Below are 138,357 nucleotides of genomic sequence, written 5' to 3'. Positions count from 1 at the left end.
ATTTTGCTTATAGACATGATTTTGGACTGATGATATGTGCCAGTACCCCTCCCATATCCCAAATTAGTCTACAGTTTTAGGGTTTATGTTATTGGAGTTTTACAACAGTTTGTTCATAAGAGGTCAAAACAAACATAGTGATGTGATAAGTGACATAACCTTCATCAAATGTGCAAGCCAAGTTTGTGGAAAGGGAATGGTTATCACTTCGATACATTTCTACATATAGGGTTTTAATAGGAGAAAATGAAAAGTGTATTTAAAGGAAGAAATTAATTGATTTTTTTTTAATAATTCTTATTATTTTTACATATACATCACTGTGGGACCCCAAACAATGATTTTCAAAAAAACCCCACAAGGGTTTAGGACATTTGAAACTCCTTCAGCTGCAATTTCTGCTCACATTATTACCACCTCTAAACCATAGTCCTATTCTTATCCCTCCCTTTCGTCCATTTCAGAGAAATTCTTATGCAATATAAGAGTGTGGCATGCTGTCAATTTAATCTGGACGGGATGACGTCCATGTCTGTCACAGAGGGAAAGAGACAGAGAGGTGGAGCGAGGCAGAACTACGTAGCTGAACTTTTAATCTTCTTAGTGTCCTCAACTATTTATCTCTCATTCATCTGCCTTCTATCTGTCTGCATCTATCTATTTATTGCATCCATTTAATGTCTGATCCATGTAGTAGTTAATTACCTTTGTGATAGAGGTGACTAAATTTTTACACCTTTCTTGCTGTGAATTTTTCTCCCCTTCCCTGCATCATATACCCTCCATACTCCCTGCACTCTCTGTACCAACCCCTCTTTCCTCCTCCTTTTATGCCCCTTCTCTGTGCACTTCCGTCCCTACCCTCTCCATCCCTCGGCCCCCCTGCAAGGTCGTTCCCAAGGACAGCCTGCTCCCAGCATCCCCTGCGTGATTGGGTGATAGGTATTAAAGGGCCAGTTCCCCCGTCGAGCACATGGCCAGACTCCAGCTCTGCTACGACACTGTCATCCTTCTCATCACTCTTGAGGCTGCTTACTGTACTTGCCACACACACATGCACACAAATACCGGCTCACATGTACATGCAGCAGTGAATCCAAAGACACACTCAGCCAACACACGACGCTGACAAAATATCTGACACACTCACATACGTCTCTTAAATCAGGTCGGGGGCTGCTGCTTGCTGTTCTCTACGTATGACAGGTCACTTATCAGAGTGACAAAAGATGCTTACCTGCAAAATGTGCCAATGCACACAGGCTATGAAAAGTAAAACACTCAACCCATGCTCACAGACAACTAGCATCGTCTGAACCAAGCACACCTTTTCCTTTACGATAAGTGAGTGTGACACACTACAAGCTCAGCAGACCTGAAAAGCACAAAGCAAACAGCTTCAAAGCAGCTCGGGCAGCTAGACTGTCAGCAAAATGGCCACCACCAGTGAGTAAATTTAGCTAAACGTGCTGTCTGGGAGGGAGAGAGGATTTAAAGGAGGTGGATAAAACATGAGAGTATTCTGAAATATTCCTAAAATCTGAGTGCACCATTTAATAGGTTTTACAGTCCATCAGCTCCCATCTTAGGTGAAATGCTCATGTGCTAATCTGCTGGATAATAATAGTACCCAAAAGCCATTTTCCCACATCCTAGTGACCTCATTTACAAAGCAATTTGACATTTGAGCATTAAATATGAATGACTGTACTTTGTTCAAGAATTTCATCTCATGGTGAGCAATATTTGTTGAAGAACAACTTAGCCAAACATAGAAATTTCACTGGAAAAAATACCTCTAACTTGTATACAAATAAATGACTCTTGTAGATGTACTACTGATGATAAATTAAACCTTGAAGTTTGGCCAATTTGGACTGTTTGTTTGAAATTTGTGTTTAATTAATTTTATTTACAGCCAGCATCCAATTAGCTTAGAATAAATAGTGGAAACAGCTAGCTGCGTCCAAAGCAGTTTAAGATTTTTGGCTCCCATTCTCACACACACACACACACACACACACACACACACACACACACACACTCCCTAACCATAGGGAGCAATATGGGCTCAGTGTCTTGCCCAAGTTAAACCCAAACACGTTACATGTCATTTGTTTAATTCATACAGAAACAGAAGTGTAAAAACAATATGTTGTAGTTTTATGAGGAGTTATGCGTCGGGACTATTTCTTGGTTAAACGCAGTAACTTCTAAAAGTCTTGTCATCACAGTGAGACTCCCCTGTAAAATCACAATTTGTTGTTTTTAAGTTTGCACATGTCAATTAGTGAGCTTTAGAGGTGCTGTAGGCAGATTTTGTTACCTTCATATGGAGCCAAGTTAGCGGTTTCATCCTGTTTCCAGTGTTTATGCTAAGCTAAGCTAACTGGTTGCTGGCTGTATCAATCTTCTCATCTCATGGTTATCTTTCACCTGTTAATGGCAGGAGAGCTTACTGTATATCATAATAACTTATGTTAGTGCATATAGTTTGGTGACATCACATGATTTTTGTGGGCCTTTAATTAATTCATCAGAAGATTTTACTGTGAGAATAAGGTGTTGAAAAAGCAGCAAGTGAACAAATATTGAAAGAAAACACACAGTCCATTGGGTGAAACCCTCTGGCAAAGCATTTCATTTCAGCTACTTAGAAAGTAATGAACAACCTACATTTTACTAATAACCTTGAGAATTTACACAAATGCTCATTCCTTGACTGAAATGCCTCAGTGGAAACAGAAGCCTTAGAGTTATTTCTGAAATCCCCTGTGAAAAACTGTCAAAATTAGGCATTCTGGCTGTTGTAAGAATAACCTACGACTTCAAAGAAATCATCTGCTTACAAGGTAGGGATGATTTTAGCATTCATGGAGTCTTAATGGAAGTTTAAGAGCGCTTTAAATGCAAACTGAGAATAAATACCTACTAAAAGGGAGTTACATAAAATGGAAAACAAGTGGATGGATGCTTGCTTTCTAATGGCCTTGCAGGCTGAGAGACTTCATTAGATGCACTTTGGTTTTACTCATAGGTCTTTCAATCATTGCTCTGTGTTTATAAAAAGATGTTACATTGAAACCACTGAGCAGCTGATGATCTTTCAGGGAAAATGCATTAGTAAAGCCACCTGAATGCATTGATGTTTTCAACAATTAAATCCACCCACATCAGGAGATAAGAATGTTTATGAAAGAGCACAGACAGTTCAATGACGGATTTTATAAACAGCAACCTCACATTAGCAGCAATTCTTTGTTTGCTGTCTGCAGAGATGTCTCAAACAGGCATGTCTGGCGTTTTGTACTGTATAGCTAAGATGTGAGTGGAGTAGTAATAAAAACCCTGTAGTGTTAAAGGTAGAGTGGAGCAGGGTTTTGCTGCAGTGCTGGTGGTGCTGAAAGGACAGCTACCAGAGAAAGGAAAGGAGGGGTCAATGGGGACAGAGGAAGGAGGAGAAAATGCTTTGGAACCAGATTTACAGTTTCACAACAGATGGATGGAGAGAGGAGGTGACTGGATATTATTTAAAGTAGTGGAATGTGTGCATTTTGGTTCATTAACCCATGAATTGGTGAATAAGTCTGATATGATCATCTATGTGTGCACAAATTCTGGATGTACAGAGAGTACTCTTTACTTTCTGTGAACCTTTTCAATGTCAATCAGCTCCTCCTGACTTATTTACCCTTCCTGACCCTCTTTTATATGTTTCCTCAATTTTAATCTTCAATTTTTTCTCTCTCTATTTCTCAAATTCAATTTCAAATAGGTTTTTTTTTCATGAAAGACATTTTGACTTGTCACAGCAGGAAAAGCACAGGTGTAATTAATAACAGGATTAATGACACATGTCATTAAGTGTCCCAGGTCTACGGCCCTTGCGTTGTGCATGCTGGCTTGACGTCCTGTCTTACTGGGACACTCAAATGGCATGTAGTCGTCATTAATGATATTAGTACCACCTGTGCTTTTCCTGCTATGACAAGTTAAAATGTCATCTGTGACAAAGGTCCATTCAAATTGACTGTTGCCAGGATGTTAAAATACCAAGGTCATGAGTTCAAATCTCATAAAAGAGTACTCAACCAATTTAGCGTTGCACTTTTATACCATAATCAGACCCGCAATTGACAGTTCCCCCCTTTTTTTTTAAATTATCAATATTGGTGCAGCCGAAATGATAATGTGAGATATTGTGTTTTTATTCCAAGTATTCTTGTTGTGGATTAGGGCCACATGTGAAAAATGTATTTGAGTTCTAAGTTTAAAGTCAGAATTCTGACTTTAATCTGACTGTTTTTTCATGTGGCCCTAACCCTCTTCCGTACTTGTCAAACCTGGTGCCTACATTACCCACAATGCAGCTCAACCACTGCCAGCTCAGTCAGAGATTTGAGTGTGTATGTTATGCCAGTAGTGGCTAATGTAGCTTCGACCTGCTAGCCTCAATCAGTGACAACTTTTTTCCCAAATTTTTTTCACAATTTTCTGCACATATAAATGGATTTTGAGTTCAAACAACTCTACATTCCAATGTATTGACAGATTCCTCTTTTCTCTTCTGTTTTTTTGCATTCCTTATCAATTTTCTGATTACAGACTCTGGCCTATCTCCCTCTCTTGTTTTGTCTGTCTTTCCTCTACCATTCCTTTACAAGTAAACCCTCTTTGACTGTCCTGTGTCACTCTTCCCACACTAAATCCTGGAGGAATTTTCCACCACCCACCTGGCTGTTTCCTCCTTCATCTCATGTCTTACTTATTCCTTGTCCTCTTCATCCCCCTCCCTCCCTTCTCACGCCTCATTTCTGTCACCCTCCTTAACCCCATCTGCCTTTCCATCATCTGTCCCCTGCGATCTCAGCCTTCTCCTCTGTCTGTTCCTGTCTCTTCCTCATTTCCTCCCCTCTTCTCCTCTGTCTCTGGCTCTTTTACTCCCTTCTCCCTGTTCTGGACACTGTGAGTGGAACAGAGATTATGTCAGACATTTATAAAACCGGATTAGCTAGGATCACCTTCACACACACACACATACACATGCACACACCCACACCCACGCACTCACACACACACATGCAGATGACTCCCTACATTCCCATACAAACTCTAATTTTGGCTGGCCAAAAGTACAGTATGTGGTTTGAGCTAGAACCCTTAGTTCCAATTTAGGAAAATGTTAATGCTACAGTATATAATGATATTTTTGTCAACAGTGAGCTTCCAACGTTGTAGCAACAGTTTAGGGAGGGCCCTTTTCTTTTTTAACATGACATAATGAAATGGTCTTCCATGTTTGTTTTTGCTGGCTTGCCCCATTGGGATAAATTGGAAACGCCCAACATTAGTGCCCGACCTCACTAATGCTCTTGTGGCTAGAATACAAAAAAAACATCTGATGGAAAGCCTGTCCGGAGAAGATGAGGCTGTTATAGCAGCATATTAATTTCCATTTTGGAATGAGCTGCTCAACAATCACATGGGTGTAATGTTCAGGTGCCTGAGGATGATTTTACAAATCGAGACGTTGCCTCAAAAAAGAGGATACAATTATTTATTGGGAGTTTAATAATGTGCAGACCTCACTCCTTTGTACCCCTGCAGTGATTTTTTTTTGTCTTGCACCTGAATATTTTGCCCAGATGTGCACACACTTCCCTCTTCTGATGTTATGTTCAGGTGTCCATATACTTTTGGCTATGCAGTATATGTATATATAGACACACTGACACATACTGCAGACACACTCACTCTATCTGAGTCTTGCTCACACATATTTTCCTAAACCCTTCACACATGGTTTATGGTACTAAGACCTCATGACATACAGTATTCATCTGCAGCCTTGAGTCATACAGTCCACTTTAGCATCATACTTTCCAAAATCACTGTCTACACATAGTATCACACATGTTTATGGCTGTCTATCACTCTTGTCCTGTGTGTATGGCTATTCTTCAAGACAAAAAAATTCTGCCTCATGTAGATAAGTATGACACAGCACTGTCTACATGAGCATCCACAAGGCAGATATAGTTAGAATAACAATAAGCAGCTTTCTCTCTGTCTCATCTCTCTCGCCCTCTTCTTCTTTCTTTCTTTCTCCAACCTATTCTTTTCTCCCCGCATCCCCCTCACCCATCCCTCAATTTCTGACTCAGCAGAACAAGTCGGAGACAAGGTCATCTGACTGCTGTTGCTGTGGAGACCGAGAATTGGGGGATTTTTCCCTCCCCCTCCTTTCTTGTACTGCAAGGCGAGGAGGTGTGGGGGGCGGGCTGGAATGGTTGAGCAGGAGGGAGGGAGGGAGGGAGAAACATGAAGGTATGACAGAGGTTAAGAAAGGATACTACTGGCAGCCATTTTGGTTGAAATGAGACTGAAAATAACTTTATTAGAAGCACCACAGTGACAAAGTCACACTCACGGGTAGCACAGTGGGCCTCAGGATCAAATTCTATCTATCCTCACTGTATGCATGTCTCACCACATCTGTGGTGCAGGAATTTTGTTAAGCTAAATGGACATGCATTAAAGAAATGAGTTGACGCTGACAGCAAAACAGTCAGAGACAAACAAAAATGGACAAAATAATAGAAACATTTGACAATACAATGCAATATCTCCAGAATTAAATATACCTTATATAACACCATCCACATTATGAGCTTCACCTTGCTGTTTTTATTCAAAGGCTATTGTATTCTAATATGTTTCTGTTATTTTGCACACTCACTGTATAGCTTAATTACACCATTACCACACAAACTATTCTGGGGTAAAATAAAACATATGGACTATTTTATTCGTAAGAACCCTGCAGTGAAATTGGACATTACAAGATTTCATAACACTGTTGTGCTGCCAAACTGCTTTGAATTTAGGGAGGTGCCATATTTTTCTGGTTTCAGTGCTGCTTTCTCTGCTGTGCGTTGCACCTGGATTATTTTTAAGATAAGGCATTCTTTTTATAAATAACCCCCATGACCAGAAAGACAAGAGTCTGATCCACTGATAAATATATTACATGTTCATATTTATGTTGCTTTTCATATACTAGCAGGGACATTTTTACATAGTGGGTGGTAAAAGGCTACCAACCAACACTAGACTGAAAGTTTCAGCCAGTCATTCATATAAACTGTGTAAAGCTGAAGATTGTTGTGCTTCTAAAGATCGTTGTGTTGTGCGTGAATACAGTGAGAGCCACCAAACCAGAGTTGAATTCCTTGTATGCATAAACATACTTGGCCAGTAAAGTTGATTCTGAAACTGTTCTGTTGAAACCAGACCTGGGTCAAACGGTAATGTAAGTAAGTGTCAACATTTTCTTTAACAGCCTGTGAGCGTTGTATGGGTGGGATCTTGAAACTTTTCCCACCCATCTGGTCGTTCAAGAAGGTTACAAAACATCTAATATGATTCACTCACTGCAAAATTAAATTCTTGTTATTTGTTAGCCAGTCGTCTACATGTATTCCAGATAGCTTTAATAATAAAACCAACTGCACCATAGAAGCATCTTTGAAGACATTTGTAGCTGACTGCCCTCTAACCGTGTGCTAACCCTGTTCTGATGCTCTGTTGTCTTATGGTGCTGTGTGGTCATCGTCTGGGCTCAGAGCAAGGAAGCCAGTGAGGCATGGCAACAATCTGCTCCAGGGACAACAGGCGTGACTCTCAGCTTTCCCTTGCAAATCAGCCATTGCTGTGCATGCATGCAAGCCTGTGGGTATGCAACTCAGTGAATCTGCAAGTGTGCTCTTACTGCTGCATCGTCTCTTCAGTGACAACCATAAAGGAAAAACGTGACTAAAGGCCTGCAACGACTACTCATTGCTGCATATGGGCCTGATTCCTCTTGCTCTCGCATGTCCTCTGTCTGTTCGTCTTTCATGCTCTGTCTCTGACTCTCTTTGGCTCTGTTACATAATAATACACAATCTGTCCATCTAACCGTTTTCTTTCCTGTTCTCATATTTTGCTCTCTCTATCCAAGCTGTCCTTGCCCTTGGCATAGGCTACCTCCCTCTTTGTCTCTTTTCTTGTCATTTCCGCCCATCTCTCTTTCTGCCTGTCCTGTGTTCAAGAATGCAGTTTGATTTGTTAGACAAATTCAGTGTGTGGATACTTGCAGGAACTGTCAAGCCAACATGTCAGGAGTCAAAAAACATTTTTATGACTGTCCTCCTAAAAGTCAAGCAGTGCTGCAGCTGCTTAGACCCTTGAGGTTTTTGAGAATCAAGCCAGGTTTGATGCCTTATTTTACTACAGGTACACCCATATAAGTATTTTACCTTTGCCACTGAGTGCTCTACATCAGCTAAAAATGCTGACTCTGCATTGTCAAAACTGCACACCTGCTGATGCATAGGCAGTCAGGTTGCAGGCTGCTTTCTGCAGCTGGCCATACCCTTAATGTGCAGTGATACATTGATTGACTGAGTTGAAGCAATAGGATCATATGTGATTCTGACTTCACCCTGTTTTTTTTTTTTTCTTTTTATCTGCATTTGCCACTCACACACACACTCTCTCTCACTCACACACCATGACTGTATTGCTGTCTCATCTGTCTGCTGCTCCCAGGCCCCTTTACTGAGGTGACATATGGATGTGCACAACATGCTCATGACAGGACCAACACGACTGATGAGACATCCAAGGGTGCTTATAACATGCAATAATGCACACAAATCCACTATCCTATGTTACATAAATACATTACATGAAGAACAAACACAATCACGACAACTAGAATCTAACCTTGTGCGTCCATTTATACAAAATTTCAGCCTAGAGACTCGCGATGCTGCTGGCTGCAAGCCTCGGAATTCTGCAGTAAAGCGGGAGGGGCAGAATTGGCCTTCTATTGGCCCGCTTAAAGAGTGAGATGAAACCAATTGGTCAGCGATCCCATCGCCGATGAGACGCTCCGAATTATGATTGGCTAATTCGTGAGCGGTGGGCGGGTGTAATCGTCCCCCCCCCCACCTCCCCCCGGTTCATCCATTTGCTTGAGGCGGCGCTTCTTCCACTGGCGGAGTGGTGGGGCTAAAGGAACGGAGTACTGCGGTAGCCGGCAGAGCCGCGGAGGGAGACCAAGTCCTGAAAAGGCAGCAGTGCGGCTCGTTAGTTTCGCCGGTCTTTCACCGCAAGTATCAGAGAGCAAAGGAAGGAAGCGCATCCCTGCGTGATGCTCCGCTTGAGACCGCAACATTTCATTTGAACGGCGTCTCACGGGGAGGAAAGATCGTAGCCTTACCTTTTCAAGGTTTGAGAGACGGTTTATTTAAACCCAAAAAATATCCTATTTTGTCAGACCTATAGATAACCTACATTCCCTGACGTCTTTTTCTTGCTCATTTTTCCATTTAAGCTGCCCCGAAAAAAACTGAGCTTGTCCTCTTTTCATTTTTCAAGGCAAGACATTTTGATATAATTCAACCTGAGGGGCTGACACCTCTCAAGCCGTGCATCACCTGAGAGGAGAAGAGTGACTGCGCCAACATGGGGGTAAGACTGACGATTCCAACTTTTTAACTGCGTTGTAGCCCACCTGAAGTGGCCTGAGAAGCGAGCGGTAGCATCATATCTCACTCTTGACGAGGAAGAGCCTCAAACTGAACCGTGATGTCATTTTTTCCTTTATGGAAATCCCGTATGACTGAGTGACATTGACTCTAATGCGGAACTGTGTTTTACCCTGGTCTCCTAGACTGCGACAAATTGATGTAGCCAGTAGTTCCTGTCTAGTGCAGCTATATAAAGCAGAGGCATTTCACTGCTCACTGTGATTTGACTTTAGCCTGCTTTTTTTTCTCGAATAGAAGATTATTAGCTCATGTCTTCTGATTCACTCAGTCAAATTAAAATAGGACCTGAGCTGAAATATGAACGAAAACTGATGCTAAAGTCTCAAAAGTAGAGTAGATCTGTGTGTTTTAGAGGTTGTCAATGTGTTATATGTATTTTAGGTCTCTGATAGGCCTATCTGGCTATAACCTTGCCAGCCATGGTAGGCCTAATCGGTTTATTCTTACAGAGAGGGACAGAGAGAGAGGAGGGGGGGTGGGGGAGGGGGGGAGGTGCACGTGTTAGAAACATCTATTCACCCATCATCATTATAAAAGACTGAGTTTTGTTAAATTTGGTACCAAAGCGTATAGTTATGCTGCATGTCTTTCTCAATGATGAGTGAACACTGTGTACTGTGACCTCCATCATGCCCTCGATGCCCCCTCCTGTCCTCTCCCGCTTTAAACCCCGCTGGCACTTGTCCTCTCTCCGGTCTGGTACCATACAGGAGACTCAGCATCTGGCGGTGAACCCGCAGAGATGCTGAGCCCCCATTGCGTCTGCATAGTGGACGCTATCAGCGGAGGAGTCTCATCCTCGGCACCCTCGATGACCCATGCGTCATAATGCGGTTACCGGGAATAAGCGCCTCACCAGCTTATTTCCCCTTTAATTTGTGACATAACAGGGACTCGATAATCGCCAGCAGTGAACACATTTACACACACTACAGATTAAAGAAACGATGCGCCCAGTACTCTCATAAGCACGACGATGTGCTCATTAGGTTAAGATTGACTTTAGAGAGCCATCATTTGATGCGCACACCGTTAACTTATACCATTGAAAGCATTAGATCTGTTTCCGGTTATCTTGATAACCTTATTAGCCATGCAAATGAATCAGTGGAATCTGGTGGAGGAAAAAAACAGCGCTGCCGCAAAATGCCAAGGTGCAGATGCGACTGTTGCTGTGAGCTATTGCGCAATGTCTGCTCCATCACCATCCTGCGGAAGGAGTTGTAATTTTTAATCTCTGGCTGCAGTATGTCCGCTGAATTGATGCAGTGGCATGACGCTGCAGACAGAGGTCCATGCGGTGCTGAGAGATATCAGCCGCTGTAGAGGCAAATCAAGCCGATGTCATCGCAGTGACATCAGCCGACCGGGCCCCTGCAGCATCTGACATCTCTCTCTGCCGGGCGAGACGTTCGATATGTAGGGGAAGAGAGCCTCCGGTCGGTGTCGCACAATTCATTTAGATGTGAAAGCAAACCAACCCGGCAGCATTAGTGGGCACTGCGTCAAAAGGGATGGGGAGTGCAAAAAGTGCTTACGCATGTACTGCTGCTGTGTGGAAGTTTGGTTAAGAAGTGTGAGGGAGAGATGCTGAGTGGACGCGGTGTGCCATGTCGGAGGATGCCACAGCTCTTAAGACAATGGCATTATATAAATTAAAAAAAAAAAAAAAAAAAAAAGAATATGAGCGTCCCTGGCGACCCTTGAAGGGTGTTTCCCTGCCTTTTACATGGTGCGCGCCGAGGTGACCCTGAATGGGAAAATGGATGGATAGATGATAGAAGGATGGAGATTTGGAGAGATGGATGGATGGGTGTACCGGCTATCTTTATATCACTTGACGTCGGTCATCTACACTTCTTAATTCTCTCTATTTCTGTCTTTTTTCCGCGAATTTCGCACTGGCGCACTGTGCAATGGCACTGCCAGCTGTCCTTTCCCAAGGCCGCAGGGGGCATCGCTTGCGACGTGCCTTCTGCGTCAAACTGGGGGCGGGGCCTCTGGTGTGGAAATTCCCTGTAAAGAGCTGCCATAGGCTGGCACTAGCAGCCACGCAGAAAGGACTGGGTTAACAGGCAACGGTGATGCTATAGAGCAAAGCCTGGGCATGTGTCAGGAAGACTAGAGAGAGACAGCCGGTACACTTTGTCTAAGGCACAGACACTCTAAATGTGGCAGAGTACAGCTAAAGAAAGGTCTGAGAGGTGTTTTCACACCAACACACACCATCACCTTCTCTTCTTGCTCATTGTTCTGTTCTCTGCATTGATGAGTTATGTGTTGCAGTAGCTGATGCTGATAGCATAGAAGGGAGGAGATGATGAGAAAGGACTGCACACATGGATCGACTGCTGGTTTTCACCTTCAAACACGTGACACAGATGGGGGAGGGTGCCACTGCTGAGAGAGCAAGAGGGACAGAGAGAGAAAGAGGGAGAGAGAGGAAGGGCAGATAAGTAGTGCCTGGTCTGCAGGTGTAGAAAGAGAGAGGGATTTGAAGTGAGGGAGGAGGTGTATGGAGGGGGAGGGCTGCCTGGCTGTATATCCTGTTACAGGATAATGACCTGAGGCTCACATTACCATGGCTCCTGTTTCCTCTTGCTGCGCATTGTAGGATTGGTTAACAGGGGGACAAGACAGAGATGGGATAGGGAGAGGAGGGATGGGGTCGGGATGATCTTCATAGGACATTGATTGAAGGGTGAGTGTGGTAGTTGGAGAGGTTGGAGAGGTGTGGTGTAGGTGGGTTTATGCCACAGGAGAGGTGGCGGATTAAAGAGAGATGAAGGTGCAGTAGTATCACTGAGGCTTTGTCAGAAGGTCATAATGGCTGGTGACGAGGGGTGTGGTTGAGCCGCTTTGAGTGTGCAGTATGGCAGAGGAGAAGCTCCTGTTAGAGTCGAGTCTCCTCTAAGACTTTGATTAGACTAACTAATTACCTCATGTCATGATATAAAGGTTTCTAGAACAGCGTGTTCTTTTATATCGCACTAGTGACGTGTGTACATAAAGAAGAACTTAGAAGGTGTTAGTGGAAGGTGGTTCGGGAGTTCGATGCGTGTGGCCCCTGCAGAGGCCCAGCCCTCAGTTTGGTGCAGAGTGCTGCACATCCCTCCCCACTGCACCTGCTGTCTGATTCTGATAGGCTGCACTGTACCACGACTGATCTGTCCCACACATCACAGGAACCAATAGAAATCAAGTCCAAACAGGATCTGAACCATTGCATGGTCTCTCTGACCACGCAACCACCTGGGATTTTTTGACCCTTTGGCCTGGGGGTCAATAAAGGTCAATTTGATGACCCTTTGAAATGCTCCCCCTTTGTCACCTTCAAGCCTGTCGAGGGTCTCGGATCAATAAATATCCACTGTAATGAGGACAGTGTCCTCAGTGAGAGTGCTGCTGAAGGACAGAGTCCAGATTTCTCTAGTGCCTCAGCAAAAAACCTGCAGTTAGCCTCCACGCTAACAAGACAAAGCTGTAGCAGTGAGCTCACTAGCAGCTTGTGTAATGCTAATAAAATGTAAAGGTCACTGCTGTCTCCTTCATGCATTACTTTAAAACAAGGCTACTGTAGATGCAGTGATTGATATGGCTAAGTTTTTCAGCATTGTTAACGTGTTGATGGTCTCCCATAATGAGAGCAATTCAGAAGGGTTAGGTTGCCTAACTACAATGACATGACTAATTCAGGGTGTTGTCCTGGAGATGTGTGTATGTTTGTGAAGAGTGTGTGACTGTAAATGTGAGTGTGTGCCCCTGTGTGAATAAGCACAAAGTGTAACACTGGGCAGCTACAATGGACAAAGGCTTGTCAAAATCAAAAACAGATCATTTTACAGTATCTTGCAGTATCGCAATTGTATTTTGTTACCATGTAAAGCAGCTTATTCAGTGAAAAAGTTACAACATCCTCCGAGTAGTTTTTTGATTCGCAATAATTATATTCCTGAATAGTGAATGGTGAATTGATTTCCCATTCATTTAGATACATAGATCCTGGTTTGGAATCACAAAATTACACATGTACATGAAAATCTGAAATATTAATGGATATTTGGTTCAGTTGTGCCGGCAGCAGCTGTGTATATGGATGTGCGTGCAGGCACATCTGCACATCTCTGTGTGAGCAGCTGCCTGCTGAGGAGTCCTAAGGTGCCCTCTCTCACACCATGGCGAGATGCCATGTTCGCTACAAGCGACAGCAAACCAAGATTTAGAATACTAATCTAGACAGGCCATATTCACACACACACACACACACCAAGACACACAAACTACAGAATAAAGCTCCCAATGGTGGACAGTACAGTGTTGGAGCTATAGCACATCAGATGTCTGTGTGGGATTAACAGATGAAGATGATGAAAGGGCGGACAGATGGACAGGAGGGGTTACAATTTAAATGGAGATTTTCAGTTTAGATTTTGTTTGGTTGTGTTTATTTTTAGTTACTGGAGAGAGCACAACACAGATGATTTCAGGGCCAGCTCGCTTCAGAGCTAGTCTCTTTGTGTATATGTGGTTTAGAGAAGATTTTCTCTTAGTGCTCTTAGGCGCCTGCAATCATATTATTGTACATTTATCTATTTATGTATACTATTCCATTGGATCAATTTATTAATTGTACTTGTACATGTACATGCAGTCTTTAATTTTAACTTTCCCAAAGTAATAAGAGAACATCTCCAGGGACTGTTGTAGTCACTATCTGTGTCTTCCAGAAAAGTTTCATGCCAGCTTTCTTCTTTACGTCTGATATCTGGATTCTCCTCCTTTTGTTGTCTGTTCACTCTGTTAAACAGAAGGATAAGCAGCCTTCACATCACTCTCAAGGCTGATATAGATAAGTGAAACACATATCTGAACAGTTTCTTTTGCAAAGCATTCAAATCCTAATCAACTGTTTAAAGAATGTGTCCATATAATCATTAAGTCCCTTCACTTAACCAGTACTCTTACAAACCATTCAGCAAGTACTAGGACTAAATGATAAATGTAGATGGTGCATTTATACATTTGATGTGATTGTGAGAGAAAGAGTGAGATAAAGGCAAAGAGAGGGAGAGAGAGAGAGAGAGAGAGAGAGAGAGAGGGAGAAGCACCATGGGCTAATCCAGTGTAGTAATCAGACTAGCTAATCCCAACAGCCATGTCCCTTGGTCCCCAGCCTGAGCCCCCTACTGTGGCCCAGAGCCCTGCCATCCTGCTGCAAGAAACAGCAGATGGTCCAATGACCTTGCAAGGACACACACACACACACACTCATGCATGCATGCACGCAATGACACCTATACACACACCACATACATAGTAGCAGATGGAGAAATACTATAACAAATGCACACATTTTTTAACATCAATTGCTCAAATGTATTTATTAAAATGTGGTGAGTTCATACCTTTTTACACCATTTTACATTAAAAAAATGACTAGTTTTTGTAGTTTTTTTATTTCATAAAGGTGTTTTTTGAGTTATTTTTGACTCTATTTAGTAATTTATAGAGAGAATATAGAACGAAGTTTAGTGGAGATGCTGTTTTAATAAATTGAGCCTCATGGTGCCTTAATAAATAATGGAAAAAAACACATAACACAATGTCTCACAGACAGACATATGGACATTCACGATGAAAACATTCTGCACACACACTCATACAATTAACCAGTTTTGTAAATTCTATAAAATAGTACCCATATGCCCAGATTACAGGTGAGATTAGCATGTTGAGACAATACATGACATGCATTTTATTATGTTAATATTCATTTCAAGTTCCTCCTTAAAATGTGTAGTAGCTGTATATTGTACACTCCTACTCACAGTGAAAAAACATGTAATAAGGCCAAGATGTAAGTCTCATGTGGACAGTGCAGAAGAACTGATGTGACCCTTTAATGTGGCTGCTCTGTAAAAAGAGGAAGTGTAGACTCATGTGTAGCTATGACAAACACTGGTGGTTGAGGAACAGTTAAAGGAAGCACGAAATGTGCTATGACAAATACTCTAGTGGTTTAGGAACAATTGAAGAAAGCACGAAATGTGAAGCACGTTAGTATTTATACCAACTACAACCCACTTCCACATGTGGGTTCCACATGTAGAGGGAAAAAAAGGCCCAACAACAACATTCTTGCTCCCTGCAGCTGTGTATGTACGAATGCATTTCAGTTCGTCTTGTTACCCTATGCGTGCCATTAAAGGGGAAGAAAAAAGAACCACATCCCAGTCTCAGTCAAACCCACCGTCAGTGGGCATGCCCCAACCTGCTGTCTCTGACATGCTTGACATGTCAACTCTCCTCTAAGGTGCCACTCCTAATTTGAACATATTACCCATTGGGCACAGGTTAATATTACAGAGCAGTACCACTTGAGTAATCTCAAAGAGATTGCAACGACTTTTGTAAAAAGTCCAAATTTCCACATAACATGCACAGTGCCCAGAATACACGGCTAACTGCCACTCCACATTCTCGAAAGATTTTGACAAGCCTGTTCCTTGTTAGCACGACAAGCTCTAAATTGTGTCTTATCTTTGGCTTATCATATTATTTCACAGTCACTATGTCTCTCTCTCCCTTATTCACTCTACATCTCTCTCGCTCTCTCTGCCGCAATGCGTGTATACGCTGCTCATACGGACTGTAGCCAACACAATGACTCACCTCTGCTCGCACAGACACACACAGACACAAACACACACTAATTCTTTGAATCGATTGCCTGCCTGTGTTATACAGCAGTGAATACAGTGTCCAGTTACAGATGCATCAATTATTACTTGTCCCAGATCACATCAGGGGATCCTAGGAGTACAAGGCCACTGCTGTGCTTCGTCATCATGCCAATGGCCGTGCCGGTCACCATGGTTACTTGCCCTCCAAACACACTCATTGGAGTTGTTCACATGAGGATAAAATGCTAGGTTTAGTTTGGTTATCCAGAGCAGGCCTGCAGAATATTTTATTATCAAATCAAACACACAACCAGATACCTGCAGCATTGGCTTTATTGAATTATTGATATTTTAAGCACATTTCAATAAGCCAATATGTAACTGGATGTGAGTGATTACACTATGTAATCCATAGAGGAGCATCTGATGTTCCCAGTTCCTGATGATGTCAGAGCCTGTCCATCAGTCTGTCCATCTGTGTGACTGTGGGAGAACAAGCGTCTGTAATTCCAGCCACAAGTCTCTGTTTCCTTCCTCAGAACAGAGGGGGCTCATTACATTACCCAGAGCTGCGTGAGACAGCTGGACACAGGCACACACACCTACACAAACACAGGCAGGCACACTGATGTTTTCGGTATATTAAATGATACTTAGATTGAATATGCAATATATAGATATTATCTCTCTCTGCTGAACAATTAAACAATAAAGATGGAGATAACAGAGACAGATTTATAACATTTATAACAGCTAACTACAATAATAACAGATTTAAAGGCAGACCGACATATAGTTTAAAGGCTGTTTCGTATTTTTGTAAAGAAACAAGAAAGACAAAAAGACAAGTGAGGACACATTTTATAAAGTAGCTGGGTATGCATGGTGGAAGGAAAGGAGAGGCTTGGTAGGCCGTCCCTTCTGTCATTAATGATTGAGTGGTAAGCACTCACACACACACATACACACACAGAAAGCCTAAAGAGGTATGCACTTAATTTACTCAACATAATGTAAACACAGACAAAAGATAAATCAGTAAGCTCTCTTTTTGTTGTGCGTCATGCTGATAACTACTCATTCATTTCTCACACACGCACATACACACATGCACACACACTATAAGGGAGGTTGTGCAATCTATTAGAGTGGGGTCACTGCAGGTCAAACACTGACACATAGCCAGCAGACAAAGAGTGCTGGTCAATATCTAATTAGAGGCATGAGAGAAGGGTGACAACAGCTTCTCTCCCTCTTTCTGTCCCTTTCTCCGCCTGCCTTTCTCACTCTTTATCTGTCCCCGCTTCTCACCTCCCACTGATGTCTCCCTTTCCGTGTGCCCAATCCTGTCTGTCATCCACCCCCTTCACATCCATCTCCCCGTGTCTCTACTTTTCACCACATTTCGCTTTGTTCTGCACTCCTCTCTGCCTCCCTACCAACCATTTCTATTGTCTGAGCATGTGTGTTTGTGTTCATGTGTCTGTGTGTGTTTGTGTGTGTCGATATTCATATTTCCAATTTAAGCGTGCATGTGCTTAGAAAGAGCAGGTGCTCTATTGAGCTGACAATGCTCCCTAAATATGTATTTGCAGCATTCATTCATTGACCATGGAAAAACAAGCCACAATAACAATAAAAACTGACAAATGGATACCAGTCCACCTGCCAATCAGTCATCTTTGAGATTATAGTGACTATTTTATGTCCGATTAGAAGATAAATCTGTAATTTCTTTTCTTTAACACCTCTGATCTCTAAGTAGAGATGTGTAGCCATCATTCATTCACTTAATCTCAAATGACTAATACGTGTAGATAATTAATACATGCATGTGCCCACACACTTTTTCTCAATCACAGACACATATACACACACATACACAGCCAGGGTCTGTCTCAGAGGAGAAGAGCAGCAGTACTTTTCCACTGCATCAGTCTCAGCTCTATGCAACCTCTGTTTCACCAGGCCTGTCTGGTCTTGCTGCAGCAAGAGATTTCCTCACCTGCCCTTTTGTTGCGGAACCATGTGTGTGTGTGTGTGTGTGTGTGTGTGAGAGAGAGTGTGTATGTTTGCATGTATGTGTGTATTTATGGAGTCAGGTCAAACCGTTCCTTCCCATTGACGTGATACTCTCTGCCTGACATGCTCAAACAAATAGTTTTATCGTTTGAATCCTGAAGTGGTCGTTGAACAGCCCGCATTCCTCAATTAAGTGAATGAGAGTTTTCATCCACATGTGGATTCATGAAGACTTTTTTTATGACCACAAACCGGAACAACAGGTTTTTGTGATCATATACAAATTAAATATGTACAGACTTGATTTCACAAGGGTTTCATTCATCAGCAGTACAACTCAAGTGGGAAATGCAGTGGCATGTTGATCTTTGTTAGTCACATTTTACGCTACTGCAGATGTGTGTGTTTTGGTGCGGCTTGGGTGTGAGAGTTTCTCAGTCAACGTGTGTTTAGGATCACAATTCATACTTCCTCACTATAGTGCCTTTGTAAATATATTTGTCTGGATTGGGAAATTGAACTAAGGACCCACTGTTTAAAAGTAAACACACTTATAAGAAATATGTTAAAGGTCAGCAACTGACTGCTTCTATGTAGCTCAGTATCAGCATGATAATATCAGATGCAAACAAGTAGTCAAATGGCAGTTACAGCATCTGCACTACTGAAAATGTCAGTACCTGGTTTTACCATTAGAGGGTGCTGAATCGATTACAGTGAATTTCAGCACACAGTTGTTTTTTTTGGGTTTTTTTTTATTTTCTGAGAAGAAACATGCAGCCAGTACCTCTTATCTAATTTAAGTTAGGTAACCTTTAACCTCATCTTCTAATTTTGTGATACAGAGATCTTAAGAGGAAAATTAAGAGGACTGTAATCATTGATTATCAGTTGACAGGTATATTGAAATTCCTGTTATATCCACAGTAATTATGTGGCTTCCATATCTGCTGGACTCTGCCACAGTTACTCTGGCATGCTTGCAAACCCCTGCTTCAAGTCATCAACGTATATCTGAATACATTGATCGACCACCAAGGGCAGTTTCCTTGATGACTAGGTTGTGTCAATGAAGGGCCAGTCCACCGGGACTCACTCACACCTCCTGGGAGGGATTTTTGCCTCTCCATGTCACCTCTGACCTTTGATGAGGGATTTTTGTATTGATGTGACCCAGCGGTCAGGCTGCTCTCCTCCCGGATAACAGGCTAGAGTTACTGTTATAGACCTAGAAGGACTAGAATGTGCAGTGCTGGAGAAAATCAGGGTTATTAATAGACCACTCATGTCTAGTTTAACAACAAAAGCCAATTTGTGATGGGACAATTATTGTAAGGAGGGTACCTGGAACAGCAGGCACTGCAATAAATCAGGTAGAGGAGGACATTTGGCATGTCTCTGTGTATGTGTGTGTGACTTAATTTTTTTTGATAATCTTGACTTCAAAGCTGATGTGTCCAGTCTAATAAAATAGAACATGCTAGAATCTAAACAGAAAGCCTTTGATGACTCTATAAACTCAGTTTGTCTCCTCTCTCTCTCACCCTTCATGCTGGCAGTTATATAAATGACCAGGAAGTGATTCATAAAAAACCTACAGGTTAAACATCTGTACTTGATTATGTTCTGATGTGTCCATTAGGCTGTTGTTGACATCAGAGCGACAATTATTTGATCAATGGAGATCAAATGAATATGGCAGAGCAGACTGCAGGCACACGCTTTAATGTGTGGTGATAGTGCACTGTCAATGTAGATGTTTTTGCTAGGAAGAAAGAGGAACAGGGTAATGCATTTTCCCTTTGTGTCTGTATTGATTTTTATGATAATAGTGTTTTTGTATTAATGCTTTTCTCAGAATCTAAGAATAATTGACAGGATTTGTTTCTGAGAAATAAAAGCTACCTTTCAAGGCCACTTCACAAGGATACAACAATATTTACTGTATAATAAAAGAGAGAAAAGCCCACTGGCTTTATTTTTGTTGCAGTCTGTAACTTGTATCTACATTAAGAAAGCCAGAGACAGCGACAAAGTATATTTTGTAGTTAACATGATGTACATGTACAAGTCCAGAGAACACAAAGGCGCACAGGCTACTATTTCCTAAATCTAGTCCAAAGGCATGTATAAAACATATGTGTGTGTCTGTAGTATGGGCGGTCAGACAGTTACCGCGTTGCCACCACACAGGACAAAGACGACCGATCCCCCAAGAAGAAGAAGGCGGGAGCCAAGGATATGGATGACCTGAAGAAGGAAGTGCCCATTGTAAGTCAATCTTTCTGTTATTTCTGAATACTTGTGGAACTGAGTGTTGGTATAAATTATGGTCAAGACCAATTCACTTTTGATCCAGTCAGTTAAACACTGATTAATTTGACATTTACAATTCTCTTAGTAATTACAGAATTATTTTTTTCACCATCTGTTTTTTCAACTTTTGAAGAAAATCCTCTTGCAGGATATATTAAATGAAAGTGAAATGACACCAACTCTGTTGGAGAGAAGAGAAATCTTTCTCATACAAGCCAAAAAAAAAAAAAAAAAAAAAATTGTATTTTTGCTGGTAAGAGGGGTGACTTGTTATCAGGAGGTCGTCACTTTGATTCCACATCCCAGCGCAAGAAACAGACATACCTGGCTGCCCTGATACTCTTATCTCTCAGGTGAACTGCATGCATGGAGTAAATATATAATGTTCTAAAAATGCTGCAAAGCTCAAACCTCATATTATCATAATTCTTGTTTTAATCTGGACTACTTTTTACAAATTTTCCTTGCATGCAAAAAATGGCAACTGCTAAACATATTGAACCGTGCAGAGTACTGATTTTCTCTATCTTGTTTGTTTTCAGACGGAACACAAGATGTCCGTAGAGGAAGTATGCAGGAAATTCCAGACTGATATTGTCCAGGTGAGTTGAAAGATATTAATTTCTCTCAGCATGTACGTCTATTGTTTGAGACTGTTCTTACAGACATAAGGGTGTTTCAGTGCAGAGTTGCCTTTCTCTGCTAAATCCACATCACCACTCACTCTCTCTTCCCTCCAGGGATTGACCAATGCCAAGGCAGCAGAGTTTCTGATCAGGGATGGTCCCAATGCTCTCACCCCTCCTCCCACCACCCCAGAGTGGGTCAAGTTCTGTCGTCAGCTGTTTGGTGGATTCTCCATCCTGCTATGGACTGGCGCCATCCTCTGCTTCCTGGCCTACGCCATCCAGGCAGCCACTGAGGATGAACCTGCAGGAGACAATGTGAGCAACACACACATATACAGTCACAAACACTCACACAGACTTTGCACGGACATATTCACACCTGGACCATCTGTACCTCATTAACACATTTGTCACTCTTCTGACTCTGAAGCACAGACATAAATAACACCCCAGCAAAGCGATTTTGCCATCACACATATCCAGTGCCTCCTCATAACCCACCCTCACATAGTTTGACTTTTCTCTCTCTTTCTCTTTCTCTCTCTCCAGTTGTACCTAGGTATTGTGCTCACAGCTGTCGTCATCATTACCGGTTGCTTCTCATACTTCCAAGAGGCCAAGAGTTCCAAAATCATGGAGTCTTTCAAGAACATGGTGCCTCAGGTAATGTATCTTATGTGTAAAGTTTTTTGGAAAAGGACACCAACTGAATGGCCTTGAAAGTTAATATATTTAGGATTTTAACAACAGTTGTCAGACACCAGACATAATAGGTTGTAAATACCCTGTTAATGTGATAGACACTGAGAAGCAGATCACTGCTGCCTCTATTCTTGTAATTGTTCACACTGTGGTGACTTCAATGCTCACCCGAGTGTCAGTTACAGAGCGATGCTTCCTCGCTGCTTTGTCTTGTCAATGACAATTAAATATTTAGATTAGACAAAGACAAGCAAAATACTGCCCTACAAGTTTTGCACTCAGTTTTGGCAATGAATCCATCCTCTCTGCATATTTCACATTATACTGATTATCAAAACATAACTTTTCTTGCAGCCTTTATAGTCTCATTGTATTCATTTATTTAAATGATTGAAAAATACACATATGTGTATACCCACTGCCTATTGCAGTAGCATTTAACATCAAAATGGGATTGTCTGCCACTGCCACAGCTTGTCAGCTGCCAAAATTTTACCTCTTTGCTCACTGCTAGAGGGTAAATACTGAATATTGCAAAAGGAGGTGGCACAGCTGGTGTTTGCCATTCAATCTGCATGTGTGTTTGTATCTGTGTGTTTTGATTTACCGTGCACTGAGGTACAACAAATTCTTTGCTAATGTTATGTTTAGTCAATCATGCTTGCAGGGAGTTCTTTTTATATGAGAGGATGCAGATGTTATTTCCTGCCTCCTGTAACTCCCCACGTTCTGAGAGACAATGTTTCTCTAAATACTTTTCAACATATGAATGCATTTTCTAACTATCCCTGATATGTCCCTGCAGCAAGCTTTGGTGATCCGTGAGGGTGAGAAGGTACAAATCAACGCTGAAGAAGTGGTGGCCGGAGATCTGATTGAAGTGAAGGGTGGAGACAGGATCCCTGCTGACATCCGGGTGGTTTCAGCTCATGGTTGCAAGGTACACACACACACACACACACACACACACACACACACAGAGTCATATTCATGCTTGTTTTTATACACATCTAAATGTTTTGCTTTTCCTTCTTTTCCAATAGGTGGATAACTCCTCCCTAACAGGCGAATCCGAACCTCAGAACAGGTCACCTGACTGTACCCATGACAACCCCTTGGAGACCCGAAATATTGCTTTCTTCTCCACCAACTGTGTGGAAGGTATGGTCACCATGGCAATAATATTACATGCTATTATTAGCTTGTGTGCCTGTGGTTGGATTTAAAGACACAAAAATCTAATAGAGTAATAGAGTGTATACTTAATATATAATGTAATATATATGGGTGATTTTAACTATGTAGTTATAGGTGTAATCACACAGGTAATTATATTATAATATAATAATATTTTACAACATTATATTTCTGTTCTTCTCCCAAACCAGGCACAGCACGTGGCATTGTAATCTGCACCGGAGATCGCACAGTCATGGGTCGCATTGCTACTCTGACCTCTGGCCTGGAGACCGGCAAAACCCCCATTGCTAAAGAGATTGAGCACTTCATCCACATCATCACAGGTGTGGCTGTCTTCCTAGGTGTCACGTTTTTCATCTTGGCCATCATTCTGGGTTACAGCTGGCTGGAGGCTGTCATCTTCCTCATCGGCATCATTGTGGCTAATGTGCCTGAAGGGCTGCTGGCCACAGTCACTGTAAGTACTATTGTTTATGGTCTCACTCTGGTATTTGTTTTAAGTTGTTTTTTCAGGTTACCTGCTTCCAATGTAACTGTACTATAAGATCTGTCACCCTCCTTCACATCTTCTAGTTATATTTGATACATATCATAAAACTTTCTGACTTTTCTCTGTGAGGTTTGCTTGTATGAGTATTCCAAGTCAGATTCAACAAACTCTCTCAACTGCCTGAACTTGTCTTAAATCCCTCGTTTGAGCCTGATGAATGCCACCTGTTCATAAGGAGGTGCGCATTAGTGAGATGTGATCATTAGCATAATCCACGCCCCTAAAATTGCCATATAAGGCTCCATGTTCCACTCAGTTTGTGGGTGAGTTTCATTTACAAAAGGTTCCCAAAGAGTAAAAACACCATACAACTTCAAGCCCTGCTTTCAGAAATCAGAAGACAAACACATTAGGAATGACAGTAGAACATCTGAAACAATTAGAAAATATGAATCAAATAAAGAGGGAATGCTTTGATGTGAAGTTAGATGCTAAAAAACATCTTTCTAAAGCAAAGCGCTCTGTGATGGAAGGCGGTCAAGGAACTGATCTGTATGAGCACTTCTTGCATGAGGCCCAATGAGTCTTAACATAGTTTAACACCTACAGGTGTGTCTGACCCTGACTGCCAAACGTATGGCTAAGAAAAACTGCCTGGTGAAGAACTTGGAGGCTGTGGAAACCCTGGGCTCCACCTCCACCATCTGCTCTGACAAGACAGGAACTCTGACCCAGAACAGGATGACTGTGGCCCACATGTGGTTTGACAACCAGATCCACGAGGCCGACACCACCGAGGATCAGTCTGGTTAGTGAGGAGAGGGTTAAAGGGGTCTGACACCGCTGCTGTCTAAAATATGTGCACACTGTTAAAAAGGGATAAATGATTACTAGAAACACAAATGGTTTGCTGACAAACAGTTATGATAACCAAATACTAATATTTAAGGTTAGTAATGTCCACTCTGTTCTGTTCCTTCTCCAGGTGCCTCATTTGACAAGAGCTCAGTGACATGGCTGTCTCTGGCTCGTATCGCTGCTCTGTGTAACCGCGCTCAGTTCAAAGCAGGACAAGATCCAGTGCCCATCCTTAAGCGTGACGTCGCTGGTGATGCCTCAGAGTCTGCCCTGCTGAAGTGTATCGAGCTGTCCTGTGGCTCAGTCAGGATGATGAGGGAAAAGAACAAGAAGGTGGCTGAGATCCCCTTCAACTCCACCAACAAATACCAGGTAAGTAACCATTGAATATAGTTTACACAAGATGAAACACCAAATACACTAAAATGATGGTATGACACTAACAAACTCTTACTGACCTATTCAAAACATTGTCAAAAATCATATTAAACATTATACAGGGCATAATCTTAACTTTCATTTCTGTTCTCCTCTAGCTCTCGGTGCATGAGACAGAGGACCCCAATGACAACCGTTACCTGCTGGTGATGAAGGGAGCCCCTGAGAGGATCCTCGACCGTTGCTCCACTATCATGCTGCAGGGCAAGGAGCAGCCTATGGATGAGGAGATGAAGGAAGCCTTCCAGAATGCCTACATGGAACTGGGAGGACTGGGAGAGAGAGTTTTGGGTAAGGACAGATAGAACTGGACAGAGGTATAGATGGATGGTGAAGGATATAGAGGGAGAGAGGATGACAGAATGTATATGAGCATTAAAGTTTGAGAGGACAGAATAGGGATTTTATTGACTCACAATGATTATTTACCTTGTTTTGGTCATTTCTGATACCATAACAAATTTCCATTTAACAAAAATTATAACAATACATTAGTTTTACTTTCTGGAAATATAGGGAAAAGGTGAAGTCGGGATAAAATATCTGGGTTGATTCTCAGACATTTTTAGACATCACAAACTAAAATCACACATTTCTTTTCCCTCCAGGTTTCTGCCACTTGATGCTGCCAGAGGACCAGTACCCGAAGGGCTTTGCCTTTGACACTGATGATGTCAACTTCCAGACAGACAACCTTTGCTTCGTTGGCCTCATGTCCATGATTGACCCTCCCCGTGCTGCTGTGCCTGACGCTGTTGGCAAATGCCGATCTGCTGGTATCAAGGTAAGCTTGACGTCTTGTTAGTGTTTGATCATACAGGCTCTAGTCCATAAAGCCTTTGTGATCATATATTAAAAAGCCATCTTTATGCTGTGATAGGTCATCATGGTTACTGGAGATCACCCAATCACAGCCAAGGCCATTGCCAAGGGTGTGGGCATCATCTCCGAGGGCAACGAGACAGTGGAGGACATTGCAGCTCGTCTCAACATTCCCGTCAGCCAGGTCAATCCCAGGTAAGAAATGCACGCAACTACTCACAGATATACAAATACTTCACACAATAATAAACAACCCACATTAACTTTTTAATGTCTCTTCTCAGGGATGCCAAAGCCTGCGTGATCCACGGCACAGACCTAAAGGATCTGTCTCAGGATCAGATGGACGACATCTTGAGGAATCACACAGAAATTGTCTTTGCCAGGACCTCCCCACAGCAGAAGCTGATCATTGTTGAGGGTTGCCAGAGACAGGTTCGAACATTTTTAGATTAAAAAAAAATGTTTTATGGATCTCTAATCCATGAAGTTTTGGCATCATGCTCATTACTCTTTCAGCTCTGCAACATTTACATGCACCAGATCCATTTTTAAATATGCTAATGCACTCAGGGATTAGACTTTAGAGATCATTACACTTTCACAACAGCAGATGGCGCCAGTTATCTGTTGAATGAGGATTTCCTGACTGATACAAACAGGATGTTTCTCTCACTGCAGGATGGTTAGATTGTATTTGAAATACCATAGGCTTTAGTTTAATTTAATTTAGATTAAAATTGCCTGTTCATTTTAAAATTTAAATACATTTTATTGTCATTTAAATGTGAGAGTTGAATTTAAAAAATACAGGAAATATATTAGCCTGTGAATAGCTCATCCAATAGATTATGCTTTGCTAAAACATCATTCATCAGACCAATATGGTATATTCATGACATATTGACTTATTAAACAATCTTGGTGGTGATATAAATGACAGAAAAATGACCAAATCTGAGTAAATTATGGACAAATGAAATTAATAAATATAGCTTTTTCTATGTATTAATGCTATACCAGTCATATAAGCTCCTCATCTCCCTCTTCTCTCCCAGGGTGCCATTGTGGCTGTGACAGGTGATGGTGTGAATGACTCTCCTGCCCTGAAAAAGGCTGACATTGGTGTTGCCATGGGAATCTCTGGCTCCGATGTGTCCAAACAGGCTGCTGACATGATCTTGCTGGATGACAACTTTGCCTCTATTGTCACTGGAGTGGAAGAAGGTGAGAAGAGGCAAAGAACAAAACTGGGAGACAGAGAACATATAAAGAGATAAAGAGTTTGTAATGAGAGAATCTGAAAAGATATGTTGATGGAAAATAAGAATTCAAATAAATCAAGACTGCAGATTAACTAAAGGGAATATTCTGATGCAAAAGCAGCGTTCAGGACAATAAAGCTGAGGTTCTAGATGAGGTGATCCTAATTCTGTGAATTCAGAGGTCCAACTCATAAATGGCCACGCAGACTTAGTGTATTATGTGACCTTTCTGCTTTTCTCCCTTCAGGCCGCTTGATCTTTGATAACCTGAAGAAATCCATTGCCTACACCCTGACCAGCAACATCCCAGAGATCACCCCCTTCCTGCTGTTTATCATCGTCAACATTCCTCTACCACTGGGAACCATCACCATCCTCTGTATTGACTTGGGAACTGACATGGTGAGAGCTGATCGAACAAACGCTGTCTGTTATGACAAATACAGCTTCACGCTCACACACAGGCATCCCTGAATCCTGCTGCTGTTGATATGATGCATCATACAGGATTAGAATGTTAAAAGCTCACATTTCTTCCTCTTCCCTCAGGTTCCAGCTATCTCACTGGCTTATGAAGCAGCTGAGAGCGACATCATGAAGCGTCAGCCCAGGAACCCATTCAGGGACAAGCTGGTGAATGAGAGGCTTATCAGCATTGCCTATGGACAAATTGGTAGGTGAACTGAAGATTGGGATTGCTGATCCAGGCTGTAAACTGCCTTTTATCTGGATTGAAGTTTGATCTTGGTTGCCTCAAAGTATTTTTGTGTTAAAATCAGCTTTATCCCGTTTTATTCTTCACAAACCACAATAGCATCTTTGGACCTGTCTCTGCAATGTTTTGGGGAAATTAGATTTAGTAAGTTAGAAAACTTAAAAATCTGTAACTTAATCTCTCTGTGTGTTTGTTTTTCCTCAGGTATGATCCAGGCTCTGGGAGGCTTCTTCTCCTACTTTGTCATCTTGGCTGAAAATGGTTTCCTGCCCTCTCGACTTGTAGGCATCAGGCTCAATTGGGATGACCGCACAGTCAACGACCTGGAAGACAGCTATGGACAGCAATGGGTAAATGTGTAGTTTGTCTTTGTGTGCAAGGGGACTTGCACAATAGATATTTTTCCAAATTTTGCACAATGTTACTTTATCTCACTCCCTGTCTGTCCTCTCTTGCCCTCAGACATATGAGCAGAGGAAGATTGTGGAGTTCACATGCCACACAGCCTTCTTCGTCAGTATTGTGGTAGTGCAATGGGCTGATGTCATTATCTGCAAGACCAGGCGTAACTCTGTATTCCAGCAGGGCATGAAGTGAGTGCAACAGTTGTTCTGTAATAGTATATGTGTCATATCTTGGAACTAAATGTTTTTTTAGTTTACCTTTTTAATTATCAGGATCATAATATGATCTAAAGTATCCTCTTTAATATTGTGTGTTTCTCAACCCAGGAACAAGATCCTGATCTTTGGCCTGTTCGAAGAGACAGCCCTGGCTGCCTTCTTGTCCTACTGCCCAGGCATGGATGTGGCACTCAGGATGTACCCCCTAAAGTGAGTACCATTACCGCCTGTTTCTTTTCACCTCTCACCTGAATACAAATGTGATCACTCTCGTATTAAGATATGTAGTATTGGAGAACGAAGGTGACCTCGAGACTAAGACGTGTGTATCACATAAACCACAACATCCCTGTTTCAAATCAGGCCCTGGACCTTTGTTGCATGTCATCCCCTTCCCTCTCCCTTCTCTCTCTCTCTCTATATATATATATGTCATGTTATCTCTTTACTTGATTATTTTTAATCTCTCTGTTCCCTTCTCTCATTTTGTCCACAGGCCTTCCTGGTGGTTTTGTGCATTCCCCTATAGTTTTCTCATCTTTGTTTATGATGAAGTTCGAAAACTTCTCCTCCGCCGGAACCCTGGAGGTAAGTGTTATTCTTCTTCTTTTTTTTAATCAAACCTTACCTAATTCAAATTTTATGGAAAATCCCCATAAAGTATGATTTGAATACATTGTTGAATTAACTCTTCTTCTTTGTCTGTCTTTCTTTCATTTGCACTGCAGGTTGGGTGGAAAAGGAGACATATTATTGATCGATGGAGCATCTTTGCTCAAACCCCCTACATCTTCCACTTATTTCTCCCCCCTGTCACTCCATCCCTGGCAAGACATACCTCCAGATGCCCCACCCCCTTAAAGACAAAAACCGCTTTGAAGCAATTTTCATCACAACTGCCCCAAAGATTAAAAACAGCAAAAGCACCTTTACAACTTTCTACATTGACCCACCCCCCCTTCTTCCCATCTCCTATGATACTCTTTGCATGTGTTCTCTCACTGCTGTGTACATAAACCAATATATCTACCAAACGGCAGCTGCATATTGTGTATGTAGATTTGAATGAGCTAAGGATACAAAGGGAGTGTCTATGCTCGGCAAAAAAGGGCCATCCAGCTCCTTCCCACTCCCTGTTCTTCCCCTGCGCCCCCTCTCTCGTCCCTCTCTATACCGTCATTCCTCCCTCTTCTCCCTCCTCGCCAACCCTTTGCTTGTCCTCCAATCACACACAGATACAAAAGATCACACAGAGAGATCCCACCGCCGACACCACTTCGACTGCCACCTGTCGCCTCCGTCTCCTGTCTGTGGAGGACCAGCGGAGTGGTCATCTCCCTGTTGTTCTCACTGCGTCCATTTTCCTTCTTTTCCGTTCTCAGCGGCCACAGTGTTGTTGTTTTTTAATATGTGGGGTAGGGGGGTTTCGATGATTTTACTTGTCTTTTTTATTTCTAAGGTGGGAGGGGGGGTATGTGAGAGCTGCTTTTCCTCATTTAGGCCTAACAAAGCACACCCCATGGCGTCCTGTCCCCCCCTCTTTCCCCCTCTGTCTCTCACACCCCTCCCCTCTCCTCCCTCCTGCCCCGTTTGTCTCCGTTTGTGTGCACTGTGTGAACCATTGTTCTTGTTAATAACTATTACAGTACACCCCCCCTCCCCCAAGTTGGTAAATACAACTCAATCTTTCTGTGTGCTCTAGGAAATCTATATAATTCTATACTGAATTTAAATGAAACAATAAAAAAAATGTTGAAAAACAGCTCAAGAGAGACATTCATGAAGAAGAACATCTACAATATTGGTGAGATAGGAAAAAGTGAGAGATATCTGTCTCTCTTGTTTTTTTTTTGTTTGGTTTCAGTTATTTTTGCTGGTTTTTCAGGAGGCTACTCTAAAAAAAAATGTAAAAGCAGAGCAGGGTTTTAGGTTGTGTTTTTACCAAGAGACATGAGACACCAACCAAGGCTTTCAGGTTCCTGTCACTGTAGGTGTGCTGGTATGATGTGGTGCAGTGTGCTGTGATGTGGTGAGTGGTAATGATGAGTCCGTGTGCCTGGGGTCTATTACTAGATCACGTCCAGGTCTGGCTCAGTCCAGGTCTGGCTTAGTCCAGGTCCTGGTATGGCCTGGTCTGGCCCGGGTCTGTGTGCATGTATGTGTTGGAGACCCGTGAAGGGCCAGCGGTCTCAGGCTGGGTCTAACTCAGATGGCTGCAAGAGTTGAAATTCAAGAAAGAAAAAAAAATACACAACTAGTAGAACATGTGTGTCAAATAAATGAAACCAACACCAATAAAACATCTAGAACATTTAATACAACCTAGCTCTGTCTGTGTGTCTTCCTGTCTCTGTTTTTGACTCTTGGAGTGGAACACTGCTTCTCTCTCATGTAATTCCTTCCTTATCTTGCACACGCTTTGTCTTTTTTTTATCACTGGCTTAAAATATACACCACTCATCAAGGTTGCATATAATGACACAATATAAGGTATCTAATATAACCCCTTACAATAGCCCTGTAACAAATACTGCCTACGTGCAGCTGATAATTTTACATTTTTGTTGAGCCTGCATAAGAGAGTTCTTGATTCAACTCTGCTAAATTTTAATTTGTCATATTGCATTGGGCCACATTATTGTAAAGTGTCCCTCTCATTCCATATATATAGAAGGGAGCTTCCCCAGTATATCAGACTAACTATTATTCCAACATATATAAATTAAACATGAGATAAAACTGTCTTACTTTATTTCATCACATTTATCAAGTAATGCGCAAAGACAAAATACATGTGATGCAAATTTGCTGATATCAGTTTAAGACTTAAGTTGTGCACAGTGCATCAGAAATGAGAAAAATGAAATATGAGGATGGGATGCCACCTAGTGTTGTGAGTTTATACACACTGCAAACTGCGTAATGTTAAACTGCAATAGGAGCAAGAGTTGGCAGCAGCCCAGGGTAATGCACCAAACCACTAAATAAATGTGTCAGCCTTGTCTGACATTAACACAGATGAGCTTCACGACTAGAATCGCCCACAGCAGGAACAATATACTGCTATTTCCTGACTCATTTTTAAAGATTATAAGAAATCAGAAATAGTGCATAAGCAAGGTGTTCAGGAAGGAGTGAAAAATCTTGAAAAAACAAGAGTCACGTTCCTGCAAATAAAGCAAAGCTGTATTTCTTTTGTCTTAAGGGAACAAACTGTAATTGTGCTTCCTCTCTTTGCTACAAGTGTCATCTATTTTCAATGAACCTCTTATTGCTCACCTAGTACACAAATCAAATAAATTATACACAATATACTGCTCTATAAAGTGAGAGATGAGATTGGGTGTTCTGAGAGGTCACTTTGCCACGTCCTGTGAAATTTCAGGACATGCCCCTTCGAGTGAGGACAACAAAAAACTTTCTGGCACTGCTTTACAACTGTCCAATGACAAACGCAGTGTCTCCCGCTCATACATACACACACACACACACACACACACAAAGACACATGCACACCCTCTTTCTGTCACTCTCACTGACAAACACACTCACACTCTCACCCTCTCTCTAATTTCCCCTGTGTCTCTGCAGTGAGCTCACTGCAGTGCGACTCTCCTCTCTCCCCCTTCACCACCCTCCGTATAATAGAATATCGATCGCTCGCCTTTGCCGCAGTGTGTAAGCGAGTGTCTGTGGACGAGTGTGCGTCTGACTGGGGCCCTCCAAGGTCATCGCCATGGCAACCTGAGCATGGGGTCCTCTCGCTGTGCTGTCACAGAGCACAGGTCGCAGGGGTCACATGAAAAGGGGGACAAGAGGGGGACCATAGGGGGACAAGAGGGGGTTGGTGAGCGCTGCAGTGTTTGGCATACTAGAGATAGAGAAGAGGAGCCACAAGGGTTGGAACTGTCCTATTCCACTGTGTATTCAGACTGGACCGGAAAAAATGAGAAAATGTACAGACTAAGCGCTGAGAGCCACTGAGTTCACTGCAACTCCTGCCATGCATGCACAAGCAGAAGTCAACAGCAGTTTTGAACAAACTACTTGAATTAATTAGAGGCAAAAAAACCCCCAAAGAACTGGACATCAAAAGACATGAAAAAAAAACAGAAACAAACCATCTTTACATGAGAGGTTTATTGCACACCCAAAATGTCTTTTAAATACAAAATCGTACATTGAAATGTAAACAAATGAATAACGATTTTCAAAAAAAAAAAGGAATTTACAGAATGACCTTCAGATCTGAATGTTGTGAACAGAGCTGAGAAATATGCATATATAGCATGTAGACAGTCAGCACAAGTACCACATTGTTCCCAATACAAAATACCATCACTACATACTGACCTTTTAAAATGTCTTTTCACCCTTTTCACCATCTATCTATATTAAGTAATCTATCTGAAATAACAAAGTATTTTTTGCATCATCTTCTCATCAACCAGTTGTTATTAAGTAGCCTATCTGAAATAACAAATTAGTTTGTGCATTGCAAAACATTTCATTTTATTTGTGCATGATTATGATAGATATCTTTAAAGCTTTAAATGGCACATTTCCTTTGGAAAATGAATTATTTTTTTAAGCAATTTAGAATTGTGACCATTGCATGTATACATTCCTTTATCTTAACATAAGAAATCAGCATTCCTAATAGACAGTTTAGACCCAGAAGCTATTTCCCAAGATACTGTTCAGCACAGGTGGTCTTTTAAGTTGCGAGATCTGTTGTTATATGAGGGACAATGCAGGGAACAGGAGGCTATTTGACACAGACCAGAGGCATCCAAGGTACAAAATATGTAGAGAAAGGCATATAATATGCATGATTATGTGCTTAAATATGCATTAAGAGAGGAATTTTTAGTATGAATGAGTCCTAAAAAGGCTATACAGTCTGTAACAACACTTATTTCAGAGGCAAGACAAGGTACATTCTTGGTACACTGGCATAAGTTTAAAAGAAGGGAATACATAATGCACATGTAGCTAAGGAACAGATCTAGGAGCAGTTTTTCCCCAACCACACTGAGCTGATTACAGGGTCAAAATAAAGACTGGTGGTCAACCAACTCCTGCTGAGGGTTTAGCCCGCTCTTCACACAGGCTCCATCATGAGCTCGTCTATGTCGGATCCCTCCACCTCGCGGAACGCAGCATGAGAGCCAATCACAAACAGCGTCGCTCCTGAGAGGAGACGTAACAAATGAAAAAGACAAGCATTGTAACGAATATTCCTGCATGCTTTAGAATATTAATGGATGACAAGAACAACTAATACGGTTTGGCTTACCCAGAACCCAAAAGACTGCAGCTCCAGCTCCAGCCAACCAGAACACCGGTAGAGAGACAGCTCCAGCCAGACTCATCTGGTGGGGGACAGTCAGCTCCCTGCCTGGTTAACAAGAAATTTACAGATTTAAAAACCCTAAAATAATGTCACTGATTAGAAATAGGTTTGTGGCATCTTTTGCAGGTTTGGATAAGCTGACTGGTAAAAAATATAAAAATCTCAAAGACATATTTAAACTAATCTCAGACATGCATTTAATTATCTATCTTTATTGAACTAACTGTTTTTCTTTGCTTATCAAAGTCACAGAGAGGTCAAATGCAAACAATTTCTGTTATATTCACATTGTAAAAAAGTAGCAGTTGCTAAGTTGCTAAAAAAACCTACAGATTCTGTTGACATTTCACAAATTAAGCATCTATTTTTCGCAACAAATATTGTTTTAAATATTAAAGTGGTTGATATAACTAAGAATACAGTTCCTGGTGATTTCAAGAATTTACTTTATTTAGCAGGTACACAATTACAGGATCGCGAAACATGCTTGACAGCTTTACTCACCAAGGACAACCAGTTTGGACTCCAGAGATTTGAGGTGGATTATGTAGAAGGCACCAGCAAACACAGCCAAGGCAATCAACAGCATGGGAGAGCTGATACTGAGGAGAAGAAACATCAATAGTCCAATCAATAAGGTGAAATTTATAGAGGTCCTTTTAGATTTAGTTTAGTCTTAGTTTAAAGCATTTAAACCTTTTAAAGTTGTATTTCACAGTGATATTCTGTTCTGTTTCTCTTTTGTGAGAAATGTTGGCCAAAACAGACTTATGAAAACCTTGTAAACAGTTTTCAGACAGTTTTAATGCATATGTGATACAGACTGCATGAGTAAAAACTGGACAGCAGGGAGTGAAAATATTTGCACTGACATAATAAAACAAACAATAAACTCCTTCTTGGCCTTACATGCAGTAGAGGATGAGACCCAGGAAGATGAAGGTATAGTTGCTGTTGTAAATTTCCACATTTTTTACCACCCTCTGACAAAACTCCCCAAAGTTGCGGGGTTTCGAAAACTTGCGTTGGTCCACAAAGCCTGCCCATGGACGAATGGACAATCTGCGCCTGTCAATCCACTCTTTGGCCATACTGGCTGAGAAGCCTTTGGGGAGCCAGAGCCTATGAAATGAGACAAAGATATTAAGAACTGAATACAAAGAAAAGCATTAAGAAATTCATACACCTAGAGACTGGCTGCTTTGTTTACACCTGAGCTGTATCCTGTAAGAACCTGTGAAGGCCCTTATGCATTTGTAGGGAGACGAATTATTTAATATTATTTGTCTGCATTGTAGACCTATATTAAATATACAAGAGAACAAATTTGAGCTACACAGTTGCAATAGTTTGATGATAATATTATCATTACTGTGATGACTTTGGTGCACATCAGACTCACTAAAAATAAGAAGATAAAAGCTCTTACTTTGCCAAGATTCCAGCTCCTCCTGTGCCAGTTGGATGAGCATCCTCAGCACTGAACAGATCCCCGGCCTTGTTGTCCATATCTACAAGGCAGTTCTCCCCCTTTGGAGCTCCAGATGGCATCTGCAGACTGTCAGCTGCAAGGCAATCATGAGTGCACAAACATAAAAATTGATACTATTTTCACTCTCAATACCATTCCAATTTCTAGAAATTAATTTTTTGTCTACAAGGTCAGGCGGGCACGTAGCATATGCTTATACCAGGCAACAAAAAAATAATCAGATAATTGTTGTGCTGACTAGTGCTGGATATCAACAAAGGTTTTTGTTGTTTTTTTCTCAGCAAAATATTGCTTTGTACCAAAACTAAGGTATCATACTGTCACTGGTATCAAATAAATATCAAACAACATCCAGAGCTACTGCTGACAGAATTAGTTGATAGATCAAATCTCTCTCTATCAACTGATAACTCATAATTTCTCATAATTGGGGCAGTGGTGGCCTGAAGGTTAGAGAAGTGAGCTTGTGACCAAAGGTGTTGGACCGGCAGGATAAATCTGGGTGGGAAGTGAAGAAGCAGCGCTTGCCCCCTCCCTCATTACCACCACTGAGGTGCCCTTGAGCAAGAAGGCACTTAAGCCCAACTGCTCCAGTGGAACTGTTCAGTGGCCAGCAGATCAGACTGTGGTTGTACTGGGCAGCTTCCAGGTATGAATATGTAACCTTATGAATGTGATCAGGGCTTTCCTGAAAAAGAGAGCATTGCTCTCAGTTAATTTCCCCTGAATAAATAAAAAAGTTAAAAAAAAAAAAAATACAATTCAGATAAATTATTTATCAATTGAGCCTTTTATTAAGTACAAATACCAAATATTTGCTAACTATGGCTTCACAAAGGTGAAGAGTTACTTACTTTATGAATTCAATACCATTGAAAATTCATGTTGTCCTATAACTAGTAAGCAATATGAAGACATAAGGCTGCTGTAACCTGTGGCTATTTGTTCTTACTTTCACTGTTTTTTTCAAAATTGTATTCGTAAAGTATCAATTATGAACGGTTGTTAGTTTGAGCTGTAATTTAAAGTGTCATGGAAAACAGAGTGCCACAACATTTTTGAAGAAAAGTAAAAATTGTAAGCTATAAGCATCAAAACAATCACGGTTTAGATGCCTTGAGTTCAGTCACAACTTCACATTTCTCAGGCTGAGAGACACACAGCGATAGTTTAGCTGCAGTGTAATTTTCATGAGTGGAAACTGTTAGTCAACAACGGGCTTGGTCACTGCCACATCATTACACACACATCAGCATATGAGCATAAAGTATGAAGTAACACAGATAACGTTACTAGATTTTTTCCCCATATTAGTTATATAAAACATAATGCGAAGCAAAGACAACTTTTGCCGGTTGTTCAAAAAAAAGGTGTTTATAGCTAGCTTCTTTGCTAACGTTCATGTCCACTGTGGTCCAGGCAGATAGATGATTTTTAAAATCGCCACACCGGCGGGTAGATGTTTTCAAACGAACAGAAAAGGAGATCAGACCTGCCTGAACTGTAAAACATGTGATTGTTTAAAAATATATACTCACAGTAGAAGTTCCTCGGGCTGTCTTGGATACACTTTGTTGTGGTTCACGGATATGATGTGGATGGTTATTTCACTTCCTGCTGTCAAGGTGCAGAATACCGCCACCTACTGACGGCGATGGGAACTGCTATTCCTCTTTGTTTATGTGATTTGATTTGGTTGGTAAACTATCATTTAACGTCTTTGAGCTCTGTCTTAAAATAGTTTATAATAAGTAAGCGTTTGTAGAAGTTTCAATGTATTTATAATCACTAATCCCAGACGTTTTGTCTCACTGTATTGCACTTACTTTCAGCTACAGATTGTATGTTTTCAACGTATATACTATATGTGGTTGAAAAATGTATCTTTTAGCTATTCGTGTTTTCCAATAGTGATAAATTATATGTTTGGGGAACAAACTGTACACAGTTCTATTTTTCAACATTACAGCTGGGACAATAGAGTTAAAACAACTGACTTGGGATCGGTCGTATGTTTTAAGTTGCTCAGTCTTTATAGAAAGATGGTGGAGAAAATCTGACCCCAGATCAGTGACAATCAACACAAGACTGACGTCACTGAGCTGGCGGCAGGCTGTGATTGGTCCGTTTCTCTGTGTTATTGTGCTGCTGTCAGTAGTACTGTAGGGCGCTGTGGGAGTTGCCAGATCATCAAACGCTAATCACCAGGAAGGTGAGTTGTGAAGTACAGTATATAGTTAAATATCGCTTGCAAAATGCATTGAACAGTTTTATATCTGTTTATTCTAACATTATCATTGATATCACCCAGGGCCCGTCTTTACCAAGGCCTGTGTGTAGCTAACGTCAGCTATCGACCTTAGATGCTAGCAAATAATATCCGTTAATATCAGTTATCGCAAATGCAAGACAATTCCTGTCCAATACGAAGTGAATATCTTTGTATACGTCACAGAAGACCATATATACCCGTACTTTGTCATTTGAGTTGGGTTATTTAGCGAAACAGCTGTTTGAGTGCGATTTGTCAAAATTCTTGTTTTGTTTTTTTTTTCCTCAGAGAAACGTGACTGGTTACGTAACGTGCCAAGGGGGTAATTTACTCCGCCGGTTGCTGCTTGGCGTGTGAAGAACGACTCGTCCCTTTGGCTCCCGGCTGCTTTTGTACAAATACTTTGAATCGACAACAACATAACACATTCACAGCCGATACTTTGCATTGCAGACAGCGTCGAGCTGATTGCGAAAATAGGTAGGACTGCTGAGCTTGCTGATATGGCCCTTGAAACGTTGTAGACGGGCATATCGCTATAACATAGTTAGCTTGCTGTTGTTTTTTTGCTAACCTAATTGCTAGTTTTGTCTGCCTGTTGTCGAGACATTGTTTTAAAGCTTGTCAAGGAATCTACCAAGGATACGAAGTAGATTTTACTAATATTTTCAGGCTCACCAAATTCATTCAATTCGTAAGAGTAACTTTCAAGTGTAAGAATGCAGGAAATAGGCCCTACTAGGAGAAGCAAGCACAATTTGATTAACTTAGATTGCATTAGAGGTAGGTGGTTAGTTGCCTCATACTAGAGGCATCCTGTCATCTCCTAACTCCACAGCTGCAGAGTTGGAACTCTACATGTCTGTTTAAATGTAAAGTTTGTTATGTTTCTTTTTTTCTTCTGAACAGTGTTGACACAGGTTGGAAGGTGGAGAGGTGCTATAGGCTGACCTGGACCATGGCCATAGTTCATCACCCAGGGTACCCACTCAGGGACTCACTTTACTGGGATGAAACAGAGTGCCTCAACTACTATGGGATGTTGTCTCTCCATGAGGTCTTTGAAATAGTTGGTTCCCAGCTGACAGAGACTGACATTGAGGTACTCTCTTTCCTTCTAAATGAAACTTGCTCCGCACCACATCCACTTGATCCAGCAGGCTGGACAGTTAAACCCTGTGAGGGTGAAGCAGTTGACTCAGGCGTGTCCCCAAGTCCTGAGCTGCTAAAGGTCTGGCGGCGGTTACAGCCCCAGGGCGCCCAGGGCTCCCAGGGCTCCCAACATCCTTTGGAGGCCTCATATAAGCCAAAGAGTGGCCTTGAGCTGTTGCTGGAGCTGGAGAGGCGAGGATACCTCAGTGATGGTAACCTGGAGCCACTACTGGGACTACTGAGAGTCCTCACCCGTCATGACCTGCTGCCTTTAGTGTCCTGCAAGAAAAGGAGAACAGGTGAGGATGAATCATATGGGTGTTGGTTATTAGATTGTGAGACTATGTTGAGTGCTTGGATGTTGCCTCGCTCTATGATGACCACCTAGGATGTGTCACCCATAATTGTATGTCTGTCCTAGCTGTCATAGCCTAATGATGAGTTTTTAATCCATGTTTTTATGCTTTTCAGTATCTCCAGAAAGAATTGGACAGAGGTATGGAATAGAGGACGGAGAATTCGTGTGCGCCTCTGGAATGCGACACAGCTCCAGACAGGCAGAAATGCCTCTTCCATCCTTCACACAGCAATTAAGAACAGGTAAGTGCACTATAGTATAGAATTTGGCCACCAGTGTTTTTGGCAGTCAAGGAAGGGCACTGTCCAGACCCAGTGCTTATCATTTCTTACAGCACGTAACATTGCACCCTCTCTGAAATGGACATTTTACCCCTTCCATCCTTCTGTTGTGGAAGAAACATGCATATACAGTACTGTCCATCTGTAGTGTCAGCTCTACAGTATAGAATTGCATGTAGTTTTGGTGCCTGGTTTCATGGTGAACCTTCCATGAAAATATAGGATGTTTTGATCAGATATGCACAATATGGATGGTTGTACAAAAAAAACAGTAGCATATAGCAAGTTTTGTTAGTTTGTGATGAGATGATCAACAGAAATAGAACGGTGCAACAGCAATCCTACACAAAGAAGTCTTAATTTCATAAAACTAATTCCATGCTTGTTTTGTCAGGTATTTACCCTCCTATGCCTGGGCCAACCCCCGGGAGGAGGAGGAAGAAGAGGGGACATGGCTGGAGCCGCAGACCTAAGAGAACAAGCAGGCAGGTCCAGCCACTGCCACCACCAGTGCCACCACATAAAACATCCTGCGGTAAGTATTGCTCCTGCATTCCTTATCTGTCTCTTTTACATTTTCATCCCTTGCCTTCCTATCTTCATCCCACCATTTTCTCTTATAGATAATTTCCCTTCTTTTTTACTAACTGTATCAGCTCCAATTGTATTCATTTCAACATCTTCTCCAGCATTACCATATTTTCTGTTCTGATTTTGATGTTCTTCTATGCTGAACCCTGGCTTGAGTTAAGGAGTTTGCATACTGAGTCTGAAAATTTTGCGTTTTTATTTAACTTTTAACTGTCATCCCAAAAACAATCATAAGGCACAGAAACCTTGCACATTGAGTCGCACTTTATTTATTTTTTTCAACTCCTTGTGTTACAAAGCTGTGATTCAGTAGTGTTGATTTGCTCTCTTCAATGGAGAAAGGAAAGTGTCAAGAGCAGGAAGAATGTTTGATACATTACTAAAATACTTCAAAAGAACCGGACCAATTACAATATTCCAGTTGATCCTGTACAACAGCTGGTAATACACCAGCCACACGAGCACTACTAGTGCCTGACAGGCATACAATGGAGGGATTTGGGTGCAAAATGTCAGCATATTATCCGCACCAAAAGGCCCTTGAACTGCACAGAATTAAAATGGAAGACACCTTTGTCAGATGTGTTATGGAAAAACTGCTTAATTTTGCCTCTGGGCTCTTAGTGTCACATTTACTGAAATGTTTGCTTAAAATTTGTAAATTACTTAAAATTATTGTAGCACTTTAATTACCAAGGTAATTTGTGATATTACCGGGGTATAAAATCTTTCTTTGCTATATAGGGAACAACAGTGGCACTTAAATGTTGAATACAGTAAGATATTTATTTGAGCACTAACTTGCACCAGACTTACTTGTTAGCAATGCTAGAACTATGTTTTTGTCTGACAGCACAATTTAAACACCTTATACCTTGTCTGTGCAGCAGATGCTGACTTAACATCTTAGACATGAAAAATTCAAGGGCTCTGTCTGATTTACAACTTTAGCAAAGACTGGTTCACAACCATTAATTCAACTGCAGGGCACGGAAATGATCAATGAAATATAAAATTGCTTGCCCTTCCTTTTCAGTTGAATGACATCTTCCTTATTACTCAGCTGTTGCGCGTTTTATTTTCATTCTTACGTTATGAATATGTTTAGACTTACAGTATCTCCTTAACTGTCTTGATTTAACATGCAGTATCTATTTCTCCATTTGGCCCTTCATTGCATTCTTTCCCCTTCATTTCACCTTTTCTCTAACCTGTTTATTACCTGATTATGTTCAGCTGCTGCTGTTGATAAGAACCCATACTGGTAGGTTGTCTCCTGTCCTTTTGTCTATACTGTCTATACAAATTGTCCAATCACCACCTGCTGCAGCCCTTGTTCTGCTTTATTTTCAAGCTAGATACAAAGTTGTCACGAGAGCCAACCATCAAACCCCACATACATCTTCTGAAAAATTTTTTGAGCAGTTGTTCGAAACAACCTATCGCCACTTGAAAGCTGCACTATATGATCCATTATCCATGTCCTGTTTCACAGTGATATTCTTGCCTGCCTTTTAATCAAGACCAATGCTAGTTTCTGTAACCTAAATAAGATTGTGATAACACTAACTTCTGTTGCCCGTTTTTGTGAAGTTTGCTTAGTCATTCATGCAGACCTTTCTAAGCATTTCTTTTAAACGTCCATCATTGCCTGTTGTCAGACATCCTTATTACAACAAAGGCCTGATGACTTTGACTCAACAAAAATCATCTAACAATGAAGACAGCCCTTTTTAGCTATTCAGGATGAGTGATGTGACTGTAAACATGTTGCTGTCTTGACTCCACATTTGATTCCACCAGGTTGACTCAGGATTGTGACTCAGAACGAGTAACCTAAGACACAAAGGATCATGGAGACAGAGGGGGAGACTGAGGAACAAAACAAAAAAGTCTGTCCCTACACTCTGTCCGTACATACTGCAGTGTGTGTGATCGACTCAGTCATGCGCGCGCTCACAAGTCTGGGCCGATGCCTAAGGTAAAAGAGGCTCTCCCCCCTTGTTACAACAGGGGGTGATGCTGCCACTGTGCTCTGTATTCGATGCTTGTGTATCATAATATAGCTGCCCCCTACCCTATCCCCCTTAGGAATCACAATTTGCTCTCAAAATTCGTCCTGTAATGTTCTTTAGTGTTGTGCCCTGTGGATGAAAAAAATATCCTGTTTTTGAGATTCCTTAATTTATCCATTTCTGATGAGGGTTGTTGGTGTCAAGTGTTTCACAGAACTGACAGAGTGCTTTGCAGTAAGCCTCAAATATATTCAAAAAGTGTTCAGCTGGTGTTTAAGGCAAACATGCCTCTAAAAATTCAACGTGAAATTGACCATTCTAATGGGGATATGTTAAGTGAAAGTCTATTTTCAATTCCCTAATATTCCCTGAGGATTTTTATAGAAGCTATTTGTGAGTAACTTCTAGCTAACTTCTCACATTTCACAAATGTGGCCAACTAACTGCTTCTTTGTCTTGGCAGAAATGTTTGTGATTACTTGTGTTTTGCTAGAAATATACAACACAGTACAGGTGTTGTCATTGACATATAATTCTGTTTTTTATGTCGGACTGCTACATAAAGTAATTTTATGGAAGGTCACAAAATTATAAAATGACATTACCTGTATTTTGTTGTATACTATATTGAAACACAAAATAGGGGATTGTGAATGTGTTCATACACAATCTAGAAACTTTACTTGGGGCAATAAAGCCCAGTGTATAACCTGTAAAGACAAAACAGAAATATGTTGGACATGTTTGTGAACATGCCAGTTGTCTCCTCATGTGGGAAACCTCTTGGGGCTATTTTTTTCCTCTCACACCATCTTCATTACAAGTAGTTGTAAACATCTGCCTCGATATTCAAATAACTCAAATCATACTGGTTTAAACTTCACATAAGCCAGCTCTGGAGTCTCAAGTTATAAAAATGCCAATTGGGTATGGGTACCTGTCCTTTTGTAAGGACTGGCCTTGTATTCCATTTCATAGAATTTAAAATGGCTGCCAACAGACAGCTGTTAACACCCGTGTAACCTTTACTCAAGCAGTTCTGAGGAAAATAACCCAACAGTGCTCTGCTGAAGGAAGCTCCTGCTGTATCTTATCTCTGTGCCTCGTGTGAGCCCTGGGTGTGCATTTGTCAAGAGGGAGCAGAGATAGATAGGGCGGTTCAGTCCAATGCTGGCCCCTAGCATTTAATGAGACCTCAAATACCCTTTCTTGTCATGATTCATCTCTCAGATCATTTTCACTGAAGTGTCTCAATTACATTCTGACAATGACAAGTGCTGGTTCAAATGCCCATAAGGTTTTTGTACCTTCAGCTCAGTAGTGGTTTTGTGCTATCTAAATGGGGTGCTTGTGAATGCCCTTACTTGTTAGAATGGACTTTGCTGATTAATGTTATGGTTGAGGCTTAAATAATGGGTTGGTGAAGGCTAGGGTAAGAGATTTGGTCAAGGTAAGAGTAGTCCCAAGCAGCCCACTTAGACTCTACCATGTTATATTATAGAGCTACAGTAAAAGCAGTCCTGAGCTGATTAACTTTTTTAAACCAGCTATTGGCCCGACTCAATCCTCATTACAACTAATAGAAGTGAGTGCTGTGCCATGCCTGCTTGTTGTTTAAAAAAAAAAAAAAAAAAAAAAAACCCAGTCGACAGATATCCAACACACTTGTGCTTGTCTCTTTTTCTCTCTTTCTCTCCTTTCTGTGTTTGCAGTTCTAAACAGACCAACCTGTGTGTCAGGAAAACAGTATCCTTACACACAATGAGAGGGAGAGAACGAACACTAAATGCTCAAACTACGCAAAATGGTACAGAGAGTGATTTTTGTCTAGGGGGAAAAGAGAGAGTTCTGTCTGCCTGTCTCTCAGTACTCCCCTAACTCTCCACTCTCTTGGTCAGTCGTTCAGCAGAAAAACGGATCGATAAAGAGTTGAAGCTCTCCGTGCCAAGTGACTCCTCGTAAATGGGTACTTAAACTTTTTTTTTTTTTTTTTTTTTTTTGGGCGGGTTGAGATGGAGGAAGCCAAACGGGCTTGGTGTTTAAAGTGAGAAAATGAAAGCTGTGCTTCCTAATGTCCTGTCTAAGTGGATGTCTCTGTGTCTGATGAAGCGTGAAGTGCTCTGTAACCCTAACAAAATGACTATCACTGTGTTCCTGTGGTTTTAAATGGCCTTCTCCTCAGTGCCACTATCTCTACTTCCATCCTGCTCAGTATGAAATTGGAAGGCAGAAATGGAGGCCATCTATAAATACAGTAATTGCATGAAGGGCAGGTGTTTATCGTAGCCGCAGCCCTCACACAGTGTAATGATCCAAAAGGTCGAACTGTTAACAGCGCTTAAACTTAATATTTCACTGAGTCCATATTGAATATTGTATAAGATTTTAAAAAGTTGATATAAAGTATTGTGTCCCTTTTAAGATAGATATCCTATTTGACATACTGTGACAATTTTCTTCTCAAAATATTGAAATGCTGTTACTGCTGATTTGTCAAAGTGCTTGCAAGAACCAAATGACTTAAAATGTTTTCAACGCCCCCCACCCTGGACATTTTTATATTTCATTGTTTTGCAACAGTGAACCACAATGGATGAGTTTTTGACACTGATTAACAGATGTCAAAGTGAAAACAATTTTGCACAAATTTGTAGGTCATTGTGCTGAAAAATAAAAAATAAATGTGTCACTGTTCTGATGCAGACTGTAGCTGATTTTTCCTTTAGGATTTCTCTGTATTTTTCAGTATTCAATTTACCCTCCACCTTCACCAGCAGTACATGGCCTGCTGCAGAAAAGCAACCCACAGCATGACACTGCCACCACTACACTTAATTGTAGGGTTAGTGTGTTTCTGGTGGTGAGCAGTGACTGGCTTATGCCAAAAAATAATTTAGTATGATGGACAATTCTTATTTTGGTCTCTTAAGACCTTAGAACCTCCTTCCATTTTGATTCAGAGATTTTTTGTAATTGCCATCTCCAGAGTCAAACCGGTCGGTTAGTCTGTTTGTCCGTCCATCCGTCACTTTGGTCCAGACTGAAATATCAATAACAACTACAACAACTATTAGATGGATTGCTATGAAATTTTGTACAGACAGTAATGGTCGTCAGAGTATACATTGATGAACCCCTGACTTTTCCTATTGAAATTGGAAAAAAAAGAAAAGAAATTTACAAGAGATAGTCGAGGTCCCTAGAGGATAAATTATAATGACTTTGGTGATCCTCTGGCTTTTCCTCTAGTATCTTGAAGATTTAATTTATGGTGTGATATAGCTCCACATCTACTTTTTGATATTTCCTCTAGTGCCACCATGAGGTTGACTTTTTAATTACCATAACTAACTATGAAATTTATTGCTGTGAAATTTGGTACACACATTTGTGGCTCCCAGAGGATAAATTTTAATAGCTTTAGTCTCCTGAGTTTAAATTGAATGCCATCATCTGGTCAAAATTTCATTTCGTACAATACTTTGGTTTATGACCAAATACCTGCAGAACCCATGACATTGCCTTATTTTTTTTCCCACCTGCATTCTGTGAAGACCTGCCCTACTCTGCCTCTGATTGGCTAGTGCTTGTTGCCTTTGTTGGTTAGATTTAGGCTCAGGTATATCAGAGGCAGAGTAGGGGCTGGTCTTCGGAGAATGTGGGTAGGAAAAAAAATTACGCCATGACATCCATCGGTGTCTGCTGCACTTTGTGTTAAATGACCAGTGTGTAAGATTTAGTGACATCTAGTGGAAAAGACTTGGCAGAAATGGAATATGATATTCATAAGTATGTCTTAACTAGTATGTAAGCCCATGAAAATAAGAATCACTATGTTTTCGTTACCTGGAAATGAGCCCTTTATAGCTACATAGGGAGCGGGTCCCTTTCTATGGAGGCCGCCATGATGCACTGCCATATTTCCACAATAGTCCAGAACGGACTGGCTGAACTGGCTCTAGAGAGGGCCTCTCGCATTTTTCATGGCCACTGTAGGTTCTCCTACACACTTGGAAGGGGAGGGTGGGGGGAGGTGTATTCAGTTGGGTGCAATCTGAAACCTCACTGCTAGATGCCACTAAATCTTACACACTAGTCCTTTAAGTGCTAATTAGAAAATGTTTTCATGCTAATGAGCTAAACCAACATGATGAACATGGTAAACTACCTGCTAAACATCAATATGCCAATTTTTATCGTTGTATCATATGTGTGTTACCTCATACCAGCATGTTAGCATGCTGGTATGAGCATTTAGCTAAAGTACAGCCTCACAGAGCTGCTAGCACATCTCCCATTTCAGCCCTGGGACCCTGCAGCTCTTTTAGAGTTAGCAGATTTTTTCATTATTGACAGTACTGCACTTATGGGTATTGTTAATTATTGGAGCTGTTTTTGCACAGTTGTCCTGATCAAACATTTTGCCAATGAGCAATCAGCAACATTTGCAATTGTGTTGATGATGATCTTTTGTCTTTGGAATACAGTTTTTGTCATGACATAGACTTACCGGCTGTTATGTTAGCAGTCAACTGTAAGTCAGTGTTGCAAAACAATAAAACATGAAAAGGTCTAAGGGGGATGAATACTTTGTATAGGTACTTAAAGTCCTCTAAGACAGTCATGATCTGTGGTATGACAAAGTTTTCCTTAACATAATGTATCAAATCTGTATCTGTATGTATTGTCAATGGATTGACCCGGAGAAAGGTTATTGCAATCTAATATCAGTTATTTAAGACATTGTCATGAGATAGGCTTTAATAATTTCACTATCACTATCTAAATGTGTCCTTTATAAAGTCCTGCCAAATGTCAGTGTTTCATACTCTTGTACTATAATGCCTTTTTATGAAGAAAAACAGTCTGCCTTCATTTTTTTCTTGTATGAGCAAACTAGATTAAAGTGGGTTTTCAGTTGAATCTTATTTTCAACCCTGCATATTTTAAACATCTTAAACTTCATTAAATAAGCTTCTCATTTGATCAAATCCTTTGTTTTTGTAGTAATCTAATTACAGCCTTATGAAGCATGAATGCAAAAGCCAGTGTTTGGTTATCGCTCTCCTACAAATGTTAAGAGATGCAAAATCAATGCCTTAATTCAACATTTGCATTTCTAATGTTGGCATTTTCCAAACTTTATCCCTCCTGAGTCTTGCGCCATTCCCCACAGCCCCAAACAAATATGAATGGAGAAAGGGTAAACGTGACTCTTGAGCTGAAACATGTACCATGTATTAGTGGAACGATAGCTACTGTATAGTTAACCAGGCACAAAGCTTGATTAGTATTCAAGTTGAGTCCTTGGTGCTCTCCTGTAATGTTAAAGTCTTTCTGTGCCTTAACTAAGACCCCAGGCATTGTCTCCCCATTAGAGTCATAAGTATGAGCTTCACACACACAACCTTGGCTCTGGGTGATGTGAAGTCATATAATGTGAAAACATGCTTCTACTTCTCCAAAAAAAGCAGTTTTTTATTGTAACATTTAAAAACATTTAAATGTTCTATTGACTGTTTCTTTTGAGTACAGTCTTCGAGATTTTTATTTCCTCAATGTCAGACCTTGTTACTTAATGAGCTTCTTTGAGTGCCTTTTTTAAAAGCACTGTATAAATAAAATGTATTATTATTGTTACTAAATAGTCTTTCTTAAAAAGGAGCAAAGAGGTTTTAGTTGGGGTGGGTTTTGCATACCTAGAGACGCAGTTATGTCTTTCTGCGCAGCTTTGCGATGGAACATTAAGGAGAATGTTTCCAGTGAAATGGATGTAATTGGTAGCAAACACTGTTAACCTCTACTAAAGGGGTTTGAGTTGGAGGGATGGGTTTTTGTTGCAGCAAAAGTCGTCAGCAGCGGGTTTCCACTCCAAGCTCTGGAATAATGACATGGGGGACGATCTCTGCGGTGCTCTTGCTCAGTACAGTATGTATCCTCTGATCTTTCTCACTGTGCTGTTGCATGACCACCAATCCTGTTACTGCGAAACTCCAGGAGCTATCTGTTCTCAGCATTAAACATGTTGATCAGAATGAATCTGGTGTTTTTTAAAAGTGAGGTGGAACACAAAAAAAAAACACTCCACGGCTTGACACTGCTAAGTTGCTTTAATTATTCCCACCGGTAACATGTATTATAGCCATGATGTATACAGACCGTGCCAGGTGTCATAATGAAAATTCTCATGCATCACTTTCTTCTGATTACTTGCAGTCATCAGCTGACATTAATACGTAAAAATTATGGTATTGCTTGTGAAGAAAGGGAATTGCACTATTGGTTTAATTTTAACACATTTGTTTTGATGCTCTAAAATGTCAAATCATTTTCACCAAAACAAATTTTTGATGCCTTATTTAGCACAAAAATGCATACAGTCAGGTTGCTGAAGCGCCAATGCCCTACGTAAAGTTTGCTCTGCCTTGCTGCACCATTGTATTTCTCTTTTGTCAGGCCTCTATCAAAAGAAATATCCAGAGGTATTTCAGTGTACATTTCCAGTCCAGTCAGTGGTCAGCTTATTGGGTCACAATCTCCTATAGGGAACTCTGTTCTCTTGAACCCCCTTTATAATCCATGTTTAATGTGATACATTAATGTAGATGAGCTAAATGAGCTGGGGAGTTTTTAACAATCTTGTCCCCATCTTATCTCTTCCCTTTGTTTTGACTTCATGACCCCTCCCTTTCCGTTGGTTATGTGGGCCACTTTTTCCTGTAACCTTTCCTCCTCTTTCTTCACCCTTTACTACTACTACTTTTTCTCTCTTCTCTCCCCCTTTTCCTTGCTGTATCTTTGCCCTCATTATTCACTTTCTCCCCTTTACTCTCCCTACCATTATTTCACACCTCACTCCCCCTCCCACCACACCCTTGCCCCACTTTCCATCACCACTTCCTCCTCCCTCTTCCATTATCAGATATCCGCCTGCGCGTCCGGGCCGAATACCTGGAGCATGAGTCGGCACTCCGCAACGGTGTCTCCTCGGACAAGCAGCAGCCCCTGGAGCGGCAGTTTGAGTTATTCAGCCAAGCCAACTCACTCCTGCGTGCCAGAGACCTAGGTTCCATCGTTTGCGACATCAAGTTCACAGAGCTGGACAACCTGGAGGCCTTCTGGGGTGACTACCTAAGTGGAGCTCTGCTTGAGGCCCTGAAGGGAGTCTTCATCACTGATTCCCTGAGAATGGCTGCAGGCACAGAGGGCATCCGCCTGCTGATCAGTGTGGATCAGGATGACTACGAGGAGGGCCGAAGGATTCTGAGAGCCAGGAGAATGCTGACATCCAGTAACGGTGGGCACATAGAGACTCACTGAGCTGTATAGGCTGATAAGACTCTTTGGTGTATATTATAATAACTTTGAGGGTTGAAATAATAGGGTATGCCATTGAAAGTTATGGTTACAGGTGACTTTGGAAGCATTTTTAAGGTCTCTTTTTGTAATTGCAATCCATGTAATAACCACTAGATGGCAGTACCTACCATTGGTTGTGTTCATAACAGGCCTTAACATTTTCAAAACTATTCGTTTTTAGTTGAAACGTTCCCATTATTCGTGAATGAAAAATGAATAATAATGAAAAAAATGTGCTTTCCCTTTGGATTCATGCACAGGTGCTACTTTTTAGGACACCAGGATGAAACAGGAAATACCAAGATATTTCTCCTTAGTCTCAGGGGAACAGGACCAAGCAAGCCTGTGACACAAGATCAAGTGATAAGCCCCCTCATAACATCAATCTTAAAATAAATAAGTTTAAGACAGCTGGGCTTCCACAAATGATTCACATGCTCATGGTCAAGGTTTAGATTATACACACACACAAATAGACTTGATGGGCTACAATCATACAAAACTCCTTATCAAGCATTTGATGGCGGCGGCTCTTGAAATTCTCAAATACAAACAGACCATTATACAGAACAAATCATGCTTCGTCGTTAGACAGTGGCTTTGTTCTCATTGAAATGATGTACTTGAAGACTTACGTTATGTAAAGTAGAAAGTAATTAGTTGTAATTAAAAGGACAGCCAAGAAAAGTTTTTCATCGTTTCGTAATTTGGGAGAGAACTGAGCACAGATTGAAAAGTGGGTTGCTCTCAGTGTAGATTGACCTTTGTGTCCAACTTTGGAGAGCCTAGTCCACACACACAACTAGATAACAAACACTCGGATTCTCAGCCCTGTGTACCATGATAACCCAACTTGTGATTGCCATGGTCAGTGGATACGGCAGTTGCCAGTAGATGACAGCAGTGATTAGGGCTAGGCCTCAGCAGACCATGGAAGATTCATCATCACAAGCTTGTCAACAGCAGCCGGGATAATGCAATGGTGGCTCGTGTCCGGGTTTCCAGCAAGGCCCCAGCAAGTGCTTCTCTCAGCAAGTAAAGCACAGGACAGTGCGTCGGTCAATAGAAGTGATGTTGGGGAGATCAAAATCAAAAGTGCACATCCCAGCTCCACTCAGCCCTGCTATGTAGGTCCAGTAGAGTGGCTCACGGACAGCTGTCTACTCACCCTGCTGGAACTAATGCCTGGACTTCACTCATAGAAGACGATCAATAAGGGCCCTCACTCTAAGTCCCTTCATACAGGCACGACTTAAGCAGGCAGACTTGCTACTGTCTGAAGTGAAGGTCTCTGCAGGGCCAGGCAGGGGGAGGGACAATGGACATATTCCATCTTTCCTTTTGTGTGTTTTTGGTAAATGAATTTATTAATGTATGTTTGTATTGTTAATAGATGTTTAAAAAAAAAACTCATTCAGGGGAAATTTTTTGTTAAAGAAATTTTGCTTTTGGTATGACAATTTTTTTGTGGAAATCTTTATATATTAGAAATTATTTCTGGTGAATAATAAAGGTTTGATGACCTAAAGCAGTTTGTGCACATTATTTATTTTCTTTTTTTTTATTTACAGAACAACTGTACGTGAGAATTTCAGAGGCTTGGAAAGGTTAGTCTTTATGTGTCAGTAACTAAAATTGCTACAAATTTTAATTTTTTGCTGCTAATGTGGTGTAAAAGAACATCCTGAAAACATAGAGGTGTTCCTCTTATGCATCACTCAAACTCCCCAAAACGTCCGAGATTCACTCCAGCACCAAAGTTGTCCATATCAAATAACAACATACCCAAACAGCTTAAAACATAAATTAAATGGTATTCATTTTAGGTTTGGAATGTTACAATCTTAAAATTTAAATATGAATAAAAATATAATGTGCAGCACAGTGTGCATGTAAGTGAATTTTCCACCTGTTTTGCTTGTGTACGTTTTGAAAATAATCTTTTTACAAATCTAACCGAAACTTCTTGAATGGATCATCACTTGTCATATTCTGAAATCCGTCTGTCTCCATCTCACATTATGTTATTGGGCTTTTCTCTGTTCCTCCACCCTCCGTACCTGTATTACTGGGAGCGTGCCCTCTCCCCACCCCCAAATGGTCTGAAGAGGTCCATCGAATGCAGGTCACCGTGGATCAAATCCTTAATTATTTCTCCTTGCTCTAAGCTGTCAGCATGATGAAACCCAAGAATGGTGTGTGTCTTGAACATCTTATCAAACCCTCCACCCTTGTGCTATTCTTTCTTCCCAATGTCTTCTGTCACTTCCTTAAAGACCCAATAATTACAGTTGACATAGTGATATGGCACTGCTGGTTTGCAAGTCAAGTAGTGTGATTTATTGTCAGGAATTTTGCCTTTGCTTTTGATGCTTGTCAGTCACAAAAGCTGAACATTTACCCTTATAGTTATTACAAACAACGTCCAAAATATTTTTAATGAAAATCATTCATAAATTCATCAGTTATTTTCTTGCAAGCCAATTTCCTATAGATGGAGCCCAAAATGAATAGTTAACAATCTCACATAAACTGAATATTTACCGAACATTTTAGACATTCTTATTCCTTAAAAAACTGAATGAAATGGCCTAAACTCCACCAGCATTCTGGTCCCCAGAGCTAATACTGGTAGGGACCAAAAAGAAAAGATTATATGTTTAACACCAATACTAAAAACTTGCTTCTCATTGTTTTCATGGCCTTGCTCCAGATTACTTTGACAACATCCGCACAGCGCTCTCGTAGATTTGAGATGCATTACTCTATCAGCTTCTAAAAGGAAATTTAAAACACATCTCCATTTTGTTTTTCTCTATGACATTACAATTCTCATTTATGTAGCTCTGTAGTCCAAAGATAATTGCAAGCTTCTCAGAATCTATCAATTGAGGGAAAAAATAAATAGTGTCAAGTTATATACTTACAAGATCATTTTTACAATGATGATAGTGAGTGGGGTCTTTGACTTATCACTTGGCCTCCTTGGACATAATTAAGTCCTCTGATGTAGACCAGCACAGTCCTCACACACATTAATAAATAATGTAAATGTCGGCTAAAGGCCACTTTGAAGAGCCACCTCATATCATTCACAAATCCAAGCAAACCCCCTCTGCTGACGCTGTGACGAGCAGTCTGTGATTCAGGGGTTAGAGATAAGTGTAATTTACTGATGTTATAAGTACCTTCTGAAAAAAAGCCATTAAGAGATGCTCACAGCATTTTAGATATTGAACACCTTTACCTCAATATGCCATCGGATAAGTAATAATTTACATTTAGCTTATTGACATACAAATGTAAACACCCATAATTTATCTCAATGGACCCATTTATTCAGTCGTTTCCACACACAAACTGCAGCTGATGATGTGCAACAATGCAAATTTAATTGTAATTTTTATTTCAGGCCTTTTCTTGTTCTTGTCTCTTATCACCACCCTTTAATGCGCTGCAGAATGTACAAATTAAGTTTTATTACTGACTTGCCATCATGGAGAACAGTAAGGGTGACCAACCTTCAGGGGAAAACCTGATAGGACCGTTTCTACCCTGTTCAGAGTATGCCTTGTTTGATGGCCTGCTAAACTGCCCTAGGCCTGCCTTGGGGAAACTGAGATTTTTTAAAACCCCATTTTCACCACACCCAGCCTTAAAGCAAGACCATTGATGTGATACCCACAGGGAGACCTAGGCACTCTGTCTGAGAAGTCTGCAAAACTCTAGAGGTCCAAACTCAAAGGATGCTGCCATGTTCCTGTACTCTGAACAATGACTACCTCCTGGATGACCCTGCCACTGTGAGAGATTTGTTTGTCAAGGAAATTGGGGCGCATATCTGGAGCACTCAGGAACATTATGCTCACAAATATCCAAGGACAAAAAAACAGCGAGAGCTCCAGCAACAAGTCTCGCCCCTCTTGAAGACAGGCTGCACTCTCCCAGAGGAATCAGATCTCTGAAGGTCTTGTTCACAGAGGTGTCTCCATCAGGCAACAAAACCTCTCTAACAACTGGATCTGACATTTCTTCCGCAGTCTAACTTCATCATGCTGTAAAACCTATCAAAATTATGCTACTACACCAGTTGGTCTGGCTCTCACTAAACCTCCTCCCTATTTCCAGAAATGCATTTTACAAAATAGATCAAGTGCCTCTTTTCCACAATCTCCCCATCAGTCTCGATGCTCAAAAAGCACCCTCCACCGTCCAGGGCTGCACTGATCAAGGTAGAACAAACCACACCTGAAGGTTTGTTTTGAGTCAAAGGACAGGCTTTGAGTCTCTCAGTCATTGCGGACCTCAGGAGCCAATATCGTCTCCCCGGCCTGAGCTGCTACTGACCCTCAGAGCCCCCACCCAATCACCACCAACACAACCCCCCCCCCCCCCACCACCACCACCACCACCACCACCACCACCTCCTCTGCAGCATCAGCACAGCAGCAGCTTTCAGCCAATAGGCTCCCTTGGTGCTTCGCTGATCTACATCCAGGTCAAGGATTCCACAGACAGGGTCAAAGATCCCGTTGCTATGGTGATGGAGCCTGGGCAGGACAGTGGCAGTCTGCGGTGCTCGAGCTGCACTTATGTGATGCAGCAGTAGGCTTGGGACCAAACAAGAGAAACGACAATGGAGCCAATATTGCATGTACTAAAACTATATTGTTTTTTTTTTTAATGAGTCGATCAGTTTCAACATGTGTTTTCACTTTCCATTATCAGCCGCAGGGAATAACTAGGAGAAAAATATATAAAACCCTTTTTTTTTTTTTTTTTTTACACTGCAGCACACTGTGATCATTTGGTGGGGTGAATGTTCAGTTTATTGCCTAAAACACTTCATAGAGACATCAGAGGTGGTTTTGTGTTCCGTGGTGCAAATTGTATTGGGGTGCAAAAGCTAATGTAATGTTGGGTTGTGTGGCAGAACACTGGTCATCATCCTCCTGTAGACTTTATTCCACTGTCCGCAGGTGTTCTTCGCACCTCCTTGATTGGATGGAGACTCAAGTCATCTCGTTGTATCTCAGGCCTAAATCAGTCTCCTATCGAAACGTGTCATCTAAAGCTGATAGACACTATAGCCTTCTGCTGGCCCACTGGGGCTGCCATTATTATATGTACAGTATAACCTGGGAGCATATGGTACATCCCCCTGATGGAGGAAATTCAACAGCTGTTATTGAGATGAAAAAATTAAATTAGGTGATCTTCACAGAGGTGCACCTCTGCACTGTGTGGTTGCAAAGGTAGGAGCCAATTTTCACACACGATTTTTGAAAGGCAACACACATTTTTCCAAATAAATGAATTAGATGTGGAATTATAAAGGCCTGTTTGTTCAACGTCAATTGTTATTTCTTGGATGGGAATATAAATGTATGCATTTCTTATTCTGTTTTCTGTTTTCTATTGCACTGAATCTAGTGTAACTTGCTTAGTGAAGTTAAGTGAGAAATGCAAAGAAAGTTTATAAAGGAGTCACTGTGTCAGTGAGCGTGTGGTCAGAAGGAGCTGCAGCTTTCTTTTCTCATGCTAAATAGGAAGGACTGTGTGTCCTGTGGCCTGCAGATGGCAGCATCTAGGTGAATCACCAATTTGGGGAGGCCTCATATATTCAAAACAGTGGCGCTCCTGCTGAATAACCACTCCATCCGCTGTGTCACGTCAAGTTTCAGAGCTCGGAGCAAAACCTCCACAGACCACAGACTGCTCTGAAATATAAACTTTAAAAAACTTTATTGTTTGTTTATTCATACTTAATGTGATTATGATTTAAGCCACTCAGCTGCTTGCGCACGCTGGGCCCTGTAAACGTCTAGCACCTGCAAAGTAAATCAGGATCATGAATATCACACTGGCATCTTTAAGAGAAGGTTTGTGCAGCTCATATTTAATCCTCGAAATGCTTTTGACTACTAATTACCTCAGGTCTGTCCTTGCACTCCTGCTAAGCGACCGTCTCGCCTCTCCCCTCGCTCCCTCCTTTCCTCACTCATGCATCTCTCGCGCTTTTTTTTTTTATTCTCCTCAGCAGCAGCACCACAGCCACCGGGTCGCCATGGAAACCGCTGAGAGACACACGGGGGTGAGAGATGGAGAGAGAAAGAGGGACAACGATGGACACGGAGAGAGAGACAGAGAGAGAGGGAGAGAGAGAGAAGGGGGGACATGAAAGGTTAGGGTGTTACCATATGCCCCCTCCCCACCCCTCCTCACCTCTAACCAACCCCCCCACCCCCCCTCCTCAGTTTAATGCTGAGCCCCCCCTCAACACACACACACACACACTGGCCCCCCTTACACGCACCTCTGCCTCCCCCGTACCCTCTCCCCCCATCTTTTTGCTCTCCATCCCTCTCTTGTCCAGACAGGCTGCTCGCATGGCGGGGATGGAGACGTTCACCGATGGAAGCACTGGTAAATTTTCACATCCACAAACAACAACAACAACAAAACAAGATGATTCTAGGGGCGGATGGGGTGGTGGTGGGGGGTAGCAGTGGTGGCTCAGATATGCATCCTGCAGTCTTAACTTCTTTTCCTCCCTGTGTGTCTTTCCACCTTTCCTCTCCTCAGCTGTACTATACACTCCCCTTTTTTCCCCTTTCTCACATCACAATCTTTCAAAAAGGCGAAAGATTGTAGTCCACTCGCAGGGGAGCCCGACTTTCCCCGTGGCAGCGTCCTGGGGAAAGGCAGTGGAGAGAGGAGATAGGGGTAGAGAAATATTGGCCCTAATGATTTTTTTGTGCGGGGCTGGGCTTTTTCTTTTTTATTGATTAGAAAGAAATTAATTCACGGGGGCAACCCTCGTGTTCTGACTCTCTCTCTATCTCTCTCTCACTCTCTCTCTCTCTCGGCCACTCTCTCTCTCTCTCTCTCTACTGTCCTCCCTTGCTCCTTTGCTCCGTGGACGAATAGCATTGTGTCTCCTTGCCTGCTCTGCATGTTGTATTATCGCGGGAATATTTGATTCGGAATATGCTCTTGTGTTATGCATATACGGGAGTCACGCTGCATCTCTGCACCTGTAATGCTTTCTCTCATCATCCTCGAATATCATGCACATTACTTGCCTCATATAAACGACGTGAGTGAATGTCTGGCTGTTGTGATCCTTTTGCTGGATGGAGTGTTTTCATTTTGCGCGTAATGCCGCTCACATTTGAATTCATGCACATCTGGCAGCATGGGGGGTTACACTGGAAGGGAGAAATGGTGTTGAAATAGAGACAGCTATAGCGATTTACAGTATTTAAGGGTGTATTGTTGCGATGCCTCCTCTTCTGTCGCTATCCTCTTTGTTGTTTGATTCGTAATTGTGAGAGGCCACGGACGATTTGAGAGCTCTTTACGCACAGGTGGGCGGGCAGGCCGGTGTCTTAATAGGCAACCTGTGTCTTAATGTGTGCATAATGTAGCCTGTAACATGGTACTTTACGGCCAAATCCACCCCACCCTGTGAGGTTTTTAATCAATGTGGTCGATATTTGCTCGTCGGTATCCCGATGCCCGCAGATAGCACCTCAGCACGGTGAGGGCTGATACGCCGCCGAAGGGAAATCGATGGACAGACTGAGTTAATTATGAGAAAATCAATTAAAAGGAGGGGATCTACGGGCTTTATAAGGCCGAGCAGGGAGCTCGATTCGGCAGAGAGGAGAGGAGGAGAGCAGGGCAGTGGACACCTTCCAGCCAGCTCTGCCCGGCCGCTGCGCTCCCACTGTCCGCTGCCTGCACACTGCCGGATGATCATTTAACAAACTGCTCAGCAGCTACATTCACTAAACCTTGTGGCATCCTAAACATTTGCCACAAAAAAGCCGTTTAAACAGGCTAGATATCAGTCTGATGATTTGATTTGCACACTTTCACTGATACACACACACACACACACCGGTGGGGTATTGGTCCTGAGTTGTCTTTGTCGTGGTTTGGTTCAAATGTGGTATCCAAAATTATTTCTGTCCACAATCTGCTTGACATTTGCTCTCCATTAAAGTGTAACACACTGCAAGGTCATATTTAGGCTCACTCAGTATAGTGCCTTATACCAGCAGGCGCTCACACATCCTTAAAACAAAATGCGTTTGAGGTTTCTTCTGATAACACGATCACAAGGCCCATGATTTCATCTTTGCTTTTAGGAGGTATATTCTAAATCTGAAGAAAAAAAAGAGATTATATGCATGATTGTTTTGCAACACCAACTGAGCTCGTCAAAGTTTGTCTAGAAACAGTAAACGGAGGCTTTCGCGTGTGTGTTTCGCCTCGTGGTTGTATTATCTTGATGAATTCATGAGCGCCCTTATATGAATATGTTTTAGGTAATAAACGCATGAAGCCATAAGTGTCAAAAAGTTGAAAGTCATCATATCTGTTAGTCTGTAGCTTTCAAGCACGTGAAGTGTGAACCACAGCTCACACATGACTTTAAACCCCACGAGACTGTAACACATGTTTGGTCAGCAGACAGTTATCGTTGAGACTTCAGCTACAAAGAAAGAAACGAGACAACTTTTGTTTTAAAATTGATATGTATCGTTCTTGCATTTAGATAAATTATTATTTTCGCCACATTGCATTTATTGCATGAACTAGAAGTTTTATTTAAAGTCAGAACTTGGCTGCATATTCACAGCGGCTCCTCTGACAGACAAAATTAAATTGGCGTCAGTGCCTTAAAGTCACCATCATGTAATAATAATAATAATAATACAATCTAAATACATTTTCATGTGATCAAATATTTTCTTAACGTGGGCACGATGAAAAGATTTGATTGGATTTCAATACAGTGTGACATGCAGCTCGCGCCCTGCAATCATATGAATACATTTGATGATTTGATTTCGAAGACTGGTCAATAATTGAATAATTGATGGTCTGAGTTGTAGCTTTATTCTCCATCTTATAATCATATCATAGCAAAGTGTGTGTGTGTGTGTGTGTGTGTGTGTGTGTGTGTGTGTGTGTGTGTGAATTTTATTGTAAATATCTTTAATCTAATATGTGCATCTGGTTTAAAATATCGTTGAAAATTAGATGAACACACATAAATAAACGCGTATTGAATTTAAACTGCTGTAACTGTGCTGCGACCTTTCAACACTGTTGTTTTGCATATTTAAAGATAAAAAAGAAGAAATTTCCAAATCGCTCCATTATTGGCTGTTTGATAGAAGCATCCACAGCTGGACGCAAGATTATTGATCACATCTAAGATTTTTAACTTTTCATTTAGCTTTTTAAATCGACAGCCTGTGGTAGTAATGTTACATGTTGCTATAGAATATGTAAATACTAATGCATATTTTTGCATAGGCTAAACATTTCAACAACACTTTTCCCGAGTGTGTTTCACCGTTTATTGCTTATTCTGCAGGCTTTTTTAATGCTTAATGCCTATTTACGAATATGCATATTATTTAAATAAGAACCCGTCGACGATCAGTTATTTTTCCAAGTTTGCCATCAGTGTGAAGGTAAACTGAGAGCATAATCCACAGCCTACATTTTAGGATTGTTTAAAATTTCGAGATAAATTTAGAATTTATTGGAAATCATTTGCAAGAAAGTTCAGGAACATTAAAACTCCAATTCCCAAATGTAAACAGCAGGCCCATTTTTCATCTGCTTTGTATTGTGTAACTCGCGTCTGGTACTTCTTTGTACTACAAATTATAAAACTGTTATTTAATGTTTAAAATTTTCGTCTGCATGCAAAATCGGATTTACAGTTTATTTCCTAAAAATACGTTAAAAAATACCCAACGTGCACATTAGACAAATGTTAAGCATGAAACAATCTTTACAATAGCCTAGGCTATTTGAAAAATATTTAAGTGTGTGGAAAACCTTTCATTTTCTTTTTTCCTCGAAGGAAAAAAAATGTGAAAGTTTAATCGCTTATAAATTGATTTGAAGGAGGAGAATTACATCTGTAATGCAGTTTCATGAAGCTTTTACAATAATGAGGTAGTCAAATAAAACACACTGGATATTGATAAGTTATTAATCAAGTGACGACACCTTCACATTTGAGAAAGTCCTACTGCAAGCTGCTATTCCGATGTCTTTATAAAATTGTGTTTTCATAATTCTGAGTGTTTTTTAAAATTAGTGTTTTCCGGGGAAATGATTATTAATATTTTATAGTTAGATTACCTCAAAAGGATTTAGATGAATGTTACAATGAAAGCCCGCAGATGAGCTGGGACTGTGTTTTTTTTTTTTTTTTTTTTTTTTTTACAGAACTGGCACCATGACACTCTGTCCTGCACCTTATCAACTTGAAACAGACCACACAGCCGATACATTCAATTTTATGGTTTATGTTAAAATCTATGCAGCCTGTCCGAAAGCTCACTCCATAAACGGTTTATTGGCTCAGTTTCGGCCGTTATAAAACGAGGTCTGTCCTGTAGTGCTTTGATGTAGGTTTTTCTATACATTTTTGTGACTGGCTACTTCCAGACAGTATCAAGCACTAGAGGCCATCCAAAATTAATCCATTTTCTGCGCACGACTCCCTTCCCAAATGGTGTGGCAGCTCTCCGCGGCCCGGTGCACAATGCGGTAATGACCCGCAGGTCAAAGGTCGCTTGGCCAGTTCCTCAATTAAGGAGGAAAAATTGCAGTTGCACGATACATCTTTTTTGTGACAAGAAAGGGCCAGCAGTGACCGGTATATATACGGAATATATTAATCAGGGATTTGCCTGAATAGGAAACTTTTACCCCAAAATGACAAGCAAAGTGTACTGCACATGGTTTGAATTAATTTCTGAAAGAATTGTGTGTTTACTGAACACCATTTGGAAAAAACGTTAAATTTTATTTTAGATGTCTCATGTTTCTTTATGTTTTAGATTTAGGTTAGTGTGCCTGTCACGGACAAGATTTGTTTTAATTTATTTTAATGGATGTATTTCACATAGAACACATCTCTTAAGACATATTGCTACAGAGAAAACATCAAGGATAAACAAAAAGTCATATATATTGTCACTGTTGTTCCCATTTGAGCTAGTTTGCTGTAGAAGAAGATAAAGAGAAATAGTCAAAAATCCTTCATTTTAGGTGGTGTTGTTTTTTGGTTTTTGTGTACATGTGTGCAGGATATCTTGTCTGTGTGTCCCCTGGAAGAGGTGCTTTTTCCCCCCTACATAGTCATGTATCAGTTGTGGTTATTGAATATAATCAATGGGCAATTCACGATCATCGCTGCATCGATTAGCTGATAAATGGTGGTTGGATTAATCATCCGCAAAGATCCTGTTGTCGATGGCGTTGTCTTTCTTAACCTGACCACACAGCCAGTGCAGCAGCCGCACAGGCCGCGGCTTCACCAGCACAGACAGGACTTCAATAAGTGACAAGAGAGAAGTGATAAATTGATCAAAAATGACCACAATGAAACAGGCCTCTTGTGAGGTCACACATGTCCATTATGTGAGTGTGTCTGCGGGTTTGTGGTTGGAATACATCAAGGGCTCAGGGTTCAAAGTTCAGCTTCATCCCAGACTGATGACCCTGCAGACTAGCTGACCTTAAGGGGGGGGGGTGGTCTAACAGCTGGGGGAGGAGGCTGCGTATACTGGACCGACCAGGGAGAGGAGAGAGGATGGGGAAAGGGGGAAAGATGGAATTAAAGGAAGTGAAATTTAGGACAGAAGGGAGGAAAGTAAGAGCAAAGGGGAATCTAAAAGAGGAAATCGGCAGGGGGAGAGACAGAGGTGTTTACCACAGTGGACCTTGAATATATCCTTGTGGTTTTTGACGATCTATTCCGCTGCGATCTCCCCTGGTTTTGGTGCTTGGCTCTGGTTTGAAGCAGTGAATTAACACCTGACCCCAGCTTCTGACCCTACCCCCTTCATCCAGCTACCCCCTCCAGATTAGCAAATATGTGCTATCTAGCCTGGACACACACTCACACACATATACCTCAACACAGAATCATAATCACACATGTACACACATAGCTACTTAATGTATAGAGAGTAAAAAACGAACAATGCAGCACGTGTAGAATGTACACACAACCTTTGCACATCCCATCGTCTGTCCACCATCTAATTCCCCCGAGTGAAGCCTCAATGTGTCACTGGTTGTCACCGTAACGGTCAGTCTGTAATGACTACCTCCCCCCACACAATGACCAGGGAGGCAGACTCTCCCCCACACACTGACCCTCATCCATTTTACCTGCAGGATGTAGCCCAGCGTTGGCCCCACTGCCACAGCTTTGGACCCAGGACACACTCCCACACCGCCACACACCCTATGACCTAGCTTTTATCCATACGGCTCAACCTGTTTTGGTTTGTCACCCTTAAAATGAAACATACCACAAGTGTGCTTATATGCAGAGTGGTGAGCAGCGGGCCAGTTAAAGAACGAGTTCTCCTTTCAGGTTTGATTTGAAGTGTCAGAGGAGGCCTAGGGTCTGGATAGTATTTCTAATTTTACAAGAGAAACAAATATAACATATTGTGGAAACCCCGGCTGTAAGGGGTGATGGTGGGAGTTTGCCTTTCATAATCATATCATAGGATCTTAAAACAGCAAAAATAAAAATGTACTGGCTATATTTCACTGAAACAAATTCATAAATATTAGGTCATGAAAAAAAGCAGTTCTGTCAAAGCAAAAACATGAATAAGTATCTGAAATTTGGGGCACTGATATATCACTTTACACAAGTCGTGACTAGTTTCAGCATCACAGCAACAACATAAGTTGTTTTTTTTTTAATCTGCCGATGGAAGTGCACCAACACCAATTATTTTATCTACAATTTCATCCTTGCAAATTGGCAGGAAATTTTTATTTTCATTATTTAGTAATATTTGATATTTAAATTTTATATACTGTGTAAAATTTAAAACATAATGACTAATGTCCATCACAAGTTGAGAGACTCTAATGTAATTTACTATTGGTTATTTATTCTGATAATCCTAATTTACTAAAAACAGATTAATTTTTTTGAAGCTGAAACCAGCAAGAGTCATTTTTTAATTGTTAAATTATTTAAATTATTACAGATCTTTTTATTATTATTATTATGTTGAACCAATTTTCTTTTGATCCACCAAGTGTTTCAGCACTATTGTATAGGTGAAGGTTATCAGAGTAAATCAGCAATGGAAAATACATGACCACTCATATACATATTTATCATTTTAGCCCTTTTCCACTAATACTACGAGATTCCAGGTGATTCTCTGAATTGTTGGTCACTAGTGTCAGGCACCTATTCATTTCCTCTGATGCCCAGCAGGAATCAAATTCTAATTCTTGACAGTGTTAGCGGCATGCGTAAGCCCATTGAGCATCACAGGACCACATCCCCTTCCCTCTCATCCCATCTCCCCCAGCCTCCTCCAGACTATTATGCCGGATTGATGGCCGCTCCGGCCGATAGGTGAGGGGGGTCTAGGCTGGGCTGGTCAGCAGAATTTGTAGTGCCCACCCTCCACCTGTGAGTGTCAGCAGAGAGCAGCCGGTGTGTCTGGCTCGATTAGGTTTCCTACCTATCTTCCCACTGTGTCAGACAGAGGAGGAAGGCAGCAGAGAGGGGGAGAGCAGCGGGAAGTTGCCCAGAGGAGAGGGAGGACAACAGAGGAAGCAGGAAAAATACATCTTTTTATCCCTGCTCTCTCCGTCAAAAGCCCTGTACAGTTCCTCTTTTTGTGTCTTTTGCTCTGCTGTTTTCTCCTCCTCTATCCCGCCCGCCTCTCATTTTGTCCTTCTCTCACCCAAACCCCTAATCCTCCTCCTTTTACCCCACACTCGTTCCTTAATCCTAAATCTCTACTTCCCTCTCTACTAGCCCTTTTCAATTGTTCTCCCTGTACCTCTCTGTTACCCACCTCCTCCCTCTTCTCCTTTCTGTCTATCGCATCTGAACATGCCACCTCTCAGCATAACCCTTTTACACACTCCAGATGACTGCAGCACACCTTATTTTCTCTCCTTCATCTCTTGAACCTTTTTCCTGCTTTTTTTCCCCCTGTTGTTTGCTTTGTTATCATCCACACATCCTATTTTTGTCACTACAACCCCTGACCAGCATCTCCTTTCAGTATGATGCTGCCCACTCATTTAAATGCAACAATAAGAATTAACAGTTGAATAAATTCATAGGAACTTTCAGAATCATTTTTCTACGTATAAGAACAATTACCGTTCAGCTGTCACAATGCACTTGCCCGTGATTTTTTTTTTTTTCCTGTCCCGAGCAAGCTCGCGCTCACACCAATTTTAGTCACTGCGGCCATTTTGTTGGATGTGATCAATTTTCTGTGATTTGGCCTCAGTGATTTCCAGCCCGTCAGTTTCTCTCCTCTGTGAGGTTTCAGCACCGTTGCCATGTGTAGCTCAACGTTTTCAACCTTTCCTGAGGGCTGAACGAGGAATATGAAGTTTTGGTTGTTGATATTGGAGCATAATCATGGACTGATTTTGCCATTAACAATTATATAACAAAAAAAATACCTTTTTCCTTGCAAGACGGTAAATGAAAAAAAAAAAAAAAAGCTAAATTGATGTTACGAACACAGTGAAAAATGACTTTTACTTCCACAGCTCGGCTGTAATTTCACCCCTGAGTTTAACTGCACAATGTTTAACAAATACTGTTTCCGTGCCACCTCAGCACTGCTCATATTATTCAGATAACAAGAGAGCCTCTGTCGTGTCCTACAAAATAGGATATGTTTTCTTAATCTGTCAATGGCTCCGGCCCTGAAAGACTTCATTTTGGCTGAGCAATGAAAGGCTCAAAAACATCAATATGGCTCAGCAGGATAAGAAGAAAGAGCCATATTCCAAGCCTGTATCGCATTCCCTCCATATCCTTCTATTTGTATGGTGCAGATATTGGGTCTCAAGCGAGAAATCAGGATTGCGTTCTCTCAGAATGGCAGCATCCGTCTGTTGAAGTGGAATAGGAATGTTATACGGAACCAATGCATCCGGGCTTGCCTGGACATCTCAACAATACCACTTCACACTTTCTCTCTCTCCCCCTCTATTCCTCGACATCTCTCTCTCTCTCTCTCTCTCTCTCTCTCTCTCTCTCAATAAGTTTCTCGCTCTCCATCTCCATCACAACCACAACAGTGTGGAGGAAGAGGTACAGATTAGGCCTAAATGTAGAATCATTTTGGCCAAGCCATGACTGCCTGCCTCTCATGCTGGGTCCACCACGGAAATAAAGTGTGTGAAGTGAAGGGAAGAAAAAAAAACAACAAAACAAAATCCACTCCACTTCATACGCCTCTCACTTCCATTCTCTTTGTGCGTTCAACGTGTGAAAAAGGATTGCTGAAAGGATGTCAAGAAGCAAGAGAAAAGAGATAGGAAAGGACAGACAGTTATCCTTGCTTTGCCTCGCCTGTCACACTACAATGTGCATGGTTGATAACTAATTCAAAAAACATGCATGGGCTGGGTTTAGCTTTTCAAATAGCTTGTACGTCTGAATGCGATTTAAAGGGTGTTTTTATGCAGCTGCCTGTGGCTGATGGCAATGCTGTTCTTCTTGTCATGCTGTAAGAGTATCACATTGGTATACAGTAAATTCAGCACTGGGCAAAGGGAGCATTTTGCATCGTCTGTGGATAAGGTTTGGTTTGCAGAGTGTGATGTATATGGATGGGGTTTGTGGGCTGTATTGTAGTCCGTAACTGTCAGTGCAGAGAAGAGAACAGTCTCAGCACTGCAGACAGTGATTTCACTGATGTACAGTCGCTGCTTTTGCCTCCTGCCTTTTTTCCCCTCACTCATCCTATTTTCAGCCTTTCATTTTTTACACAAGGGGAAAATAAGGAAGAACAAAACCAACATATGAAAACTAAAACATGACAGAGAGGGAGGGGAGGGGAGGGAAGAGGGAGGGGAGGAGGAACAGAGGAAGGAGAGGCAATCTCAGAAAACAAGAGGGCTTTCAAAAGTAAGGGATGAAAGCTAGTCAGGCTGTTATTTTTGAAAAATGATCCTTGTGTAGTGCTCCTCCTAAGAGCCAGGTACATATTATTTTATCTTCCTGAGGAGACTCAATGAGGTGTTTTGGCACCAAACCCCCCCGCCCCCAAAAAAGAACGCAACAATGGTTTCTTTTAAGTTGTGCAATTTATGGTCTTTAATGTGATTTTGGACAGGTGTGTTTTAAATCACTTTCTATAAGCAGCCATGCGCGTTATATTAAAACATAATATAATAATAATATGAAATCCTGAAATTTCAGCATGAAAATACTCTTAATTACCACAGTATCTTGCAGTTTTTCAAGAATGCTCTTTTATATGTCAATTTTATTTATCAGTCTGAACCGGCAGAGTGCCACCATGTTACGAGCAAACACACGCTCCTTCTTGCTAACACGTACTCCCTCTTTCCTTAATGGAGGCTGATGCTGGCTGGCCAGTGGCTGAAACCTGAATTAGAGGGAAGCTGGCGTCCACACAGACTCATTTTGAGTCACCCCTTTGACCCTTAAAGCCAGGGTCCTACAGAAAAAGATGAGGCATATGATGTGATGTTGGACTGGAGGAAAGAGAAAGGCTGAAAAATTCTAAATGGCTCCTGTCTGCGACTGAATCAGAGGACATTGTCAAAGTTGTTGGTCAGTCAAATTGTTAAACACCTTATCACTTTCTTAAGCACAACACCAGCAGAGACATTTATAGAAAGAGCACAAAAGAAGGCCGTACAGTTTGTAAATAATTATAATTTGACGTGAGATCATTTGTCGGATTAGCGATGAACATTTTTGCAATTTAAACACGACAAAACCTTCAAAATAAGCCTTTGAGTGTGTTTTTCTGCATCCAGATCTTGACTCATCATTACCACAGCACAGACGGTTGTATAGGAATGCGCCTCTATGTGTGTGTGTGTGTCTCTGTGTGTGTGTGTGTGTGTGTCTGTGTGTTCAACATGTGTCTCCCGTATCAATAGGTTAATAGCTGAGATGTCAGTTTCAGTGACTGGCTGATTAGTTGTGTGTTCACTAATCCACACTGGGGCGGGGAACTATTGGCTTTCCCATTGATTTTAGCGTGGTGAGCAGGCAGAAGATAGAGAGAGGGGAGATCTATTGATTGACCCCAAATTAGCCCCCCCCACCACCACCCACCAACCCGTTCCCTCGTTCCCGCACTCAGCCGCAGCATCCTCATTGGGTGCCCGGGCTGACAAACATTCGGCATGATTGGACGCTTTCGACTGGGAGCAAAATGTCTCCTTTTTTGATGTTGTTGATTTGGAATTGTTGGTTCTTTGTGACTCGGCTGTCAGTTGATTGGCTGTCTGGTGAGGATGAGTGCAACACTGTACCGTGTCTGACCATAGGGAGCTGTTGGTTTTGGATGCCTTTGATGAACCAAATAGCGCCACTTCCAGAGGGAGAGTATTACTCGTCTGTTTCTGATCACAAACCGTAACCTTATTTGTAACCTCCAGCTTTGTTACATGCTTCTTTTTTTACTGGAACAAACATCTGATCCAGAATATTCATAGAAAAAAATGGAATCTTGCTGTTCCCTGCCATCCAACTCTTCAACTTTTTCTTTTCTCCTCTGTTGTCCTTCCTGACTGTCACTGCATCATATTCTTCCTTTTTACTGTTCTTTATCTCCATTTTTGTCCTTCGCTCCCTGTCTCTCTCCGCCCCTCCCTCCAATCCCTCTTTCCTTCGGTCTAAGCTTTGAGCTTTCTCTCCTGAGCCTTTCCTTCCCATATATCACTCCATCTCATCCCTCTCTGTCTGCCTCTGATATTCCTCTTTAGGCCTCCGTCACTCTCTCCCTCTCTCCCCTGTGTCTATGTAAGCAAGAGAGAGGAGGTTGTTAAACATTTTTCTTCCCTCTTAATTGTTTTGACTGGGCCGATTGGCATCCCGATTAGGCCCATTGATTTCCTGGCGCTAAGTGCATTGATTTTTAAATTTCTTATTGATCCCCGCTCTAAATCTCCTGCACACTCACTCACACAGTCTCACCGTTCGCAGGGGCAGAGATGGAGAAAAGGATTGAGAGGACAAGAAGAGAGGAAGCGGGAAAAGGAGAGAGATTGGTGTTAGGTAAATACACTGACCGGTGACAGTATAGTGAATTAACAGAGTGAGAGAAGAAGAAGAGCAGGAGGTGAGGAGGGAAAACAGAGTTATGAGCTGCAAGGGGAGGTCGGCTAAAAAAGCTTCCCAACACAGCGCAGGTAGATCCATGCTGAGAAGAAGAAACAAAAGAGCAAACACACATGCAACATATTAATAATGCTTATTAATAATAAATATTAATATAATGATGATTGAAAGCTTTTCATCTGTCTGTGTCTTGGCCAAAAAGCTGCGAAATATAAAAAGAATCAATAATTTTGTAATTATAACAAGCATCAGGAGGGACAGGCAGCGAGTTGCCAGGCTGGTAGCCGCCCGGATGGAACATGTTCATCTGTGGAGAATAAGTCACTTTATGGGTGAACAGAGGTTTATGAGGGATAGACAGATATTGGAAATGTCAGAGATGGAATGTGGTGTTTTGTCTTTGCTATTTCACATGGTCTGCAGAGCCTACTGTAGTAGACGTGTGTGTGTTATTTCTGGCTTATGACTGTGTTAGGCTTTAGAGGCCCGCTGGACTCCAAATCTTACATGCCCACTGGTGTTTCTCTGAAGGTGGTGGACCTAATTGGCTGTATCCGAGTCTGTGCGTGCGTGTGCGTGCATGTCTCCCTGCACGCATGCACACTAGAAAGTGTGTGTGTGTGTGTGTGTATGTGAGGTAAACTGTATAGAACTGTATGTCTCCTTTTGTGTATGCGCACTAGAACATATATGTGTTTTAACATCTGTTTGTATATTTGTCCGTGTGTGTGTGTGTGCGCGCGCGCGTGTGTGTTTGACCTTTTCTTAACTTAAGTGTCGAGGCTCAAATTCAGACATTCAGTTGATAGCATTTTCTTTTCATAACCTCTGTACTTGACCAAATTGTGCTAACCTTTTCTAAAGTCATTTGCTGCTTTTCTGTCTCAGCATGCAGTTGAGTGCCTTGAACAACACACAATATATGGACCATATGTAGCATTACTGTGTTGCAATTACAATTTACTCTCCGCAGATCCACTTAAGATAAGTGCTTTCAAATGGCAAGCAAGAAAAAGCAACTATTGTCAGCAACATGGAGAGAAAAAATATCTCTACCGTTGTCAGAAAAGATGTAATGCTGCACTGCAGTGACATCAACTGCATGATGTTTTAAAGAGTGCTCTTTAATAGCTGCATTATTATGGTGATGGTGAAGCTGGCAATGACAGTGATGATGATGGCAGTGACAGAGGAGACTGTTTTGCTTAAGCTTTCAATGTTTACATTGTCTGCCGACAGTTTGCATCAGCAGAAAATGTAAAATAACATATTATTTCATAGCAGGCTGTGTGTTGGCTAGACAATGAGAGATAAAGTGTTTAAAATGCATACGCTGGGCCGAGCTGCTGTTTGCTTTGTAGTGATGGGGCTTGTGTTTGCTCTGGTGATAGGGATGGCCTTACAGCACGCACTCTCACACATGCATACACACACACACACACACACACACACACAGAGCTTTGAAAATACTTGTGAAGAATATGTTTCTTTACTCATGTGAGATTACACGTGTACAAACAAACACACACACACACACATGCAGGCGCTCGCAGACAATGAGGCTCAAACTGCCTGATGGTCACTCTTACTGACCGCTTTTTTTGATGAGAAGTAGGAACCTGCGGACTCAGCACACACAACCACATCAGACCCAGGGACCCTCTTAGCTTATGCACCTATACACATGATCTAGACACACACACACAACATCTCAACAGCGATGCACTTGTACCAACACACTGTCCTTGGGCTCACAGACATCTCTCACACACTCACAGGGAGAGGGAGACACACACTTTGTCCAATACACACTCAAAACATAACCTTGACCTGTACTCCCAGCCTGCAGTCTCATACATACTTCATCCGTTCACTCATCGATGTCACACACACTGAAATACACTTTTGAGCTCATATGGGTTACATGCACACTGAAAAACACAAATCATATCAATATAGAAAAGGATTTCATATAAAATGTAGATTTGAAAAAGATCACACCTACACCTGTAAAATAAATGATAGTACAAATTTGATGAAGAGTAGGTGTTGTCTTGAATACTATTTTGGTTAAAAAATCATAACCACTGAGCAGACAGGATCTGCTTAATTAGGAATAATCAATATCAGATTTCCATGAGATTTCCTCACAACATGGAACCGTGGCTCCTTGTACTCATCCAAATGTGTCTATAAAATTAGAGCAGATACAGGCCTACTCAGTGATGAATTTCTCTGTCAAAGACAAATTCGAAATAAATCTCTCGCCATGGACTTCCAGCGTGTGTCGCACTCTGATAATTTCCACAATATCCTCTTCAACCCCCAGGGGCAGATTTTTTTCCCTCTTTTTTCTCCCTCCACCCTCTCCCGTTTGTTTCTATCCCTGTAAAATGCTGGTTGCTTTGCTGAAATACTGCAGTGCTTTATCTGCCCGCTTTTTCCTCCCTTTAGTCCCCCTCACACTCTTTTTTTTCCTTCTCTCTCTCTGTCTCTCTTTAGTTGTTGTTGTTGAGGATGGTGGTAGTGGGGGGGGGTGGGGGGGGTAAGGGTGGGTGGACGGGTGAGGCAGAGCGTGGAGGGGGTGGTAGCAGAAGCAGCCGGGACCCAATGACGTGGGTGCGACATGTAACCGTGGCGCAGGAGAGGAAATCAATACATGAAAGGATGAGGAGCACTGGGGTGGATTACCGTCTGGGGCCCTGGCTACTGGAGGGATGGAGGGAGATGGAGGGGGTGTAGATGAGGCCTGGGGGGGTTGGAGAGTGTGTGTGTGTATATGTGTGTGTGTGTGTGTGTGTGTATGTGTAGGAGGAGGGGTGTGGAGGGCGAGAGGCCAGATTGTCCAGTCCCCTCTCTCCTGCATCCCCTCCCCTGACCAAGCGCTGTTTGAATCTTGACCCCTCCCATCAACCCTCCCTTGGCTTCTAAACACTGCTCAGTGCCGGTAGGCTGCCATAGGTGAACCTTCGGCTCTACACACACACTCACACACACACACAGGTGCAGTGGACTCTATAATGTTGAGTGAATACATATACGGCCACTGTGTGCTAACACTGCTGATAACCCTACTATCTGTATGGGGAATAATCGCCATGATATTACCAGTGTAAATTAAAGAGCCCCAGAGAGACTGTGTGCATGTGTGTGTGTTCTCGCGCGTGTGTGTGTATGCGTTTATGTGTCTGCGCAGTGAGTTTGCCGGCATGTAAGTCTTCAGCAGGGTGCGTCCGCAGCACTGCCACAAACCAAGATAATAAATATCTATAATAAATATCATTATTATTGGGCCAATCTCCCCCAATAACGGAGCCTCGGTGAAAGATGGCATGAGGGACTGAGCTGGATATTGGCAATATATCAGCATTGATTATTGAGAGTGCTGACAGAGAGAGGGAGGCAAAGTTAATAAAAACTAATAAAAAAAGACAAGGAATACAGAAAGAACAAGGGCTTTAGCTGGATCAGCTGCTTGTACGCTAAAGGAAAGATGGAAGGGAAGGTGGAGGGATGCAGGGAGTAAAAGGATGGAGATGGTGGTGTACAGTCATGGTGTGTTTGTGTGTGTGTGTGTGTGTGTGTGTGTGTGTGTTTGCGAATGTGTGCATCTGTCTGTCTTGGTTATTTTTTGTGCCTCAACATGAGTATCTGTGTGTGCCAGTGTGTGCATCTGAATTTTAGTTTTATCACACTCAGTGTGTGTCCATGAGGGACTTTTTTGTGTGATTGTGAATTGGCACTGACATCTACATTTAGAAACACACACACACACACACATGAACACAATACTCACCGTTTCTTCCCCTGCATGTGTGTCTTCTTGGATTGATTGAATCTTGGATGGATCTGAACTCTGCGGTTTGGATCCAAAGCCTGCACAACCTTGTGCCTTCCCACACAATGGCACTAACCAAGATGCACAAACAATATTTACCCACTCACCCACTCACACACACACACACACACACACACACACAAAAAGACACCAATGAACAAACCTCATAAAAGCCCATGCATCATATCCATATTATCTTGACAAATCTATACATCATGTCAGAGCATGGCTTTATGTGAATATTGCATTTTGCTGTGTGTTATTGGTGTGTGTGAAGAGAGGATATGAGAAGAGTGCGTTTGCACATTGTGCTGGTGGGTTGAGACGGGACGGGGCGACAGTGAGGGAGCGTTGTCCATTCTAAGAGGGTCTTGTTAGGCCACTGACAGATCCAGTAACGCTACTGTTGGCTGCTATTGATTCCCAACCGACGCCGTTATTGATGAGTGAGAATTTAATTCAACCAGCTCGTTTGTCAACATGACATCACCATTTAACTACAACCATGACATGGATGCGAACACCCGCGGATGAGCAGGGTCACACACACACACACACACACACACACATAAAGGTGCACAAGAAACAAATGCTCGAGCACGCACACATGTGCACAAACAATTTTCACACAGGCACATGCCGTCTGGTAGATACACGTTCTCAGTTAGAACTTGCTGTTGCCTTTGTTTCTTCTGCATCATTTACCATATAAATAATTTTGTTCAATATTCAAACACTGTTTTTTCAACCAGTCATATCAATCATTCAAAATGAATATCAGGCAAATTACCAAGAGTGCAATAAACTACATGTCTAATGCATGGCCCATGTTATGACTAATGTATAGCCTAAGGATGCTTCTGGCTCTTTCTGATTGGATAAATATTTCATGCCACATCCTAACCTACAGCACATGACATGGAAAACATGTGGCGACGAATTGAGCAAATTGCTTTCTATGAATATGTTTGTTTGTTATAGTGTATGAGAGGAAAACCATGTAACCATGTGTGTGTGCGTGTACGTGTATTTTACTTGTCAAACATTAATAATTAGTACTTTTTAACAACAGGGCAACAAACATGTGATCAGAATTATAAGACATTCTTATCTATCTCACAGAAAATTTAAAGCACAACAACAATACCTATTTATTTTAATAGGCCTAATTTAAAACATTAGAATTGATATTTAGTCTAATTGCATCTGATCATTATAACAGCTTAAAACAAATAGAGTTGTTAATAAATGTAACTATGCATACAAAAGCAAAAAAGGTTACATAATTTTATTGACTTTTTTGTTCAAGAGTCACATTTCGGAATATAAACTGGTGGAAGAATTTCAATAAATGACCTGGTAATATACAGGATTACTATATATTAAGAAAAGAAAAAACTGATAAAAAGTATGTTTTCAATGATGAACAAATTCATAACAATATATATATATATATATATATATATATATATATTGTACTTCAACTAAAGTTTCAAAATTTTGCAGAAGATGCAAGATTTATAATTTTTAGTAAAAGTAGCCTTTAATTGTAAGAGTGCATATAGATACAATGTAAAAAGAACTAGAAATACAATATGATATGATTTTATTAATGTCAATAATCCAAACAGTGTGACAGTTTGAGAAAAAATACATATTTAGAAATTAAGGGCAAGAAAGGGCAAGAAATGTCATTTCTGTGATTACAAATAGTATATACAGTTCACCTGACATACAATAATCATCCTTAATCCCTGAACTTTGCAGCGAGTGTACAGCATCCAATATTACATCCATTACAGTATTTCTCTATCTGAAAAAATAGTGGCAAAGAGAGAGAGAGAGAGACAATTTTGGAAGAGCATTTTTCAATACAGCAGGGGAAGATACAGCCTAGAAAACAATGGAACCAGCTATATATCTCTGTATGGATTGGGAGGCTTGATAGGGAGGGAGGTGGACAATCAGAGCCGTGTAGGCCCCCGATGAGAGCGGTCCAGCAGGGGTTATTGGCTGGAGCTGCCCCCCAAGGGAGCTTTCTCTCTCGTTCTCTCTCTCTCTTTCTCTGTATCTCTCTCTCTCTCTCTCTCTCTCTCCCCGGCCGTGGGTCTCACAGGTTCCCTGGGGAGTGAAGCTCTAGAGACCAGCTCGCTGCAGGGGCCCTATAGGCACCAAGCAAGAAGCACACTGAGGGGGGCAGTCCGCTGAATTTAGGTGGTCGCACCCAGACTGAAGCACAGACAGACAGATGGACAGAATCAAAGATAAACAAGATAGATGTCATTGCCAGGAATCATAGCCTTTGTATTTTGGATCTGAGTGTGAGTGTATGTGTGTGTGTGTGTGTGTGTGTGTGTGTGTGTGTGTGTGTGTGTGTGTGTGTGTGTGTGTGTGTGCGCGTGTGTGTGTGTGCGTGCACATGTATTTTACTTGTCAAACAGTGCAAACCTTTGTGGAACATGGTGGTGGAAAATATGTTTTAATTGGGTTGAAGATCAAAATTCAGCACATGACTTTATTTGTGTGAAACAGACAGTCAGAGAAAAAACAGTTTCTTCCAGCTTAAAACTTTTTTTTAATGTCTGTTATAGGATAATGTCATCCAAGCATCATCTGCCTGTTTCTGCATTGATCAGAAAATCATGTGCAACCATGTGTTTTGATGGTAGTGTGTGTTTTTTTTCCTTCACGTGTGAATACCTAGCTGATGGTTTTCTGTCAGATAGAGGAAAAAAGAAGAGTTTGGTGAGAAGAGTGCATGGAGGACGAAGGGGTGGATGCTGTAGGTGTTAGCATCCCTCCTCCTCACCCCCCCACCACCACCCCCCCACCACCCCATCCTCCTCTTCCCCTCCAACACCATCTTATTTTCCCCTCCTTCAATCTCACACAACCCTCCCTCCATCCCTCTCTTCCACACACACGCACAACCACACTACATTCTACAAGAAATAATTGCTTTTGTCTGGAAGGAGTGTAGGGAGGAGGGAAAGGGGGCGCGCATGGCTCCCTCTATGGAGAGAAGGGGGTCTTTGAAGGACAACTAGTCACTTCTCCCTTCCCTCCTTCTTTCTCCTCTCTCCTCTTTTCGCCTCACCTCCCTTCCTCTCCATCTTTCTCAATGCTTACTCCTCTCCGTACTTGTCCTTCTGCTCTCCTCTCCTTCCTCTTGTTCCTCCCTTTCCATCCTCTCTTGTCTCCCTTTCTTCTCTCTCCTCTTTCTCACTCCTCTCTCCTCCTCTTGCTCCCTTCCCCTCCTCTTCCTCATTGGACCTGCGGATGTCATCTGTCATACGTGAAGCGGAGGGAGAAGGACAATAAAACCTGGTTGTCTACCACAGGAGAAGACACATTTTTCATAATTAAGAATATGCCAGTTTAGTGTGCAGCACACATTGCTTGACAATATGGCTGTCTGTTGATGACTGAGAAAATGACAAATCTGGTGATGATAGGAAAATCGTATTTTCAGTTTCCATTAAAATGGGCCTAATCACCTGCAGCGTTAAGTGAGCAGGTATAAACAGTCCTGCGGGATGGGGCTCTCAGGGCCTATAGGAGCAAGAGCTCGCTCATTCCTATTGATTTGCCCGTATTGACTGCGATGTTTAAGGTATAGATTTTTCTATTTAAAAATCTATATCGACAATAATCTGGTGTGTAAGCGCCCGGCGTTGACTGATGCTGGCCTGTAATTGACAGCGTGTAACATGTCGGTGCCGGAGAGGGAGAGGGCAGGAGACGAGGGGGAGGCATGCTGGGGAGGCCGGCATGCGTGGCCGGGACGGAGGGAACAAGATCCGGGAGCAGGAGGGAGGAGAGGAGGGTGGTGATCACTTCAATCATGCAGGAGCTCATCCCTTGACACCTTTGCTCTCTCGCGTTTTTTTTTTTTATTTTGCAAGTTGTGTGCATTTTAATCACTTATTTAAAATGCTAATATAAAAATTGTCCATGCACATGATGTATGCATCTTCAGGAGTTTAAATATTCACCTAAATTTATTTCCAGGCTTTAAACCAGCGTCATTATTTATCATGCTTGGAACAGCAGTGGTCGCTCTTGTCTTCCTGTATCTGAATAACCTAATGATACACCCTCGTCCGCTCAGGAGGGCTTATTAAAAGCAGTAACTTAATTGCGTGCATGCTGGGTATCCTGGTAGGTATTAGCGTTAAGCACCTAGCCTATAGGTATCCATGGATTCTCTTATCGGGTCTTCATCCCTTCCCAAGCAGGCCGGCAGTAATGCACTGATCACCATTGGCATCATTATAGCCGGTATTATTAAGAGGGGGGAAAAAATCCAGAAATCAATACAGGATACCTTTTGCAGCGGTAGTGAAAATGAGGGAGATGGGGGTGGGTGGGAGGAAGGAGGGAGGGGAGGGAGGGAAGGAGGGATGGAGGGAGGGGAGGTGCGGGGGTGGGGTGGTGATGTGTGAGTAGTAGCGGGTCCTCTCTCGCCTCAATGTTGCGGCCAGCCTAGTGGCAGATCGCTACAATCCTGGAGGGAGCCGGGTCGAATGAGCTATTGGGGTTCCCAAATAATAACGGGGACAAACAGACAGACAAAAAAGACACACAGGCGGATGGACGGAGATAGGCAAGTGTTCCGATAAAACGCGAGACCATAACCGGAGTATATACGCTTTCTTATTTCCGTTGTTGTGTTTTTTTTAATTATTTATTTATTCGCTGTAGCTTATTTATTTATTTATTTATTTATCTATCGATTGATTGCGTTTTAATTACTGCCTTGTGACAGAGAGCGAGGGAGGAGGAGCGTCAGGGCCAATAAGCGCGCGCGTTGTTTGTGTGTGTGTCCGTGAAGCCTTTTTCCACCACTTGTTTATTTATTTGTTGATGATCGCCTTTAATGAGGCTGTTTTAAATGTGCTCGCGACGCGATCCGCTGCTTTGCGCGAGCGGATGAATGTCTTATATGTAAGCCTTCATGCAAAGGAGAGGGGATGAGGGAGCGCGTGCAGCTAGAGACCAAATACAATAGATCAAACCAAATACTACCACAGAAATCCAAATAAGACTTTATAACTCTGCTGGCCTTTTACACTGTCTTGTCTGTTTTCTATGTATTATAATTTATCGTGGTGTAAAAGCGAATACCAAAGCTAACCCCCGGCCGGTGATGCTACAGGAGTTGGCTAGCGACTGTTCTCATGCCTTTTCACACCTATAGGAAACATTACTGGTGAGGAGTGACAGGAGAAAAGAAGCTCCCGGGCCTCTATGTTTACTCAAGGAGAACGCTTTAGCAGTGCAAAGGTAACAGAGAGACGCAGGTGCGTCAACGAAAGGCAGGCGACACACAACCTTTAATTATAAAGCTACTACAATAGGCCCGTAATTGTAACACAACTTTTCCTGTTGCCTGTAGAAGTGAGGTCTGATCTCCTCTATCCGTCTGTGTGTTAGTCTGGACTGTAAGATAACTGCTGCACTCAAGGGACCACCCTACATATATGTTCTATGCACATTTACACCAAATCTAATGCCGGCCACCAGTCGACATCCACAAATGTAAATAAAAGTGCGCAGCTGGGCTACATGTGTACACACCTAACGGCGAATGTTGTGAGCTCTCCATACCAAATATTTTCCCAAAGCTGTCTACCAAGAAGACGGACGAAGATACAGAAGACTCAGAAGAGGACAGAGCTCATTACAGTACTTCTGTCAGATTATTTGCATCAAAACAAGAAGCCGGAGGAAGATCATGTTTGTTCCCTTGCCGGTGCCGTTCGTGTTTCAGAGAACTGCCCCTGACCTCAACGCCTGGCGTCTCAAGTCCCCTCTGGCTCTCCGCTCCAGCTCCGGTAAGACATTTTTCTCTTCTCCCTGCTACACCTCCTCCATGTCGGCCAGACACAGCCATGCAGACCCGCCCCGCCTTGCTCGGTGCCGATGCACTTGCAGCGGGGGAGAGCTGTCGGCGCACACACCCACCTACACACGCACACACACTCCTCCGGCTCCTTTTGACGGCTTAAACGGAGTCCTTTACACTTGTGGGACGGTTGTTAAAACGAGCGAAGCTTTTCCGAGCGCGCTGGAATGTCCGGACTGATTGTAAATTAATTGCGTAAAATGTCCATTTTTTTCGCTGTCCATTCTGTGGAACGATGCGCCACTGTTCCACCCGTGTGTTGGTTCGTTTCCACGCCGCCTATATGTTCCCTTTCCGAGTATTTTTCCTCTCCTGCCTCCGTCCTTCCCCTCTCCTCCACTGCCTGCGCCTGAGCCTCAGTCTCCGTCTCTCCCCAACTAGACTCTCGGCAGGCAGGGAATATTCATGCCAACTTATCGATCCTGCGGAGATCGATTCTTGGGCCGGTGGAAGCAGGGAGAGGGGGAGATAGAAGGAGAGAGTAGGTGCTCGGAGTAGTACGAACGAACAAACAAACGAGAGGAGAGAGAGAAAACACCACTATTCCCTCTTTATATTTCATACTGTTATGTGATTGTGTTTTATTCATTAAATATTTGTTAATGATTCGCGTTTGAGCTTCTCTAATTTGCCTCGGTGGCTGCTTTTTGCTTTGACTTGCGTGCCGGTTAGGGGGACAAGGTTCGCATCTTTGTAAACACCACTGGAAATAGACTTCCAGTTACTACATCTCTCTGTCCCGTTGCTGCTGCACGGTTGAGAGCGGAGGAGCAGAGGGAGTGGGAGGGGGAGGGTGCCGGCTGGGGCGCCGTCTGCGTTTCATCTGCGCTGAAGCGGAATAAAAGGACGCATGGTGGGAGCAGCCAGGCCGGCTTCAGTGTGTCACTGACTGTCGTTGTGAGAGAGCTCATTCCAGCTTCGACTGTTTCTCAGACATGCAACAGCTGCTCAGCCCCTTTGCTCCTCTACATCTTTGGAGAGGGAAGGATGAGCTGGCTCCAACAGTTTTTCTGCCCTACATATGCCTGTATGCACACTGAAAGAGTGTTCGCATATGGGGAAGTGACTGAAAATGCCATATGAGGTCAACAGGCTGTTATTTACGACGTGTTAAAGTTATTCACTAATGCATATACAGGAACTTGCGTATCAGTGCGTAATGGTGCATAAATGGGGCTGGTGTGCACCTTAGCTGGTGGATGGGCTCTTAAAGGGCCAGGCAAACTCCCACCCCACCCCCACCCCCCCAAGTGCACCGCTCCCCTCTCATTTCCAAATCAGTTCAAGCCCATTTGATTTCAGAGATGCCAGGCTTCACCTTCACTCCACATACTCAGTCAGCAGTGCACAGCATGTGACAGTGAAGGGATAGGTGAAAGAGGGGGAGAGAAAAAAAGAGTGTAGAGGGACTAGGGGGACTTGTTACTCACCATATCTCTAGAGATATACACACAGAAGAGAGGGGAGAGGGATGGAGAGAGAGGACGAGGCGAAGGAGCGGGGACCGGGGGGGAGGAGTTTTCGCGCTCCGTACGCTGAAAAATGGCGAATGTCAGAATGAGATAAAAAAAAATGTGGAAAGAGAGAGCGGGAGAGAGAGAGAAGCGGGTGAAAGTAAGAGTAGATGACAGAGTGAAAAACGAGGAGGGAAAGGAAAACCCAGTTTGAGCTTGAGAGGTGAGAGTAAACCACGGATGAGCCATTATGTTGCAGTGTCCTGGGCCAGGGCCAGCATCTGAATAAGCAAGCAAACTGATGGGATGTGTACACAGGCTGCTGGATTCCTTAGATGGTGGGATAACAGTGATTCACAATGCTATGCTGATTTTATTCCATTTTGATAACAGGGTACAAGTTGCTGTCCTTTTCAAACTCTGAGGGTTTGTCGCTAAAAGGGGGCAGGGTTGGTTCAGCATCTCAGGACTGAAACAGGACTGCACTGTTGGTTCTACAAGAATTGTGCATCAGCAAACAGCAAGGGACAGCATCACATGGACGTTTTTACTCAGTAATATTGAGATAGAGTCAACACGCCACAGAGGGGTTTTCAGTAACTTGTTGTCCAGTTCAGGCACAGTGCCCTTGAGCTTTAATCTAATCTGTGTTTTCCCAACCTCCATTGGTTCACACAGAACATTTTAATACCCCCACCCACATACACACACACACACACACACACACACACACACACACACACACACACACACACACACAGGTTTTCTGGGGCCTTGTAGGGCTCTTGACTCGAGCTCTCAGTTAACTTGTCTCTTTGACTGGTGGCAGCTCCTTGACTCCTTTGAGTTGGAGCTCTGTGTGGGGTCAGAGGTCACAGCAAGAGTGTTTGACTCAGCCACACCTGACCCTTCTCTGCCCCCTGTGTTTTCATTCTCTTTCATGTTACAACAGGCCTCAAGCACTCATGCACAACCCCTGTGGGGGCTCACACACACATACACGCACACACACATTGTCATGAAAGAGACAGACCATCATATAGCATAAAACAAGCAGTTAGACTGTTTTCCACCTGGATAGCAAACTGTTCTAACTGATCCAGGTTTTGCTGTATTTTTAATGGCAATGTGTCTGTTAAGGTACAGGTCAGGACCACTGCTATGTGAACTATTTGTGTGTGTGTGTGTGTGTGTTTAGCGGTGTGTGGTTTGTGAAACCATCAGCATTAACTGGTGTATGAAAGTTTAATGGGACATCGAGGAGAAACCGCAGGTTTCCCACACAGCGCGGGGATAGATATGATATGATATGATGGGACATCAAGGAGACTGGATACTGCTTTTTTTTCTCTTTCTCTCTCTCCTTCTGTCTCTCTCACACACTCACACACACACACACACCTAGATTCAGTTCATCTCAGCTATGCACCTTCTGTCACACACCATTAACCACCATCTCCTACCATATACCTTATAACTCTCTCTCTCACATACACACATTCACTTATACTCAAACACACCTCAGATTTTAGACTCTGGTAATGTGCGTTATTTCTGTTTCTGCATTTCAGACAGAGAAACATTTAACCATACAGATATTGATATACTTGGTCTTCCTAACCACATTTCCTGATCATGACGGACCGATCTGATGTTTTTATTTCACGCCGTGCATTCCAGTGAAATGTTCAGTCTTAATCCATTAATCACCAGGTCTACAGTGCTGTGCCTGTGCTTCCTGGCTACCTTCAAGACATTTCTACATGTGTACAGGGCACGGGTACATGTCTTCGATTGCTACATGATGTGAGACCATGCATGTGCTTACCCATTTGTTCTGTGTGTGTGTGTGTGTATGTGTGCACAAGCATGAGTACACGTGCAAACTATGTGTGTAGGTATAGATCGGTTTGTGGAGGGGAGCGTGCAAGTCGCAGTGTTAACATGATTGCAAATGACAAAATGTCAACCTGGGTTTGTTAGCAACATAATGGGGAATCAATAGACACGAGAAAGATGTCAATACTACATTCTTTATTGCATTAAGCTACCTCTCTCCTTCTCTGTAGCCCTCTCTCTCCTCTTCTTCTCCCTTTCCCTCCCACTCCCTCCTGCTCTCTGTCACAATACAATTCTCTCTCTCCTCTCCTCTCCCTGTGGTAGTAGAATTAGATTGCAGTATATGAGCCAGCCACAGGGTCCTGAATACAGCAGTCTGATGGCAGAATGCTTCAGGAGCTAATGGGCTATCGGTTCGGCTATTTACGTATATTAGGATCACGTAGATGCCCTCCGACACAGTTTGACAACGTGACGAGGCCCAAAGGAGCCCTAGCAGTGACGTCTTATGTTTAACTGATGTGTTTATGTAATAAGACTAACAGCATTTGAAAACCTGCTCCAGAGACCTGCTCCAAGAAAATGATTGAAAGTCATCATAGAATATTACTAAAATCATCTGGCAACAGAAAAGGTGCATTTATGACAATTATAGCACAATTTCTCGTATTTATGTACTTAACGTGACAATATTTTTCTTTGAAATTGATGTATAGCATTTGGGAATTAAGTCTGTTTCATGGTTTTGAATTAATCCATACAAATCCAGTGTGTAATAATAACATTAGTACTGCTGTCTCACTTGTGTTACAGCTGGGTTTGAAAATTCCCTTTTAATCCTATTAATTGTTTACTTTTTTATGGATTTGCACAGGTGGGCATATGTGCCTGTGGCTTTATTTTATATATAGTGTATGGTTGTGTGTATGTGTGCAGTGATATGTGTGTTGGTTGAGACTAATGTAGTATTAATGCTGATGAGGTCCCACAGCTCATTAGCAGCAGTGAGTGGTATTGAATTTCTCCCGGGGAACAGGACAGACCAGGGCACACACACATACGCTACATCCTCATCAACCATTAGCGTATTAATAACCATTACCACACACATACATATATACACACTCACACACGCCACCAAACAATGACCTTTACACAAATGCTTTTTAATATGCATCCTCCAACAAAGACACTTACAGCACACACAGCGGGACGCACAGCAAGACAATCAAATCATCCAAACATATTCATCTAAAGAGCAGAATGAGTAGCATTTACAGGCCATCCATTTTACTTGAATGCGTTAACTCGCTACGCACTATGTCATTGGATTGGCACACACACGTACTCCCACTCAGGAATAATTTTGTTCAGTTGGTCGCTGTGTCCAATGAAATACAGCCCAGCATTAGTCCTAATCAGAGGCCGGGTGAGCGGGCCACTTAATCAGACCTATCACCTAGAGAACACACAGAGAGGGATAAATGGAGTGTGTGTGCATATGTGGGTCCATGTGTGCGGGCAGTTAATCAACACATCAGCAGGAATAAACACATATAAACCACCTGACTCTATTCTTGGTATCGATCTATACCTTTCTTTCTGTGTTTCTTGTCGCCTCTCCCTCTCTCTCTCCTTCAGTAACATACAGTTGATGTACATACAGAGAACTCAAGCATCCTTGACCTCCACATGGGGGACATCCTGTTGTACTCTTGGTGTGTGTGGACACTCAGTCAGTGGTGGCCTGGCCGTGATCAGGGTTGAAGTGGGCTTCGCCGCATGCCGCCAATCACCCAAATCAAACAACGCAGTCAAAACAAGCCTTTGAACTCCTGCTGACCATATTGAAGACTTGATTAGCTGATTTTAGTGCCATTTTTCACTCAAGATTGTTTGATTTATTCAAACATCAGTGCAAAGGCTCAGCGACAGACTCTCCGCATTCCCCTGGTCAGAGGGACCGAAGCTTTGTGCATTTCTTCATAGCAAAAGTATGCAAGATCCGGGCAGTCTATTTGCTGAGATGACCGTGGTCTCGTAAACAGGCCAACAATGTGTTTTCACCAGCGGCTGTCTTTTTTTGTTGTTGATTGCTGCAGGCTGTCACCTCTGCCACCCCGCTCATGTACCAGTACATTTAGATAATAAAAAAGACCAATAAAATCCAGGGGTTTGATTGGGTGTCTCCCCTTAGCCCGGCAGAGCGGACAACTAAATCAGGGGTCCTTCTCTCCATTTCATTTAGCTGATAAGATTTATGGTAATGAAGGGGTCCTATTAACCTTTGGGGTTCCACTGCTGTCCTTCAGAGGGAGGGTGGATGAGAGTGCTTACGGATCGGGTTTTGAGGCAGAGGCAGGCAACATGTCTGGTATAAGCAATGTCACATCAACACAAATGCACCCTCTGGACTGCACACACACACATATAGCTCACACACACACACACACACACAGATCGGAGACTCTCCAAAAGCAGCTCAGCCCTTTGAGAGAGTTGAATGCATGTTTAATCTCCCTCCTTTCTTTCTGTTCTTGGCATTTTCCCTTTTCTTTATCCCCTCTATCCTTCCTGCTCTCCATCCTTCTCTCGGCAGGAGCGCTCTGTTCTGAAATTAATCTGTTGTACTCCACCACCTCTTCTCCTTCTCATTCCCTTGTGCAATCTCTCTTACGCTGCCGTTCTTTTATAAGTGCATACTCTCACTCTTTTTCTCGTTGCTTATAAAAGCAAGTGGCAGGATATTAAAAATACTTCAGAGTTAACAAAGAATTACTAGTATGATATTGACATGCTGCCGCTGTTATTGATTTTAAATTTGTAAAGCATTCCATTTGATTTTTTTCCCCCTGTCAAATTTGCATTTTTGATCAAAGCCTTTTAGCTGATACACCTCCAGTGTGCTGCTAATTACTCCAGCTGGGCTTCTCTTCTACCTGCATCTATCCATACCAACCATATTCCCTGGTTGTCTATGGGGGCAGAGAGAAGGGGGGGATGACAGAGGGAGGCGTAAACCCCTCCCTCTTCTGTACAAGGGCTGCACCCCTCTGTCCCTTTGTCTGCTTGTAAAGGGGACAAGGGAGGAGGCGCAGAGTAGGGGGTGCCGAAGGAGTGACTAAGTGACCTCTCTCTCCCCTTTCTTTTGACGCTCCCATGTTCTGTCCATTTTGTTGTGTACATCCCTCTCCCTCCCTCCTCTTTCATCCTCTTTCGTTCCCCCTTTTTTCAGCCTGGTTAAGTCGCCATGGCTGTTGGCCTCATATGTCCTGTTCTCTCTCCCTCCCTCACCCTCCCTCCCTCACCCTCCCTCCCTCCCTCTCTCTCTCTCTCTCTCTCTCTCTCTCTATCTCTCTCTCTCCTTGCATCTTTGGCAGCAGCAGCCTGGTTGCCAAAGTGTCTGTAGGACACATTAAGGCCCATAAAAGCTTAGTCTGCGGTCGCACTCTTAACCACCAGTCAGAGGTAGTGTACAAAAGTGACTTTAAATGAGTCTGTGATTACCCTGGAACATGGAGAGACACTGAAGTGGCCAAGAGAGTGTGAGACAAGGCCAGAGCGTCGGAGAGAGGGGACGAAAGAGCCGCTCTTGGATGTTTCTCGAGTCTCTTAAGGAAAATTGAACAAAACGTATATTTGTTTTTATCACAGCTAAGAGATAAAAAGGCTACCTGAGTGGAACAAGCGACTCAAAGTTGTAACCCAAATTTCCTGCCACCCACCCCCCTTCATCACAACCTGCTCGCCCCTCCCCTCGCCGTCACCCCTCCTCCTAATTGGCCACATGCTGCCTTGAGTGACAAGTGTAATCATCAGTCAAATTATGATGGGGGGAAAAGGGGGAGGCCAGGGGAGGTGGAGGAGGAAGAGAGGAACAGCAGAAGGTGGTTGGGGGGTGGGGGGTGGGTTGAAAGGAAGTGCTTTGATCAGCGATAGAGAGGGGGTGAGCGGGCAAACAGACAGAGCTACATGGAAACCTGCTGTCCACACACCTGCTGCTTCATAGATGGGCAACATTAGCACCCTCAGACCTCAGCATACTACTATACAACATCACAGATTAGCTTTCCAACAGCCCTCTGTAACCCCAGTTAATGGGAAAATGTGTATTGATTGTCGTTACAATGTAAATAGCATTGAACTTGGACTAGTAGCTTTTCCTCTGCTTTTCACTTCAGCCTGAATAGCTACAAACCTCCTCTGCTGTCATTACAATTGCAACACAGGCCAGAACAATGAAATCTCTGGGTGTGGTAGCAGCACAGTCTGTGATTCTCATTGAACACACCAGGCCAGGTCCGTGTTATATTTGGATGTACTTTGTTAGCGGGAGCAGATGTTAGCTCTCCAGCGAGCTAACGAGGTTTACAGTAATTAGGAGTGCTGATGAAGCGCTTTGATTCTCCGGCTGTGGCGGCCCTCTCATTAGCGGCTAGCTAGCTAGCGCTGCAGCAGGCGCTCCAGTCACATCCTATTAGGCGGCTCAATGTACACTCTGAATTAGGAGCGGGAGATTAAGTGGAGATGAAAACTGTCTGTGTACACACACGGATACAAGCACACGTACACATTCATGCACATGCTTACGCATACACACACACACATATGCACATGCACTTCTAAATTCAGACTGTTTTTAAAAAAAAGACCAGCAAAGTCCACACAGACTCACTGTTTTAATGAGGTTAGTAAAAGAAAATTCCTCCTTTGGCTCCAGCCAAAAATTTAAAAAGATACTAATTAGAGCTGGTGTTGCAATGAACATGAAGTATCCCTCATCACTGGGTGAGAGGGGGGTAGGGGGCACTCATTTTGAAGGCTTTGTGGAAAGATTGTACTTGGGATAAAAGCTGCAATTTGTATTACAGAAAAGTACATATTTAGTATATATGCAAATTAACTGTAACTTTTCTAAAATAATAATAATCAGTTTTTTTCAGAGGACACTAATTACATAACTAATAATATTTTGAGAAGAAATAAGTTAACATTTTGCTATGATGGTTGTTTCTTACAGGTCCCCAGGGACCCCAGTCAGTAGTCCTTGTACGTTAAATATGTTGGTCAGGATGAGGGTTAAACAAAACTAAAACACAATCTAGAAAATATTCCACGACGCCATGTCTTCCCCTCTTTTCCGCTCCTTGCAGTTTGTCAATACATGCTCTTTTCCGCTCTCCCTCTCTCTCTCTCTCTCTCTTTCTCTCGTCGTCTTTTGTGTGATGGAGTGATTATTGAGGACGTGGCTCCTGTGTTTAACGCTGGTTGATGAAGTCTGCCTTTGTCTGTCTGCGCTAACCTGTCGCAACCGGGACACCGCTTATAGCAAAATCAATACACAGAGTAGAGGAGAGAGAGGCTGGGCAAGGGACGTAGAGAAAAGAAAGGAGGAGGGGGAGGGTTGAAGGTAGATAAATGCAACAAGACACAGGAGCGAGAGCGAGGACGGAGCAGGAAGTCATTGGAAAGAAGAAGGAAGGAAATTTAAATACTTGACTGAGCTGCTGTTGAAATGCAGTGATGTTGAATGGTGTCATTCATAGTGCCTGTGTGTGTGTGCGTTTATGTGTGTGTGTGTGTAAATCAGGGCATCTATATCTAGATGTTTGTCTTGCCTGTGTGTTGCCTTGACCAAAGGGTGGTTGTATCACTTGTGGTGTGTGTGCATGTGATTGTTTAAGTGTGTGCGCACCAACAGAATGGGACAGCCCCTATCCGGTTTGATGATCGGCTCTGTGTGTGTGTGCCGTAGCTTCGTTTGCTTCCTCTCCCTAGAGTCGAAGCCAGTGTGAAGAGGACAGGGGCGCGACAGAGGGACAAGGAGAAGGACGGAGGAGGAGAGAAGGATAGGATGGGGAGAAAGAGAGGTGTAGGGGGTGAGGGGAGCAGTTGTGTGAGAGAGGCACAGCTGGGAAATGAGAAATGCAACCCCCCCCCCCTTCCTCCTTCCCCGTACCGCCACCTTACATTCACACATATAATACAACACACACACACACACACACACACACACACACACACACACACACACACACATATACACAATCCCCATCTCTTTATCCTCCCCTCAGGAAAGAAGGGGTGGAGGTGGTGGTGGTGGAGGAGCGGGGGGGTGAAGGGAAGGGAGAAGCAGGGGGGATAGGAAGAGATGGAGAAGGGGACAGATAGGGGCATTAAAATTCATGGCCTTTTTTTATTTTCCCTGCTGAAAATCAATAGTGTTTACTATGAATGAGTGGAACAGTGGACAACAGTGGTGCCGGGGGGACAGAGAGAGACAGAGAGGAGGAGGTGGTGGAAGAAAAGAGGGAGGGGAGAGAGAGAGAGAGAGAGAGAGAGGGAGGGAGGGAGGGAGGGAGGGAGAGGTAAAGAGGAGGAGGGGTGACTTTATTGCGATAGGCAGAAGCACCAGAGGCCAAGGTTAAAGACCAGCAGGGGCAGTGAGACAGAGAGAGAGAGAAGCACTAAGTAAATTCAGTTGTCTTCTAAAACAGACATACTGCCCTGTAAATGTATATATTCTCTATCAAAATAATGTAATGTAATATAAATCATAATCTTCCCTGCTGTAATGTCCCCAGCAGTAACATCTACTCTACAACTGTCTTTACTTTTATAACTTTCTATTCTTCATTTGTTGCTTGCAGCTGACTCTACCTCTCAAAAAACTGTGTGTCTGTGTGCGTGTGTGTGTATTAATTGGCAGCCCACAGACACCACTGACATGGTCTCTCGCAAAGAAACAGCAGACGTACACACATACACACGCAAGCACTCACACGTGCACATACACACAAACTCCAGACCAGTTCACACTGAGTTGTTCAGCAACCCTGACCCTTTTTCCTGCCGCTGAAAGCCTCGAAGTTCAGGATGGCTTACCAGTGTTTTGATTAAGCACTGCCTGTGTCTCTCACACCACTTGATCAAAGAAGACAAACAGTGTTTTTATCTGTTTTTTCTTTCTTTTTTTTTTTTTAGCTTTTACTAGATGTGGCTCCTACATGTTTCGCAGCAATCAAAGCTTTTAAAGGAGTTATGTCGTTTTTCTGCGGGCGAAAATCTGACAGTAAATAGAAAATAGATCATTTAAGGTTGTCAAACGCTACTTCTTAAATTACAGCAAAGTTTTATTTTTCTTATAGTTTTCTTTCTTTTTTTTCCTGTGACAAAATAGGTTGTTTTTTTTTCTTTCTGTATTTTCTTTCTTTTCTACATGTAAGGTATCAGATTCTCACCATGGAGTCTGTGTCTTTGGGTTGTTTTGTGTTCAGCTATGGTGGACTCATGTAGGTGTGCATAGCTGTCTTGTGTGTACGTGCGCCATATCCTTGTGCACACACCAGTGTGTTCGCGCATTGTTGTGCATGTGGATGTGTGTGTGTGTGTGAGTGAGCCATTGCAGGGGGTGATATACAGTATATTCAGGCAGCTCATGCATTATGGAGAGTGCAGGTGAAAGCGTCCAAATGTGAACTGCTGGTATGTGGAGGGTTCAGGGCCAATCTCACCGAAGCCTTTTGTATTAGCATAGCATCTCCATTTCAAATCGGCCTGTCAAAAGCCAGCAGCATGTTTTATTCAGCAATAGATATTGATCACATATTATGCATCCATACCAGATCTATATTGCATACCAAAACCAAGCCTTTGATATGTATATGATGCTGCTTTGCAAATATGCTGCATGCAGAATGTAGGTATTTGTTATGTGCATAAACTCTGCAGTGCTTTGTTGATGCAAAATATATATTTTTGGTTTCCTCGCAGCTGCAGTTACTTGATGTGTTGATAGTATGCAGTAATGTCGATCAGGTGTTGAAGTTGGGAGCCAAGAATGACTGGTTTCCTGGTCAAAGGAGAAGACAGAGGCAGGCAAAGTGCAGCCATTCAGCCGCTGTGTGTGTGTGTGTGTGTGTGTGTGTGTGTGTGTGAGAGTGTGGACATTGCATCGTCTACAGGGATGAGGAGAGTTTGCCGAGGTCAGAATGATACAGAAGATCTTTTCCTGTGGATGCGGGCATGTGTGTTCGTTACTCTGACGCCTCAAAAGACTAAAGTGGGCGTTGTTAAATTTCTCGTTCCACTTACCGAGCTTCTAGCTTCTTGGTCGAAAACGACCTCCAAGAACCCATATACATTAACAGCCAACATTTCACTATACTGTCTTCTCTTTGTCCATCAACATGTTTTTCCATCAACATTTCTCCATGTGTTAAACCGGAGACCCGAGGCCACCTCTGCCTCTCTATCATGCGCCAGTTTTTACCATCACACTGCATCGGTGCTGCACTAAATCTCCCCTCTCTAAATGACTGGAGTGGATGAGAGGTCACAGTATATGGGGGAGGAGGACAATGCAGGCTCTAGCCGTGATGGAGCTTGCTTTTTCACCCTTTACGAGCAGAGGTGGCCCATTTGCTGAATGGGACACAAGGAAGGAAAACGCTTGTTTGTTAGGGACGTGAACATTTTTTCCGACCACATGATTTTGCTTTGTTTTCTCCCCTTTTCTTACTGAGGATGAATTCAGTGTTTCATTAGCTGTCTGTCTTCTACCTCTTGAATTTCTTTTTTCAACCATCTTGTCCACCTCTCTCTCTCTCTCTCTCTCTCTCTCTCTCTCTCTGTCTGTCTCTCTCTCTCTCTCTCTCTCTCTCTCTCAGTACTCTGTTCCCTTAGCGACCGTTTCCAAGGTGCCCAGTCCCAAGGGCTGGAGGAGGGGTCCAGTGATGTCATGCATGCATAACTCTACACCTGTAATTCATGTCCTGTTCTCCCTCCCTCTCTGTCTTTGTCACATTTTCTTTCCTTCCTGCTTACTTCTAGTTTGCTTTTTTCCAGTTTTTATATACTACTCCTTTTTTTGTGTATTTCAACCCCATCTCAAATGCTTTTGTACACCCCCCCCCCCCCTTTTCTTCATCTTCCTTACTCTGTGGCTTTATTACACAGCCACAAAACTGCTTTTCTACTGTCTTCCCACAAGTATGAAATTCACTTTTATCTATAATGCTTTGGTTTGTTTCAGATTTCAATTTCAACTTGTTGTAATGTAAGTGTTTTATTTTAACAGTATGGAACAGTGACGCTTATCTTTTCACTAGCTGTTAAGAGACAGACAGTTGAGCTGCCCTCTGTCCACAGTGTACATGACTCTCTACATCTGCTCCATGTTTAAAAGGTCATTTGTCAAACCTGACATTTTCTGCCCTTACCAAAGGTTTCCTCAATATCCAGCCCGGCTCCCCCATTCAGAGTTTATGTTTTTTCATCTATTTGTTTGCTTTTGTATAAACCTTTTCTGACAATACGTTCCTCTTTGGTGTCAAAAGATATCAGGAGAGTAGGAAGCTGAATTCTATCATCTTGTAATGTTCAATAAACTAAGGAATGACAGATGCAGTCCCCTGTGTCGGTGTGTGTGTGTGTGTGTGTGTGTGTGTGTGTGTGTGTGTGTGTGTGTGTGTGTGTGTGTGTGTGTGTGTTTGTGCGAGCGGTGTGGGTCCAGGTTGCCTGGGTAATGGGGCCAAGGATTCCAAGAAATGTAAGTTGCAACCGGAAGTGTAGTGAGCGGGTACTTGCACAGACACTCAGTGGGGTCTGATTAGGGATTAATGCGTGTGCGTGTGGGAGTGTGTGTCCGCGCGTGTGTATGCCAGCAGGATGTTTTTACTCAGCACAGGTTGTCACTCTCCTGTTTCCCCCCGTGTGCCTTTTGTTCCACCTCTATTCCACCATTTTGGTTTTTGTCCCGGACAAAAAGAGGCCCCACAGCAAGGCCCCCTACCTGAACACCACCTCTCTCCTGATATTTTCAAAGCTCCCCCTGCTACACACACACACACCACAGACACACACACAGAGACATCTCAGATCCTTTTTCTCTGTCAATTTCAAATCCAAATTTGCTTTATTGGAGTATGAAAGTACAGTATTGCCAAAGCATGTTGCACAAGGTTTACAGTGTAAGTTTAATAAATCACAATATACAGAAAAATGATGACAAATATTTTGCACATTTCCCCATTATATACAGTACAAAATACAACATACACTACGTATACTACACAAAACACAACTACATTACTGTACCACATAATATACCATCATCAATGAAAACAAATCATTGAAAAAAGTAAAAGAGTAAAAGAATATATATGTTATAATAAGATGAGATGTAGATTAACAACTGAATATGATGTTTGGAACTATATGGATGCAACTAACAATTGTTTAAATAATTGATTAATTTATTAGTGTTGTTTTTAAGCAATCTTGTGTTAATAGCAGTCTAAAACCCAAACATATTCAATTTACAATATAAAACAGAATAACGCAGCACATCTTCACATTTGAGAAGGTGGAACAAGCAAAAGTTTTTTCCTTCATAAATGACTGAAAAGGATTTTTCAAAATTTTTGCCAATTCACTTTTTCTGTCGATCAACTAATCGATAAATCAACTTATTATTATTTTCAACTTATTATTTTAGCTCTAGTAAGAACCATAGGAGATATTGTAGCTGCAAAGTACAGTTTTATGTGTTGTTCAGCTGGTTTTCTCTTAGTCTTTGACGTATTTTGCTGCTTCTGTGGGCATTTTCAGGATTCCCCCCAAGTAAATACTGGATTTGTTTTGGTGAAACTCTCGGTGTTAAAGTTTTATTTCAGTAAAGAACTTGTTTGTTCTGTCTTTGTACAGGCTGCAGTGTAGCAGGAAGTGTTGCTCTGTCTCTGCCTCTGACTGGCACTGTCAGTTTTCTCTGGGTTGCCAGGTTTGTCAGTGTCCGCCAGTCTCAATGGGCAGATTGTGGTCACTCAGTGTGTATTTAGTTAATGTCTTTCTCAGTTTCTCTCTCTCTCTCTCTCTCTCTCTGCTTAGCTGTGTGCTGTGGTGATGGGAGGGCACTGGTGGGCTTGTTGAATGAACTCTGTGGTTGTGCTGACAAATCAATGATAAAGAGTAATGACATCAACAATGTAATGTACCTCCTTGTGCTTTCATTGACTCACCCCCCTCTCCCCCCCCCCTCCTCCCCCCTCACAGTCTATGCCACCTTGGGTCTTTGACTTCGCTTTGCACCATAAACTATGTTTCCATCTCTTTATGTTTGTCATTATATGTATCTTTTATCTGTGTCATTTGTTTCTCTCTATTGGTCTGTCTATCCTCTAACTCCCTCCCTCTCTCTTCCTATCTCTCCCACTCTCTCTCTCTCTCTCTCTCTCTCTCTCTATTGATCCAGTCATAGTTTTCTCAGTCTTCACAGTACTGGGCCGCTCTAATCAATACAGATAATTGTCTGCTCTCTCCCGATGCCAAACATAGTCTCCCCTTCTCCCCTTCTCCCTCCCTTTTTATCAATGAACCCCAGTCTTCCCTCACCCCTCCTCACCCGCCCCGCCCTCCCCACCCTCCAGACGGGGATTCCCCCTCCCCTAATGACGGGAGATAACCTGCTTTCTTTACCGATTTTCTCCCACCCACCCTCCCCCACACACACATCCCTTCCTCGCCCGCTACCTCCCTTTCCTCCCTCGTTCATCGATTACCGTGAGAGTCAGGGCCCAGCCCGCCCGCCCTACAGATGTAAACACACACAGCGCTTGTGTTGTGGTTTAGTTGCTGTTCGACCGCTCCTCGTGTGCGGGCCTTTTGGTTAATCGCCGGGATCCAGTGGTTTTTGCTTGGTTGCTGTGGTTTCCACGATGACTCGGATGATGTTATAAGTTCGCCATCTGGCCTGTGACCTGTCACCATCAATATATGATCTCTCATCACTGTCATTTGTGACATCAAGACAAACTTACTTGACCAATAGAAGGCTCCAATCCATATTCTGGTGGATCCATTTTTTTCCATCCAGATTTTAACTGCTGTTGATGGAAATGTAACACCAATGATGGTCACTACAGTTTGTAGTATGAACAAGTACAGCTGTTTAGATATTGCAAGGAGCCTTTAACAGAGCAGAACAAGTCAAGTTAATTTTATTGCTATAGCCCAAAATTACAAATGTGTCAGAGAAGCCTTTATGATAGTTTCAACACACAAGACTCTTGATTCTATTAAGGAAAAAGTCAGGGTTAAAGAGGGATACATTTCAGAAAGAGCAACAGAGGAGGGATCCTTCTTACACATGCAAAAGAATCATTCAAAGTAAACAGAAGTAGCAGGAGGAGAAATTACAAAGTGGTGAAATAGAATGATAATATCAAGTAAATATTAAGTGTAATAAAGTTAAAGAAAATGTAAAAGTATTTGGAGTGGAGAGACTAGAGTGAACAAGCAAAGGTCCACAGTTGCACCCAGTGCAGCATTCATATTCTGTCTCTACATATGAAATCCTGTGTGTTTAATAATGCATCCACCCATCCAGCCAACAAGGCAGGTTATAGGCCTGCAGGTTATTGTAGTTTGTGTGTGTGTGTGTGCTGGTGCATGCATGCGTGTGTGCACATGGATGTGTGTATGTCTATTCTTCTATGAATCAGACGTGTAGCATCCAGCGCTAGTCTCTGATGTATACTCTATCACTGAACTCAATCTGGAGCTGCACGTAAACCACACAAGCAATATCAATGACAATATATATACAGTATATGTATCCAATGTTTACACAAATATCTCATATCCACTCACATCTGCTGCAGCTGATAGCTGAGGCAATGCCGTGTTTCTGTTTGGTCTTTTCCACAAGAGGAGTAAGTGAGATGGAGTTTGAAACGAGTAGAAACAGTTTCAATCATGATGTAGGTCGAAATAAAATGTTATGCTGTAATATGGGAAAACAGAAGATAGCAAGAGCAAATCATTTGTATTTGAATTGTAAGAGTGTATTGGATTTTTATGAATATGTTTGTGCATCAGTGAGTGTGTTATGTGTATGATTGCATGCCAATGTGTGTGTTTTTTTGTTTGTTTATGAGCAACCCAGCATGTGTGCACGCATGTGTACATCAGAGACTTTGAGAGAGTCTGGAGGCTAGGCTCAGGTTTACACGTGTGTGATCAGACTAAGCAGGGCTTAAAAGGGCCAGCAGCGGGATGGAAGAGAGAAAAGATGAGTGGAGGGGGATGAAGCAAGGGGGTATATTGTCCTGGAGGAGGTTTGGGTGGGGGGGGGTTGAATTGGGGTCGGATGGGAGACAGCAGGGATCCTCCTCTCCCCTTGGGAGTTGAACCTACAACCCCCTAACCTTCCTCTAGCCCTCTGGTCATGGACTTGAACCCTGTAACCCCCTGATGGACAATCTGTTCCTCTCCCCAGCCTCACTGCAGCGCTGTGCATGCCATTAACGGATAAATAGGCTGTGTGTGTGTGTGTGTGTGTGTGTGTGTGTGTGGGTGTGTGTATGTGTGCACATGGACACTTCCATGTATGAGTCAAGTGTTTGGTCAGTTGGCTTTGACGTTGGGTCTTGCCCCCTTTTCATTTAATGCTTGTCAAACAGAAAAGAAGCCTGAAGCTTGGTGATTTGTTATTTTAACTCCCTGATTTTCATCCATGCTTTGTGGAGATTTCTGCGTTGGGAGAGATTTTTTATTTTAGTCCCTCATTGAAATAGTTAAACACAACATGTAGTGAGATCCACATGGGCTCTTTCTGTCTCTCAGTGGATCCCAGCTCTCCTCGTGTCCCTCTAACGAGGACAGAAGCCGAGGGGTTTATGCATGCTCGGACCCGACTCATTCTTCACCTGTCAACAAAATCATTCTCACCTCGGAAAAATATGGAGATACATTAGGGAGGAGGACAGAAGGGGGAGGAGGGGGGGAGTTAGTGAGAAAGAAAAGGAGATGGAAAGATGAGGAAGAAAGAAAGATGATATATTCCTCTTGGTCATTTTTTTTGCTCTCTTTTATTTCTCTATTTCTTCCCTTGTTTGTGTTTGTGGGCTCTGCTTATCAGATCCCAGCTCCATTCAGGGCGTCAGTCAAGAGAAGAAGCCAGACGCCTCCATCTCTCTTTCATTCAACCTCTCTGTCTCTCTTTCTCTCTTGCTTTCCCGTGCTCTCCCTCTCCTAACCTTTGAGAATAAGAGCCTTGAATTTGAATTTCAGAGCGAGCCAGCGAGCAAGAGGAGGGTTTGGAGGGAGGAGTGGGATGGGGGGGGAGGTTAGTAGGAGGGGAGTGGAGGCTGGTGTGGGGGGGGGGGGGGAGGTTGTTGGAGCTGCGGTCGTTGAGAAAGGGCCTGCTCAGCGCGTCCCCCAGCCTCCCCCCTCAGAGGGGCCCCGATCGATACAAACTCGGAGCAATAAAGCTTTCCCCCTGTCATCTCTGCAGAATACAAAGCAGAATAGAGAGAGGGAGAGAGAAAGAGAGGGAGAGAGAGAAAGAGAGAGAGAGAGAGAGAGGTGAAAAGCTGTTCCGCTAGCCAGACCAATTTCCTAACCCCCCTCCTCCTTCTCGCTTGCTTCACCACCATCTCCCCAACACACCATCACCATCACCACCACCTCTATCACCCCCTTTCTTACCTCCTTCTTTTTATCTATCGTTCTTTCACCTCTTTCCCCAAATGCAAGATATATCCCCCTGGCTGTACCGCTGAACAGCTATCTCTTCATAATAAATACAGCATGAATAAAGTATACAATAGATTCCCAGTTCCCCCCCCCAACTATCTGAAAGAAAGGTGGGGTGAGGCAAAAAAGTGGCAAAAGGGGGAAAGAAGTAGAACAGCCAGGGAGTAGAATGGATGGAAAACAGGAAGGAAAGGAAAGATAGTTGTAGAGCTAGGGATAAAAAGTGTGTGTGTGTGTGTGTGTGTGTGTGTGTGTGTGTGTGTGTGTGTGTGTGGAGGGGGGAGAATAGGGATAAGGTAGAGAGAAGGAGGGAGGGTCAGGGGGGAGAGGGATTGCACCCCGAGAAAGATGGATGTAGCTATACAGGTAGGAGGCGGAGGAATATTGATGAGGGGGAGGAGGAGGAGGAAAAGGAGGAGGAGGAGGAGGAGGAGGAGGGGGTTAGGTAGAGGAAGAGGCAAAATTGTGGGTGAGGGAGCGAGCAAAAGAGAGAGAGAAAAAAGAGAGAGAGAGGTGAGGGGGTCAAACAGCAATCCCTCGAATTGAGAGCCAATTACTGTAATTGTAATCTGGATTCAAAGCATAGAAGCAGCAGTGACAGGCTCACGCAGGCAGCCACGGACACACACACACATGCACGCACAGCACAGACAAAAGAGAGTGTGAGTGTGTGTTTGTTTCTCTATATCTCTACATGCTGTGTTGATTGTTCTGTGATGTGTATGCATTTTGTGTGTGTGTGTGTGTGTGTGTGTGTGTGTGTGTCCCTGCCTCTATTCTTCTCCACTGAATGGCAGTGCAGGAGTCAGCCTGCCAATCAACTATTGTACTCTTGTCAATTTAATAATATTTCTGAGCACTGACCTCCACAGCACTACAGCCATCGCTTTATGTGCGTGTGTGTGTGTCTGTGTGTGCATATCTCTGTTTTTGTGTGTGAGCTGGAGTGTGTTCCTATATATTTTTTTTGTCTCTCCCTCTTTCACCTCAGTCTAACCCCCACCCCACCCCTCCCTTCCTCCCTCTCTATCTCTCTCCCCGGTCCCTGTCTCTCATTCTCTCCTTTATTAGAAGAAGATAGTGCAAATCCTTCATCTCTTCTCCACTAATTCTCTCCGTTATTGTCCCTCCGTTCGGCCCTCTGTCTCACTGCACTCCTTCACTTGTGTCCTCCTTTTTTTTTCTCGCCGTGATCTATATTGCTTGCCTTTTTTTTTTTTTTTTTTTTTTTTTTTTTACCATGCCCCGGCCTCTGTCCTGCCCTTTCCTGTTATGATTTGGCTTTCTCTCTTTCTTTCTTTCACTCTATCACCTCACCCGGATGTCACATCCCTATTTTTCCTGTTCTCTTTTCTCCCTTAGACCTCATCCTTCCATCACCTTATCTCAACCCCCTCGCTCTCACCCTCTCTCCTTCTCTGTCTCCTTCTCTCTGTCTATCTGTCTCTTTCCCTTTCTTCGCCTCTGATGTCCCTTTTCCAGGCCAACTCCTCCTGTCTCACTTTCAACATTGTCCCTTTTTGCTTTTTCATCATCATAGGCTCATTTTGTCAACTCCATGTCCCCCTCTCATTCCTCACCCTCCCTCCTTCCATCCTTCCCTCTTTCCTCATCCCTCTCTCCCTCCCTCCACCCTGTTCGTTCCCTGGGGAGGTCAGTAATAATGGTAGTGATGGAGTGAGAGAGGGAGGTGCGATTATTGTCTTGTCGGGAGTCAGAGGAATCGATCGGCCCAGAAATATGAGGCGCGAGAAAGAGCTGCTGTGTCAGATACAATAACCACCCGCTCCCGGGGGCTTACACACACACACACACATACACACATACACACATATTTAGACGCACATACACGCACAACATACAGACATATACCCGTATTCAACACGAACATACACATTTATTTGGTTCGACTCAAGTGCAGACACTGACACGCGCGCACGCTCGTACCATCTTTCTTTTTCATTAACGCAATGCACACCCATCCCTCTTCTTCTGTGGTGGAGGAGAGTGGCGAGGCAGCCCAATCATCTACATGCTTTGATCTGAGATAAAGCATAGAAGTAGATCTGTTCTGATCATTCTTCATGCACAGATAAAGGGCAAGGCAAGGAAAATCGCTCACACACCTTTCACTCACGTAGCTATAAACAGACATAAACACACATATACATGCACACGCCACACACACGCTCACACTGAGACCTTTCACTGCTGTTGCCTGGCAACGTGGCCGAATGTCCAATCCGAGCAGAGAACAGTGGCCAGTGATGTCACAGCTGCTGCTGACCAGCAGGTCTGAGAGAGAGAAAGAGAGACAGAGAAGGAGAGGAGAAAGTTTGAATGAGAGAAAGAAAAGGGGAAGGTCGCATGAAAAAAAAAAAAGAGTGAGGTGATGATGAGAGGGTTTGAAGGAAAAGAGGCAGAGCAGGCCAAGAACAGGCTGAGGTGAAAGATGGGAAGGGTGGACTACGAGGAGGACAGCAGTCCCCATAACTGAAGTACCCCCATTTGTCTGGTTTTTAATGTGGAAAATATGAAGGCTAATCCAACACAACAGCCTACTTTGTCAGTGTAAGTGAAAAGTTTGGTCTGAAGTGGCATCGGTGCCCGTCAAGCCAGCGATGAAGGCCACTAGTCCCTCCCGGTAAACCCTCCGCTCTGCTCTTCTGCCAGTAGAAGAAGAAGAAGAAGAAGAGGGGGTGAGAGGAGCGAAGAAAAGATTTGAGTCTTAACCTTGGTAGGATCGTGGGAGAGAACGGTGTCTGTCTAGACAAGCCTGGCTCCCTATGGGCTGCCGAGATGATATAGAGAGGAGGGGAATGGTGTGAGAGAGGGATGACGGGGCGGAGGGGCCAGAGGAAAAGGAGCGACTGAGAGGTATTTGGACAGGAGAGGAATAGGTGTTGTAAAGGTGTAGGCGTGTGTGTGTGCTTGTGAGATGGCGCTGGTCCCATGGTAGCCAACAGTGTGAGTGTGTTTTAGCCCCTGCTGCTTCTCATACAAAACCTCAACCTCTCTAGTCCCCACACTGCTAGACCCACTGTTTATAATCCTGCAACTCCTCATGGGGCTACACCTGCACACACACAAACACACACACACACACACCTATACACTAGACTGGATTTTAAATCTCTCACCTTGTAGAATAGAGTCTTGTAGTTGGACTGTGTATAGGACTTGGTGGGTCCATCACTGAGCCATGCTCTGTCCCCTCTATAAGAAGAGGAATATGATGGATTATATGAATTAGAGGCAGTGTGTGCTCCAGGCCTGAGGCTGCACTAGATATAGGAGGGCCGAGCCATAGAGGGATACTGAACAGGTTTGGAGACCTCAGAATTGTCCCTGCAATGACCCATTATACACACATTCTCCATCCCTCCATCCTCCTCCCACCGTCCTCACCCCTGGTTAACGTCCTTTTTCCAATCCTTTTATTCCTGTCTCTATCTCTCACCTTCATTCCCATCACTCTTTCTCGTCTCCTTCTCCTCTTCTTTTTTCTTTTTTACTATTCCCCTATTCCTCTTTTTCTCTCTCCTAGTAACCCCCATACCCCAACCCTCTTTCCCTCCTTGCCTCTCCCTCTCACTCTGACAGTGGAGTGATTGATGGCGCTCTAGAGGCTTCAGCCTCCCCCATCCTCCTCCCTGGGGTCCCACTATCAGATTGTGTGTGTGTGTGTGTGTGTGAGTATATCTCTGTGTGTTCGTGTGTGTTATCTAATGAACATACGTAACTTTCGGTGGTGACCAAAACACAATTTGTGTAAACGTATCTCTTATTTCCCCAATTGAAATAATCTAAATGATACTTATTTATGTATTTTTATTTATTCTTTTTCTTCCAAATGAATAATATCACAGCCCACATGCAGTTTGTGTTAATATGTCAACTTCAATTGAGACCATTTGCCCTTGGCCCAATATACTCTAAGTGGCAACACTGGAGTGTTGCTAGGTCTGGTCTCCATGGTAACCAAGGCTCAGACCTCCTTGGGGCAGGAAGGCCCCCCATGGCCATGAACTGTACAATACACACATAAACACACAGAGCACACTTAGATTCACCAGCCACCCATTGGAAACAAATATGCACACACACATACGCCCACACACACACACACACACACGCACATACACACACAAAGACACACACTTTGCTAGTTATGAGGGTAAATTGGGGTTTGAACAAAGGTCACGGCCAAAGCCAGGCTGCCCAGACGACCTCTAACCCGGAGAAACGCCCCCTCCCCACCCGCAGTCTGTCACTGTCCTCGGACAGGTCCGGCCAATCGGTTCACTCATACACACACTCTCGCTCTCCACTGATCACGTGCAGGAATACAAACAAATCTGCTGCTCATGCTTTGATGAAGGCCAAAAGGCCGAGACATTATAATGTTAATAATTTGTCCAATAATTGGAATGAAATTGGAAGATTTGTCTCAGGCCTCAAGTGTGTTTGGTGTGCAGCCGTCACTATCAGGTGTTGAACTGGGATATTAATTGATTATTTTATCAACACCATGAAAAGAAAGGAACTGGGGACATAAATACAGCTATAGTTGTAATAATTATTTTTATTATTCATTATCTGCCAGTTATTTCTCAATTAGATCAATGAATTTTTTAATAGTCAATTGCAAAAAATGCTCATAATTTCCCAGAATCCATGGTGGCATCCTCAAATTCCTTGTTTTATCCAATCATCAGGCCAAAACCCAAAGACCTTCAGTTTAATGTCATATGTGACAAATAAAAGCAGCAAATCCTCACATTTGAGAGGCTTGAGGCGTTCGACATTTTTGCTTGAAAAATTACTGAAATGATTATCAATTATCAAATTGGTTGCTGATTAATTTTCTGTAGATCCACTTATCAAATAATCTAGTAACACTGTGAGCTCAAAATCCAGGCTTTACCAAAAAATCTTGCATTTTTGAGTTTGTAGGACAACTCTGTACCCATCTCATCAAAGTTTCTATGCTGATATCATCCTCATAGTAAATATATATTTACATACTGTATGTCAGAACACCAGCCTTCTGTATGTATTTGATGTCTTATATGTAGGATGGATGTTAAAAAGATATCTCTGTAAGATAGAGCCCCTCTTCTGAAGCGCCATATGCACTTCTTTGTGAGCGTCTATCCAGCAGTACATTGGACTGCTGTAAATCACCACATAAAGTATTTATAAGGTTAAACTTGGGGACTCTGCTGCTGTTAGCTTTTGAATTAGTGAACTCGGACCATGGGAGGATGAAGAGGAGGGGGAAGGGGGGTGATCAGCGGCCTGCCTCCTCTCCTCTTCTATAGATGGAGCCCATTTGTTCACCATGATTAAAGAATCAAGAGTGCCACCTTGTGGCCAGTTCAGCCTACTGTCAGAGCAGCACGTCAACACTTTCAGATTTTAAAAAATCTAGGCAGCATTTTTGCTGAAACATGCTGTTCCTCTTCCTCAAGATCATTCCCCGACCTCAGACTTTCACTTTTTCTGTGGCGTCTTAGTCTGTTAATCCTTGTGGGCGGCACTGATGGTGGCTCATACGTGCAATGTTCCATTGATGCCACATCCACTCGTCACATGTAAAGATTCATGGTGTGGGTTTCAGTGGTGTGTCACTGCGTGCAGTCCTTAGTGTGGGTTGGTCAGTGGTACAGTGTGCTCTGACACACTTTTTCCTTCCTCTCGGGTTAGAGTGGTGCTGTGGCTGAGGATGTCTCACATCTTCTCTTGTTGGTGTCGACCTCCCTCGACAGACCACCTCACACCCACAGATATACTCACTATAGCAGCAACCCCCATTCTCAGATATCAACACAGATATGACCGACGAGTTCATGACTCATGGTTGACAAAATAAGCTTCAAGTCACCATTAAAATAGCTTAGAGTTGAGGAAAAAGTCTGAGCAGTTGAATTTTTAAGAGGTTTTGAAGTCACACTGGGTCATATGTCATACATATGTATCATTGTTGTTTTTCTCTTGCGTGTGTGAGTGAGCGTGTGTGTGAGTGGCTCTTTCCAGCCGCGCCATCACTTTCCATCGGTACCCGTCATCCCCCTCTTTTTCACCTTGTCTATCTCTTCAATCTCCTCGCTCACTCACTCTCTCCCACTCTCTAACCTCTTGCGTGTCCCCCTTTCTCTCTTTCTTTTTTTGTTTTTTTGTCTTCTTTTTCTGTCCTCTGTGCAGAGTTCCTACTCTTTTGAGCTTTTGAGGCTTACTTCCTGTTATGTTGCAGGATGTGGGGAGGAGGTGGGGCTTGGGGGTGTGGACTATCATGCGTGTGTGAGAGAGACAGAGAGAGAGAGAGAGAGAGAGAGAATGATCCACTCAACCATATGATTTAATACACTCCTCCTTTTGGTTAGAGAGAGACAGAGAGAGGGAGAGTGAGCGTTTTTCTTTACGTAGCGCGAACACACTCTCACACAGACACAGATATGACCAAGACAGCAGCATTTGCAGCAAAGGACTTCTCCAGTATGTGGTTGCCAGGTGAGTGACTGTCTGTGCAGCCCTCTTTCTGCTGGCCTTCATTTACCAACGCCAATTAAGCTTTGCGTGAGGGAGAGGGCACTGTGTGTGTGTGTGTGTGTGTGTGTGTGTGTGTGTGTGTGTTTGTGTATGTGTGTGAGAAAGAGAACTGTGCTACACTGCTGATTAATGCCACTGGGTCTAACAAGCTCGGCTAATTAGAGAACATCAAAGAGCGAGAGGTGGTACGAAGAGAAAGATATGGATGGATGGATGGATGGATGGATGGATGGATGGATGGATGGACGGACGCCAGGCAGAGGGAAAGGTCAGACACCTCGCCAGCCCATAGCATGCCTCTGTGTGAGTGTGTTTGTGTTTGTGTTTATGCTGAGTATTGAATGTTAGAAAAGCTTAATGAAAAAAACAGTAACAAAGTTTCTTTTTAAATGTCTTTTGAATCATAGTTTGCAACTCGCTGGTATTTTTCTATATTGTGATTATTTTTCATCTGTCATCACAAAACACCTTTTATTTTTATTCCCAAGCACTGCGGCACTGTTACATTTGTGTTTAGGTCATAAATAATTGACTTATGGGGTGTTCTTTTTCCATTCAACTTTGAAACCAGTGTTAACTTTCTGTGTGTGTGTGTGTGTGTGTGTCTGCGTGTCTGCTTGTGTGTGCATACGTGCGTGTGTGCGCCGGTGCATGTTGGAGATGTGTGTGTGTGTTGAGGGGGTGTTTTTCTGATCATCTCTTTTTGATTTAAGTTTCTGTCAATTAATTAAAAGACACTTTTAAAGCACTCTTAACATACATGTTTAAAACAGACAGTAAAAAGAGGAAATGCCTAAAATAACTGTCGTTCTGACTATTTAAAAAATGAAATTAAAACAAAGCAGAACAAAAGTTGACGCTTACTTTATGGCCTTATCTTGGAGGTCAGGCCGAGGTGGTGAGAAGTGTAGCCGACACAGTCTCAGTTGACTGATGACGAGTCTCAGAGAATATAAAAGAAGCAATTCATGGATTAAAAATCACAGGAGTAATTTCTTAAGCTGACGTGGTTACTGCTGTGACCTTTTGTATGCTACTATGATCAGAGTGATTCATCCTGAGCATCAAAAAACAACAACACTCTACTTTTGATGAGCGTGCATATAAACTAAAGATAGACAGATAGATGCTTTATTGTCATTGCATGTTAAACACAACAAAACTCGGTTTGGCATCAAATAAAAAATAAAATCCAATACGTGAGACTTGTAAACGTTGCCAGTTGTTGCACTTGTGAATATAAGTGTGACAGTTCAAACAGTTAATGCAAAGAAATTCTTAGAAACGTGATAAGAAATTTTGTGAAGTTAAAAATGACGAGACAGTTTGTACAATTATTTCCACATGTTGCTATCTGAGCCGTATTTAAGTTGATTGAACAATTCGATATTCATTCCACATGAACAGAGAATAACTGGGGACTATTACGTTTTCATTTGGCTACACAGTGACATTTTCCCAAATTTATTTAATGTAATGCATGATATTGTCTACATGCCTCCTGCATTTATAATCTAATTTATCTGCATCAATTCAGTAAGCAAAGAAATGTTTCTTTACCCTGAAAAATTAAGTATCAGTCAAAAGTTTGGACAAACGTTCACATTCATTTGAATGAGAAAGTGTGTCCAGACTTTTGACTGTATTTCTGCATACAGTATAAACTGTCAGCAAGGTTCAGGCATATTTTTTTAATTACTTTATTAACTGACTGTGATCTCTGTTTATATCCAAATAGCATAACACTGATACTCATAGGTGTTTTAATTAACTTATATCTTGCATATTGAGTCATTGTTTTTTTTTTTTTTGTATAATAGACAATAGTGGCAAATATCTTAACACTGACAACAAAGCAACAATGTCAGTGGCACAGAATATAATGAAATGTCACAGCGTTGATGGTCAGCCTGCTGCTGTGACAGCTCAGATTTTCCATCAGCTTTTTAGTTTATTGTAAGATTTTCCTCTTTACATCTTTGCGTTATTCTTAAATTCTGATTTCATATATTTCTTTATCCTTACATTTGCACTTTAATTTAACTTTTTTAATTTTATTCTCAAAATTGAACTTCAACTCGTTACTTCATTCCAGTACAGATGCGCACCCATTGATGCTCCGTTTCAAATGGAAATTTTCTTTTTGCAATCAAATTTGGCACCCTTCAGCGCTGCTTGGTTTTTGAAATCCGTATTAAGTTGGTGTGATGACTCCAGTTCCCAGACACCCCCCTTGGCGGTCGGGTTGTGTCCTGAATCAGGAAGTGGGGTGAGGGGTAGCAGTGGGGGGTTCAGGGTAGTTGCAGCAGAGTTTCATCTCAGCCAAAATACCCAGAGGAGAATAACAGAAACAGTCCAGACTGAGCACAGACGCTGTTGTTCCTTGTTCTTCTGTATTGCATCATTTATTCATGACACAGGATTATACAGCATAAAATTTGGTCTGTTTAAGATAAACTGAGTGTGGTATAGTCTCACTGGTATACAGGTCTCGCTGGGTCAAAAAGATAAACCCCTGGCTTTGGTCTTACGATTAGCATACGCTGTAACGGCTTAATGATGGACGAACTTGACATAGTAATTAAACTGGAAAAAATGTCTCTCACCGCTTCTGCAGATACAGTTCATATGAGGTAACCATGTACAAAGACAAGCAAAGAGTCACTATTAAGAGATGTAGCCTCAACTTCATTAAAACTGTACAAATATTTACTAATTCTGTAATGTAATTCTGTTCTGTGTCAGGTGAAATTAGTTGTCTGTCTGTGTGTTTGGCAGTGTGTTTTAAAAGAGAGAGTGTAAGAGAGAGACAGAGAGAGAGAGAGAGAGAGAGAGAGAGAGAGAGAGAGCAGGCTAATATTAATAGCATCGCTGACAGTAAGTGTTGGGTTTAGCACTCTGTGTTCAACCCGGTACAAGGGGAAGTCGGGAGGGGAAGTGAGAAAAAGACACAGCATCTTGATATACTGTCCCAGTACTGTATTACTGACCACATTATCCACCATGCTACTGTCTGTAGGCCATTTTGAACTATGAATCAATACACACCTTTGCCGGGTGTCCTGTGGGTGAGTGCTGCCACTGCAAGAGGCAGCACTCCCCTATACAGGAGGAGCTTCACCATTACAGTAGTTTTGTGACCTGGACAATCTTGTTTATTTGATGGATTTGGCTTTAGTTTTGTACACTGCACACTCTGATGATATGAGCACAAAATAGTCCAATGTAATAGAAGTGACATACTGTAGTGCATTACTGTATGTTACCTGTCAATGAAGTTTAAATGTGTATGTGCTGAGTGAAAGACTTTACATTTGGTTGCTAATTCAGTGTTTTTTTGCCAGAAATTGAGCAACATTGGACAGTTATTGGTTCTATTTTTACTCATGCTGTATAATAATTTTGGAATAACCACAAATTGACCCTATAATAGATTAACCGGATTTGCATCCACATGGTTGGTGACCAAATTAGCCTTTTGCAGAAGTCCATTTATTTGAGGGAAATCCTGCGGTCACTGTGTGTGTATGTGTATGTGTGAGCTTGACCCCGTGTTATAACCGGTGTGGCGGCATAGTGGATCTTTTCAAGCTGATCGCCACTTCCCCCTTCCCCTAAAGACACAGCATGTGCCAAAGTCCACTGATCTCACATCTGTTTGACTGACACAAATGTGTTTCTGATCAGGGAGGGGCTAGTAATGTGTAAGTTCTTCTCTTCACAATGATTGCAGAGAACTGATAGTTTGAGTATTTAAGATTGGCATTAGGTCAAAGGTGGTCAGTAGAGTAAGTTTCTCATCTTCTCTATGTGTCACTGCTGCCCCCCAATGGTGAAAACCACACTTGACCACATAGTTATCAGCGCTGCTCAACTGTAGACAGACAGTCAAATAAGGGTATTTTCTGTATTAATGTTGATAAAAACACAGCAGTAACCTGATGGCAAAATTACCATTCGTCTTACAATCAGTGCTCTCTCAACTGCAACATGAGAAACAACAGGATGAAAAGAGGAGACATAAAGGGGGAGAGGAGCGGGTGAAAGGGGAGAGAGAAAAAGGAGGGAGACTGAGAGTTTATTATGCAGGTGGCAGATATAATTAGTTGGTCGTTGGGCAGATTTGCATGTTTTCACAAAAGGGAAGTAGCTCTGTGTGTGTGTGTGTGTGTGTGTGTGTGTGTGTGTGTGTGTGTGTGTGTGTGTGTGTGTGTGTGTGCGTGCGTGTGTGTGTGTCTCAGGGAGAGAGAGAACAAGAGACAAAAAAAGTTTCAAATGGACACAACAAAAAGTTTTACAGTTTGTGGTTTAAAAAAAAGGCTTAAATAATACTATTGGGTGATTAACAAAGACAAAAATATTGTACAGTATTGTATAGTATATAAACATGTACACAGCCACACACACAACTCACCAAAAAAATAATCATTCACATCTCCCCTTCACTCTCTGACAAAATACCTTATTCCTTTTGTGATAAATAAGAGAGACTTGAACTGCTGGCACTTTTCTATTAGATGCTGTTGCCATAGGGACTGTCCCAATACAGTATCAACCAGGAAGTGATGTGGTCTTGTAATGAGTGACACACGGCGTGAGACATTTTTAGTTCAAGTTGCTCCCACGTAAACATCTTGAGTTAAATTTAGAACAAGCAAACACCTTGGGTCAACCTACTCCATGTTAAACCACTAATTGGAAAGATTGAATGAATGTGGGCTGCATTCAACTTGTGAATGATTCAGCCACATTGTTTGTTGTACAGTGTGTAGGCCTGCTCTGTGACCTGGAAACGATCGATGCTACCCTATCTAAGATCAACACCCTGGCTATTCTCTTTCCCCTTTCGTCATAGAGATTCTGATCAGCTGCTCCGTAAATCTAAATTATTCTGCTTTGTTCTGCATTTTTCAGTCTGACACAGATTTAAGAGTCAGCCTGGTTCACGGTGAGGTGTCTCTGTGTGTCTTCCTGTTACAGATATCAGGATGTCAAAGCCAGTAGAGGTTGAGAAATTAGGGGCTGACTCACCATTGGACAGCACAGGTAAGATACACTGCTGTTGCCGGCAAATAAACAAACAAAGTACAAAGTATAAAGTTGTACGTATGCAATAACAGTATCGCAGTCGTCTGCTTGTGCGTTCATGCTCTAACACATGACCAATTTCTCATTTTTTCCTTTCCCTCCCACACAGATTCAGAGCGTAATGGACCTGAATCAAATCACCAGGTACATCTCACTCATGTGATTATTATGTTTATTCCCCACCTCTTTTATCTACATGATGTACTGAAAAAGATAAAAGTGCTTGTCAGATATTTGCAGGGCTGCAACTAACTATTGTTTTTTTCATTATCAATTAATCTATTGATTATTTTCTGATTAATCTTGTAGTCAATAACATGTCACAAAAGAGGGAAAACACCGTTTTCCAGAAACCATAGTGACTTTTTTTGTTTTGTATGACGGATCTTCAATTTACAATTACACAAACTAGAGAAAAGCAGCAAGTCCTCACATTTGAGAAGCTGGAACCAGCGAATGCTTGGCATTTTTTCTTCATAAATGAATTTAACAATTCATCAATTTTAAAGATTAATGATCAGCTAATTAGTTGATTAATCAACATTAGTAAGAGAAAATTGTAATGTGTTATTTAAATGAATTTTGTCTGTTTCTCCTCCACAAGGCTCAGTCAATGAAAGTCAATCCCTTTCCCCTTTCACCAACCCTGAGCAGCAGCAAGGTGAGTGTGATTTATCATGTTGCCCGTGCGTGTCTGTGCGTATGTCTGCGCCCATGTTTGTGCATCTTTTGTGTTTTAACGACACACAATACGTTTATTGACAGTATTAGCTTTGTGTTCATTTCTATGCATTGAATTGATCTTTTGTTGTGTTCAGAGTTGAGGTTCATAATGTGTCGACTCTCCGCCCAATCTTGAATGTAAACAAATTCAACAAGAGTAGCGAGTGTGGTGGCACTTTTCCCTTCACGAAACACGTTTAGAATTGAAATAATTCTATAATGCTACAAACTCACCAAAAGGTGAAATCTTCCTAATTTGCATGTCATGGGAGATATGCAAATCGGTGAGCTGGAAGAGTCCCCTCATGCCAGTCCAAACACGCCTGATTCTGGGAGAAAGGATCGTCCCTTTGTGCAAGGAAAAGAGAGCGTAGTGATCTCATTCCGTGAGAAAGACTACAGACACATTTCTGATCAGCTTACGTGTGACTAAATTTAAACATAAAATTCAAATAATCAGAATTGTATAGTATGATCTTATACAGCCAGGTAAGCTTACGTAGTTGTTTCTAATTGGCCTTTTTGACCAGTTCTAAGCTTTCTGTCTTTATCTCTTTTTCTGTTAACATAATGTTACAAGTTATGCTGTGAATACCCATATGTTTTTTTAAATTATCATTAATGTTCTTCTACCTTTTCCCCTCTGTTCTTTGTGTTTCTCCCAGAACAAGATGGAGGAGTGTGGTGATATGTCCCCGGCCCTTCCTCACTCTCACGGCCCGACCCCCTCACAGACAGCCCTGCAACATACACAGCTCATGCTGACCGGCTCCCAACTAGCAGGGGTAAGACACGCGCCCACTATGCGCACAGACACACACTTTGCTTTGCTTTTACCTTGCTTGCTTCTCTGTTTGCTGCTTTTTGAACACTTTGTTTCCTTCTTTGTCTCTCTCTGTCAATTTCCCTCTCAATTTTCTCCTCTCCTCTTCTCTCCTCTCCTCTCCTCTCCTGTCCTATCCTCTCCTCTCCTCTCCTGTCCTCTCCTGTCCTCTCCTCTCATCTCCTCTCCTCTCCTCTCCTCTCCTCTTTTCTCCTCTCCCCTCCTCTCCTCTTTTCTCCTCTCCTCTCCTCTCCTCTTTTCTCCTCTCCTCTCCTCTCCTCTCCTCTTCTTCTCTTCGCCAGTTGACCGCTCTGTTGCCAGCACAGCAGCAGTTGTTGCTGCAGCAGGCTCAGGCGCAGCTCCTGGCTGCAGCTGTGCAGCAGTCAAGTGCAGCCCACGCCGCTCACGCTGCCCACGCAGCCGCCCAAGCCAATCAGCAAGCTCAGGCAGCTGCCGCAGCAGCAAATCAGCAAGCCCAGCAGCAGCAGCAGCAGCAGGCGGGACAAACAGGCCAGCAGGCCCAGACGCAGTCCCAGGGACAGGGACAGAGCACACAGGAACAGACCGCCCAAAGTGTCCCTGTCCCACCTCCTCCACCCCAGCTCACCCTCTCCCAGCCAATCCAGCTCACCGCCCAGGTACTGACTGCCGATCAAAGCCACTTCCTGATGAGCAGCTTGATTGAGGAACCAGTGTCAAGCCGTGGAACAATTCTTCTTGCATGCCAATTGTATATTTCATGATTCACAGTTTCCACCTTGCACGCATTTTCCCTTTCTTTTCACTGACATTATACAATTAACAAAGTTTTTCCTCCTACTATGTTTTCTGTAAGTCCACAGCTGTTCCTCTTCTCAGATGCAGATAGATAAAATACCATAAGATTTTGTTTGTGTGTGTCTCAGCCCTCAGTCTGTTCTTAAAAAATTGTTTGTTTTTTTTAGCTTTTATTCTCTCTGATCTCTCTGTTCTCTCCTGATTGAACAGGACATCCAGCAGCTGCTGCAGCTTCAGCAGTTGGTGTTGGTGCCCGGCCACTCGATCCCATCTCCTGCCCAGTTCCTCCTCCCACAGGCACAGCAGGGCCAGCAAGGTGGGCAGGCCTGTTACAGGAATAGTTTTTCATTTTTTGACCGAAATTTCAGAATGTTAATATAAAATCTGCTTTATTGTTGTAATTATAGCAAATACTGTTCTTTCCTTTTCTACCAGGACTCCTATCGACACCAAATCTTATTCCGCTACCTCAGCAAAACCAAGGGAGCCTGCTGTCTGCTCCAACTAGAATGGGGCTCCAAGCACCGGTATGAGGAAAATGTCATGCTTATGTTAGTCAAAAGGACCGCTCACTCTCTATAGAAACCAGTGATCAACAGACATTTCCATCTCTCACTGTCTTTCTTTCTCTCTTTCTCTCTCACCTTCAATCCTCCACTGTTGCACCTGCTACAGCGAGATAAGAGTGTGGAGGTGAGCGTGGCTGGAGGCGTGACTACGGTGCCCTCTGTGACCTCTCACCCCGAAGAACCCAGTGACCTTGAAGAGCTGGAGCAATTTGCCCGCACTTTCAAACAGAGACGCATCAAACTGGGTTTCACACAGGTGGGAAGGTTACATTTGTACGTTTCTTAGTCATCGCTGTGTTGCGACTTGTCTGACGGTGTTTTCTTCCTGTTTATATCTACCCAGGGAGATGTTGGCTTGGCCATGGGGAAGCTGTATGGCAATGACTTCAGTCAAACCACCATCTCCCGCTTTGAGGCCCTCAACCTGAGCTTTAAGAACATGTGCAAGCTGAAGCCACTGCTGGAGAAGTGGCTCAATGACGCAGGTGAGCTTTCGTCAAAATAACAGTACTTTTACCACATCTGCCCACACAAGTTTTATGACTACATAGAGTTGGTGTTATGAAAAGTAGTCAGATTGGGACTGACTGTGTGTGTGTGTGTGTGCATGTGAATTTCTCCTTCAGAGACCATGTCCATAGACAGTACCCTGCCCAGCCCCAGCTCGCTGTCCTCTCCCTCTCTGGGCTTTGACGGGATTCCTGGTCGCCGCAGAAAGAAGAGAACCAGCATCGAGACGAATGTACGCGTGGCCCTGGAGCGCGCTTTCTTGACGGTAAGTCAGAAATCTGAAAAGGCTGATTAAATTGTAAATGGTAACCTTTCAGGAGAATTACAATTATTCACTCGAAAATTAATGACCAACTTCCTCCCTCCCTGCAGAACCAGAAGCCTACCTCAGAAGAGATCCTGCTGATCGCCGAGCAGCTTAACATGGAGAAAGAGGTGATCCGGGTCTGGTTCTGCAACCGCCGGCAGAAAGAGAAACGCATCAATCCCAGCAGTGCCACCCCTCCCTTACCCAGCCAGCCCCCGACTGCCCCACCAACGCACAAACCCCCCTGCTACAGTCCTCACATGGTACGTGTGTGTAATCAACATAGTTTAATGGACATGAATGCCTCACAATGCTTACAGCATCTCCCCTGTGTGTATTTTGTAATAAACATCCCTGTTATTGTGCTGCAGCTGTTTGTGGTTAGTTACAGAAATTAGTTACAGAAACCTTCCTCTCTCTCTGTTTCTCTCTGACAGATGTCCAGCCAGCTGTCGCAGGCCGTGACCAGTCTCAGCACAACAGTGACCACCATGTCCTCCGTCTGCCCCCTGACCTCCAGCCTCACCTCCACCCACCCCTCCCTCAGCTCTGCACCCTCCCCAGTGACTCCTCCTCCTCCTCCCCGCAGCACGGCCAGCCCAGCCACTCCCAGCCACAGCACACTCAACCTTAACACAGGGTAAGACTTCCACAATACACCACCTGGAATTCACTGCAGTCATGGTTTGGGCGAATTTAGGCCTTTAAAGGGTTAGTTCACCCTAATTACAAAAACACATATTTTTAATTAACCTTTAGTGGTGTATAGCCATGCAAATTATTTTTAATTGGTCCAGTTTTTGAACTATGTGGCTCTGAGATTTCTGCAACCATCCCGATCCAGTTTTGTTTATGGTGCTCACAGTGAAAAGTTACATTTAAAGAAATTAAAAAGCAGCATCTCTCTCCAGAAATGTTTCCATTGAACCTACTTTCCGTCAAAGCCTCTTAAGCTCTTCAGAGATGTTGCTGCTGAAATATATTTTTCAACACTGATCACCATGGAAGAAATTACATTCACCTCCATTGTATTGGGTTGGCAGCAGAAATATCAGAGACGTATTTCAAAATCTGAACAAATTAAACCAAAACTATATGCATAGCCAGGTACCACTAGATATAAGTGAAAAAATAATTGTTGTTTTTTTTGTATTTGGGTGAACTGATCCTTTAAGTATTAGGGCTTTGTTTAGTTCTCTTTTGAAGTAAATATGAATATATCAACTCAATCATAATATTTGAAAAAATAACAGTTTCCCTGTTAACTGAATAAATAAAGGCAAAATATTGCAACTGCACACAACCACACATTTCCATAAACATGAATACAGCACTGCACCACGTTCGGTTCACCTGCAGTTTGTAGTTAAATGGTTGATACAGACACACTGATATCCCAACATGCCATTGGGCACCACTGCTTCCACTGTGCAGCAGTGATTCTAACCCTGTGTGTCTTTGTGGGTGTTTGTGTGTGATTCTTGTGTTCACAGCTTATGGCGTATGGGTAAAAAGAACGGTGACGTGTCTAACTACATCACCGATTTTGCTGCAAACTTGAGGTGAATACGACAAAGACGCACGTTACATGTCACGTTTTACTCACAACTCATGCAGAAAGTGCAAAATGCTGTTTGTGTATTGAATTATTTCTATCTACCATCATTAATGCATATTCAGTGATAGTTTTGGTGTTTTATACATATTAAAATGCTCTATTTCTTTCTGCATTTCTAACTTCTTGTTTACATCTGTACAGCCAACTAACTGTACAGCAACTTACTGCTCTTTATATGTACAGGACTGGATTTGTCCTCCGCTTGTCCTTGCTGCTAAACCTGCTTCTTTCCCACCTTTTCTCCTCTGCCTGTCTGTGTGCGTATATATGCTTGCACATGTATGGTGCTGTGTGTGTGTGTGTGTGTGTGTGCGCGCGTGTATGACACAACAGGAACACTGTGATGGGGGTAAACACAGGGATGAACCAAGCCCTCCTCGGTAACAATCCCCTGGCCACTATCCAAGGTGTGTGTGAGAGAAAGAGAGGCTGAAAGGCAAATGGGTTTACTCCAGCAAAGAGGAGGAAAAAAAGAGACATCAAGCTTAGCATCAGCACTACTCATCAACAGAATATAATTTAGAGGTCAAGGCTGAGGTGGAGGTACTTTATTATTTCATTTCAGAGGAAATCTTCAGGTCACAGAATCTGTAAAAACACAGAAAAGAGTTTTATGTTAAGTGCATAGGGGGTACATTTTCCTCCGCTCATACAGTTACACAAACATTTGTCTGTCATACACTCCTACACACATAAATGCTCAAACATACACAGATACACTATGTACACAATACCACACACCTTCCTACACTTAAGCAAAGTATACAAGAATAGCAAAATAAGAAAAAAAAAGTGTACAGTCCTGCAGAATTGACCGCCAAACAGCACCGACCCCCGTCAGCAGAGCTGATTTTTAATCATACTTTGTAGTGTGAGGGTGTGATGGGGGGAGAGAGCCATATTAAAAAGAGAAGTATCATGATGAGTAATACAGTTACCATGGTGGGTGCATCAAAATCGTTCTGGCAGGCTTCTGAGTGGAGACACGCTTGAATAGACAGAGAGACAGAGAGGTGGAGAGACCAAGAATGACTTTATTTCTCATATGTTGTCATCAATATCTATGAATCCATCCCATCAAGTGTCTGTGTGTGAGTGACATTGGTTGTGTTAATGTGTGGGCTGTGTGTGTGCGTCTGTGCTGTCTCACTCATCTTTAGTTTTTCATGCCTGTATTTTATCATTCATTAAATATATTGTTTATTAAAGGAAAAACTCACCGTAAATGATTTCAGCGCTGTTGTTAAACCCGCTATTTGGGAGCGACTTCTTGTAATTTAGAGGAGATTTTTTTTATTTTTATGTAAATAAGTGCAGCTATAACAAACATGACAACATGAAACTTTGAAACTGTCAACCTTAAATGTCAGGCTTTGGTGTCAGAGTCAAAGAACAGGAGCTTTACTTAGGACTCACCATTTCACACCATTTTGATGCTCAACTCTCATACACCAAGAAATCGATCATAAATGAGGCAGAGATAACAGTTTCTCCACCAAACGTAGGCTCAACAGACCATAATGCAGTGACCCACTGCACATTTTGCACTTTGAGCAGTAGGGGTGCCTAATGCTTCCTCTCAAATGAAAAAAAATAAGAATCTGTTTTGCTGTTGCTATGCAATCACAAACATTATCAGGCTGTGCTCATTCGTAGCATTTTATGTGTGAAAGAAGCGCCGCATGAAGCACTGTTTTCAAGGGGAAAAACAGACAATTGTGCACCTTGTTTCCATAACAACAGACCACTCAATTTACCTGTTGCAGTGCTGTGCCACAAGATTAGCTTGCTACAGATATAAGACAAAATACAAAAAAATCAACAAGTTTCCATTGGAACACAGCATTGAAATGTGATTGATATCAGATTGTTTTCTTTGTCAAGTGTTTCTCAGCTTAGAAGCTCAAACGGTTCCAAAGAACAGGTAGAAGTGTACAACAGCTTCCTGAGTTCCTCATAACCGCTCCCTCTGCTTTCCATTTAAAAGAGGCAGTGACGGTTATTCTCCTCCTACTTCTACTGAATGCAACAAGTTCGGGCACTTTCTGTGGTCTGTGCACTGTAGAAAATCATTAACTTGAGTAGTTGTGGATGAGGTTGGTTGAAGGAAAGTTGGTAGACCGAAACCTTGAATGAACACTTTATCACAAACTATAAATCCTCAACAGCGCTAAATATCATTTCTTGGTGACAAATACTGTTAAAGTGTCTTATAGTGAAATATTCCTTTAACCTTTAACCTTTCCTTCTCTCCCTCAGCCCTAGCAGCCAGTGGTGGCCAGCTGCCTCTTTCCAGTCTTGAGGGGGGCAGTAAGGTGATGCTGGGGGCCTCTGGGGGCCAGGGAGGGGGCCTCGCCTCCTCCCTCTTCCTCAACCACCCCGCCTTCCTCCACATGGGCCAGAAACCCGGCGCTGGACTGGTCAGCGCTGCCATAGCCAAAGCCTCCCAGGCCTCCCCCTTCCCCTCTGCCAGCAGCATCAGCCCCACCCCCTGTACCCCCTCCCCTTGCTCCAGCCCCGCCTCTTCCTGCTCCTCCAGCGAAATGGCACACAGCCCACCCTCTCTGGGCGGGGCCAAGATTGAGTGACCACGCCAAGGGCCAATCAGAGAGGAGGAGGAAGGAGGAAACAAGAACCTCGCCTTTCACACCAAAGCTATCTCTTTCTCTCTCTTGCGCTCTTCTTCCGTTATTTTTTCGCAATGGCTCTCTCCCTCTTTCTCTCCCAGTCTTTCAATGCCAAAAATACACAGAATGAAAGAGGAGAGAGGGAGGGAAAGAAGTGAAAGAGGGGAGAAGGGGGGGAAAGGGGAAGATTGAAACCAAAAATCTTTATCTATCCAAACAGATGGAGAGGAGGCAACGTGGGACCTTTTTGTCAATAACGTGTGATATCGACATGGCACCTCTCCACTCTTTCTCTCTAAAGGAAAACAAACCAATGACTCTTTAACAAAGAGGCGGAAGAGACGGCAGAGATGCATGTCAAAGTGCATAAACCAAAAATGACAAACGATAACTTGACTATGTGACAAAGGAATGGCGGCAAGGACAAAAAAAAAAAATTGAGAGGAGGACTGCGCTTACGTTTTCCTTTTCTTTTATAATTTCGAAAAGCTGCGGGTCTGAAGGAAGAGGAGTAGGGAGGATAAGTTTAAACCAAAAATTTACCTGAGGAGGAGGCGGAGGAGGAATACACAATGACAAAAAAAAAAAAAAAAAAAAAAAAAACGACAACCATACCAAAATCCCAAATACCAAAAACCAAAAATACGGAGAGAAAAGCTTTATTCAAAGGACGTGTAAATACTGAAGCTATCCAGGACCAGGACTCTACTGCTACTGCTACTCACACACACACACACACACACACACACGCACACACACACACATCAAGAGCCAATCCATCTTGCCATTGACTCATCCTGTTTGTCTCAGCTCATGTGTCTGTCATAGGTTTTCATGCTATTTCATGTCATGTCATGATATTTTGGATAATTTTGTAGAAGATTGTTTCTGTTGCCTGCCAGTAACTACTGTATCTCAACGACTTCATGCGTTTTAGTCTCTTTACCTACCTCTGGTTTTAAGAGCATAGGATAGCTTTCAACTCTCCTATTTGATTTTATTCCTTCCTTTAATTAATGTCCTTAACAGTAGTTTGTTATTCGGTATCTATTTTTTACACTTTGAGAAGGACTGTTGGGGTTTGTTTTTATTATTTATTAGTGTTATAATACAATCCAGCTCCTATTTATTGTTGCAGCTTTTCTAGTATTAGCTTTGGGGGTTTAAATCATCATCAGTGTCATCATCATTGTCTTCATCATACACATTTGTGTGGTCAGCGTGTATTTTGTTTTGAATGTGACTATTCTGCAGGAACAGAGATGACGGAGGTCCGACTGAGCGAAAAGATGCTCGTCTCAGTCCTCACCAAGTGCCACGGTTCCAAAATAGAGCTGGCACACTGCGAGTTGATTTCAAGGTGTGAATGAATTTGTTAAGATGTAAACATGTGACATTTTGTGCTCTTACTCGCACCACTCTTTCCCCACTCTTAAAAATAACCTATTATGAATGACTCCATGGCTAAATGAACATGCCCTGGAAACTTCACACACTGAAATGACGTTTGTTAAGAGTGGCGACCATTTTGAAAGTATGAAATAGGGCTGTGATTGGAGATTTAAAGTAATAACCATTGAGACTGAAGGCTAAATGAGTCAATAAAGACAAGTTTAGTCACAGCCGGCTCTCATTCCTGCCTCGTCAATCAGCATAGATGCCCCGACACCTGTCTGTCTAGACATGTTTACTGATATTTGTCTGTTTTCATCATCACTCCATCAATCACATTTCACTGTCATTTTCCACCTCAGACTGCCATTAATTCTCAAATGGAAACCAAAGCATTCTCAAGGCTGGGCTCTTCTTAAAGAGCCTCATCCAAGACATTTGAACACAATAAAGACACAAGGGGGGGGTGTTGGGGGGAGGGTGCTGAGAACAGGACCCGACGTTACCGCTGGACGCCCCTGGTGTAATCCCCTCCACCTGACCCGTCCAAAAACTCTTGGGGGAAGCTTTATTTAGGGAACTGATCCTTACTCCGAACCCCCCAGAGAAGGGGTGCGCTGGGACAGGCAATGGAGGGAAACACTGTAGTGAGGGGAGCAGGCGTCACACTTTTTGTAAGAGGATACCAAAAATAAACCCAAACCAAAAAAAAACAAAAACAAAACCCAACCCAAGGAATGACAGAAGCAAACCAAAAAGAACCCTAACCAAATGTGGCTGGAGGGAGGAGGGGAGGAGGACAAAATGCAGGTGTTGAAAGGAGCCCTCGCATCTCTCTGTCTGTCTGTCTGTTAGCTTTAGGGCTGCAGCGTTCGTCCCACTCTGAAACTGTGTAGCATAGGCGGAGAGATAAATAGACAGGCAGATAGACAGGTGGGCAGAAGAAAGACAGACAATTCCTCCCCTCCTCTGCCTCTCACTCTCTCCAGCTCAGCTCTCTGGTCCTGGATGGAGCTAAACGCAAATGACCTCACTGAACTGAATCTTCTAAAATCTGTTTTTATTTTTCTGTTGGTTGGTTCTGATTGTTTTATCTCTGCTGTGTCTCTTGATGCCGTTTTATGTACTGTACTTTAGTGCTTATTACTCATTTGGAATAACGTACTCGCTTACTACAAGAGCTCCTTATTTTTTTCGTAGTCGTGCTAGAGATTTTTATCAGGTGGTTGGAAAAAATACTGTGAAAATTTAGCTTCCAGATTTTTATTAGATAAAGAAACAGACTGTCTTGGCAGAAAAAAGACACACAAAAAGCCAAAAACAAAGAGTTGAATAGCAAACCTTAAAATGCCAAACCAAATACTTAACCAAACCAAACACAGTAGAGAGGAACAGATGATCTGACTGCCCTCGCTGCATGAGGGCACAGAAATGGGTTAGTGTCAATTTGTCTGAGGTGAAACTGTGCATTTTTCTGTATTTAAGTGTTTTATGGGAGGCCAAATGCTAAAAAAAAAAAAAAAGAAAAGGGTCTGCGGTGATGTCTTGTCATTCATTTTGACCCCAAAGACGGCAACGTAATATAGACTTCAAGATACAGGATTATACACACAGCAGCAGCCTCAGCCAAGTTGACGGTTTGAGAGTTGGACTAAACGTATCCAAAGAATATTTGGTTTGATCCACACCAGAAAACAGTCGACACACGAGAATCGTTCTCGAACCAAACTTTAGATGTGGGGTTTGCACCTTAAAGGTGAAACCTTTTCTCCACATTGACTCTTAGACGGAATGTATCTGTTAGTGCTTCTATAGATTTTGTAGAAAAAAGATCTATGTTCTACTGCTTACTTATCGCTAATGTATTAAAAAGAAAAAACTTACAAAAAAGACTTTGAGAAAAAAAAGATCCTAAAAAACATTGATGATAATAACTTGATTTTAGACCAAAAATCTTAACTATCTCTCTTTGGACTTTTTATTTCTCCTTATTAAGATGATTTAGACTTTTTGATTGTACTATTTATTCAGGGTAGGGTTGATTTATTTGCTTGTTATCTTTTTTGTCTTGCTATTTATTTATTAATTTATTTCTAGAGATGCTTTTTTCACATTCTGGGATGTGTTTGTGATCGATTTTTTTTTTTTTTTTGCCCCCTTGCTGAAGTTACTTCTTACTTCTTAAAAACCAAATAATACCAGAAATGCAACCACAGGTCCTGTAGGGACTTAATAAGAGAATATGGCTGAGTGGATGGTCGGCCATAAAGATATTCTCGTCCTCACTGAGACGACTCTTCTCTTAAAGGGGAGGGAAAGCTCGCTGTAGTGAGAGGCAGCACTGTGCAGGACAAACACCTCATGATTCTCAGGAAGATAAAAAAAAAAATCCAATTTGAAAGATGTTCATGTATGATAAATGCTTTCTGAACATACACATGCCTTTGTGTCTCCTGATAATAAGACAAAAAAAGCAAGTTGACATTATGCTTCAATGGAGAAAACATTAATGTGATCTATGTGTGGAAAAGCTGCCTGAGTTAAAGCATTTGAGGTGTTTTTTGAGGCACAGTGCTTCTTCTGCTCTGTATATTTTCTCCACAGGGAGAACACACTGAAAGCTTTACAGCTACGCAACCAAAAAGCAAAACATAAGAGAAGATCAACTGGGGCAAAGGCTTAATTTTTTACAAGACAGAGAGGAAAGATGGAGGCAAGGGAGAAAAGGGCAATTTCGGATTCCGAGACATAAATTGCCCTATAATTGTCTCCTTTTTCTGTTTCTCTGTGTCTCTTTTTTTGTTCCACTTTTCTATAAGTTGGTTTAAACTTTTTTCTTCATCCACTGTAGGATGTAAAAGAGAGATAGTTCATCATATACCTCATATTCTTTGATGATAAACCAAATAGATGAATGCTTTAAAATGCGGGGTTTCAAGTGGGGATCAGGGTACCGGGTCGGTACGTGTTGACGTTGTGCTGGTGTGGCCGGGAGCAGACACAGTAGGTCAAAGGTCAAAGGTTGTTGTCCCTAATGGAGGTTAAACACAGAGGTTTGGGATTGATCTGGGAAGTATCAGATCATCGAATAGTTTTTCTCTATGGGATTCACAAGGTGCCATTTAAGGTCAAAGGGCCGTACTGGTTCATGCTCCGGTCTTGACACACACACAACTTGTCCCCCCCTGGAAAACACCCCCCGCTGTCTGTGTTGAGCTTTGACCACAGCCCCTCTCCTCATATCTGGCCCTCACTGCTTCCTCCCTGTCAAACATGGACTGCGGGCTTAAAGCTGCTCTGTGGCACTGATCTAGGATCAAATCTGTCCCAATCTGCTCTGGATCCATTTCTGACTTAAAAAGCTTCCAGATTCATGACTCAGAGCAACTTTATCACCGAGGTCGCCGAGCCCCCTCTCGCCTTTTAGGTCTTTATTGCCTGATGAGGGGGCACATTGAACAGTTGATGTCCGTGTGCATCAGGGAGCACCGCAGGGCAGGTAACCGGGGAATGGCTGAGACCGAGTTTGCTAGGTGACGCATCCAGACACTTCTCATGACTCGGTGTGTTGAGAAAGTGGAAGTCGGACGGAGAGGTGTGCGTGCGATGAAACTGTTTCTTGTTTTGCTCATTATGTCTCTCGGGAAATTAAAGCAGAGATGCATCACTCTGCTGTTTCTGATGTGTCACTTTTTCGTGAATGTCAGGGTTTTTATGGCCCAAGTGTAAAGTGCAGGTCTCTGTGGTGGGGATACCCCCTTAGTGAATGATACCAAAGTCAATGCCCTGCCATGGGATCCAGCACAATGTACACACTCCCTAAAATCCTGATGTCCACCTGAGTGCTCAGGAACTCCACTTCCCTCCATACGGCTTATACACCTGCAGATTCATTAGTATTTCTTTCTCCAAACAATCATGTAGAGATTAGCTTTATATCATCCATGAAATTAGCTTTTAAGGATAGTTCAACTTTTCAGGAAATATTGGCTAATTTGTGTTCTTGCCCGGAGTTAAATGAGAAGATTGATACCACTCTCATGTATGTAAATATGAAGCTAGAGTTAGGAGTTGATTAGCAAAGCATAAATTGGGGAGTGGGGTGAAACAGCTAGCCTGGCTCACAAATTGATGTTTTTACTCTTCAGTTTTTGAAGGGATTAAACAAAATGAGATATAACATGTTAGTGAGCTTTAGTGGTGCTGGTAGGTGAGTTTTATTTACCTTTGGACAGAGTTAGGCTAGCTTTCCCTCCATGCTTCTACTTTTTAATGCTAAATTGAGCTAATTGCCTTCTGCCTCTAGCTTCATGATAAACATAGAGACAAAAGTGGTATCGATCTTCTCAGCTAACTCTCAGCAACAAAGCAAACCAGCCCCCCCCCCACCCCCCCAGAATGTCTTAACTATTCCTTTAAAAAGCAAGAATCAATGCTTAAACTTGATTGAAACAGTCAAGATAAGTAAATATCAGTTGGGCGGCAACTATCTCTGGACATCAAGGCAACCAGAGATGTAATCGTTGTTGGAGATTGAGAGACACAGTGAACAGAGCAAAGAAAACCACAGCAAAACAAGCTGCCACTTCTTCCTCCACCCGCTCTCATCTACACATATGCACTCTTCCTCTTTTTCATCCCTTTCTTCTTTCTCTCTCTTCTACAATACAGCTTTAGTCCAAAGGTTCTCCAGCAACACAGCAAAGTGAGTCAGATGTTAATAAAACCAAAGAGCTTTAACTTGACCTTCTCCTCAACACAAACCATCCACTGCATCCTTCACTTCTCTCTATCCATCCGCCCCTCCCGTGTGCCCTCGCCTAGCTCCACTGTCACCTAGCGAGCCGGTCTTTGAAGCGTTAACCTCAGCTGTCCAAAGGGAAATAATAATAATAATGATAATGATGATAATTAAGATGATGATGATGATGAAATGTATATTTTTAAGTATTTGTCATTGGAAAAATAATCTTAAACTTCTCATAATTATGATGATCATGATGATGATGACAACGACGACGATGAAGATGATGATGATGATGATAATGAAGTTTCTCTTGGTATCTTTGTAGCTGTTCTGATCCTTTTTAAGTTCTTGTCCTTTCTGCTCGTGCTGCCAGAGTACTGCTTAACTCCCATCAGCCCCCCTCCACCCCCCTTTTTCATTTGGTTTACCCCCATGTTTGGTCCTAACCGTCTACTTGTCTGACCTTTGCCCCCTGGCTGTTTGTCTACACCTGTGCGTGCCTGTATGTATGTATGAGTGTGTGAAACCTGAGCTGTCAAACATTGACAAGGGGGTTTTCCTGGGAGTTTGAGATTTTCTCTAGAAGTGGTTTCCTCTTGTTGTTTGCTGTTAAAGAGGGGAGGGGCTCAGTCCATTGCATTTCCACCTGTGAATGATTGTGTGTGTGTGTGTGTGTGTGTGTATGTGATGAGGTGGGGGTTGCTGGAAAATGGGATGGGTGTGGTTAGCTGCAGCAGTTTGCAAAAAAGACCAAAAGATTCCTTGTTATTTGGACAACAAAAAGCCCCCGTACATAACCTGTACTGTCAACTGTAACGTACTGTTTGCCAACTTCCTAGTACATGTAGCTATAATTTCCCCTGTCACAACAGTCAGATTCCTTATTGTGTGTGTGTGTGTGTGTGTGTGTGTGTGTGTGTGTGTGTGTGTGTGTGTGTGTGTGTGCAGGTATGTCATCACTCCTCCCTTTGTGTCTTCCATCCTGTGAGCAGTCCCCCCCCCCCCCCCCCCCCCCCCCCCCCCCACCTCTCCCTCTTCCCTTTCTGTCTCCCCCTTCTTCTCCCTTGTGGTAGCAAGTTAGCCTTTTAGTGTATTTATCTTGAAAACCAAAAAAAAAAAAGAAGAAAAATAACTCTGCTTGTTCATTGTACAGTGTTGTTCATTTTAAGTCATTTTTGTAACTGAAAGTGTTTCATTCATCCAAATAAAACAGGAGACAAAAACTGTACAGATGACCCCCTTACAGCCTCTTGTCTGTTTCTTAGTCTTTCCTGTCAATATCTGTACTCTATGCTACTGTACATATTTTCATCTTGAACCACAGGTTTCGCTTGTTTAAGAAACCTCATCTTCTAAAAGAGAAATGTATCTCAACATGTCATGCCATGTTTTAACCAGGAGAGGGAGCTGTAAGATTTAAAATCACTGATACTTTACCAAACAGAGGTCAGACACATTTTCTCTGATGTTAGGGGCTGAGATTATCTGCTGCTTTTTTATAAATCACTTGGTCAAAATTGACCCAGTTTGGGTTAATGTGGCACCAACAATACTGGGTTAACTTTACAAAGTGCCGATGGGTAGAAAACCATTAGGTCACCAATCAAACCCAAGACTGTTGGGTTAAATTAAATATGGTTTCTTGTGAACTGTTATAGTCTCTTTTCAAACTTACATGTCACTGTTTGTTATAATTGTTGACAAAAATATGTATCCTTTATTGGTTTATTATCAGTGGTGCAAATTAACTAAGTACATTTTCTAAATTAATGTATAATTTTTAGGTACTCACACTTTACTTGAGTATTTCCATTTTATGCTACTTTATGCTTCCACTCCACTACATTTTAGAGGGAAATATTGTACTTTCTACTCCACCACATTTATTTGACAGCTTTAGTTACTTTTCAGATGAAGATTTGACACAATGGATGATATCACAAGCTTTTAAAATACAACACATTGTTGAAGGTGAAGTGGTTTCCAACTTTTTTGGCTTTTGACGTCTTACAAAAAGCAGTGTGTAGTCGGGGTCACATTTCAGATGTCTATGAGTTGTCAACAGCTCCACCAAATAGTGATTTTTCCCTCTAAACTCCTCACATGGTTTCATTTAAATAAATGTTCAAATGATCCAATATCTCACCAGAAATCAGCGATTAGAGAAAAAGTCCCAAAACTGAAAACAGATTTATGTATCAGAAGTTTGTTTTTTCTTCTTTCCTCTCCCACTAATCATCTCACGACCCCTCAGATTTATCTGGTGACCCTTTGGAGGGGCCCCACCCCTAGGTTGGGAACCACTGGACTGAACTAGCTAACTGTATATAAAGTAGTGTAAACTAGCTCCACCTCCAGCAGCCACAACAGTAGCATGCTGCTCTAACACTGATGCTTCAGTATTAATAATCTAATGATGTCACATATAATAATATATCAGTCAGAGGGACCAAACCACTACTTTTACTTTAATATTTTAAGTGCATTTTGCTGCTGATACTTTTGTACTTTTACTTAAGTAGGATTTTTCATGCAGAACTTGCAATTAAGTATTTTTACATTGCTTACTTTAACTTAAGTAAAGGATCTAAATACTTCTTCCACCACTGTTTATTATGCACATATTTTCATTTCAGGGTAAATCTTGAGCTTTTTGTGTGTAACACTTTGTCAAAATATACATATTTTTGGCTGATAACCTAACTAAAATAAAAAATAATGCTAAAACTGGGTTGAAACAAGTCATTCTCTTGAGTTTGATTAGTGACTCAGTGGTTCTCTACTAGTTCTTGGGGACTGGATGAGATTAACTTGTCAGCAGTGAATTGACCCAAACTGATTGTGGCTTTGTTTTTATTGTAAGACACTTTGAGTGAGATGATCTCATGTAGGTGACAGCTGCAAAGTGTCCCCACACTCTGGAGCTAAGTTCTCACCCAGGAGACATGTTGAGGGGGGAAAGGAGTCACTCTTATTCCTCCCTCCATTCATTTTCTCTCAGCTGAGTCAGGGGATATCTGCTAATTGACAAACAGCATCGCATACATTTGGCCTTCCTCCACCGCCCTTCCTCATCCTTAAGAAGTGTATGTTTGTCTCTCTGTCTGACTGCTTTGTTGTCTTCTTCCACATTCTCCTCCTCCTCCTCCTCCTCCTCATCCTCCTCTCCCAGCTCATTGCTCTCCCTCTCTTGTTAACTGCCTCTCCTTCAGTCTGTCTCCCTCTCCCTCCCTCCTTCTTCCCCCTGCTGTGTGGCACAGTAGGTGGATGATTAGGTAGGATGTTGGAGTGTGTAAGTGTGACAGCTTTCAGACACCCACCTCCGAGTTGAGTCACGGACGGCGGTGGTAAGCATGTGATCCTATCACCAGGGTGACTCGGGTAGATCTGTGTTGCTGTGTTGTCGCATCAACATGTAATTTTTGTTCTTTTCCAAAAGGTTTAGAGATATCTGAAGTTCATATCTCTTTAATATGCATTGATTGGTGTTTTTAATCACAATCCCCAAATAGGCATGTCTTTTAAATTCCAAAAATAACAATTCACATCACAAGTACTTTTCTTAGATAAAATGTTGTTGCTATGTAACAGCACTGAGTCAAAATGTCACGGTATCTCTTGAGTTATTATAGAAGGGAGTAAATAATTTGCTTTGGCACTGATGGGCATCATAACTTTCTGCGTGGCTTTGTTGCAACGCTAAATGTTTGACATCATCTTAGCGACAACGCCTGTAAAGTCACTCTCCATGACTGTAAAACCAGACCATGGCATGAAAGCGGGTAACTGGAGAGCAACATAGTTGAGGTGAGGAGTCAGTTAACACAGTAGTAATTCTATTAGATTTGGAAGAAACCCAGCAAAGGTGGAATTGGCTATGAATAAGGCCTCACTGTGTCAGTGGTACGAGAAGACAGAATGCCAGCTGTCAGTTTAACCAGGAACACTGCCAGTGTGTGTGTGTGTGTGTGTGTGTGTGTGTGTGTTATTGGTGCCAGTGAGAGACAGTGCAAACGGTGAAGTGCCACTACGCAGATCTGGTTTCCCTCCCTGAGCAGTAGTGTGTGTGTGTGTGTGTGTGTGTGTTTTGTTGTGTAGGTTACAGTGTGTGTGTGTGTGTGTGTATGTGTCAGTTTACTGTTGCCTCTCCGATTGACCTCCTGCCCTCTCCCAAAGCCACACATGGAAAGGTTTATTGGTGTATTTTGCTCAAACTGTAATGCATGTGTTAAAGTACTTATCCAGACAATTATTCAGCTAGCAGCTGCTCCCAGAGAATTTTTTTTTTTTTTTTGCAGCTTTGAAAACAAACTTCTTACTGAGTGGGAATTGTTCTAATATGCACCAAACAATTCAGCTATTAACTCTCAAACCCAGATTTAAAACTTGTCTGTCTCGTCACATCAATAAAGAACAAGTTAACAGAACTGTCCGTTATGAGGGCGGTCCATAACAGTACAAATGTTTTATTGGCATCTTACTGCAACTAACAATTATTTTTATTACCAATTTTTATCATTTAGTCTATAAAATGTAAAAAAAAGTGTAGTCACAGCTTCCCAGACCCCAAGATGATGTGTTTTCCAACCAACAAAACAAAGAGTCTACAGCTTTTCTAGCAGCTCTTTAAGGCTGTATTTCGGCACAGCAGTGCTTTGAGCTAAATGCTAATATCAGCATGCTAACAGTGACAATGCTATTATGGTGATGTCTAGCAGGTCTAATGTGTAAAAAAACTGAAATGTTGATATGAAATGAAAGATTAGGGGATTAAATCATTACAATTCATCCCGAAGGGGATGGGAATGTCTGTAACAAAATTTCATAGCTATCAGTCCAATAGTTGTCAACTAAAGAGCCACAAATGTAAGTGTCATGGTGGCGCTAGAGGAAAAGTTGGTAAGGATCCCAAAAGTCATTAGAATTTATCCTCTGGGGACAAATTTCATGACAATGCATCTAATTGAGACATTTCAGTTTGGGCCAAGTGAGCGAGCGACAGGCTGACATTAGCACCCCTAGAGTCACGTTGCTAACATGGTTAAAAATCAAAGATTGTCTATTTACAATTATATAAAACATACACAGCAGTTTCTCACATTTAACATGTAGGAACTGAGCATTGTTTGACATTGTTTTGCTCGATAAATGACTTAAATAATGACTCAGTTATCAAATTTGTCGTTGAAAACTGTCTCAATGAATCGGCTGATTCTCACATTGTTTAAAACAGTATCATTAAAGCAAAGCAGGATGTAATCTTCACAGAGTAAAAACGAACTCAGATGGAATGATAGCACATGTAAGAATCTGTCACTTTTAATTCTTTACTTTGGATGTTTTATTATATGAAGCAGAGCACAAAAGAAAATACATCTCTGTCGATTTCAAAGTGGATAAGACAAGGACGATGTCATTGTTTTTAGTCCTTTGACTGAGATTAGTTTTGTTTGCTTTTACAAGAACTATGGAGAATCATTGTTTTCACCTTTCCTTCTTCATGCAAACAGAAAAAGCAGCCTCAGCTCATAACATGTTCACAGAGGTTTCTTTAAAAGAATAATCAATTCTGTTCCATTCATTTAACAGCTTTCTTTGAATAGATTAAAGATAGATTTGGCCTTGTCTTGCCAGTGGTATTGTTGTTCAGTCACTTCAGGGTATGTGTGGTTAAATACATGAAATAGAAAATGAAAGTATCTCTAAATGAAAGTGTCTGAGGCAAATATGGCTTCTGAAAGCTTTAGGTTGATGATATTACTGTTTTTTCTGAGGTTTCTTCTGGTTTCTTTGACTTCCTGCCATCTATTGAATATCATTGAAATGTTTACAGTTTGAATCCTTCTGGGTAAATCGTGAAAAATGGCATAATAAGCATCACATAAATATGCCATATAGCGAGAAAATGGATATGTTGTGCGTTTCTGCTCCTGTTTCCTTATCCTCCTCCTCTTATCTGTCTTTCTGTCATTCCCTCTGCCTTCACCTTGTCAATATAACACCAAAAGCCTAAATGAAGGCAGGATGCCGACACTCCACGGAAATTAACATCATAGAGCAAGGGAGAGATAAGGATGTGACAGTCATTTAGTAAGTGCCTCCTCCATTCTTTCATCGCAACAGTTTTATGGGATCTGAACGTTAGTCAGAAACACACACAAACACAGACACATACACGAACACACACCGAGAGCAGGCACAGCAGGGATGCCGTCCACCCCCTGAATGACACATCAGCCAGAGCTCCCACTGCCCAGAGTAACCCGACATAACACTAACAGCTCCTGTCAGTGCTGCTCTCCACAGCCTTACAGATGATCACTTCCATTTTCTTCAGATTTCACATACTGACAATAACCAGGAACACTCAGACTACAAACCTTTTTGGTTTTTAGAGTCAATAATGCAACAGTTTTGACAACAACAACAAAAAAAAAAGGTCACAAGGTCTACTTCCTACCTTTTTCCAGACCTCCCAACCATGTTTGCCTAGTTGTTATGGAGATAGCTTAGTGCCAGTGTGCCATATTTAAGTCAAGCCATGACCACTGAGTTATCTCCATCCACTGACCAAGACCACAAGATGCAATTGAAAATGCCAGAAAAAGCAAGTAAGTGGACCTTGAGTTAAGTTTTGCAAGTAAGGGAAGATAAACCACATGTCTACGGTGGTGACCGCACATGCAAACCATATCAATCTGATCAAGGATCTCTTAACACTAAGAGCAACTTCTCAGCTCTTCATCAGACTCATGAAAAGGTACAAAGGTTCAAAAGCTAAAATACGTTAAGAACAACAGTTTGTATATTAGTGATGGCACACAGGTGTGTAAAAACAGGCTTCACGTCAGACCATCAATAGTATCTGAAAGTGTAATCAAAAGCAAAATACAAAATGCAAAAGTAAACTGGAGTAACTGACTGAAAAGTCAAGAATGAACTTTCACATTGAGTATTGCTATGCAGGGGTTGTAGGAAAAGAAAAGGTGGACACCAAAGGAGGTATGTGGAAATTTAACGCCAGATGGAGGATCACATGAACAAATATGATACAACTTTAGCTGCAGGGCATTTTAGGCACGAGTTAACAATGACGTTTTTGTTTCCAGCCATTTAGTGTTGACAAACAGGACTACAACCGGATAATGATTTATGTCCCTGACAGGGTACAGCGTGAAACAAGACAACAATCTATAAACATGCTAACAGCTCTGTGAGGCAGTGCTCACAGTGACTATGCTAACATGCTGACATTTGGCAGGTATAATGTTTACCACGTCACCATGTGTTAGCATGCTAACATTTGCTAATTAGCACTCAACATAAACTACAGCTGATGCTTAGCAGTGGATCAACCAACAGATTGATTTAAAAAAAAAAAAAAAAAATTAAAAATGAATGAATGATGAAAAACAAGAGATTTATAAAAAGACACTTTTGTTAGATCTTCTCTGCATTAAGCTATTCCTTTTTTGAATAAACATTATCTTTATATATCTGTGTATGACTCACGCACAAGACAACTACTACCACAAAAATCTAAAATCACTAAAATGTCATTCTTGACCATGAAAACTGTACTTTAAAAAACATCTTAAAAGGTGCAGTGTGTGGAATTTAGTGGCATCTAGCAGAACAGCCTTGGCAGAAATGGAATATAATATTCATAAGTATGTTTTAATTAGCGTATAATCAGCTGAAAATAAGATTCATTGTGTTTTTGTTACCTTAGAATGAGCCCTTTCTATCTACATGGGGAGCAGGTCCTCTCCCACAGAGTCCGCCATGTTGCACTGCCATGTTTCTACAGTAGCCGAGAATGGACAAATCAAACACTGGCTCTAGAGAGGGCCTTTCACATTTTTCATGTGTATCACGGCCACTGTAGGTTCTCCTACATGCTTGGAAGGGTGTAGGCTAAATCCTACGCTCTGCCCCTTTAACTCAAGGTCCACTTGCTAACTTTTGCCAAAGCTTTTTTTTTTGTTGCCATTTTTACCACATGGATTTATCTATGGAGTTATAGGCCTATCCGTGCCTCATTCCTGAGCACGTGATCAGACATTTTGAGCACAGAAACATATTTTTTGCAAGGACATGAATTACATTTTTGTGGAGAAATTATCATGCACAGAATTTTTTTATTTGAGTGCACAAAAATAAATATTGTTGTGAAAAATGTATTTGCAGGTTTGCTAATATCCACCTAAATGCACAACAATAACTTGTTTTGCTCAGTTTTACTCATTTCCCTCTAAATTTCCCTGATGGCACAAACAAACATGAGAGCGCACAAAGATGTTGAGAATGAAAGACAGACACTGTTAGTTAGTGTCTATGGGTTTGTGAGCACACAGAAAAGGGAAATTGAGAGGGGAAATGAGTAAAACTGAGTCAAAGAGGTAATCAATGTGCACTTATGTGAATAATAGCAAAATAAATGTGCTAAGCAGAATAGATTTTGTTTTGCTCAAATTAAATTATTCTTAACATAATAAGACTTTCTCAAAATGTCAAATTTCTCGCCCAGGAATGAGGCACAAATATCACTTCTTACTCATCCAGTCATCCATGGCCTTCTGTCTGCTGAAGAAGACTCTAAGAAGCCTTCGAAAGCTCCAGACAAAGCTAGTAAGAGGGCCTTGAGTTAATATTTGTGTTTTTTTTTAATTAAGCTAAACTAGTGAAATGCTTTCAAGCTTCTTCTGTTATTGAAATGTGGTTTATTCAGTTGTCTTTATTCTAAAAGGAACCGTACTGCACATACACTGTACACACAATACAGTAAATCCAAGTAGCAGACAGAACACTGATAATTAGTTGAGGACTTGAATGATGTAAAACACGAGCCGTCAAACCGCCACAATACAAAATGGCACACACAGGTCAGGAAAAAATGAATCAGTACCACTGCATAACAACAGCACCCACACTGTGAATGAGCCCACTGCACGGCACCTCCACAAGGGACCTACAGTATAGCAACTCAAAAAACAATCACACACACATACAGGCACGCACGTATGCGGAGAAATCCGACAAAGCAAAGGATGATAGTGATTATGACACATAGCTATGCCACCCACAGTGGTGCCTGTGCGAGGGCAGAGCACATCAAACTGAGCAAGTGTAACACATGCTCTGTGTCAGTCCTCCTCCCCTGCACTGGCATGTAATGCATGACACATAGCTGAACCACCTACAGGCCTGCTGTCTCCATGCCCAGCTGATGACGATGGGAGGGTGGTACTGAGGGTACCGGCCAAGGAGACGGATTGATTCTGCCGGATTCTGCCGGATTGTCCCCTGGGCGACAGAGGGGGTAGTGTGTGTGTTTACAAGCTGGTGTGAGAGCTCAGAATGTGTCAGTGAAAGGGTGTGAGGATTACTTGTTTCGGTTAAATTAAATGTTTTTGACTTTAAAAATAACCCCAAATGTCACTTGGAGTAGGTTGCATGAATGTACTGCCGAATGTCATCTGCTATTTCATCCCACCCCCAGTTAAACATGTGAATTCATGTTTGAAACAAGCCTCTGGGTGTAATGTGGCTGCAGGGGCATCTGTCCCGGGCTCAGGGCTATTCTCTGTATGTGATGAGCGTTTGGTATTGGGTGGGTGGGGGGTTTCGGTGGCTGGTGGCCAAGCACCTCTAGGTGATCCAGCCTGGGTCTAGATGAGGGAGTGAGTGACCCTGACTTAGCCCAGTGTGAGAATGAGTAATTGGGGATGAGAGAGAGGGGGGAGAAGCTGAGGCTGTTACTGGACCTGACCTCTTCTGTACATACAGTACATGCCTCATGAATGCACACACACACACACACACACACACACACACACACACACACACACACAAGGCAAGACAAGGAGTGATCCAGAAACCTAATCTAATTCTGGACTTGCTGTGACACATATGAATGAGAGTTGGGAGGAAAGACAGAAATATTTGCACTGTACTGTACACTGGGGATGAAAAGTGAGGTATCTGAGATAAACTATTGTGTTCTTATTATATATTTTTCATTCAATCATTTTAAAATGGAGCACATTTAAGGATCAAATCTATTTATTTCGACCAAACTTTCACTTTTCAAATACGCAAATTTCCCAAATTGTAAACTCAAAATAAATACATACTGTGTGAAGGCATGTTCAAAACACTTGGAAACCAGTTCATTTTGGTGACCCTGTAACCTTTCCTCTAGCGCCACCATCAGGTTTAACATTATATGACCAACAGATGCTGCAAACTAACAGCTGGATGAAGAGAAATAGATAGTCCTATTACCAATATCAGGCTAAAACGTGACTAAAAAACTGGGCTCAGGACTGTTAATAATGGTTATTTTCACGATCAGTTAATCTGTTGATTAATTTTACAATTGGCTGATTATCTGATAGCGTATAAAATGACAGAAATTATGATGGCCATCATAATTTCCAAGAGTCATCAAATTACTTGTTTTGTTTTACTTACAGTCTAAAACTTATAGTTACAATGAAACAAAAGAGAGAAAAGCAGAAATCCTCAAAATTTAGAGGCTAGGGGCAGTGAATATTGAGCTTCTTTTTTTTTTTAATCGATGTCTTAAACCTTCAATAACACATAACCACAGCACTGACATATCTTTTAAGTTGATATGGTGTTCATATTAGCGAACAGCTGCCTACACATCCAGCCAATATAGAGAAACTATAGCATTGATTTGTGTGTTGTGTTTTTGACCACCTGGCAAATATGAGTCCAATATTCTCTCATTGTAGCTCTGTTTTTGTCTCCGACAACTTCTGAAGGCAATATCTGGCTCTTTAGCTGCTAAATGCTCTGCTATGTTCACCAGTTAGTCGCTAACTAACTTTTTTTTCCCAACAAGACAATCAAACATTGGAGGACAGTGACTCAAAAGAGCTGTGGTAATTCTCAAGTGCAATGCGCAATGAGAAAGAGTGCTAGACAGAAGTTTTAGGGGTTGTTTGTTTGTTTTTTTAATTAAAGTAAGAAACAACTGGGAGTAGACAAGTGCGTAAAAGTGCATCAAGTTGCCATAAAACCAAAATAAGCTGGAAGAAGCCATAAATCCCCACAAGTAATCATCTACAAGTAGTCATGTGATTCATTGTTAATATAAAAATATTGGTTATAGCTATTTTAAATAATATGAAAAGTATTGTCAAGTAATTATCCATCAATCAATTAAACTTATCAGTTTTCTACTAATTGTTTTGAGCACTGTTATTTTTCCTCCTACAATATTGACCATAAAATAATGGCTAACTGGGAGAACAGTGGTTCCTGGCAAAGGTCTGTCCTCTACTGAGTGCTTAATTGTTGCGTTTGCAGTAATGTCTGCCTCTCATTCATGCAAATAAAGCATAACTGTATTCAACTGACAGAGAAAGAGGAAGAAGAGACAAGGGGAGAGTCAGAGGCAGTCGTGCTGAGTGAAAACAGGTGACAGTGGCACAGATGTGGCTGTGAGACTGAAATCAAAGATAAAGAATAAAAATAGCGTGGATGGATGGAGAAAGAGAGCGTGCACTTTGGTCAGAGGGGTAGAGATGAGTAAAGAGGGGAAGAGGAAGCTCTGTACTGTGCCAATAGGAAGAGTTTGTTCCTCAGTGAGATACAGGAGACAGTGTCAACACACACGCTGTGCTCAATATAGCTACTGTCACACAGCCAGGCATACCTCTCTCTCCTTTCCAGCCTGACACTTGCACCTTCCTCAACACCCCTCCCACCTTACTCACGTTCTTCTATCCCCACTCATCTGAACAGGTTATATTCTTCCTTTCCCTCCCCTCAGTCCTCCCCCACGGCCCCCGTCCATCAATGTCACGTCCCCAGAGCTAAATTAACTGATCTCCCTTCCTTTGCTCTTTCTCCCCTTCGCTCTCCCCTCACTCTCTGTATATATTACAGGCTTGACACCCTGCCAGACATTGGTTTAATATAACACACATTCTCTGTGCCTTCCACCCGCTCTCACATTACCCTCTCTTTCCAACTCCCACCACCCTGCTTTCATATGGGCACTGGCCGCTTGCTTTTTCCATACTTTACCCACCGCAAAAGGAGCTTTTTGTTCTTGAATAGCACCCTCATTGCCATGGTAATCCAACAGAAAGAGAGTGTGGTTTTTCTGTCTAGGGCCTCGCAGATGAAAATAGTAAGTCACGATGGGTTTCTTCAAGTGGCCCTGAAAAATCAGTCAGTGCAAATTTGGAGTTGTCAGAAGTTTATATATTTGCAAACCTGTCTGGGGTAGTGTGTGAATGTCAAAGTTTGCCAACATCAAGCAATTTCCCACATTTGTCTTCTTCTTCCAGGTGGACCTGTCGCTGCCATCCCGGCCTTCCCGTCGATCCCCCTTCTTCCTCTGTCTCACTTGTCCTCCAACGTCACCCTTCCTCCCTCCTCCTCCACCACCACACCACTCGCTGTGGTAATCCCATTACTCATGTGTGAATACCAGCTGGGGAAGAGAGGGAGGCAGGGAGGGAGAGAAGGAGGGAGGGAGGGAGAATGTGGACAGAGGGTAACTGTGTAGAGGCCTTGGGTCTCTACTAGACGGTTGGACATTAAAGACGTTTTATTCAAACTGCCGAGGAGAGAAGAGGAGAAAAAATATTGATTGACATTACAAATTGTTTCACTATAATCTAAAAAAGTGTTCAACTTAGACCCCCATGACCCTATGAGGGGTAAGGAGAGAGAAAAGGGGAGACAGAAAGACAGAGAGAGTGATATCTGGCTGTGTCTCCTGACGGTTGGACTGGCAAGCTTGAAAATAAACAAGTTCTTTGATGACAAAGAACCCATTGACTCTCTTATTCCCTCTCTCTCTTTCTCCCACTCCTTATTCTCCACAGCTTTGCTCTCTTTTCCTCTCTCCCTCTCTGTCTTTTTTTGCTCTTGCCGTTTTCGAAAGGGGTGAGTTTGGAGGGTGAGTGTGGTGTGGTGTGGTGTGTGTGTGTGTGTGTGTGTATGTGTGTGTGTGTTGGGAGGGGAGGCATTAACCGCCACCCTGCTGCACTTGTTGTCCCCTCAGCTGCCGGCTTTTTCTTTCACCCGGTCTGCTCTCACCCTTCCATGCCTTTTAGTCTAGCGACCCATCTTCCCTTCTCCTTTCACTGTCACACAAGAAGTTAAACCTTTTTTTTTTTCTTCCTCAGTCAAGGTTCTCCACATGAAGAATTGAAGCTGAACAAAGGTTTAACCTTGCAGGCGTTTCATACAATACCGTCTGAAGTTGATTATGTAAGATAGTTTGCTGGAAATCAAGTCAAAGATAATTGTGACACTTGTAAAGAAATGTAAGAAAAGATAAGTGAATGAAAGAAGAAAGCCAAAGAAGGAGGGGAGTGTGTGCATGTGTGTGTTTCTTCACGTCACCAGTGGTATGAATCATCACATACCCTATGTACATATTACACCTCTGTTGGTTGTTTAACGCCCCGTCCAGGAATTATAATCCTGCCTGGCTTCCGCTGGTTACAGAAATCATGCATTGTGTATGTGTGAGCATTTTGTGAATGTGTGTTTGTGTGTCTACACTGCCTGTGGTGGCACTGGTTAGTGGGCTACCACACCCATTGTCCACGGTAATTACACTGACTTGAGCCATCTGTGTTGTAAAGGCACAGACCAATAGAAACTGGTGTGTGTATTAGTGCTGGCTGGATGGCATGCTATGCAGTTGCACCATCTTTTAAAAAACATGTGTAGGGGTTTTGACCTTCTTGAGTGGCTGTACACTAATATGTTTATCAGTTGTCATGTCATCCAGTCTTAATTTGGATGGCACATCATTAATGACATGTACGACGAAGAGTAGAGAGGATGGGGGGTGGGTGAGGGTTTGAATCTATAGGGGGAGATATCAGGGGATGATCACACCGACACCCACCCAACTGCGAGCATTCACATACACACAAACACTTCAGTGACAAAATCTCCGCACTCCCTTTCATTCTCTCCGTCTTTCTCTGCGGAGCGTCTGTCTGTCACTCTGATTAGGAACGGACAGAGTCACATAAAGCACGGAGGGGATGAAAAGGGCGGGATGGGAGATCGAGGGAGTTACAGATGATGTGGAACCAATAGGACAAGGCTCTTCTGTGATACACTCTGCTTGTCAAACACACCATCAGGTTCACTCGCCAAGTTCCAGCCGGGTCAGTTTAGTGGCCAAATGCATGTGAGAATTTAAAAAGTTCAGCATAAATACCTTAAAGTTCAAATTTAACAGTGTTGGAACATTGGAAATGGATGGTTAGGCATTTCTAAAACACAAATATTAATATCTTTCAATAGATGCAACTTTTGTTGTTATTTTAGAGAGTCAACAGCATGACATAAAATGAGAGGAAGGGAGAAAGATAGAAAACCACATGCAGCGAAGGTGTCTGGGCCAGACTTGAATAAGGATGTTGACAGAAGAGGAAATATGACAGAAAGGGCACCCAGGATGCAGTTTTTAAGCCTGTCTGACCTTTTTTCAGTTTCTTGATGCATTTTGATAGCATAAGTCAAAATGCTCAAAGACACTAAAAGTTTGGCGATTCTGTAAGACATTCCTCTTTATTTTGAGTTGACATTTACCTCCCACAAAGTGGATTTTCTTAGTGTTTTTTAGGTGTGTTTTTTTTTGTATTTGAAGACAGACTGACAAGCTCTCAGACCCTAATGAGACTCTTAATTATAATTTTATCAAGGCTTAACCATCTGTTAAAAAAATACACAAAAACAACAACAGGTAAACATTACTGGCACCAACTGGAAGACGAATAAACAGGATGTTGTTTGCTGTAGTACATGTGCCTAAAATTCAGTGTTCATCACAAAAATGCCAAATTACTCATAGTTTTGAGTTTTCAGATATTTAAAATGTGTACAATTACTGAGATCAACAGGAAATATGTAAAGGGTAACATACACTTGTTGCCTACACATTTATAGTGAAATGTCAGAGGGGAAAATATCCACTATCAATACTTCTGATTTGATTCTGAAGGAATGATTATGATCATACAAATCAGCCGATGGTGACAAATCAAACTAAATATTTTCTCTTATTCATTTCATGAGTCCATCAACCTTGAGTTGAAATAATGACCCGAGGAAAAAACGTGAGTAAGGAGTGTGAGGGAGGTAAAGAGATGCAGGCATGGAGAGGTGGTGGAGGATGGAGCAGGAGGAGGAATATGGAAGAGGTGTGCAGGACATATGGATGGACGGGTGGTGAAAGACAACAGGGCTACAACCTACAGAGTAGGAGGAAAGTAAAGAGGGAATAGGGGGAGAGAAAACAGGAGAGGTGGATAAACAGCCCGAGCGAGGGAGGAGGAGGAGGAGGAGGAGGAGGAAGAGTAGGAGGAGTACATGGGTGGGAGAGAGGGAGGGTGTTGAGTGAAGCACTGTGTTTATCAGTGTTCAGAATGTACTGTGCTGTAGATTTGTCTGTAAATGTCATCTCCTGCGCTTGAGTTACAATAGAGTGCGCTCACACAAGTCGCAGATGTACACGCACATACACATAAACACGCAAGAATCCAAAAGGAAGAAGCCATTTGTCCACCCTGCACTTAATCGCTAACTCACTCTTATTTGACTGTCTATGCTTTTTTTTTTTCTCCTCCTTCTCCTCCCTCAGGAGCTTTTTCCTCTTGTCCTCTCTTTGATTCCTTCTCTCTCTCATCTCTCCCTCTGTGTGAAGAGCCCGAGGGACGCTGAGAAGCTCTTCACCCCAAATACAGACATCAGAAAGCAGGAAAATGATAGATATGCAGCAGACGCATTCCCAAAACAGATGACAACATATCTGAGACAGCCATAAACAGACAGGGGAGCAGTGTCGGGTTTTTTTTTCCCCTAGCTGATTGCCCTATTGTCAGTCCCTGCGTGAGAAAATGCCACGCAGGTTTGTCCAGTGGAAGACGAAGAAGACATGACAGAATAGCGGCTTCCTGAGTGTGAAGGTTCAACATCCAATTTAGAGGCTATTTTTTTCTTTCTCTCTTTTGGTCCAGTTTCTTATCAGGCGGAGCAGAGTGGGTTTCCTGAGCCTGTCAGAGAATAGCCAGCGAAGGGAAGAGAAATCCTGTTTGTAAATCACACCACAAGGACATTTGCTGTTGCCAGGGGACTTTGTTTACTTTGTTTTACTACTTTGTCTTATCCTGTTGACAAGGCAGGGCAGCGGTGTGTATCGCTGATGTAACAGCGCGGTCAGAAATGCACAAAACCACAACACGCATAAAGCCCCCCTCCATCATCACGTGCACCAGGTGCCACGGAGAGAAGGCAAAAGAGGAGACGCACTTCACCTCCCATGTATGACGCCTCGCCCATGCACTTATCGATAACACATGACAGCTCCATATCAGTGGCACATGAGGAAGCAAGAGGTCAGTGAGGTGACAAGATACAAGTCTGAGCATGACACCGGTTCTCACAATCAACCAAGCCACGCTGAGCATTTGATGAAGTGAAAGGGTTCACATATGACATGACCGGATGTCTCTTTTCTCTGAGCCACTTGATATGCACTGACAAACAGTGTTATACTCGTGCACGCTTGCCAGTTCTTGTGCATGTGTGTATTTGATTGCGAGTGGAATGCAGTTGAAGGCCAGATACAGCTGGTCGGCTACACCTCAAAAAGAGGAAAAGGGAGTTGATGCTACTGTAAGTGAGAGATTGACAGCAGAACAGGATGCAGGTTCATATTTAAATCAACCACAAGGTTTTGCTTTTCTTTATATTTTGTTGTTTTTGTGTGAAGAAGGTTTAGGTCTACATTGCTTTGATCTAAGGCCCACGTATTTCAGTAGAAATTCAAATGAGGGTAAAAGCGGTTGCTGCTGTGGGGAGGGGGGGGGGAGTGAAGACAGTGACACTGAAGAGAGTGAAGAAGTTAATTTAACCAAGTATGCGGTATTGCAGTTAAGTTTACTCTACTTTACTAACTTTACTCTACTGACATTTCTACGGCTTTAGATTATAACCTGCAAATTACAGTATAAATATTTTTATAGGGTACAAAATCAATTACTTATACAAGGAAAAACAGTACAAGGAATAAAGTGGTAAGAAAGTTGCATTCAAGAAGGCATAGAAATAAATGACACTGGAAGATTTAAGAATACTCTGCTTTGATTGATTTGTTTGTTATGGTTTTTCAACAAAGAAAATTCAATTTGCCATTTACAGATTATATAAATGCACATCTACTTTTCCTTCCTTATTGAAAAACCCAGAATCTATGAGTATGCAAATATGTTTCATTTCAGACGTTTAACTGCCGGACACACTGACAAAAGCAATTTTCAGTCCACCGGAGGTTTCAGGTTTCCACATTACACTTCTGTAAATTGCATAAACTCAGATTTAAGGTGAACACAGAGAAACATCTTTCTGCACTTTATAAAGATGCAGAAAGATGTGACAAGTGAAACAAAACATTTTTTTAGTGGAGGGAGGGGGACTTTTGAGTGTGTTTTTAATGCATTCATTTCACACATTTCCTTGTATTCTTCTTTGAAAAGGATGTGAGTGTGTTTAACATCACTACAGAGAAAAATGTAGGACAAGTGTGTCATACCTGAACGATGGCCGACTTGATAAGATATGCAGTAACACTGA

General features: G+C 42.3%; 4 protein-coding genes and 1 long non-coding RNA gene across 14 annotated transcripts in view; 3 read left to right on the top strand and 2 right to left on the bottom strand.

The window, feature by feature from the left end:
- The window catches only part of LOC137191191 (uncharacterized), a 16,960-nt gene extending 7,982 nt beyond the window's left edge, over nt 1-8,978 (bottom strand). The window contains exon 1 of the long non-coding RNA XR_010930366.1: nt 8,770-8,978. This is a non-coding gene — a long non-coding RNA (uncharacterized lncRNA). The remainder of the gene's footprint in view (nt 1-8,769) is intronic.
- Nucleotides 8,979-9,123: 145 nt separating this feature from the next.
- atp1a3b (ATPase Na+/K+ transporting subunit alpha 3b) lies at nt 9,124-30,683 on the top strand. 2 transcript variants are annotated; one of them, XM_067601081.1, is made up of 23 exons: nt 9,124-9,277; nt 9,427-9,519; nt 20,459-20,575; nt 21,163-21,222; nt 21,361-21,564; nt 21,799-21,912; nt 22,757-22,891; nt 22,995-23,112; nt 23,340-23,608; nt 24,251-24,449; nt 24,627-24,871; nt 25,036-25,228; nt 25,546-25,721; nt 25,818-25,954; nt 26,044-26,194; nt 26,818-26,986; nt 27,272-27,426; nt 27,574-27,697; nt 27,944-28,089; nt 28,202-28,332; nt 28,471-28,572; nt 28,859-28,950; nt 29,091-30,683. In XM_067601081.1, exons 2-23 carry the CDS (start codon nt 9,514-9,516, stop codon nt 29,117-29,119), a joined length of 3,072 nt encoding a protein of 1,023 aa, XP_067457182.1. In that variant the 5' UTR covers nt 9,124-9,277; nt 9,427-9,513; the 3' UTR covers nt 29,120-30,683. The 2 variants fall into 2 exon arrangements, with proteins under 2 accessions (XP_067457182.1, XP_067457183.1); XM_067601082.1 differs by having other exon boundaries at nt 9,125-9,277; nt 20,498-20,575.
- A 1,800-nt stretch (nt 30,684-32,483) lies between these two features.
- On the bottom strand, nt 32,484-36,838 carry rabac1 (Rab acceptor 1 (prenylated)). The gene is made up of 6 exons (XM_067601080.1): nt 36,749-36,838; nt 35,148-35,283; nt 34,628-34,840; nt 34,223-34,320; nt 33,662-33,763; nt 32,484-33,555 (listed from the first exon to the last, which is right to left on the bottom strand). Exons 2-6 carry the CDS (start codon nt 35,267-35,269, stop codon nt 33,467-33,469), a joined length of 624 nt encoding a protein of 207 aa, XP_067457181.1. The 5' UTR covers nt 35,270-35,283; nt 36,749-36,838; the 3' UTR covers nt 32,484-33,466.
- dedd1 (death effector domain-containing 1) lies at nt 36,817-55,399 on the top strand. Of its 4 annotated transcripts, none has more exons than XM_067601078.1 (8): nt 36,817-36,905; nt 37,366-37,422; nt 37,771-37,962; nt 38,392-38,933; nt 39,106-39,234; nt 39,668-39,808; nt 48,802-49,176; nt 55,282-55,399. In XM_067601078.1, the coding sequence occupies exons 4-8, from the start codon at nt 38,441-38,443 to the stop codon at nt 55,317-55,319; spliced, it is 1,176 nt and encodes a 391-aa protein (XP_067457179.1). In that variant the 5' UTR covers nt 36,817-36,905; nt 37,366-37,422; nt 37,771-37,962; nt 38,392-38,440; the 3' UTR covers nt 55,320-55,399. The 4 variants fall into 4 exon arrangements, with proteins under 4 accessions (XP_067457179.1, XP_067457177.1, XP_067457180.1 ...); XM_067601076.1 differs by lacking the exon at nt 55,282-55,399 and adding an exon at nt 50,810-50,865; XM_067601079.1 differs by lacking the exon at nt 55,282-55,399 and adding an exon at nt 49,499-50,766.
- Nucleotides 55,400-55,523: 124 nt separating this feature from the next.
- On the top strand, nt 55,524-121,947 carry pou2f2b (POU class 2 homeobox 2b). Of its 6 annotated transcripts, none has more exons than XM_067601071.1 (16): nt 55,524-55,664; nt 106,511-106,576; nt 106,728-106,762; nt 107,223-107,279; nt 108,007-108,126; nt 108,467-108,802; nt 109,152-109,257; nt 109,377-109,468; nt 109,617-109,766; nt 109,854-109,995; nt 110,137-110,285; nt 110,393-110,590; nt 110,765-110,967; nt 111,821-111,889; nt 112,279-112,352; nt 114,205-121,947. In XM_067601071.1, exons 1-16 carry the CDS (start codon nt 55,628-55,630, stop codon nt 114,531-114,533), a joined length of 2,163 nt encoding a protein of 720 aa, XP_067457172.1. In that variant the 5' UTR covers nt 55,524-55,627; the 3' UTR covers nt 114,534-121,947. The 6 variants fall into 6 exon arrangements, with proteins under 6 accessions (XP_067457172.1, XP_067457170.1, XP_067457174.1 ...); XM_067601069.1 differs by lacking the exon at nt 55,524-55,664 and adding an exon at nt 75,753-77,079; XM_067601070.1 differs by lacking the exon at nt 55,524-55,664 and adding an exon at nt 101,332-101,491.
- Nucleotides 121,948-138,357: the final 16,410 nt, after the last annotated feature.

Source organism: Thunnus thynnus, chromosome 10 (genome assembly GCF_963924715.1).
Source record: "Thunnus thynnus chromosome 10, fThuThy2.1, whole genome shotgun sequence".
In the NCBI taxonomy this organism is placed as follows: Eukaryota; Metazoa; Chordata; class Actinopteri; order Scombriformes; family Scombridae; genus Thunnus; species Thunnus thynnus.
Note: the sequence above shows the minus strand (reverse complement) of the source record. Positions and strands in the feature narration are given on the sequence as shown.

What these genes read in the sequence shown, in the direction of transcription:
- rabac1 (XM_067601080.1), bottom strand. Translation starts at nt 35,269, where the DNA reads ATGCCATCTGGAGCTCCAAAGGGGGAGAACTGCCTTGTAGATATGGAC. An exon ending in GTCCAAACTGGTTGTCCTTG is followed by an intron (nt 33,764 to 34,222) that starts GTGAGTAAAGCT and finishes CTTGTTAACCAG; the next exon opens with GCAGGGAGCTGACTGTCCCC. An exon ending in TGCAGTCTTTTGGGTTCTGG is followed by an intron (nt 33,556 to 33,661) that starts GTAAGCCAAACC and finishes GTCTCCTCTCAG; the next exon opens with GAGCGACGCTGTTTGTGATT.
- pou2f2b (XM_067601069.1), top strand. Translation starts at nt 76,980, where the DNA reads ATGTTTGTTCCCTTGCCGGTGCCGTTCGTGTTTCAGAGAACTGCCCCT. An exon ending in GAAGTGGCTCAATGACGCAG is followed by an intron (nt 109,996 to 110,136) that starts GTGAGCTTTCGT and finishes TTTCTCCTTCAG; the next exon opens with AGACCATGTCCATAGACAGT. An exon ending in TCCCCTGGCCACTATCCAAG is followed by an intron (nt 112,353 to 114,204) that starts GTGTGTGTGAGA and finishes TCTCTCCCTCAG; the next exon opens with CCCTAGCAGCCAGTGGTGGC.
- dedd1 (XM_067601076.1), top strand. Translation starts at nt 38,441, where the DNA reads ATGGCCATAGTTCATCACCCAGGGTACCCACTCAGGGACTCACTTTAC. An exon ending in CACACAGCAATTAAGAACAG is followed by an intron (nt 39,235 to 39,667) that starts GTAAGTGCACTA and finishes TTGTTTTGTCAG; the next exon opens with GTATTTACCCTCCTATGCCT. An exon ending in ACCACATAAAACATCCTGCG is followed by an intron (nt 39,809 to 48,801) that starts GTAAGTATTGCT and finishes TTCCATTATCAG; the next exon opens with ATATCCGCCTGCGCGTCCGG.
- atp1a3b (XM_067601081.1), top strand. An exon ending in TTGAGGGTTGCCAGAGACAG is followed by an intron (nt 26,195 to 26,817) that starts GTTCGAACATTT and finishes CTTCTCTCCCAG; the next exon opens with GGTGCCATTGTGGCTGTGAC. An exon ending in ACAGCTATGGACAGCAATGG is followed by an intron (nt 28,090 to 28,201) that starts GTAAATGTGTAG and finishes TCTTGCCCTCAG; the next exon opens with ACATATGAGCAGAGGAAGAT.